Source organism: Capra hircus, chromosome 1, assembly GCF_001704415.2.
Source record: "Capra hircus breed San Clemente chromosome 1, ASM170441v1, whole genome shotgun sequence".
NCBI classification, from domain to species: Eukaryota; Metazoa; Chordata; class Mammalia; order Artiodactyla; family Bovidae; genus Capra; species Capra hircus.
This window is the reverse complement of record NC_030808.1, coordinates 6849947-6994125: the sequence shown is the minus strand read 5'-3', so window position 1 is coordinate 6994125 and position 144179 is coordinate 6849947.

Sequence of the window (144179 nt, the reverse complement as noted above, 5' to 3'; positions counted from 1 at the left end):
GTCTCCTGTATCTCTTATTTTGCAGGTGGATTCTGTGTCACTGAGCCACCAAGGAAACCTCTTTATTTTACTATTGCTTTTAATTGCAAGACTTCTCAAAAATGTAGTCATTAATTAATGGATTTCTTGTGGATTTTTTTCCATCTACTTTTTCTTTAAACTATTCCAAACAAGCTAGTACTCTACATTTTATTACAGATATCTTAATGAAGATATAAAGTGGACACCAGTGAATTTTTTATTCTAGCAGGTAAAAATGTTCAGAGGGTACTTTACTCAAAATATTAAATGCATTTCCAATTTTAACTCCTAGTTCCTCCTCCTTGAAATACCTATAAACTTCCCTTCCAGAAAATCATTCTTTCTTTATTCTCTTACCTTTCGCTGACATTTTACTCTTCCATTCTTATCCTTCTAATACCTGGTTGTTGTGTCTGAAACCTCAGACAGATATCTTATACTCCCTATCTATAATCACCTTCTTGATTTTTATTCTATTCCATGAATCTTAACATCTAAGTTCTGATTTCTCTTTTATTTATTACAGACAACAAAGATCTCTCATGTGAATGTTAAATCCATATTTAACTCTCTATGGGACTCTTGTATTTCATTGCCTAATAAACAACTCAAGTTTATCCTGTACAAAATCAAACTCCAAATGTTCCCTCTCAAACTTGTACACCATAAAATTGCCTCTTTATCATACTCTTTTCTCTCACTCAAGTCATCCTTTACTCCATTCCTATTAGAAGTTGCACTCTGGATGTTTTTGCTCATGGCAATTTTATAATAATTAAAATAATACTTTATATATAGATGTTCAATAAGTAACTGTTCAGTAATGGATTAAAGAATAAAAATAAAATGAGAGAGATGAATTTGGCTTTTGATAATTTGATTATAGCATTTTATAAAATGAAAATTTTATATGAAATTTAATATTAAAATCACTGATGAAGATATAGCTCAAACCAATGATGTGTAAGGAATTATGTAGGGGAAATGTGAAAATTGATGAGAAGAAAACTTAAAGGACAAAACTTTATGGAATGACAACTTTCAAGTCATGGGAAGAGATAATAGTGCCTGAAAAAGAAGAAAGGAAAGAAATGATTAGAGATACAAAATGAAAATAAATGTGACTGAAATCAAAGAAACTACTAAAGGGATTGCAAAAGTGTTCATGCTGTTAAATGTCTTAGAGACCAAGTTAGATAAGAACTTCACTTGGCATTTAAGGCAGGTTTAAAGGAATTGGGTGTAAGCCAAGTTATAACACATGGATAATTTTAAGGGAAAGAATGAGGTAGAAACTCTGAGCACAGAATGTAAGTTTATTACTCCTGGTTGGTAGAGAAAGAAGAGATATAGAGAGTGGCTGGGAAGGGAACAGGGAGTAAGAGGTTGCAGTTTTCTCTATTACTATGAGGGGAGATCTGCATGTGCCTAGAAAAGCATCAGTAATTAAGGAAATTTTTTAAGATTCTGCCTGCAGATGCAGGAGACTTAGGAGATGCAGATTCGATCCCTGGATAGGGAAGGTCCCCTGAGAAGGGCATGGCAACCCACTCCAGTATTCTTTCCGGGAGAATCCCACAGACAGAGGACTCTGGTGGGCTACAGTCCATATGGTAGCAAAGAGTTGTACATGACTGAAGCGACTGAGCATGCATGCAAAAAGATACTGTATGAGATGAGGCTCTGGAAAAGAGAGAGGAGTGTCTCCAGTAGCAGAACAATGAATGTCAATAAGAATATTTACTTAGTGAAATTTGCCATTGCTGTTGTTTTTCGCTAAGTCATTTGCAACCCCATGGACTGCAGCACATCAGGCTTTCCTGTGCTTCACCATTTCCCAGAGTTTGCTCAAACTCATTTTCATTGAGTCAGTGGTGACATTCAACCATCCCACCCTCTCCAAATGCTATTATAATTAGTTTTCCTTATGGAACAGTTAGTACTGAGTACTATTATAGACTTAGTCACATCCTTAAAGGACCTCCTTCAAGTTGAAATGTTTAAATAAAGTCATGTGAAGAAATGGCATAATGTATATAGAAAACAGTGTCTTTTTCCATGAGAGAGAGCTCACAGAAGAAGGGCAAGTACCAATTTTGTTGTTACTGTTGCTGCCTGCACATTCTCTGCCTGTGAGAAAACTAAAGAAGAACAACAACAACAACAAAAATCATAAGTCTCACAGTGCATACTGCTTCATTCTTTGTAGGATCAAGAGTGAGGTTTCTGACTCTTCTTCCCATTAGCTTCCTGTGACTAAGGGAAGATATTCCCAGGGAAAGGAAACTTTAGAATATGCTTAGAATTCAACTTCACCCTGGTGGATTGTAGTTACCAGAGTATATCATTGAGGGCACCTAGAATTTAATTCAATCCATAAAAAGACTAAAAAAAAGGAAAAAAGTTGAAAAGTTTTACTTGAAAACAATGAATAGGCTCTCGGCAAAGAGAATACTTACCTCACTGGTAGCAGTAATAAAGTTTCAAGGGATTGAAAGATTGGTGCAATACCTAACCATTGGAGTCAATTCTTTTGGCCTGAAGCAGAAATGTAAATCCAAAGGCAAGGAAAGTCAGGCTTTCCCCTACATTTGCAGCACTTGGGTAGTAGTCCAAATGATGGTTCTCATACCATATAAGTATTTAACATCCTTGCTCACTAATTATTCCCTAGGTCAATTAATCTTAACCTTGCCTTACACTTGTATCTTCTGAAGGGCACTTAAAAATACCTATGCCTCAAACTTTTGGGCAACTGATATTTAGGTTTACTGTAGAATAATTCTTGGATATTAGAATTTTTTTATAAGCTTCTCAGAGAGGGCTAGTGTACATCCAGGATAACAAGATTCTTGTAGAATAATTAGGAAGTCCTGTGTCTCATGATCTATCAGTAGTATGAAACTCATCTAAGGAAAACGGAACTCATCTGTGGAATACGAGCACAAGGAACTTCCCATCATGCTTCTGTCTTTGGCCAGAGATACTTTTGGTCACTTTTAAACTTTGTAAAACACGATGGGAGAGGATGAATGCAAATTTTTAGGGAATTAAAAAAATCTAAATATATGTCCAAGGATCTAGTTTTTTGAAACATTATGAAATTCATTAAAACATTATGAAAGAAACTTGTTAATTGTCACCTTCTTAACTAATTTGAAGGCAATTGTTTTACATAAACTAGTGGTGAAAAGGTGAATACTTTATGGTTCTAAATTTTGCAGAATGCCTAAGCAGTCAACATGAAAGATATAAACATTTCAAATAGATCATTCCATGCTGAAATTTAAGTTTATGTCTCCTAACATGGAGAATCATTTATATTTTTTATTACAGGATATGCATTCAACAATGTAGTAAAGAAAATATTCTATAGATAAAGCTTGCCAGAATCATTTTTTCAAAATGCAGTTGTCAAACTTGTAATTTTTTTAGAGATTTATTGTAATCAGCCAATTCAATATTTTTGAATAGCTGATTTATAGAAGGAAGGATACTAGGAAAAGACATGCAGCATAAATAATGTTAGAGAACAGAGCATAAGTTAAATAATGTAAGTAAAAGGAAATAAAACAGAAATTACAATGCATTTTGTAACTGATTCACATGTTCTAAAAGGTTGCATTACAAAAGAAGAAGGAAAGATTGCTATGGACTTGAGTGTGATAGACATACCAGCAAGTTTCAAAATATAGGTATGAAATTCCAGGAAGGAAGGGTAATGGCCAAGAGTGGAACCATGTGTGTTTCGAAAGGCAATGAAAGAAAAACCAATAAATTAACTACTAGAAGTTATGTAGATCAGTCATCAAGAAATTAGGTTTTTCTATAGAAGAATGTTAGAGAAGAGAAAAAAATGGTCAAAAATTATGTCAGAGGAAGATACTATGCTGAATGTACTGAATGGGAACTAAGAGATTAATCTGGTCATATGTGTTTTAAGCTCTAAAAAAAATCACTGAAAGATTTGGAGGAGGGAATAAACTACTGAAAGTAGTGAGCTTTAACTAAAAACTTAGAGCAGAGGAGATATTCAGATTTTAGAATCCTGTGTTAAAATGATACCAGTTCTTTCTTTGGGTCACAACCTCTAAAAAGGCTATGACATACTTTTCATTTGGTTCTAAAATAGTTTCCTAACATCAATATTACAAAGTTATACCAGAATGGGGTGACTTATTCAAAACATTAAACTTTACAGCAACATTTTCATTACTTTATTCTGAAATCTTGGACAATATTTTCTCAGAATATTTCTTTTTCTCTAGTATGATTTTCAATCCAATGGCAGGAAGAAATAATGTGGAGGTTATCTTTAAAGATCTCTTGTCTCAAAACTCTCATAAAAGATGCTCTAGGTTAGCAGCACTTGGTTTAATGGCAACTTTGTAAAGCTCTTCCTCTGAATGGAGAGGTAAGAAAGGTCATAAAGAGACAGAGCAGAAATAAATGCTGACTTCTTTCTTTGAAGCAGGAAAAGGCGCTCTTTATTTTGGAAGAGATGATCATAAGCCATTATTTCTGATAGGGAAAAAATATGAGAAGCATTTACCATTTGAAAGACTTGAGGACCAGCGACATAGATGAATATTGCATAGTGACCTGTTAGAAATGTAAATTGTCCCACCTCAACCCAGACCTTCTGAATAAGAATCTGAACTTTGAAGGGTCCGGAGGTGATGTCTATTTACATTCACATTTACATAAAAGACTGAGACAGCTGTCCTATGCTAGTTAGTGTGGAAGCATATGAACTAAAGTGTTCTTTCCAAATGAGAAGGAAGAAACCTTTATCTTTGAGATAACTTCCAAAACACTCACTCTCTCTTCTCTCTGTATGTGTGAGAAGATGCATATATTAAATCCCATAAGGTTATTGGCAGTCATCTTGGGAGTATCCTTTGTACCTTACCTTAGAATAAGCCTGACACTAGAAGCTAGAATGGTGAGAAAGGAAAAGGAACTCAGTAACATCCTTGAACTATCAAATCAACCAGCCCAGAAGATAGAATCACCTCTGGGCATTTAATTTTGTGAGCCAATAAACTCTCCTGGTTATTGCAGAAAATTTGAGCTCATTCTTTTCCATCTAAAGGCACAACATGCTAACTGATATAATGTCAGTAAGTTCAGTTCAGTCGCTCAGTTGTGTCTGACTTCTAGAGATCCAATGAACTGCAATACCCTAGGCCTCTCTGTCCATCACCAACTCCTGGAGTTTACTCTAACTCATGTCCATCGAGTTGGTGATGCCATCTAGCCATCTCATCCTCTGTCGTCCCCTTCTCCTCCTGCCCCCAATCCGGGTCAGCATCAGGGTCTTTTGCAAACAGTAAACTCTTCACATCAGGTGTGCAAAGTATTGGAGTTTCAGCTTTAGCGTCAGTCCTTCCAATGAACATCCAGGACTGATCTCCTTTAGAATAGACTAGTTGGATCTCCTTGTAGTCCAAGGGACTCTCAAGAGTCTTCTCCAACACCACAGTTCAAAAGCATCAATTCTTCGGTGCTCAGCTTTCTTCACTGTCCAACTCTCACATCTATACATGACCACTGGAAAAGCCATGACTAGACAAAATTTTGTTGGCAAAGTAATGTCTCCCCTTTTGAATATGCTATCTAGTTTGGTCATAACTTTCCTTCCAAGGAGTAAGCGTCTTTTAATTTCATGGCTGCAATCACCATCTGCAGTGATTTTGGAGCCCAGAAAAATAAAGTCAGCCACTAATTCCACTGTTTCCCCATCTATTTCTCATGAAGTGATGGGACCAGATGCCATGATCTTCGTTTTCTGAATGTTGAGCTTTAAGCCAACTTTTTCACTCTCTTCTTTCACTTTCATTGAGAGGCTTTTTAGTTCCTCTTCACTTTCTGCCATAAGAGTGATGTCATCTGCATGAAAGAAAGAGAAAGTGAAAGTGAAGTCACTCAGTCATGTCTGACTCTTTGCGACCCTGTGGACTGTAGCCCACCAGGCTCCTCAGTCCATGGGATTCTTCAGGCAAGAATAATGGAGTGGGTTGCCATTTCTCTGAGATTATTGATATTTCTGCTGGCAATCTTGATTCCAGCTTGTGCTTCTTCCAGCCCAGCATTACTCATGATGTACTCTGCATATAAGTTAAGTACACTCCAGTAGAAAAATCCCATGGACAGAGGAGCCTGGTGGGCTACAGTCCATGGGGTTGCAAAGAGTCAGATACGACTGAGCAAGCAACTTAACTAACTAACTAAAGCAAGGTAACAATATACAGCTTTGACATAATCCTTTTCCTATTTGGAACCAGTCTATTGTTCCATGTCCAGTTCTAGCTGTTGCTTCCTGACCTGCATATAGGTTTCTCAAGAGTCAGGTCAGGTGCTCTGGTATTCCCATTTCTTTCAGAATGTTCCACAGGTTGTTGTGATCCACACAGTCAAAGGCTTTGGCATAGTCAATAATGCATAAATAAATGTTTTTCTGGAACTCTCTTGCTTTTTCCATGATCCAGCAGACGTTGGCAATTTGATCTCCAGTTCCTGTGCCTTTTCTAAAACGAGCTTGAACATCTGGAAGTTCACAGTTCACGTATTGCTGAAGCCTGGCTTGGAGAATTTTGAGCATTACTTTACTAGTGTGTGAGATGAGTTCAATTATGTGGTAGTCTGAGCATCCTTTGACATTGCCTTTCTTTGGGATAGGAATGAATACTGACCTTTTCCAGTCCTGTGGCCATTGCTGTTTTCCAAATTTGCTGGCATATTGAGTGCAGCACTTTCACAGCATCATCTTTCAGGATTTTAGAGAGCTCAAGTGGAATTCTATCACCTCCACTAGCTTTGTTCGTAGTGATGCTTCCTAAGGCCCAATTGAATTCACATTCCAGGATGTCTGGCTCTAGGTGAGTGATCACACCATCGTGATCATCTTGGTCATGAAGATCTTTTTTGTACAGTTCTTCCATGTATTCTTGTCACCTCTTCTTAATATCTTCTGCTTCCGTTAGGTCCATACTATTTCTGTCCTTTATCGAGCCCATCTTTGCATGAAACGTTCCCTTGGTATCTCTAATTTTCTTAAAGAGATCTCTACTCTTTCCCATTCTGTTGTTTTTCTCTATTTCTTTGCATTGATCACTGAGGAAAGCTTTCATATCTCTTCTTGCTATTCTTTGGAACTCTGCATTCCAACGGGTATATCTTTCCTTTTCTCCTTTGCTTTTCACTCGTCTTTTCACAGCTATTTGTAAGGTCTCCTCAGACAGCCATTTTGCTTTGCTGAGAGGACCAACCCTACGTCCAAGGAGTGGCGGCTGCAGTGGTGCAGAAAGGCCAAGAGGAGCTACTCCACGTTTAAAGTCAGGAGTGGCAGCCGTGAGGAGATACCCTTCATCCAAGGTAAGGAGCAACGGTTGAACTTTACTGGAGCAGCTGTGAAGAGATACCCCACATCCAAGGTAAAAGAAACCCATGTAAGATGGTAGGTTTTGGGAGAGGGCATCAGAAAGCAGACACACTGAAACCATAAACACAGAAAACTAGCCAATCTGATCACATGGACCACAGCCTTGTCTAACTCAAGGAAATTAAACCATGCCCAGAGGGGCCACCCAAGATGGGTGGGTCATGGTGGAGAGGTCTGACAGAATATGGTCCACTAGAGAAGGGAACGGCAAACCACTTCAGTATTCTTGCCTTGAGAACCCCATGAACAGTATGAAAAGGCAAGATGACAGAATACTGAAAGGGGAACTCCCCAGGTCAGTAAGTGCCCAATATGCTACTGGAGATCAGTGGAGAAATAACTCCAGAAAGAAGGAAAGGATGGAGCCAAAGCAAAAACAATAGCCAGTTGTGGATGTGACTGGTGATAGAAGCAAGGTCCAATGCTGTAAAGAGCAATATTGCATAGGAACATGGAATGTTAGATCCATGAATCAAGGCAAATTGGAAGTGGTCAAATAGGAGATGGCAAGAGTGAACATCAACATTCTAGGAATCAGCGAACTAAAATGGACTGGAATGGGTGAATTTAATTCAGATGACCATTATATCCCTACTGTGGGCAGGAATCCCTTAGAAGAAATGGAGTAGTCATCATTGTCAACAAGAGTCTGAAATGCAGTACTTAAATGCAATCTCAAAAATCACAGAATGATCTCTGTTTGTTTCCAAGGCAAAACATTCAATATCGCAGCAATCCAAGCCTATGCCCTAACCAGTAACTCTGAAGAAGTTGAATGGTTCTATGAAGACCTACAAGACCTTTTAGAAATAACACCCAAAAGAGATGTCCTTCTCATTATAGGGGACTGGAATACAAAAGTAGGAAGCCAATAAACACCTGGAGTAACAGGCAAATTTGGCCTTGCAGTACGTAATGAAGCAGGGCAAAGCCAATAGAGTTCTGTCAAGAGAATGCACTGGTCATAGGAAACACCCTCTTCCAACAACACAAGAGAAGACTCTACACATGGACATCACCAGATGGTCAACACTGAAATCAGATTGATTATATTCTCTGCAGCCAAAGATGGAGAAGCTCTATACAGTCATCAAAAACAAGACCGGGACCTGACTGTGATTCAGATCATGAGCTCCTTATTGCCAAATTCAGACTTAAATTGAAGAAAGTAAGAAAAACCACTAGACCATTCAAGTATGACTTAAATCAAATGTCAATAAAGCACTTACTTTAAAAATAGGTTGAATTTTGTCAAAGGCCTTCTCTGCATCTATTGAGATAATCATTCAACATCCATTTATGATAAAAACTCTCCAGAAAGCAGGAATAGAAGGAACATACCTCAACATAATAAAAGCTATATATGACAAACCCACAACAAAAATTATCCTCAATGGTGAAAAATTGAAAGCATTTCCCCTAAAGTCAGGAACAAGACAAGGGTGTCCACTTTCACCGCTACTATTCAACATAGTTCTGGAAGTTTTGGCCACAGCAATCAGAGCAGAAAAAGAAATAAAAGGAATCCAAATTGGAAAAGAAGAAGTAAAACTCTCACTGTTTGCAGATGACATGATCCTCTACATGGAAAACCCTAAAGACTCCACCAGAAAATTACTAGAGCTAATCAATGAATATAGTAAAGTTGCAGGATATAAAATCAACACACAAAAATCCCTTGCATTCCTATACACGAATAATGAGAAAGTAGAAAAAGAAATTAAGGAAACAATTCCATTCACCATTGCAACGAAAAGAATAAAATACTTAGGAATATATCTACCTAAAGAAACTAAAGACCTATATATAGAAAACTATAAAACACTGATGAAAGAAATCAAAGAGGACACTAATAGATGGAGAAATATACCATGTTCATGGATCGGAAGAATCAATATAGTGAAAATGAGTATACTACCCAAAGCAATTTACAAATTCAATGCAATCCCTGTCAAGCTACCAGCCACATTTTTCACAGAACTAGAACAAATAATTTCAAGATTTGTATGGAAATACAAAAAACCTCGAATAGCCAAAGCAATCTTGAGAAAGAAGAATGGAACTGGAGGAATCAACTTGCCTGACTTCAGGCTCTACTACAAAGCCACAGTCATCAAGACAGTATGGTACTGGCACAAAGACAGACATATAGATCAATGGAACAAAATAGAAAGCCCAGAGATAAATCCACACACATATGGACACCTTATCTTTGACAAAGGAGGCAAGAATATACAATGGAGTAAAGACAATCTCTTTAACAAGTGGTGCTGGGAAAACTGGTCAACCACTTGTAAAAGAATGAAACTAGATCACTTTCTAACACCGTACACAAAAATAAACTCAAAATGGATTAAAGATCTAAATGTAAGATCAGAAACTATAAAACTCCTAGAGGAGAACATAGGCAAAACACTCTCAGACATAAATCACAGCAGGATCCTCTATGATCCACCTCCCAGAATTCTGGAAATAAAAGCAAAAATAAACAAATGGGATCTAATTAAAATTAAAAGCTTCTGTACAACAAAGGAAAATATAAGCAAGGTGAAAAGACAGCCTTCTGAATGGGAGAAAATAATAGCAAATGAAACAACTGACAAACAACTAATCTCAAAAATATACAAGCAACTTCTGCAGCTCAATTCCAGAAAAATAAATGACCCAATCAAAAAATGGGCCAAAGAACTAAATAGACATTTCTCCAAAGAAGACATACGGATGGCTAACAAACACATGAAAAGATGCTCAACATCACTCATTATTAGAGAAATGCAAATCAAAACCACAATGAGGTACCACTTCACACCAGTCAGAATGGCTGCGATCCAAAAATCTACAAGCAATAAATGCTGGAGAGGGTGTGGAGAAAAGGGAACCCTCCTACACTGTTGGTGGGAATGCAAACTAGTACAGCCACTATGGAGAACAGTGTGGAGATTCCTTTAAAAATTGCAAATAGAACTGCCATATGACCCAGCAATCCCACTTCTGGGCATACACACCAAGGAAACCAGAATTGAAAGAGACACATGTACCCCAGTGTTCATCGCAGCACTGTTTATAATAGCCAGGACATGGAAACAACCTAGATGTCCATCAGCAGATGAATGGATAAGAAAGCTGTGGTACATATACACAATGGAGTATTACTCAGCCGTTAAAAAGAATTCATTTGAATCAGTTCTGATGAGATGGATGAAACTGGAGCCAATTATACAGAGTGAAGTAAGCCAGAAAGAAAAACACCAATACAGTATACTAACACATATATATGGAATTTAGGAAGATGGCAATGACGACCCTGTATGCAAGACAGGAAAAAAGACACAGATGTGTATACCGGACTTTTGGACTCAGAGGGAGAGGGAGAGGGTGGGATGATTTGGGAGAATGGGAATTCTAACATGTATACTGTCATGTAAGAATTGAATCGCCAGTCCATGTCTGACGTAGGGTGCAGCTTGCTTGGAGCTGGTGCATGGGGATGACCCAGAGAGATGTTGTGGGGAGGGAGGTGGGAGGGGGGTTCATGTTTGGGAACGCATGTAAGAATTAAAGATTTTAAAATTTAAAAAAAATTAAAAATTAAAAATAAATAAATAAATAAATAAACTATATATAGATGCTCAAAAAAAAATAAAAATAGGTGATATGCAGATATTGGGATCTAAATTTGTAGTAGAAATATTTAAAGAAAAGATACACAAATGCACGGTAAGCTGTGCAAGAACTCTTGAATAGTTGTTTTTCTTTCATTCTAAGAGGAAAAATATTTTAACTACTTAATAATGTATAACTTTTTTCTATTTCTCATGCTCAGATTTTCTCATGCTTTTAGCCTTCTCCAACTCACACAATGAGGGCATCGTGTATTCACTAAACTCACAGAAAGTTTGCTACTTTCTAGAGAAAAAAAAAATTCAGAAATGCCTTTATGTAGAAAATTTTTTTACTTCAAATCAAACATTACTTTTCTGATTCAGGACAAATTTTGGCTGCTAATGAACACCAACATCTCCAGGTTGGCAGACACTGAGTCATGAATTCTGAAAGCAAAGAAGTTTTATATGTTTAGAAATTTTACACTGATCTTTACTTTTTTTCTTATTAAAAATGTGAAATATACTTGATTTACAATTTTGTGTTCATTTTCAGTGTACAGTAATGTGATGATTCAGTTTGAGTTATGTTTTTATATTTGTATGCTATTTAGTTAAATTTTCTTCACCACCATAACAAATAAAGAATTTGAATGCTCAAAATAGTAAGGTAACACTGCAGTGCCTTTAGAGGTAAACTTTTTGCATTCTGTTTTCTCAGTTCCAGTAAAATCTGGTACTGTTTCAAATACAAGCACATAGGGCAAATAGAGAAGGAACAGTATCATTTCAAGGTATTGATACCTTCCACTACTTAACACACACTAAAATATACAGAAAAAGCCATTGGTAGTTCAGTCATTCTTTGTTAAAACAAACTGAAAATTCATTTAAATAAGATTAAGCAAAAAAGAGGACTGAACTTTAGATAATGGAATATTTTCAGAAAATAAGAATAAGAAGTGAATAGTACTTAGCTGGGGAGAAGAACCAAGGGATCCCATTTTTCTAACGATCTCTCTAGATCAAGTTTTCTCAAACCTGACAAGGTCCTCAAACCTGTGGACCATGTGAGCTGGAGAATTCCTTGTAGGGGGAGGTTGTCCTGTGCCTGCAAGACGTCTAACACAATCTCTGCCCTCTACCTTCTCCATGCCAAGAGCACCTCCTCCAATGTGACAGCCAAGTGTTCCCTAGAGACACAGTTTTCCCTTGTTGAAAGCCACTGTTAAATATATAGACATTTGTCTGTTTCATGCAGAAATTGATGATAGATATAGAATGAAGATGGAGATACCGATAAAGATGTTGGTATAGGTATATCTCATTTCTCATCATGACTTTCTCTTCATAGTGATAAATGTAAACACTGAGTTCTGCAACCTAGGATTCAACTCCTGGAAATAAAAATAGCTTTATGCTCATTTCTAGTGCCATATTAATTTTATTTACATGTCTTCCTGGGAACAACCAACTGCATTGAGGCTATATTGTGTTCATGCTCCATTGATCAATCATGTCTGACTCTTTGCAACCCCTGGACTTTCCCAAAAGGCTCCTCCGTCCATGAGATTTTACAGGCAAGAACATTGGAGTGGGTAGCCATTCCCTTCTTCAGACGGGGTAAATTGGGTCACACCATATGATAGTAACCCAACAAAATACAGCATAATGTTGGGAGAAGAGTTACTAGAAAGGAGCAATGGTACCAGAAGAGTGGGAATATAAAGGGTCTTCATGAAATAGAAGAGAACAAACTATTAAAGAATTCATTATAGGAGGTTGTCCTGAGCATTAAACAAGCTTTTAAAGTGAAAGGGTGTGTATTAGTCTCTCAATCGAGTCCAACTCTTTGTGACCCTAGGGACTGTAGCCCACTAGGCTTCTCTGTCCATGGGATTCTCCAGGCAAACATATTGGAGTGGGTTTCCATTCCCTTCACCAATGGGGTTTTCCCAACCCAAGAATTGAACCCTGGTCTCCCACATTGCAGGCAGATTCTTTACCATCTGAGCTGTCAGGGAAGCTGATCAAAGCGAAAGGGCCTAATCAAACTTCTAGAAAAATGAAAAAGAAAAATGGAGTGCAGATTGACACGTAAGACATCCCTTTGGATTAGCAACTAAAAACTTCCAAGAGAAGAAAATAGCTAGTCAACAAATGAATCAGAGTTGATTTTCCATTCATCATCCCAACTGTTGACAAATATATGCAGTTCTGGACCACTGGACAAACAAGGTATGGAATATTTGCTGCATCCACAAACCTACCCTTATGCGGATTTGTAATAATTACCTCTCACAATCATTGATATGATTTCTTCCTTGTCCCATTTTTCAGAAATATGTAAATTAAATTCTGCATAGGTAGTCTTTTCTTTATGGCATCTTTCTCTAATAATAATGTTTTGGTATTCACCAATATAATTGCATATGCCAAAAGTGTATTTTGTTTTATTGTTGATAAATATTCTGTTGTATTGGTCTATTTTCAGAGCTGTTTTGTTTTTTTTTTGTTGTTGTTTTTGTTTTTGGCAATGCATCAATCAGAAGCTACACAATAACTTGAACAGGATAATTTTAATATAAAAAATTGAACATGAGAATTAGAGTATTGAACTTTGACTTATAAGAGGCAACTAGAACTCTAAAGAATATAACAATAGACATCGGGAAAAGCCATCACCCCAGGACCAGAAATAAAACAATCGCACAAGAGGCTACCCTCTCCTAGGACTGAAAACCAATCTCATTAGAGATGGGACAATCATAGCGATATATGTGTGTATTAGTTGCTCAGACCTGTCCAACTTTTTGCAACCCCATGAACTATAGCTCACCAGGCTCCTCTGTTCATGGAAATCAGGCAATAATACTGGATTGGGTAGCCATTCCATTCTCCAGAGGATCTTCCTAACCCAGGGATTGAACTCAGGTCTCTTGCATTGCAGGCAGACTCTTTACCAACTGAGCCACCAGGGAAGCCCCCACTAAAAAAGTTTGGTAACATACTGACTGTGTTCACTAGAAATCTAACTTATAAAAAGCAGGGCAACTTGGAATTCACTACAGGTTCCCCCAAATTTACTCTTACTTAAAATGGTTTTGGCTCTTCTCAGTTCTTTATTTTCCATCTGCATTTTATAACTGTGTTGTGAATATAAATAAAGAATACTGGCATTTTGATTTGAATATTGTGGGATCTACATATGAATTTAGGAAGCATTGCCATTTTAATCACATTGAAAGATTGAAGGCAGGAGAAGAAGGGTACTACAGAGTATAAGATGGTTGGATGGCATCACTGACTCAATGGACATGAGTTTGAGCAAGTTCTGGGAGATGGTGAAGGACAGGGAAGTTTGGTGTGCTGCAGTCCATGGGTCTCAATGAGTCAGACATGACTGAGCAACCAGACAACAGCAACAGATTCTCAAGAAGCCTTTTCTGAAGAGAAGGCTAAGGGTGTGGCCACACAACATTTTCCTTGTGCTCTGGGAGGATCAAAAGAGTAGAATGTTCAATTACACATGTGGTTCTTTGAGCGATTACACTAGTAACTCACAGGTCTCCTCACCATCTAAGCAAAAGCCAAGAACAGAAGTGGGATTATCCAAGAAAGATGTGCAGATGAGTCTTTGGTCTAATGGAGTGAACCCCTGAAACTGAAGGGAGATTTACAAGGTTCTTGAGAATACTCTGCCAGCAGTCACACTGCCAGCTTGGATTGAAAGAAACAGAAAGAACAAAAAAAGACTGCTGGGCTCCCAAGATTCTACTGGCAGGAAACAATTTGATAAAACTACTCAGCTGCAAACACATACAGCCCTTCACCTTTCCAAAAAGGAAAGAGACTTCTAGTGTGGGGGCTTGAGCCAGACGGTAGAGCCTCTGGCTCTGAGAGCAGAGCCAGACTACAGAGGATTATTCCCATTGTTTTTGGGAATCTAAGGTTGCTTGTCCAGCTGGATTTTGAAATCACTTAAGACTGGAAACCTCTTTCTTCTTTCTATTTTCTCCCTTTGTGAATTGGCACGTAGATAACTCTTATCCTGCTATTATCTCACCATTGTAGTTTGGGAGCACATATTTTTAAGTTTCACATACAGAGAGTAATGTTTTTGCCCTCAGATGGATTATACAATGAGTTTTGCCTATACCTGTTGTTGTTGTTCAGTTGCTAATTGATATCTGACTCTTTGCTAGGAAGGCAGTGCACCAGGCTTCCCTGTCCTTCACTAACTCCTGGACTTTGCTCAAACTCATGTTCATTGAGTCAGTGAGGCCATCCAACCATCTCATTCTCTGTCACCTGTACCTAATTTAGATGATTTAGACAATGAGATTTGTGTCTTTGTGATGATGAGAATTAGATGAGATGCTGGACTTCATATCTTAATGTAATGATTTGAGATTGTTTGGGACCTTGGAACGGGGTGGATGTGTTTCAGGCATTCAGAATGGATTTGAATCTTTCAGGGTCTGTGACAGACAGAGTAATAACATTCCAAAATGTCCACATCCAAATCCCTGAAACCTTACATGGCAAAAGTGACTTTGGAGGTGTTAGTTTAAGAATCTTGAGATGGGAAAAATTCTGAGTTATCTGAATAGGCCCAATATAAAATTAAGGGTCCTAATAAGAGGGAGATCCCCCCCCAAAATGAGAATCAGAGAAAGACAATGGGATGATAAAAATTGAGAGAAATATTCAAAGATATGTGCTGCTGGCTTTGAAAATGTAAGATGAGGTTAGAAGTTAAGAAATATAGAGGACTCTAGAAGCACAGAAAAGCAAGAAAATGGATTTCCCTTTAAAAGTTTTAGAAGGAAGGCAGTTATGCTGACCTATTTTAGACAAACATTTATCAGAATTGTATGAAAATAAATTCGTGTTAAGACACTAAATTTATGATTTCTTCTCCCTAACCAGACCCTTATCTCCCCAGTCATTTTTCCCCTCACCCTTCCACTTGCTCTGGGATGGAGAAACAGGAAAGATGGAAACAGAAGCCAGCAATTTAATGCAACCAACAAATCTTATTACATGGATTTCGCAGTAAACTTTAAGCAAATAATCTCAGTGATTCAATAAAGGAAGTTGGTGTCTGGAGTGAGTGGATTGGTTTCCCACAAGAGCCCCTCATCCTTCATATAAAAGAATTTATCAAGGTGCACACTGGACCACACAGGCAGCAGATTAAACTGACGAGTGCCCTTCCAGTGCTTGGGGTCCCATTCTGTTAGATCTATAATCTATATTTATTGTGTCCATGTGAGCTTAACCTTGAATAAAGCTGTCATTTATCAGTCTCCCTAGAAGTCACAGTAGGAGGTCTAGGCACAAGAACCTCTCAAGAGATTCTAGAGGAGGCTGATTTTCCAAAGCAATAGTCCCCGAGTCAGTACACATAAATTTATATTGTTTTAAGCCATTAAAGTTGTGATAATTTGTTAAAATGGCAATATGGAACAAACACTCCATTCAAACTATTAATCCAGCATGCAAGAAAAAAAATATTTCAGACATAAATAAGTCCAAAATTCATTCCACATATTCTTTCCCAGGATGCCCTTGAAGGGTATGTCATTCAAAGAGAAGGCTTCAAAAGAGAAGATATTGTATCCTAGACACCAAAAATAAAACACAGAAAGAATACGAATTTCTTCCCTCTATAGATTACTGGTTTTGTTGGCTTATTTTGAAACAACAGAATACTTCAGCTTTATCAAAACTTTACTGCTTATTTGTCCTAATGGACAAAAATGTATTTTTCCATGAAAAGCTTATCACTATAAGTTATGAAATGGAACATCTGAATATCTGAAAAAATAGCATGTGGAATGCTGACAAAGTCCATAAAAACAGTTTAATGAAGAGTTAAACGGTTTGGTTTTGAATCATCATTCTTTCTTATAGAACAAGAATAAGACCAAGAATATACACAGCTTTCACATGTGCCATGTGATTGCTAACGGCCTTAGGTCAGATGCTTTAGCACATGCACACACACAGCAAATAAGGAGGCGAGCTTGAACTATGCATATTTAGAAATGACAAAACTGAGGTTTAGGAAAGAGAAGGAGCTTGCCAATGACACAATAGCGTTGAATAAACAGCTTAAATGAGAATGAACACATTTCTATTCAGAGTTTGAGCTATTGTGCCAGTTTCGTACCAAATAGCATCAGTTCTTATCATAGTGAAAATTTTCTTGTTTTACATTAAGCATAAGGGTCATAATTGAAACAGTCATGAAGTCAAAAGGTATTCCTGCTTGACTACCTGAACTCTCATTAGTGTCACAATCATTTTTAAGAATACTTTCAAACAAGATCCTCACCTGGTCACAGTTAAGAGCCATGGTGTATATTTACCTGCCATAAAAATGTTAATACACGGTGCCTAGAAAGCGTGAGATTCTTTTCCCTTTGTCACAGCTGGAAAAGCTCAGTATCCAATTCGTTTTTCATGGTGTAACATCATCTGGTTTTCAGCAGTACCAGAACAGAAACAAACAAAAAAAGAAATGAACAGAATATATGCTTTTAAAATGAATGTGAACCATATACACTGGTTTTATATAAGATTCTTAAATAGCTTTTCCATGGAGTGTGAAAAATATCTAATAAAACATTCCAGCTATAAGTTCATGAATTGTTTGTGAAACTAATTTTATTTGAGTCAGCAAACATGGATTAAGTACTATTATGTGCTTGTGGCTATGATATATTTCCTTTTTAGAACATTAGGACTCACAACAACCCTATGAAGAGATTTTGTAAATGAGCTTCTTTTGACAGAGAAATGAATTGAAACACAGAATTATAACTGTTTATTAATGATAGTACAGTTTGAAGCAAGTATTCTAACTTCTGCTGTAGTTCTGTAGAAGACTTTTTTTTCCCCTAAAGTTTTATAAGAAAATTTCATTAAGGAGTTATAATCTATTCAAAATTTTAAAGGCAAAATAGTCAATAAGAGGATGGATACATGCATGCATTCTTTATTCAATGAAAAAATCATTTATTTCTATTTTGGTACAAAGGCAAAAGTACTATTTCTAGGTAAAATCAGGAATTTATAGTGTTACTTTAAGTAGGTTGATTATAATAAAAATGTTTTGGAAAATAATAAATGAGCTGCTCTTGCCTCAAAAGCTTTAATAAATTAGAAAGAAAACACATTAGTTAAGTGCTAATTTTACTCAAGTCCCAATCTTGGTTTGCAGGGGAAAATGATTACTTAAATTTACACAGCAGGATACTTTTTTTTAACATATAAAACTTTCAGGAAATTATTTTATAGAAATAACATTTAGACTACTAGTGCCACCTCAGGGTGGCACCTTGAGGAAAAACATTAACCCCCTTTCCTTTCAATATCCTGTGGAAAGGAAGGAAATTTTATTTTAGAATGTGTAAATCCAAAATATGGCTCCAAAAAGCAAAGACGTATGTTACTAATGCATTTCATTATCCTGGGGAAATTTCGGGAATGCAGCATTGGTACTGGATTGGAGGAGCAACTGAGTAGAGCAGTTACCATCCCAAATAGGCATCCGAAGATGATTGCACAGGAGAGAATCCTTCCCAACTGTAGCCCAGAAAATGAAGCTCTCGGTGAATGTACACAACGCACAGGAAGCAGTGCTGAAGAGAACCAAGCCCAGAACTGTTTACAAAAGAGTCCAGTCTATCGCACCTCTCCAGATTCAGCTCTACGGAAGAGCAGACCGCTCCTTTTTAGACCATTCTGCAGGTTTCATATCATCTATACAACCTCTAAATTGGAGTCCCATTAGGCTAGGTCTTGGAGAAGGCAATGGCAACCCACCCCAGTACTCTTGCCTGGAAAATCCCATGGACAGAGGAGCCTGGTAGGCTGCAGTCCATGGGGTCACGAAGAGTCGGACACGACTGAGCGACTTCATTTTCACTTTTCACTTTCATGCGTTGGAGAAGGAAATGGCAACCCACTCCAGTGTTCTTGCCTCAAGAATCCCAGGGATGGCGGAGCCTGATGGGCTGCTGTCTATGGGGTCTCATAGAGTCGGACACGACTGAAGTGGGGTCTCACAGAGTCGGACACGACTGAAGTGACTTAGCAGCAGCAAGGCTAGGTCTTATGCTGTTATATCTGCTCTATACATTTTCCTACTCTCTTTAAACTTTTCACATTTCCTGGGTATCGTCTCTCTGTTAATGACCACCATTTTTTATTGACTGTAATTCCCACATTGCATATTCCATATCCATGATATTTATTTTGTAACTGAAAGTTTGCACCACTTCATCTCCCTCACCTATTTATCTCCTTTCTCCAATGCCCTCTCCACTGACAACCATAAGTTTCTTCTCTATATCTGTGACTCTGTTTCTGTCTTGTTATGCTTGGCAATTTGTTTTGTTTTTTAGATCCCACATATAAATAAAATAATACAGTGTTTGTCTCTCTCTTACTTATTCCACTTAGCACAATACTCTCTGGATTCACCTATGTTGTTTATGGGCACTTAGCTCGTTTCCATATCTTGACTGTTGTAAACAATGCTGCAGTGTGCATTGAGGTGTAAGTATTTTCTAAAATTACTGTTTTTGTTTTCTTTGAATAAATACTTAGAGGTAGAATTTCTGAGTGATATGGAAGCTTTATTTTGAAATTTTTTGAGGAACTGGCATAAAGTTTTCTGCCATAGCTGCACCAATATGCATTCCAGGTGCAAGAATGTTCCCTTTTCTCCATATCCTCCTCAATACTTATTATAAATTGTCTTTTTGATGCCATTTTAATAGGTGTGAGGTCACTTCTCATCATGATTTTGGTGTGCACTTCTCTGATGATTAATGATGCTGAGCATTTTTCCATGTGCCTATTGACCATCTGTGTCTCCTTTGGAAAAATGTCTGTTCAGGTCAACTACCAATCTTTTAATCAGGTTGTTTGTTTTTTGACGTTGAGTTGTAGGAATTCTTTGTATATTTTGGAGATTAACTCCTTATCAGATATATTGTTTGCAAATATTTTGCTCCTATTTAGTAAGTGGCCTTATCAAGATACAGATAGTTACTTATACAGTGAAAAAGGTTTTTGTTTGCTTGTTTGTTTTTAGATTAAGGTAGTCCTATTTGCTTATTTTTGCTTTCATTTCTCTTGAGTAGACATATTAAAAAAAAAAAAAACAAAGATATATGTATGTATGAGTGAGTGAAGTCGCTCAGTCGGGTCCAACTCTTTGTGACCCCATGGACTGTACCCTAACCAGGTTCCTCCATCCATGGGATTTTCCAGGCAAAGATACTGGAGTGGGTTGCCATTTCCTTCTCCAGGAGATCTTCCTGACCCAGGGATTGAACCCAGGTCTCCCGCATTGTAGGCAGATGCTTTACCATCTGAGCCACAGGGAAGATACATATGTATGTATATGTGTGTATATATACACACATATAGATAGATAGATAGCCAAGATGACTGTCAAGGGGTGTACTACCTATGTTTTCTTCTAGGAGTTTTATAGTTTCAGGTCTTACATTTAAGTTGTTAATCCATTGCAAGTTTACTTTTGTACACGGTGTGATATCACTTTTTAAAAAAAATCCAATATGCATCTAGACACTAAAGCTCCAGATTACCCACTAACATGTCTATCTTAATGTTTTAAGACTCTTATAGTGACACTAATTGATTAATGTCTATTTACCCATTTTGTAATTAAAAGAAGAAAAACTCTCATTATCCTTTAGGATACCACTTTTTCATCATTCATCCAGTGTGGTTCAGATTTGGTTAATTCTTTTGCCTGCTCCAAACATCAGCTGATAGCTAATGTTTAGTCAATTACGTGAATCAGTTCTGATCAATACAAGACTGGCTAGTTCTTCTCCTCCAGTTATTAGAAAAAGAGAAAACTTTATTCTACTGGAGTGGATAAGGTTAAAGCATGTAAGTGTTGAGATTTACGGGGCCACCATGAAATGACAGCTACTCAAATACACATGCATACAACCTGGGACAGAGAGACAAAGAACCTCTGATTTCTGCTCTTTCCATTGAACGATCATGATTTTACCACATTTGCGATGTTGCTATGTGGTTGCAGCTTCCTATATGGGGTATGGTCTATTACTCTAGTCTTTTCCTGGCTCCTACCTTCTCACTTTTAGTCTCCGATTATAAGTTAAAACTTAGGAGAGATCATGTTCAACAATTCACTCAAATTGGTACCTTCAAAAGTCTCTATAAAGGAAAGTTTAGTCTCTCATTTAATTTACTTTTCACTATCTGTTTCTTTCCTTGAAATTCAGGCTCCACACAGGCACCAAGTCTGTGTTGTTGATTGTTGCATTTCTATGTTCTGAAATAGTTACTGATATAGAATAGTGAAACGAAAGTCACTCAGTTGTGTCCAACTCTTTACGACTTCATGGACTTCACCATGTCCATGGAATTGACCAGAGCAGAATACTGAAGTTGTTAGCCTATCCCTTCTCCAGGGAATCTTCCCAACTCAGGGATTGAACCCAGGTCTCCCACACTGCAGGGAAATTCTTTACTGTCTGAGCCAGGTAAGATATATAATATGTACTTACAACATGTTTTTAAATGAATTAGTCAATGAACAAACAAACTGAAAATACAAATTTTAAAATTACTCAAATTCAGGAAGTTGGGGGAAGGTAAATGGAATTTTAAGTAGATGCTTTATTTTATATGATAGGACTCAATGCATAAATACTAAATAAAATTGGTTATTATCTAAAAGTACAATTATGTTGTATATATAATTATATACTATATATTATATTGTATATATTATACTGTATATATAAGCATGGGCAGCTGCGATGGTGAACAAGCGTAGCCAAGAGGAGTTATCCCATGTCAGAGGACAAGTGTGGTGGCTGGGAGGAGCTAGCCCAAGTTTGAGGTCAGGGGCAGCAGCCGAGAGGAGCTACCCGACATCCAAGGTAAGGAGCAGTGGCTGCATTTTGCTGGAGCAGCCATGAAGAGATACCCCAATTCCAAGATAAGAGAAACCCATGGAAGATGGTAGGTGTTGCAAGAGGGCATCAGAGGACAGATGCACTGAAACCATAATCACAGAAAACTAGTGAATCTAATCACATGGACCACAGCCTCGTCTAACTCAATGAAACTAAGCCATGCCCTGTGGGGCCACCCAAGATGAATGGGCCATAGTGGAGAGGTCTGACAAAATGTAGTCCACTGGAGAAGAGAATGGCAAACCACTTCAGAATTCTTGCCTTGAGAACCCCATGAACAGTATAAAAAGGCAAAATGATAGGACACTGAAAGATGAACTCCCCAGGTCGGTAGGTGCCCAATATGCTACTGGAGATCAGCGGAGAAATAACTCCAGAAAGAATGAAGGGATGAAGCCAAAACAAAAACAACATCCAGTTGTGGATGGGACTGGTGATAGAAGCAAGGTTCAAAGCTGTAAAGAGCAATATTGCATAGGAACCTGGAATGTTAGGTCCATGAATCAAGGCAAATTAGAAGTGGTCAAATAGGAGATGGCAAGAGTGAACATCAACATTCTAGGAATCAGAGAACTAACATGAACTGGAATGGGTGAATTTAACTCAGATGACCATTATATCTACTACTGTGAGCAGGAATCCCTTAGAAGAAATGGAGTAGCCATCATAGTCAACAAAAGAGTCTGAAATGCAATACTTGGATGCAGTCTCAAAAACGACAGAATGATCTCTGTTTGTTTCCAAGGCAAACCATTCAATATAACGGTAATCCAAGTCTATGCCTTGACCAGTGCCACTAAAGAAGCTGAACAGTTCTATAAAGACCTATAAGACCTTCTAGAACCAACAGCCAAAAAATATGTTGCTCAGTTACCAGGGTCCAGCCCCGGTGGATCCAGGGAATTCGAAGCGGGGGCAGTGTCAGTGATCTGATAAGATTATTTATTCAGAAATATAAAGAGAGATTAGGGAAGAAGAGTGTAGTGAGAGAGAGGAGAGAAAATAGAGGAGAAAAGAGATTGTATTTCTTGGTTTACACAGGAGACCAATAAAGCCCCAAGACAAGGGGCTTGCACCGTCTACATAGGCCGCCAGCGCCTGCTTGAATAGCAGAGGGTGCCCCGCCTTGGGCTCCCTCTCGCGTGGGTCTTAGAAGCCAGGGCAAATAAGTAGACACGGATAGCCTCTGTGCTCCAGATGGGAATTTAGCCTGAAAAGGAGAGAACAAGAAAAGATGACATGGGGGAAACCAGTCTTTCCAGGAACAGGTCCAACTCTTTATTTTTCAAGAGAGCTTTTATACATTAAGTTGTACATAGAGATCAACGGATAATACAAAGTCATCCAGGGTCAGCAGTCCTAACCCTTATTGAGACCATGCTTTCTTTCTGCATTCCTTCCAATATACAAAGTTCTCAGGTGATTTACATCATCTTCTGGCCAAGAGGCCTGCTAACATTTTATAACCCTTTCTGATGATGATTAGTCAACCAGAAAACTTGTTTTCTCCAAAGGTGATTTTTCTTAAGTCAGGCACCACCCTCCAAAGGTACCAGATAAAGTTGCATTCCTACAAGGCAAAGGTGCAATGGGCTATAGTTAAGAAAAGAATTTACTAGCCTAAGGTCTAACGTGATTAATATCAAAGTTTATTGCTTATTTTTCCTATATGCTAGTTATATCAATTAATGTATATAAGGGACAAGGGATATGGAGACTTAGCAGCAAATATTGGCTCAACAACAAAACCCTCCACCAGTATATTTCTAACAACCCACTAATACTACACTAATAATTTCTAACTTCTCAAAAGGCTCTGCATTTGGAAAGTTCAAAACATCTCGTGCCTCTCGCGGTTGGGAGATTGTGAACAATTACGTGTGGTTGTTAAGAGGCTGGACAAACTTGTCAGACAGGCTCAGAGAGCTATCACAGAAGTCTTTGGACTGAAATACTCTTGTTATGCCCAGGAGACATTAACTGGAGCTCTAAGTTAACTCTTTTCAGAGAAAGGTGGTGGGGGACAGTCTCCCCGTAATGTCAGGAGAGTAGGTGGAAAGCATAATGCAATAAGGCAGGCAGACTCTGGTTTTGGGGTAAATGTTTGAGAAAGTCCAGGGGGACCCCTGAGTCCTGATCCCACCTTTGTGTATGTCAGGCCCCTTTCCTCATGACCTCTGCCACAGGCAAGATTCCTCACACTGGCTCCTGGCACTCAGTTGTGTCCGACTCTTTGAGACCCCCATGGACTGTAGCCCACCAGGCTTCTCCATCCATGGGATTCTCCAGGCAAGGATACTGGAGTTCCCGACCCAGGGATTGAACCCAGGTCTCCTGCATTGCAAGCAGACGCTTTAACCTCTGAGCAACCAGGGAAGCCCTAATCTCAAAAATGACAGAATGATCTCTGTTCGTTTCCAAGGCAAACCATTCAATATCATGGTAATCCAAGTCTATGCCCCAACCAGTACCACTGAAGAAGCTGCACAGTTCTATAAAGACCTATAAGACCTTCTAGAACCAACACCCCCAAAAGTTGTCCTTTTCATTATAGGGGACTGAAATGCAAAGTAGGAAGTCAGGAAACACCTAGAGTAACTGGCAAGTTTGGCCTTTGAGTACAGAATAAAGCAAGGCAAAGGCTAACAGAGTTTTGCCAAGAGAACGCGCTGGTCATAGCAAACATCATCTTCCAACAATACAAGAGAAGACTCTACACATGGACATCACCAGATGGTTGACACCGAAATCAGATTGATTATATTCTTTGCAGCCAAAGATGGAGAAGCTCTATACAGTCAGCAAAAACAAGATGGAGCTGACTGTGGCTCAGATGAAAAACTCCCGTATGCAGAATTCCAAAGAATATCAAGGAGAGATAAGAAAGCCTTCCTCAGGGATCAATGCAAAGAAAGAGGGAAACAATAGGATGGGAAAGACTAGAGATATCTTCAAGAAAATTAGAGATACCAAAGGAATATTTTATGCAAAGATGGGCTCAATAAAGGACAGAAATGGTAGGGACCTACAGAAGCAGAAGATATTAAGAAGAGGTGGCAAGAATACACAGAAGAACTGTACAAAAACGATCTTCAGACCATGATAATTATGATGGTGTGGTCACTCACCTAGAGCCAGACATCCTGGAATGTGAAGTCAAGTGGGCCTTAGGAAGCATCACTATGAACAAAGAGGAGGTGATGGAATTCCAGTTGAGCTATTTCAAATCCTGAAAGATGATTCTGTGAAAGTGCTGCACTCCAGCAAATTTGAAAAGCTCAGCTGTAGCCCCAAGACTGGAAAAGGTCAGTTTTCTTTTCAATCCCAAAGAAGGGCAATGTCAAAGAATGCTCAAACTACCACACAATTGCTCTCATCTCATAAGTTAGTAAAGTAATGCTTAAAATTCTCCAAGCCAGGCTTCAGCAATACATGGACTGTGAACTTCCAGATGTTCAAGCTGGATTTAGAAAAGACAGAAGAACCAGAGATCAAATCGCCAACATCTGCTGGATCATCAAAAAAGCAAGAAAGTTCCAGAAAAACATCTATTTCTGCTTTATTGACTATGCCAAAGCCTTTGACTGTGTGGATCACAATAAACTGTGGAAAATTCTGAAAGAGATGGGAATACCTGACCACCTGGTATTTCTGGTTAACCTGCATACCTGTATTCAGGTTAGGAAGCAACAGCTAGAACTGGACATGGAACAACAGACTGGTTCCAAATAGGAAAAGGAGTATGTCAAGGCTGTATATTGTCACCCTGCTTATTTAACTTATATGCAGAGTATATCATGAGAAACACTGGGTTAGAGGAAGCACAAGCTGGAATCAAGATTGCCAGGAGAAATATCAATAACCTCATATATGCAGATGACAATACCCTTATCACAGATAATGAAGAAGAACTAACGAGCCTCTTGATGAAAGTGAAAGAGGAGAGTAAAAATGTTGGCTTAAAGCTCAACATTCAGAAAACTAAGATCATGGCATCCAGTCCCATCACTCCATGGGAAATAAATGGGGAAACAGTGGAAACAGTGGCTGACTCTATTTCTCTGGGTTCCAAAATCACTGCAGAGATGATTGCAGTCATGAAATTAAAAGACACTTACTCCTTGGAAAAAAAAGTTATGACCAACCTAGATAGCATATTATAAAGCAGAGACATTATTTTGTCAACAAAGTTCCGTCTAGTCAAGGCTATGGTCATTCCAGTGGTCATGTGTGAATGTGAGTGTTGGACTATAAAGAAAGCTGAGCACCGAAGAATTTATGCTTTTGAACTATGGTTTTGGAAGACTCTTGAGAGTCCCTTGGACTGCAAGGAGATCCAACAAGTCCATCCTGAAGAAGATCAATCCTGGGTGTTCATTGGAAAAACTGATGTTGAAGCTGAAACTCCAATACTTTGGGCACCTGATGCAAAGAGCTGACTCATTTGAAAAGACCCTGATGCTGGGAAAGATTGAGGGCAGGAGTAGAAGGGGACGACAGAGGATTAGATGGTTGGATGGCATCACCAACTCAATGGACATGGGTTTGGGTGAACTCCGGCAGTTGGTGATGGACACGAAGGCCTGGCGTGCTGTGGTTCAGAGTTGGACACAACTGAGTGACTGAAATGAACTGAACTGAACAGTTATATTATTGCAAACCACAGGATAATTAATACAGAGAATGTTAACAACCTCCTTTCTTAGTGTAGACTTCATCAACCATAGTCTGTGGGTCTATATAGTCTGCTATTTTTCATGTGTTTAAGTCAGGATTAAGGTAAAGTTTTCGTTGCTCAGTCATGTCTTTCTCTTTGCAACCCCATAGATAGTCAACCTCGAGTTTCCTCTGTCCATGGAACTCTCTGGGCAAGAATACTGGAGTGGGTTGCCATTTTCTTCTCCAAATGTAGAGGATGGACACTTTTTAAAATAATCTATGTTTTGTTCTATACATCGATGTATACTATCATGTAAGAAAAGAAGCTCCAGTGTATGTTCGATACAAGATACAGGATGCTTGGGGCTGGTGCACGGGGATGATCCAGAGAGATGATATGGGGTGGGAGGTGGGAGGGGGATTCAGGATTGGGAGCTCGTATACACCCGTGGCGGATTCATGTCAATGTATGGCAAAACCAATACAGTATTGTAAAGTAAAATAAAGTAAAAATAAAATTTAAAAAAATAAATACAACCTAAAAAATAAAATAATCTATGTTTTGTTTACTTTTCATATATATTACTTTTGACAACTTTTACTACTCTAAATACAATGATCATTTTCAGTTAGGTCAGTTGCTCAGTCTTGTCAAACTCTTGGCAACCCCATGTACGGCAGCATGCCAGGTTTTCCTGTCCATCACCAACTCCTGGAGTTTACTCAGACTCATGTCCATTGAGTTGGTGATGCCATCCAGCCATCTCATCCTCTGTCATACCCTTCTCCTCCTGCCTTCAATCTTTCCCAAGATCAGAGTTTTTTCCAATGAGTCAGTTCTTCATATTAGGTTGGCAAAGTATTGGAGTTTCAGCTTTAGCAACAGTTTTTCCAATGATATTCAGGGCTGATTTCCTTCAAGATGAACTGGTTGAATCTCTCAAGTCTTCTTGGGACTTGAGAAGTCTTCCAAAGGACTCTCAAGTCTTCTGCACAACCACAGTTCAAAAACATTAATTCTTTGGCACTCAGTTTTCATTATAGTCCAACTCTCACATCCATATATGACTCCTGGAAAAACCATAGCTTTGTCTAGATGGTCATTGTTGGCAAAGTAATGTCTCTGCTTTTTAATATGCTGTCTAGGTTAGTCATAGCTTTTCTTCCAAGGGGCAAGCATGATTTAATTTCATGGCTGCAGTCACCATCTGCAGTGATTTTGGAGTCCCCCCAAAATAAAACCTCTCACTGTTTCCATTGTTTCCCCACCTATTTGCCATGAAGTGATGGAACTAGATGCCATGATCTTAGTTTTCTGAATGTTGAGTTTTAAGCCAACTTTTTCTCTCTCCGCTTTCACTTTCGAAGGGCTCTTTAGTTCTTCTTTGCCTTCTGCCATAAGGGTGGTGTCATCTGAATGTATGAGATTATTGATATTTCTCCCAGTATCTTGACTCTATATTGATCATATTAAGGTGTTTAATTTTGGGGTTAAAGTAAATTACATTCATTAACACTAAAATGTTAAGTATACTCTATTATGAAATTATGAGTCACTTTGATTTTAATATATAAGTCAGAATTAATTAGGATATCCAGCTAAAATTCAGTAAATTCAGTAATAAGTCAATATAATTTTACAAGCATTTACTTCCTGTCCTTGTTTTCAAGACACTAGAGCCCATAAGTATGATTTATAAAACTTTGACCCTGATCCAAGTGAAGGAAAAAAAAAATCTGACAAATTTTTCTCAATACTTGTGTTCTACATAAAACCTCATAACAACCTTGAGAGATAACAGAACCAATTTTAGTGAAAGGAGTGATCAAAATATTAGCAAACTCGCTGAAGTTTCTGCTAAACTGATGAAAATTATTTTTAAAAGTGTGTCAGATTATATATTTATTAGCTTTTAACATATTATTTTTCTTGCAAAAGCATGAACATTTTGGAAATTTTCATTTAAAAACGATATGTTCAAACATTTGTAAATTTATTTTCATTTTAATTCTGTTGTTATTTGATACTACTTAATTTTTAAGATGGCCTAAGTGCATTTTGGAGAAGTGCATTTTAAGATGGCCTCCAAGTGCATTTTGGAGAAGACAGCATATATATATATATATATATGCTTAGTTATTCATTCTTGTCCAGCTCTTTGCAATGTCATGGACTGTAGCCTGCCAGTCTATCCATGAGATTCTCCAGGCAAGAGTACTGGAGTGGGTTGCCATTCCCTTCTCCATAGGATCTTCCTGATTCAGGGATTGAATCTGGGTCTCCTGCATTGTGAGTGGATCCTTTACCATCTAAGCCACTAGGAAGCATGTATATGTATATAAATGGATACATATGTATTCAATTAATATGGAGGGGAGTTGGTCTAATATAATATGACACAACTAAACCATTTTTTAGTTTTTTGTGTTTTTTTTTTTCTTCAGTGACAAATGCAACAATGTTCCCCATGAAGAAAAATATGAAGGAAGAAAATAATTACTTTTAAAACACAGAGTTTCAAGAAACCAATATGAAAGCAATCATGGGCAATGAAATTTATTAATTGTGAATTATAGACAGTCATTTGTGAAGATGGTTTTGGCTTTAGTGAAGTGAAATAAATCTATAATAGTTACAACTAAGTTATTGTAATTGATTACTCCAAAAGAATTTAACTTTTTTATTTATGCCAACACTTAGATTTTGAGGAAGATTCAACATTGTGCAATTCCAATTTTTCTTATTCTGCATAAATGACATTTCTTCCATCTGAGTGTAATTTCCAAAAGCAATCTTAGAATACTTATGCTCTGTTAACTGAAGGCAGTTCAATGTTTTTAATGAATACTATTACAATTCTTATAATGAACAATAGATGTTGACAATCAAATCAAACAGTCAAATCTATAGATTGTCTCTTAAAAGATGCCTCAGACTGTTTACCACAGGCAAAAGAGAGAAAAAAATCAAATCTTTTTCTCCCCCTACTTGTGCATATCCTCTAAGGGTAGTGTGTGTTTGGGGGATTTTCCCAAGAAAGACATCGGTATTACTAATAATAAAAATTTTCTGTGTCTAGTGCACATGTGTTCAGTCGTGGCTGACTCTTTGCAACCCTATGGACTGTAGCCTGCCAGACTCTTTTGTCCATGGGATTTTCTAGACAAGAATACTGGAGTGGATTGTCATTTCATACTCCAGGGGATCTTCCCCACTTAGGGATCCAACTGGAGTCTTCTGTGTCTCCTGTACGGACAGGTGGATTACTTTACAGCTAGCACCACCTGGGAAGCCCTGGGTGCATATGTATGATTAGGTTTCATTTTCTTTAGGATCTGGAGCTTAATCCCTAAAAATTATTTGTATTGTGTATGTCAGATGATGGTCATTTATGTTAGAAATATGGGTTAGAATAGAAATAGAATAAATGAGACGAACAAAAAAGGAAAGGTTTATTGGGGTACAGCTTTCCATTTTTTGTAAATAATACCTCATGGGATACTTCTGTTCTTTGGGCGTTAAAAGCAAGTGAACTTTAAGAAACTCAGGTAAAACAATTGACTAGCATTCAATATCTATTAGTAAAGCAAAATGCACAACTGTTATTTAACAACAGCTAAAAACGTTAAAGTTTCTGTTTATATATAAATATATATTGTTGTAAATAAATGTAAAGAAAAAAGTGTGGGTTTTGTTTTTTGTTTAATTTTCCAAGTGATGGATATAACTGAAATGACAAATCATACTTCAAAGCTGAAATAGATGAACAGATCTTGAACTTCATTTTGTTGATTTGTGCTGAGTATGTCTTACAGTTACCAAATATTGCATGACAAAGCAAACCAAACCTGGGGTATAAAGAAAAGAACATTTTACTATGTTCATAGGGTAAAAGGTTAGTGAACAGACTGTGCTATGACTGTGCCAAGACGCTTCAATCAGATGTGATTCTTTGCGATCCCATGGACTGTAGCTCACCAAGCTCCTCTGTCCATGAAATCCTCCGTGAATACTGGGATGGGTTGCCATTTCCTCCTCCAGAAGAACTTCCTGACCCAGGGGTTGAACCCCCATCCCTTACATCTTCTGCACTGGCAGGTGGTATCTTTACCAATACTCAGTAAAGTACAGTGGGGCGATCAGAAGGGAGCACTCTCATGCCCTGTGAGGATAACAGAGCTGAACAGGAAGAAGAAAGACTCCTTTTCTTTCCTGGCAAGAATTCAGCCCCTGAAAAGTCATGGTTTCTTTGTTTACTGCAGCCCTGCCTCCCAACTTCCTTTGCCACCTGGTGAAAGCTACTTCTTCCCTGATCATGTGGGGACATGCTTGTGACTCAATATGCTTGTAGATTCTGAATTGCAATTCTCTGCTGATCATGAATAATTCCATTCTTGCTGGAGAAATATCTGACAGTCCCTTTATTTTAGGTCAGTAAATGATACTGTGAACAGAACACCATGAACAGTGTGAAAAGACAAAACTATATGACACTGGAAGATGAGCCTCCTCCCCCAAACCCATCCCTCAAATTGGTAAGTGTCAAATATGCTACTGGGGAAGAGTGAAGAAATAGCTCCAGGAAGACTGAAGAGGCTGAGCCAAAGCAGAAACAGCATCCAGTTATATGCGTGTCTGGTGCTGAAAGTAAAGTCTGATTCTATAAAGAACAATATTGCATAGGAACCTGGAATGTTAGTTCCAGGAAGCAAGGTAAATTGATTGTGGTCAAGCAGGAGATGACAAGAGTGAACATCAACATTTTGGGAATCAGTGAACTAAAATCGATGGGAATGGGTGAAATGAATTCAGATGACCATTATATCTACAACTGTGGGCAAGAATACCTTAGAAAAATGGAGTAGCCTTCATAGTTAACAAAAGAGTCTAAAATTCAGTACTTGAGTGCAGTTGCAAAAATGACAGAATGACCTTGGCTCATATACAAGACAAATCATTCAAAATTACAGTAGTTCATGTCTGTGCCCCAACCTCTAATGCTGAAGAAGTTGAAGTTGAACCATTCTATGAGACGTTCTAGAAATGACACCAAAAAAATATGTCCTTTTCATCAGAGGGGACTGGAATGCAACAGTAGGAAGTTAAGAGATACTTGGAGTAACAGACAAGTTTGTCCATGGGATACAAAATAAAGCAGAGTACAGGCTAACAGAGTTTTGTCAAGAGAATACACTGATCTTCGCAAATACCCTCTTCCAACAACACGAGATGACTCTACATATGGACATCACCAGAGGGTCAAAACTGAAATCAGATTGGTTATATTCTTTGCTGTCGAAGATGGAAAAACGCTATACAGTTAGCAAAAACAAGACTGGGCATGACTTATGGCTCAGATCCTGAGCTCCTTATTGCAAAATTCAGAATTAAATTGAAGAAAGTAGGGAAAAACCACCAGGCCATTCAGGTATGACCTAAACCAAATCGCTTATGATTATACAGTGAAAGTAACAAATAGATTCAAGGGATTAGATCTGATAGACAGAGTGCCTGAAGAACAGAGGTTCATAACATTGTACAGGAGGCAGTGAATAAAACCATTCCCAAGAAAAGAAATGGAAAAAGGCAAAATGGTTCTCTGAGGAGGCTTTACAAATAGCTGAAAAAGAAGTGAAAGGCAAAGGAACAAAGAAAAGATATATCCAACTAAATGCAGAATTCCAAAGAATAGCAAGGAAAGGCAAGAAAACCTTAAGTGATCAGTGCCAAGAAACAGAGGAAAACCATAGAATGGGAAAGACTAGAAATCTCTTCAAGAAGATTAGAGATACCAAGGGAAAATTTCATGTGAAGATGGGCTCAATAAAGGAGAGGAATAGCAAGAATCTAACAGAAAGACAAGAAACTAAGAAAAGGTGGCAAGAATACACAGAAGAGCTACACAAATAAGGTGTTAATGACCCAGATAACTATGATGGCATGGTCACTCAGCTAAAACCAGACATCCTGGAATATGAAGTCAAGTGGGCCTTAGGAAGACTTAATATGATTAAAGCAAGTAGAGATGATTAAATTCCAACTGAGCTATTTCAAATCCTAAAGATGATTCTGTGACAGTGATGCATTCAATATGCTAGCAAATTTGGAAAGCTCAGCAGTGGCCACAGGACTGTAAAATGTCATTCCAAATCCAAAGAAGGGCAATGCCAAAGACTGTTCAAACTACCACACAACTGCACTCATCTCACATACTAGCAAAGTAATGCTCAAAATTCTCCAAGCCAGGCTTCAACTGTACATGAACCATGAACTTTCAGATGTCCAAGATGGATTTGGAAAAGGCAGAGGAACCAGACATCAAATTGAAAACATCCATTGGATCATAAAAAATGAAAGAGAATTTCCAAAAAATTTACTTCTGCTTCATCAACTACACTAAAACCTTTGACTGTGTAGATCACAAGAAACTGTGGAAAATTCTTCAAGAGATGGGAATGCCAGACCACTTCACTTGCCTCTTGAGAAACCTGCATGCAGGTGAGGAGGCAACAGTTAGAACTGACATGGAACAACAGACTGGTTACACATTGGGAAAGGTGTACAAGGCTGTATATTTTCACCATGCTTATTTAAATTCTATGTAGTATACATCATGAGAAATGCTGGGCTGGATGAATCACAAGTTGGAATCAAGATTGCTGGAAGAAATATCAACAACCTCAGGTATGCAGATGATGCCACCTTAATGACAGAAAGTGAAGAGCCTCTTGATGAAGATGAAAGAGGAGAACGAAAAAGCTGGCTTTAAACTCAACATTCAAAAAACTAAGATAAAGGCATCCAATCTCAACACTTCATGATACATAGATGGGAAAAAAAATGGAAACAGTGGCAAGTTTTATCTTCTTGGACTCTGAAATCACTGCAGATTGTGACCGCAGCCACAAAATTACAAGGTGCTTGCTACTTGGAAGGAAAGTTATGACAAACTAAGACAATGTATTAAAAAGCAGAGGTCACTTTGCAGACAAAGTTCCATATAGCCAAAGCTATGATTTTTTTTTTCTAGTAGTCATGTATGGATGTGAGAGTGGGACCATAAAGATTACTGAGCACCAAAGAATTGATATTTTTGAACTCTGGTACTGGAGAGAACTCTTGAGAGTCATTTGGGCAGAAAGGAGATCAAACCAGCCAACCCTAAAGGAAATCAACCCTGAATATTCATTGAAAGTATAGATGCTAAAACTGAAGCTCTAATACTTTGGTCACCTGATTCAATGAGTCAACTCATTGGAAAAGACTCTGATGCTGGGAAAGATTGAGGACAGGAGGAGAAATGGGTGACAGAGGATGAGATGGTTGGATGACATCACCAACTCAATGGATATGAGTTTGAGTAGACCCCAGGAGTTGGTGAAGAACAGGAAAGCCTGGAGTGCTGCAGTCCATGGGGTCGCACAGAGTCAGACATGAGTTAGTGACTGAACAACAACACACAACAAATATTGTAGGTTAGGAATTTAAACAAAGGACCAGCAGGAATGGCTCTGATGTCTGGTATCTGGAGACTTAACTGGGAAGACTTAAAAGGCTGTGAGTAACTGGGGTCCAGAGAGTTTTTTTCACACAGTATGCTGACAGAATTAATTTGGGGAAACTCAAAGGCCAGGCTTAGTGAGAGCTATCAACTGAAGTTCCTACACTGGTAATGCTGTCACAAGCTCCATGTAACAGGGTGATGTTAGGTTATCAGTTTTTCCTACATGGGAGCCTATGGTTCCCAGAGAGACTCCTTACTGAACAAGGCAGAAGTGACATGGTATTTTATTATGTAGCTTAGAACATTTAGTATCCTCTGCTAAATTACACTGGTTGCAGCTGTGATCTGCCCAAATTCACTGGGAAAGGACATATTCCTATCTCATGTTGAAAGAGTTTCACGTAATTTGTGGCAATGTTTGAAAACCACCAAGGTCTCACCTCTGTCAACCAACTTTTATTTCTATTTATTCAACAGGCCAAGTACTTTCACTCCTTCCCAAGATCCTACAAAGATCTCATCTCCTTATAGTTATCATCATGCTGAGGCTCAGGGTCTGGAATCTCAAGCTAATTTAGGCCCAGGTGCAGATGAAGTTTCTCAGGATGACTGCATTTGATGCACCAACAACACACTCAACAAACAATGGTGGGAGAGGTAAGGATAAAAGAATATTGTCATTGAAATCAGAAGTCTCAGACCTACCAGGATAACTGTATTAAATGTGAAGTTATTTTTTATGCAAATTCTAATGATTAGCTTTTAATGTGACATGTTTTAAAATATAATTTAAAATATTTTATATGTTAATTTAAAGCTGCACATCATCAGCTTATAATTAAGGAGATCCTATTATTTCACACTGGTGAAGGAAGAAACTCTAAAATAAGATTTAATTTCCCAGCAATAAGAATATGAAACATACAAGCTAGGTGATCAAATATTTAGAGACATTGCCAATACAATAAATTATATTATGATGGATGTGGGGGAGACAAAACTTGCTGGAGCTTGAATTATGTCCTCTGGGTAATTAAAACAGTAATGAGTAATTGCCACTGGGTACTGGAAACTGTAAGTGCCAGATCGCTTTACAGGAAATACAAGTGGGGGAAAATAAACTACCAATGTCAGACACTTTCTTTTATGAAACTGAGAGTAATTTCTTCTGATTTTAAATATTGAAACTGTCACAAAGCATCTCAACATAAAGAAAATATTAAGTTGTGATTATGAATAGTGGATTGGCCGAAAAGTTCATGCAGGATTGTCCAAAAGATTTTGGAAAAATCTGAATGAACTTTTTGGCCAACATAATACATACCAGAGCTTAAAGCTTATGGCAGAAAATATTTGAATGAGGGAAGTGATCACACAAAAGCAAAATATTGTAACTCTAAACCAGAAATAAATGAATATGTTTTACTATTTCGTAGTTCCCAAAATGACTATAAATAGAAATACTGAGATTATGCAAGTTAGGGCAGATCTTTTTCCTAGTCAGTTTGTATAAGTGCTTTGAATCAACAGGAAATAAAGATTAAACTCCATGCCCTGGAGCCTGTGGGGTTCTCTGCTCTATTCTTTGTAGGCAGGTGTTTGAATGAAACCATCTCATCTCTATGTTGATCTACTGTCGGGAAGTCCATAAATTTTGACTCTAAATTTTAGAGCTACAGAATCATAAGACTCTGTTTGATGACACTAGGACTTTCACTTTTAGTCCAGTTGCAGCATCTTACATACTCCAGTGTTCAGCTTCTGACACCTCTCTGAGGCTGGACTCTAACTCCCTGTCTTAGCTTGGCATTTAGTCCACTAAACTACTCGACTTATTCCCACTCTGATTCTAACAACTTTCAAGGGGTGGAAGGGATCCTGAGAAAAAGGTATGTGCCTAACGGTTAAGAAGTTTCTTCCTAGCATTCCCCTGGCAAAAGAAGGATACCCCCCCAAACAGTATTATAGGAATTCATACAGGAATAAGAAACTCTTACAGTGATTGTTAAAGGCACTAAGTGAAATTAACAGTAAGTTATTTTATAAAGTGAGTGATTCAGCTCTAACACGACTGTTAGGAGTTTCACAGTTTCAGAATTTCAGAGTGGTTATAATTAAGGAAGCTATAATAATCCCTTGATTAAAAAAAAAAAAAAAGACATACCTTTATATGACCTAGCAGTAATGAGGGCAAACACATAAACCACTTGAACAGCTGTGCTTGCATGTTACCCATCTGACTATTCATCTAGTTAGCTCACATGCCCAGGAACAGAGGCTGATTTATTTTGTTTTCCCCATGGAAATATGAATGGCACTTTGAAATGGACTAAGTTATTCTTGAAATGTAACTAAGATATTCTTGAAAGAAATTACTTAAGTGAAATTACAGTAAATTGATTATTTGTTCAAGGCTCCAGGCAAACTTGCAATAAGTTGTTTTGTGAAGTAAATGATTCAGATCTAATTTGACTGTTAAATCAGTACATAGTTGTATCTTAGACTTTCTTATAATGATCTGTGAGAAATAAAGAAAAGAATGATAGATAAGTGCATATATGCATGCTCAGTCACGTCAGTCCTGTCTGACTCTTTGCAACTGTATGGACTGTAGCTGACCAGACTTTTCTGTCCATGGGATTCTATAAACAAGAATGATGGAGTGGTTTGCCATGCCCTCCTCCAGGGGGTCATCTCAACCCAGGGATCGAACCTGGGTCTCCTGAATTGCAGGCAGATTCTTTACCCACTGAGCCACCTGGGAAGCCCTGATAGATGGGTAGGTCCATATTAGTAGTTAGATACACAGATAAATACATTCGTTCAAAAAGAAAATATTTCAAATAAAAAATTCCCACACATTGAGCACTAGCAGATTTTGCTATCTTATAAAAAGGGTCCATATTTGCGTACTAGATATGATTCAAATAGATTTATCAGAGTGATAGCTATACTTCTAAAATGACTGACTGTGTTATATAAAAACAATATAATAAAGTGATAAGTATTTTCCTTAATGAAATACTTTCTAAAATGTGCTTTACTAAATAAGAAACACATGCTAAATATTCTGGGTTATAACTTATTAAATGATGACTTCAACTTCTCAGGTGACACAGTGGTAAAGAATCCATTTGCCAGTGCAGGAGATGAAAGAGATTTGGGTTCAATAACTGGAGTAGGAAATGGCAATTTACTCCAATATTCTTGCTTGGAAATTTCCATGGACAGAGGATCCTGGAAGGCTACAGTCCATGGGGTCGCAAAGAGTCAGACACAGCTGAGTAGACACAAACATTTCAAACACATTGAAAAGAAGTTTCTTGAGATAATTTTAAATAAACCAAATAAGCAATATTTACATACTATGGCTCAGGGAATAGACATTAACAAAAATTAGCTTTCCCTCAGGCCACTGTCTAGACCACAGGAAACCTGGTCAATAGTACATGGGTCATCACAAGGTACAGACTCAGAAGTTTCCATAATACTGTGGCCAGCAGCTAGGCATGGTGAATCACAGTCATGACAGTATGATTACAGTCACTACAGACTCGTGGTACACAGGCTGGTAAGACAGGACACGACTGCAGAGAAAATGAGCCCAAACTAATATCTTACAGCTTCAAAGAAGAATTTACCTTGAGCAGTAGGATCTAGGAAGCTTTGCCAGAGCAAGAAACATATACAAAATTAGAAACAAATAACTTTTTGTGACTCATCGTGTTTAGATTAAGGGACTCAATCTGGATAGTTATAGATGGTCACATCCATGTCCTTATTCACATCTCTCTGCATATAAGTCTGGTATCTGCTTAGGCTGATAGCAGTGCCTACCTCCAATAGAATTTAGTGAGAAATGAAAGAGAAACTATAGCTAAAGTGACTAGCCTATTAGTTGTGTAAATAGATGCACATGTGCACTCATGCACATACACTCACATACACACATATATTCTTTTCTTGGAATCCCTGTACTTCTTAAGAAAAAAATTATACATTCTTATTTCACAGGGAATCAATGTTAAAAAAACACTGATGAGTTATTCCAACTTCCCTAAAATAATCATGTGTAGTGAGGGCTGCTGCTGCTAAGTCGCTTCAGTCGTGTCCAACTCTGTGCGACCCCATAGATGACAGTCCACCAGGCTCTGCCCTCCCTGGGATTCTCCAGGCAAGAACACTGGGGTGGGTTGCCATTTCCTTCTCCAAAGCATGAAAGTGAAAAGTGAAAGTGAAGTCGCTCAGCCATGTCCAACTCTTAGCAACCTCATGGACTGCAGCCTACCAGGCTCCTCCGTCCATGGGATTCTTCAGGCAAGAGTACTGGAGTGGGTTGCCATTGCCTTCACAGTTGATTAAATATTGATATATTAGAGATTAAAAATCAACTGTAATTATGCCTCCTGAGAATATCATGCATTTTAGGGAAGCATAGCATGTTCTAAGGACTTACCTGTTGGCTCAGCAGTAAAAGGGGGAGTTAGGAGTACAGTCTCCCTGAAAGGGGGTGGGGGAAATAGGGATCAGTAGTGGCCTGACACAGGGCCAGGGGCTCTGGGTACAGGACCCCTGGTAACACAGCCTGTGACATAAGCCCTCTTGGAGGAGCTCGTCATTGACCCCACCATAGAAATACCGAGCAGATGACCAGGACCTGTGACACTGGACCCAGAAGAAAGGAACAGTGACTCCACAAGAGACTGACCCAGAATTTCCTGTGAGCATCCAGGAGTCTCCAACGGAGGTGTGGCTCCGCAGTGGCCTGCTGCAGGGTCGGAGGCACCGAGTGCACAGTGCATGCCTGGGACCTTTTGAAGGAGGTCACTATTATCTTCATTACCTCCACCATAGTTTGGTCTCAGGTCAAACAACAGGGAGGGAACAGTGCCCCATCCGTCAACAGAAAATTGGATAAAAGATTCACTGAGCATGACCCCGCCCATCAGAACAAGACTCTCTTAGCCCTACTGTCAGTCTCTCCCAACAGGAAGCCTTTATAAGCCTGATACTTATCCATCAGAAGGCAGACAGAATGAAAACCACAATCACAGAAAATTAATCAAACTGGTCATATGGACCACAGTCTTGTCTAACTCAATGAAACTATGAGCCATGCCATGTAAGGCCACCCAAGATGGACGGGTCGTGGTGGAGAGTTCTGACAAAGTGTGGTCCACTGGAGAAGGGAATGGCAAACCACTTCAGTATTCTTGCCTTGAGAACCCCATGAACAGTAGGAAATGTCAAAAGGACAGGACACTGAAAGATACACTCCACAGGTCAGTAGCTGCCCAATACGGTACTGAAGAACAGTGGAGAAATAACTCCAGAAAGCATGAAGAGATGGAGCCAAAGGAAAAACAATGCCGAGTAGTGAATGTTACTGGTGATGGAAGTAAAGTCCAAGGCTGTAAAAAAAACAATATTGTATAGGAACCTGGAATGTTAGGTCCATGAATCAAGGTAGAATGGACGTAGTCAAACACCAGATGGCAAGAGTGAACGTCGAAATTTTAGGAATCAGGGAACTAAAATGGACTGGACTGGGCAAATTTAATTCAGATGACCATTATATCTACTACTGTGGGCAAGAATACCTTAGAAGATATGGAGTAGCCCTCATAGTCAACAAAAGAGTCCAAAATGCAATACTTGGGTGCAATCTCAAAAATAACAGAATGACCTCTGTTCATTGCCAAGGTAAGCCATTCAATATCACAGTAATCCAAGTCTATACCCCAATCAGTAATGCTGAAGAAGCTAAAGCTGAATGGTTCTATGAAGACCTACAAGACCTTCTAGAACTAACGTGAAAAAATGATGTCATTTTCATCTTAGGGAACTGGAATTCAAAAGTAGGAAGTCAAGAGATACCTGGAGTAACAGGCAAGTTTGACCTTGGAGAACAAAACGAAGCCAGGCAAAGGCTAATTGTGTATTGCCAAAAGAACACACTAGTTATAGCAATCATCCTCCTCCAAAAACACAAGAGAAGGTCCTCATGGACCTCACCAGATGGTCAATACCAAAATCAGATTGATTATATCCTTTGCAGCCAAAGATGGAGAAGCCCTATACAGTCAGCAAAAACAAGACCAGGAGCTGACTTTGGCTCCAATCATGAACTCCTTATTGCCAAATTCAGACTGAAATTGAAGAAAGTAGGGAAAACCAATAGGCCATTCAGGTATGACCTAAATCAAATCCCTTAGATTATACACTGGAAGTAACAAATAGATTCAAGGGGTTAAATGTGATAGGCAGAGTACCTAAGAAACACAGAAGGCAGTGATCAAGAATATCCCCAAAGGAAAGAAATGAAAACAGGCAAACTGGATGTCAGAGGAGGACTTACAAAGGGAAAGGAGAAAAGGAAAGATATGCCTATTTGAATGCAGAGTTCCAAAGAATAGCAAGGAGAGACAAGAAAGCCTTCCAGTGATCAATGCAAAGAATAGAGGAAAACAATAGGATGGGAAAGACTAGTGATCTCTTCAAGAAAATTCAAGATACCAAGGGAACATTTCATGCAAACATGGGCTCAATAAGGGACAGAAATTGTATGGATCTAACAGAAGCAGAAGATATTAAGTAGAGGTGGAAACAATTCACAGAAGAATTATACAAAAAAGATCTTCATGACCCAGATAACCATGATGGTGTAATCACTCACCTAAAGCTAGACATCCTAGAAAGTGAAGTCAAGTGGGCCTTGGGAAGCATCACTCTGAACAAAGCTAGTAAGGTGATGGAATTCCTGTTGAGCTGTTTCAAATCCTAAAAAGACAATGCTGTGAAAGTGCTGTACAAAATATGCCAGAAAATTTGGAAAACACAGCAGTGGCCACAGGACTGGAAAAGGTCAGTTTTCATTCCAATCCCAAAGAAATGCAATGCCAAAGAATGTTCAAACTACCATACACTTACACTCATCTCACATGCTAGCACAGTAACGCTCAAAATTCTCCAAGCCAGACTTCAACAGTATGTAAAGCATGAACCTCCAGATGTTCAAGATGGATTTAGAAAAGGCGGAGGAAGCAGAGATCAAGTTGGCAACATGCACTGGATTATCAAAAAAGCAAGATAGTTCCAGAAAAACATTTATTACTGATTTATTCCTTATGCCAAAATATTTGACTGTGTGTATCACAACAAACTGTGGAAAATTCTTCAAGAGATGGGAAATACCAGACTCCTGACCTGCCTCCTGAGAAATCTGTATGCAGGCCAAGAAGCCACAGATAGACCTGAACATGAAACAACAGACTGGTTCCTAATCAAGAAAGGAGTATGCCATGGCTGTATATTGTCACCCTGTTTATTTAATTTATATGCAAGGACATCTTGCAAACTGATGGACAAGATGAAGCACAAGCTGCGATCAAGATTTCAGGGAGAAATATCAATAACATCACATACACAGACGACACCAGCCTTATGGCAGAAAGCAAAGAACTCAAGAGCCCCTTCATGAAAGTAAAAGAAGAGAGTGAAAAAGCTAGCTTAAAACTCAGCATTCAAAAAACTAAGAACATGGTGTCTGGTCCCATCCCTTCATGCCAAATAGATGGAGAAACTATGGAACCAATGAGAGACTTTATTTTGGAGGGCTCCAAAATCACTGCAGATGGTAAGTGCAGCCATGACATTAAAAGACGCGTGTTCCCTGGAAGAAAAAATATGACCAACCTAGACACTGGATCATGGGAAAAGAAAGAGAGTTCCAGAAAAACATCTATTTCTGCTTTTTCGACTATGCCAAAGCCTTTGACTGTGTGGATTACAATCAACTGTGGAAAATTCTGAGAGAGATGGGAATACCAGACCATCTGACCTGCCTCTTGAGAAATCTGTACGCAGGTCAAGAAACAACAGTCAGAACTGGACATGGAACAACAGACTGGTTCCAAATAGGAAAAGGAGTACATCAAGGCTGTATATTGTCACCCTGCTTATTTAACTTATATGCAGAGTACATCATGAGAAACGCTGGACTGGAAGAAACACAAGCTGGAATCAAGATTGCCAGGAGAAACATCAACAACTTTAGATATGCAGATGACATCACCCTTATGGCAGAAAGTGAAGAGGAGCTAAAAAGCCTCTTGATGAAAGTGAAAGAGGAGAGTGAAAAAGTTGGCTTAAAGCTCAACATTCAGAAAACGAAGATCATGGCATCCGGTCCCATCACTTCATGGGAAATAGATGGGGAAACAGTGGAAACAGTGTCAGACTTTATTTTGGGGGGCTCCAAAATCACTGCAGATGGTGACTGCAGCCATGAAATTAAAAGACGCTTACTCCTTGGAAGAAAAGTTATGACCAACCTAGATAGCATATTCAAAAGCAGAGACATTACTTTGCCGACTAAGGTCCGCTAGTCAAGGCTATGGTTTTTCCTGTGTATGGATGTGAGAGTTGGACTGTGAAGAAGGCTGAGTGCCGAAGAATTGATGGTTTTGAACTGTGGTGTTGGAGAAGACTCTTGAGAGTCCCTTGGACTGCAAGGAAATCCAACCAATCCATTCTAAAGGAGATCAGATGTGGAATTTCTTTAGAAGGAATGATGCTAAAGCTGAAACTCCAGTACTTTGGCCACCTCACGCAAAGAGTTGACTCATTGGAAAAGACTCTGATGCTGGGAGGGATTGGGAGCAGGAGGAGAAGGGGACAACTGAGGATGAGATGGCTGGATGACATCACTGACTCGATGGACGTGAGTCTGAGTAAGCTCCAGGAGTTGGTGATGGACAGGGAGGCCTGGCGTGCTACGATTCATGGGGTCACAAAGAGTCAGACATGACTGAGCGACTGAACTGAACTGAACTGAGACAGCATATTAAAAAGAAGAGACATTAGTTTGCCAACAAAGGTCTGTCAAAGGAAAGCTATGGTTTTTCCAGTAGTCATGTATGAAGGTGAGAGTTGGACTATAAAGAAAGCTGAGTGCCAAACAGTTGAAGCTTTTGAACTTTGGTGTTGGAGAAGACTTGGGAGTCCCTTGTGCTGCAAAGAAATCCAACCAGTCAATCCTAAAGGAAATCAGCCCTGAATATTCATTGGAAGGACTGGTGCTAAAGCTGAAACTGAAACTCCAATACTTTGACCACCTGATGCAAAGAACTAACTCATTTGAAAAGACCTTAATGCTGGGAAAGATTGAAGGTGGGATGAGAAGGGGACAACAGAGGATAAGATGGTGAGAGGGCATCACCAAGTCAATGGGCAGGAGTTTGAGTAAAGTCTGAGAGTTGGTAATAGACAGAGAGGCCTCGCATGCTGCAGTCCATGGGGTTTCAAGAGTCAGACACAGCTGAGCAACTGAACTGAACTGAAGGAGTTCAATCCCTGGGTTGGAAAGATCTCCTAGAGGAGAGTATGGCAATCCACTCCAGGATTCTTCCCTAGAGAATCCCATGGATAGAGGAGCCTGGTGGGCTACAGTCCATGGGTTTGCAAAGAGTTAGACAGGACTGAAACAACTGAAACATGCATGCAGCATGTTTTAGCTTTGTTTATATGATTTCAGTTCTGTTCACTCAGTCAGTTCTCAGTTCAGTCGCTCAGTTCTGTCTCACTCTTTGCAACCCCATGGACAGCAGTGTACCAGGCCTCCCTCTCCATGCCTGGAATTTACCCAAGCTCATGTCCATTGAGTGGATGATGCCATCAAACCATCTCATTCTTTGTTGTCTCCTTCTTCCACCTTCAATGTTTCCCAGAATCAGAGTCTTTTCAAATGAATCAGCTCTACACATCAGGTGTCCAAAGAATTGGAGTTTCAGCTTCAATATCAGTCCTTCAATGAACACTCAGGACTGATCTCCTTTAGGATGGACTGGTTGGACCTCCTTGCAATCCAAGGGACTCTCAAGAGTCTTCTCCAACAACACAGTTCAAAAGCATCAATTCTTCAGTGCTCAGCTTTCTTCACAGTACAACTCTCACACCCATACATGCCCACAGGAAAAACCATAGCCTTGACTAGACAGACCTTTGTTGGCAAAGTAATGTCTCTGCTTTTGAATATGCTATCTAGGTTGGTCATAACTTTCCTTCCAAGGAGTAAGAGTCTTTTAATTTCATGGCTGCATTCGCCATCTGCAGCGATTTTGAAGCCCAAAAACATAAAGTCTGACACTGTTTTCACTGTTTCTTCATCTATTTCCGATGAAGTGATGGGACCAGATGCCATGATCTTCGTTTTCTGAATGTTGAGCTTTAAGTCAACTTTTTCACTCTCTTCTTTCACTTTCCTCAAGAAACTTTTTAGTTCCTCTTCCCTTTCTGCCATAAGGGTGGTGTCATCTGCATATCTGAGGTTATTGATATTTCTCCTGGCAGTCTTGATTCCAGCTTGTGCTTCTTTCACCCCAGCATTTCTTATGATGTACTCTGCATATAAGTTAAATAAGCAGGGTGACAATACACCCAGGCAATTCCAGAAGATAGGTAGAAATGGAAACTAGCAAGAAAGGATTCACTCCAATTGGAAGGGCATCCTTCACAATTCCACCCGAACTGGAGGCAAACTTCCCCTGATCCCTTATTTTCAAAGAAAAAATTAGAGGCAATGCAAAAGGAGAATGACAAAATATACAGCTGAGGGTCCTTACCAATATTTGCAGAGGCCAGTTATACTAGGAGTTAGAAGTAATGTCTTCAAATAATGTACATATTTCAGCCAGGCACACTCATCTGAACAATTAGGCCTGCACTTAGAAACTTAGAAAAATACAGTTCCACATGGGACTGCACGGTAAGCCAAGAAAATAAATTGTGACTTCAAGCCCCTCCATGCTTTTGTGTTGAAAATAAAAATAATCATAATAAATTATTATCAATAATGCCACATCTGGATTAGGGAAGTAATGTTTACATGAATCAATCGATTTATAAAGCTTTCAGCACCGCGGTCTTGGTCTGAGAACCTTTTCTTGGTCACTTCCTCTCTGTCACCAAAGCAGATGGCCAACTTATACATGCAAATGAAAAACAAACTAAAGTTACAAAACAAAAGGATGGGATTCAACAAGCTAAACTTAAATTATTAGCTGAGGGATCCCAACAGTAGCTGTTACCAAATTCAGACCAGCCCACCCTGTTGAGAAGGACTAGAGTAGTTATGCAATATCTATGAAGCATTTCAAATCCATTATTTAAAAATATGTGTTTGGCGAATCATGGTATTGCAGACTTTATGACAGGATGCTGCCTTCTCTTAGCCTGGGGAGTATAATTAAGTGCAGTGCTCAAATAAATGGTTTGAAGTCACACATATTATCCATCTTTTCTGGCTCAAAAGAAGCTTTGAGTCTCTGCTCCAAGTATCCACCTCGACCTAGTTTCAAGATGTGTTTCCCTTAAACCTTTCAAGATGATTAAATGAAAATGTATTCCCATCCAATAGTATGCTTTCCTCAGTCAACATTTTCTGGTGGTGGTTACAAACTTTGTACCTTTTTTTCTTAATATAAATGCTCACTTTTCCTAGTAGATGTACAAGGTTGTTAGAAGTTAGGAGAAACAGCTAATTAAATACCATGGATCCTTTCGTGTAAGTACTTGAGGCTGTGGCCATTTGACATCTGCATGTTTACTACGTTGAGGACCTAGTTGGGAACACGAAACTGCATGTCTTCAAAACAGTATGATGACATCTATAATTCCATAATAGTTTGGCTAAAATCAGTACCAGATATATGACCCAAATTTAATCCCATACAATGAAGGCATGTTGACATTTTAAGGTCAAGCTAGTGATTTTCTGGCATTATTTGAGGTGGAGTTACCAATGGAATTATGGACAATATAATTCCTTTTAAAATTAATATAGTCATTCACTCTGTAAATTTGAGAGTGAAAAGTGTCATTAAGATTTCAAGACTATTCTTTTATGAAAATAAGCACATTTTAAACCCACTCAGAAAGCTAATTAACTTATGAGAATGCTTAAATCCTAATGTAGATGTTATCAGCAACCAGTGTCATCAATGAAATAAACTACAATTTAAAACTGCAAGTTTAAAAAAAAAAACAAAACATTCAGCTGATATTTATGGAGCCCACAAATACTGTAACATATTTTGTTACAAATTATTTCTGTTTTGTGTGTGTTGGTCACTCAGTCATGTCCAACTCTTTGCGACCTCATGGATAGTAGCTACCAGGCTCCTCTGTCCCTCAATTCTCCAGGCAAGAATACTGTAGTGGGTTGCCATTTTGAACTCCAATTTCCACTTTATTTCTATGAAAAACATGTCTTTTATAATAACTTTTCACCAAACAAAAGTTTTAGTTTAGGAAAATAAAATATAAGTTACAAGCAAGCTTGTAATAAATGTTGGGACAGTTAAGGCAAGAAGAAAAATTTATAGTGCTAAATCTTTTGTTTGTTTTTGATGCAAATACTTTCATTGTAAACTATCTCTTTTACAGGAAAAGTAACCTCCAAAGGAAACAATGCTTCACTTTTGAAATTGAGGTATCCTTATTTTAAATTTATTAAAATTTATTCTACTACATTTAGAGAGATTTTTCATCATCTACATTTTTTTAAAAACTGAAAGTAATCTTATGACCAAATAGTTGGTCAACTTTTGTTATTGTTCTGCCATTAGCTTCTATCTGAGTTTTACTGAGTTGAATGTCTATCAATTTTTATAAGTATTTGGAACCCTTTCCTATGGAAGGATTATATGTCTTGTACAACTGAACACAATGTGGCCATGTGGCAAGCTTTGTATAACAAAATGTAAGTACCAATGTTATGCTTTCTTTATCCCTGTGATATGACATTGTCATTGTTCCAGAGAGAAAATATCTCTTTCAAACATATTTTTGAGTGAAGATGATGTGGGTCAGAGCTAAGTCTGAGTCCTGATGGATAGGAAAATTGAGAAGGAAAAATATCCTTTTTTTTTTTTTTTGGAGTTATTCATTTGCAGATCATTAGCAAATGATTATTCTGCTCCTTTTTTTTTTTTTTCTTCCCTGTCACTCCCAATTCCAGTTGCTGTTTTCCAGATATTTCTCAGATTTTCTGGTCTCACTGATGTCATATTTTCCCCAGAAATCTGAATCTAAGACACTTGTTTGCTTATGGATAGTTTTGTCTGTGTTTGTAATGTCAGGAAACTGGGATGGAGAGCTAGGAAGAACAAGAGAAGGAAGAAGACAAAGCCAACGTAAGAATTTCTAATTAAGTTGTGAGTGATGGAGGCTTAACTCCACTGGGATCTATTGAGGCATCTGAGAATTGATGTAGAATGCCTACCATAGTTGTCATCTGAAAAAATTAAAAAGGAGAGTACATAGCCCTTGGCTCTTGTTCCTCATTTCCCACTGGCCAAGGTTATGGGTGGTACTACGCTTGCACTTTCTGGTGTTCAGAAGTGTGGGAGAGCCAAAACACAAAAAAAATCTTTGGAACAAAAAGCAAGCTGAGGCAAGTTTTGACCATAGTAACTTGTGCGAAGCTAGCTTTCACAACAGCACTTGCTGAATGGGTTGTTTATTTCATCTAAGTTACCATATGTGTTATCATACAGTTGTTAATGATAGTCTTTTAGAATCCTTTCAAAAACATATAACATCTCTATTTACATAACCTCTTGAGTGACTATGCTTCCTCTTCATCAAAACTTGTTAGGGCTTATCAATATTATTAACCTTTTTAAAGAATACACCTTTTGTGTTAATTTACTATATCATATGTTTCTTTCCTTTTTCATTGATGTCTATTATCTTTATATATTTTTAATTACTTTATGTTTAATTTTATCTTTTTTTCTAAAATTTTAATGGGGAAGATTCAAACATTAAGTTTTAGCAATTATTTTATAGAATTCTTTTATAAAACCCATTATAAAATGCATATATACATATATATGAATTATAGAGCTATAAAGATCTCTTTAAACATTTCTTTAACTGTATCCCACAAATTTTGTACATACTTCCATTAGAATTCAATTTGAAATATATTCTAATTTTTCTTATGATTTCTTCTTTGACCCATGGTTTAATTATAAATAAATTTCAGGTACTAGGGCCTTTCTTAGTTATATTATTTTTATTTTTTCTAACTCAACTCCATCATATGTATGTACTCTTTGACATCAATAAATACTCTGTATAATTTCAATGTTTTAAATGTTATCAAGAATTGTTTATATTCAAGAACACTGTTTATCCTGGTAAATGTATCTTTTGAATTTAAAAAGAATATATATTATCTCTTTATTTTCTAATCTTCAATTAAGTAAAGGTGGCTGGTAGTGTTGAAAACATCATTTAGAGCTTTATGAATTGGGTGGTTTTGTTTCTCATTGCTCCATCAGTTGTTGAGAAATGGATGCTTGTAACTCCAGCTGTGATGATGAGACTGTCCAGTTCTCTCTGTCCTCTGTTTTCTTCATGCCTTTGTAAGTTCTGCTACTGAGCTCATAGACGTTTATGATTGCTATGTTTTTCTGATGAATGTATCTTTTATCATTTATGAAATTTCTAGTAGCACATTTTGTCTTGAATAATTTCACTTAAGTGTTTCAGTCTTATGCTTAAAACTTGAAGTATATGTGTACATATCTATATCTCCATTCATTTTCTTTTAAATTAAAATTATCTTAAAACATATTCCTTGTAGATAACAGGGAGTTGGTTTTGCTTTTCTTTTATTTTTACTTTATTTTACTTTACAATACTGTATAGGTTTTGCCATACATTGACATGAATCCAGCACAGGTGCATATGCGTTCCTGGATTGCTTAATCTGTTAACAACTAATGTATCTGACATGACTGCTTTTTGATTAACTTTTTTCATATTTTCTGCTTTCCATCTCTGTTTTTGTGCTTTTGATTCTCTATCATTTTTGGATTATTTAAACATGTTTTAAAATTGCATTTATATTTTTCAGTTTTGCTTTTTAGCTATAGATTTTTCTTTTTCATTTTTAAAGATGGAAATAAGCATTACAATGTAAAAACTTAAATCTTTATAGTTTAGTTATATATTGTAGTAAACTTTATAGTATATTTCTGTACTACTTAGCCTAAAACATTAAAATTTTGTTACAGCCGTTGCCCTAAATTTATATACTTTCAAATCTATAAAACTATGCTTTATATAGATATAGTCACAGACAGATATAGGTATAAATATAGATATAGATGTGATTGGTTCTTGTTCGTTGGAAGCGAAGCAAACAATGACAAACCTAAACAGTGTATTAAAATGTAGAGGCATTACTTTACCGACAAAGGTCCATATAGACAAAGCTATGCTTTTTCCAGTAGTCATGTATGGATGTGAGAGCTGAACAATACAAAAAAAGGCTGAGCACAGAGAATTGATGCCTTCAAACTGTGGTGCTGGAGAACATTCTTGAGAGTTCCTTGGACAGCAAGGAGATCAAACCAGTCAATCCTAAAGGAAGAAAAAAGTGAAATTGAAAGTCACTCAGTAGTGGCCAACTTTGTGACCCCATGGACTATACAGTTCATGGAATTCTCTAGGCCAGAATATTACAGTGGGTAGCCTTTCCCTTCTCCAGGGGATCTTCCAAACCTGGGGATCAAACCCAGGTCTCCCTCACTACAGGTAGATTCTTTACCAGCTGAGCCACAAGGGAAGTCCAATCCTAAAGGAAATCATCCCTGAATATTCATTGGAAGGACAGAGGCTCAAGCTCCTTTGGCCACCTGATATGAAAAACTAACTCACTGAAAAAACCCTGATGCTGGGAAAGATTGAAGGCAGGAGGAGAAGGGTACAAAAGAGGATGAGATGGTTGGAAGGCATCACCAACTCAATGGACATGAGTTTGAGCAGACTCCAGGAGATGGTGAAGGACAGGGAACCCTGGTGTGCTGCAGTCCATGGGATTGTAAAGAGTCAGACATGACTGAGTGACTGAAAAACCACAGCAATCAAGATTGAGAAGAAAATGGCAAAATTTGAAAAAAAAAAACTTTTTTAACTACTCTCATATTTAAGATATTTTTCCTTCTTTTCCGAGAACAAAGTCCTTCCTCTGCTATGATTTTCTTACAACTTGAAGAATTTCCCTTTAACACTTCTTTTAGAACAGATCAGTTGGTAATGTATTCCTCTGGTTTTCTTTTACCTGAAAATATTCTATCTCAACTTCATTATTGAAGAATGGGTTTGACTGGTATAGAATCCTGTGTTGTCAGACATTTTTTTTTTTTTCTGCATGTTAAAAGTGTTACTTCCATATTTTCTTGCCTACAAGAATTCTGAAAGGAACTTAGTCATTAAATGTAATTGTGTCTCTGTGTAATACACTAATTATCTCTTATTACTTTCAACATCTAATTTTTATTTTTGTCTTTAAATTGTTTGAATATGATGTACACTGCTTTGGGGTTTATTGCCTTTTCCCGACCTGATATCCACTGAGAAAGCTATATTTGCAAGTACATGTTTTTCAGCAAATCTGAAAAGTATTAAACATTTTTTCTTAAATATTTTTGTCTTCAATTGTTTCTCCTTGTACTATTCCATTTACACATGTTCTCTTTGAACAAACAAACAAATCCCTGTTTATTTATTTTTCTCCCCATGTTTTACCTTAAATAATTTTCATTGATTTATTACAAAGTTCTTTCATCTTTCCTCTGTCTTGTCTATTTAGCTATTAAGTCCATCCATGAAAATCCCTCTATTTCACAAAATCTATTTTTTACTTCTAAAATTGTCACTTCTGGATTACATTTTTGTTGTTTCTATGTTTCCATTTGGTACATACTGTGGCACAAAACATATTTCCAAGATAAAGTGGAAAACTGACAAAATATAAAAAAGGAACATGACAAAAGACAAACTGCGTATTTCACAAGGGTGCTTATGTAATAAATGTGAGTATTTTTGCCATATATTTGGTTATGAGAACGTTGGGACAATTTGAATGTATTATTAAAATGTTGTGAAAATGCTATTATTGCTTTTGTTACTAAGCAACATAGTTCAGTAACGTAACTATTGTTAATTCTTGGCAGGTGTCCATATTATGAGCTTATGCTCAGCTATCTAATTTCTAAAGAATCTTAATTAAAAACAAATGTTGGGGAGTGTTCTGCAGGCTTTTTAATGCCGTCATGGAACTACTGAAATAAGGCTATTACTAGAATAACATTAAGAAAAGATAGAGAAGCATAGTTCTGATAAAGCTACTAGTGTTAATACAAATGGTTAACATAATGAAATCTGACATATTATAAGTATTTTGAAGCAAAGAGAAAGTATAGCAATATTTTGGGTGCACCTTGTAAAACAGTAACAGAATGTTATTAGGTTGATCTATATGTACTTTTGGGCTTCACTGTTGGCTCAACGGTAAAGAATCCACTTGCAATGCAGAATACCCAGGAGACATGGGTTCAATCCCTGGATTGGGAGGAGGACATGGCAACCCACTCCAGCATTCTTGCCTAGAAAATACCATAGACAGAAGATCCTGGTGGGCTACAGTCCACAGGGTTGCAAAAAGTTGGATACTCCTGAAATGACTTGAGCTTGCACGCATATGTATTGTTAGTTTAGGATTTTTAACTATGGAAACAAATCGCATGTACACCCATGGTGGATTCATGTCAATGTATGGCAAAACCAATACAGTATTGTAAAGTAAAATAGAGTAAAAATAAAAATTAAAAAATAAATAAATAAATAAATAAAAAGAATAAAACTGATGATTCAATTCTATAAACAAATGATTTTGGTCTTCTGCAAGATATGTTGATAATGTTCTAGAAAGCATGCAAGTAAGTGTACACATATTCTTATGTATATGTAGAACGACGCATACAAATAACATTTTACCTCTTGGATGATTATCAACGTTCCTCAAACTGTAAGTAAATCACAGTATATGTGTCCAGCCACGTGGAATATTTCAAAGTTAAGGGCTAACACTCCTGTACATTAGACAGAAGACTGTCTCATACATGTATGCAATATCCAATTGCACAGATTTCTAAACCATTCATAATAGGTTGGAAATATAGTACTTGGATACAATAGATTCTAATGAGAATAACAGCTGAAAATGTCAAAATATAAGCACATATGCCCAAGCACAATCATATCTAAACAATAAAAATGTATGCAATAGAGATAAAAAGACATCACTCTAAGAAGTAAATAACATTTTTGCCAATTTAATTCCCTATTATTTTCTACTGAAATTTTATTTTCCTTTAGGTCATTAAGTTTTCTTTCCTTCCTTGATCTCTCACTTACAGTTTAATGAAGTACATTTCCCCATTTGTCTTGTTTGTAAAAAATAAAGAGATCATATAATCATCGTTATGCTAATAATAATAATACATAAAGTGTTTCCATAGCAAACAGACCTTATCTCAACTAGATTAGGATCTCATTGCGAAAAGTACTGTTTCTGTTTGGTGGAAGAAGGAGGCAGTTCCCTGCTTCCATGATTTTGGAAGTTCAGACAGAACACCTTTAAACTGCAATTTTTCCTAATCATTCAACTGATGTTAGAAAGGCCCTGACCTTCTCACCATTGTTTTATATGCTCATAAAAATTACAATGGTTTCACCAAGAATCTGTCGTTTCCTTTCTCTTCGAGTTCTTCTCTAGTATAGGCAAGTTGCCAGAAGCCACATTCAAATTTGGAAAATAGCTAGTCAATAATCATAGCAGAAAGAGTAAGTCTTTTTTTAACAATTGAAAACTTTATGAAGAATTCTACTTAAATTTGCTTCTGTTATCTCCCGTCCTGTAACATGTATCATAGCCATGGTTTGATCATAACTTATCAGTTCCTGAGTTGTCAGCATAACTTTACAGAAGGAGTAAGATTGTCCAAGGTAAGCGCCACCGATGACTTTCACAAAAAAAGAGATATGTTGCTACCAAATAACACAGGCGAAATGCATTGGCTTTAATAACAGATTTCCACCATACATCACGAAAACATGAGTAGAATTATTTAACGGTGGCTCAGAGATAAAGAACCTGCCTGTCAATGCAGGAGACACAGCTTGGATCCTTGGGTTGGGGAGATCTCCTGGAGAAGGAAATGGAACCTACTTCAGTATCCTTACTTGGGAAATCCCATGGACTGAGGAGCCTGGCAGGCTACAGTCCATGGAGTTTCAAAGAATCAGATGAAAGAGTGACTAAACAATAAAAAAAAATCAATTAGTTGAATCTGATTTAAAACAAAAGACTTGATATACAGTTGTCCTTTGAAAAATTTGAAGGTTAGGAGTACCAACCCTCTGTGAAGTTGAAAATCTACATAGAAGTTGTAGTTGGCCTTCCTGTTAGGTGGTTCCTCCATATGTACTGTTCACATCCATGATTCAGTCAACCTTGAATTATGTAGTAATGTAATATTTGCTACTGAAAAAAAAAAATAGCATAAGTGGACCCAAACAATTCAAACACATGTTGTTTAAGAATCAACTGTACATGTTATATGCCTAGGATTATCACTTTTAGTAAGTATGTTCTATACTCATGGGTTCATTCTGAAGGAGATCAGCCCTGGGATTTCTTTGGAAGGAATGATGCTAAAGCTGAAACTCCAGTACTTTGGCCACCTCATGCGAAGAGTTGACTCATTGGGAAAGACTCTGATGCTGGGAGGGATTGGGGGCAGGAGGAGAAGGGGATGACAGAGGATGAGATGGCTGGATGGCATCACGGACTCGATGGACATGAGTCTGAGTGAACTCCGGGAGTTGGTGATGGACAGGGAGGCCTGGTGTGCTGCAATTCATAGAGTTGCAAAGAGTCGGACATGATTGAGTGACTGAACTGAACTGAACTGATACTTATGGGTTCAGCATCATTTAAGATCCGTTGTTGAACAATGTTTACTGATGCCTTGGAGTCAGTGAGAAATCTGTCTCTCTCTATATATATATTTTAAATGTGTAAGCATTCTTGTTTTTTCATTTCTTTTATATTTTTAAAAATATTTATTTTACTCCAAAATTAATCTCTTACATGACAATATCTTCAACTGATAGGACAGAATTACCTTAAGTACACAATTCAAAATATTTAAAGCTTTATTGATTTTTCTGAGTGAGTTAATGTATAAAATCTGTTAATATGAGTAATAATACAGCAGAAACAATAAAATATTCTTATATATCATTTTTTGTTAATATATTTTTGAAAAAAATATACTAAAATATAATTAGACATCAAGACAGGATTGGTTTAGTTATAGTGAAAAAACTGACTTCCAAATCTCAGTATCTTAGACTTCCAAAAATGATCATTATCTTTTGTTCACATGAAGTCTGCTGGTTATCTAAACTACTCTTCAGTAGAATTTTCCTTTATGGATTGACAGTATTTTTGGCTCTATCAGCCTTATAGGAACTCTACATCAATATGTGGTTTGTCTATTGCCATTTGTGACAGAGAGAGAGAGAAAGTGGATTTAATACAAACAGGAAGTTGAAAGTTCCAAATAGGCATTAGACAGGCCCAGAGGGAAATTCCTTTTGTTGTTTAAATGAAATATGTTTAGGACTCAAGAGGCCTCGTGAAAATAAGAGTGGAGGGCAGCTCCTGACCCCTGCAGAATTGGAGACATAGACGCCAGGCAGAGTTAATCTTACCCTGATCTTAGTCCAAGTCTCTCTTATTCCTAAAATCAAAACTGGATCATGCTGAGCCATAAATATTACTATGGACTTCAAAAACATAAATAAATGCCATATTTGGCTAAGAAGAACAGTGTTAATCTCAAAGGTCAGCTGCAGAGAAAAAAGGGAAAAACATATTTGCATGGTCTGAAATTTCGACTGATATTCAAACAGATTTAAAATATTTATTGATAACTAACACAGAGTTAACTTGTCACCATGTAGAAATGTGAGGAGAAGGTAAGGATGTATAGCTAATGAGTAGAGAGGGAAATTTGGGGACACAGGGTTAAACATGAGTGAAAGTGATGGAAACTTCTACTGGAACCTTGAGGAAAGTCCCAGCGCAGAAGAAGAATGAGGTTCTAGTCTTCCTCACTGAATCTCTCACACCTCTATGATACCAAGAAAATCTTCATACAGCCAGCGTCAGTTTTGTCATTTCAGAAAAAAGGAGATAATATTTTGAGACAATGTATGTGTATGTGGTTTATGACATTTTAAATCCTCCATAAATGCAAGCTTGGAGCTGATGTTATTATAAAATGTTTGTTGAGTTCAACCAAAATTGGTTTATAGTGTCATAATGGCAATATGCCTATCAATAAACACTAGCTAGAGTCATTTATAAGCTGTGTGACTTCCTAACATTAAAGAGTCAAAGAGTAATGAAAGCATTGCTATGATTATTTCAGCTAAACAAGGTAAAACATTTCAAGTTTACGTTAATAGCTACAGTGGGAGATTAGAAATGACAGATTATTTAGGAAAAAAAAAAGCATAGCATTAGATATATATAATTCTGTTGCCCTAGAGAAAAAGAAACAAACATTTAACTTATTTTCCAAAATATGCAACTTGACTATTACTGGAGTCAATTTCCTCTTCCATTTGCTTCCTCTTACTATTTATATGATTTTTGGTCAGGTTTTGAGGGGCTCAATTTTAGCTGCCTTGTATAGACTTAGAATCTGTTGTCTGAAATGCCCTCCTATTCTAATATTCTGTGATTCTCTTACTCACGTATTTTACATTATTAGCCTTGCAAGGCTAATCATATAAGGAAAAATATAGCATGAGCCTTTCCAGTAGATCTAATCTCCTGAATGTAGTCCCTGACCATGCTTTGTGATTGTAAAGCTACAGTTACTGTGAAATCATTCTGTAAGATATTTGGAACTCTCAATTAGACTTTGAAATAACATATTTCAATAATCAAGTATTTTCTCTTTTGCTAGTTACCATACATATGCAATAAATAATTGCTACTTTTTAAAAGGTGAGTCTAATATATAGAAACAGAGAGTACGTTGTTTGCCTGGGGCAGAATATGGAAAGAAGAGAGGGACTGAAAGGGGAACAGGTAAACATTTTGCAACTGATGGAAGTATTTTACATCATGATTATATTTCTGGTAACACAGATGTATACATTTATCAAATTTCATCCAAGTAAACACTTAAAATGTGTGCATTTTATTGTTTGCTATTTACACCTCAGTCAAGTTGGTTTAAATAAGAAATAATGCCTAGGGTACTTTTTATTGCTGATATTGTTGCATTATCCTATCTTTAGATCTCTCAGAACAGTTTATATAAATGAAAAAATTAAGGTCAATAAATTCTCCATATCTATAGTCTCTTGTCAGAGTATAAACTTATCTCCAACATGCTTATTAATTCCCCCAACTTTTAAATAAAATGTTTTAGTATTTACTTTTCAGTTCAAAATTACTTAATGAGAAAGTTACTATGAAACAGTATGAGTAATAGCAAATGTCTGTTGAAATCAATAATTTAAGTATGTGCTACTGCTAAGTCAAGTCAGTCATGTCCGACTCTGTGTGACCCCATAGACGGCAGCCCAATAGGCTCCTCTATCCCTGGGATTCTCCAGGCAAGAATACTGGAGTGGGTTGCCATTTCCTTCTCCAATGCATGAAAGTGAAAAGTGAAAGTGAAGTCACTCAGTCGTGTCCGACTCTTCCAGACCCCATAGACTGCAGCCTACCGGGCTCCTCCATCCATGGGATTTTCCAGGCAAGAGTACTTGAGTGGGTTGCCATTGCCTTCTAGAGTTACACTATTATAATCATTGATTCTAATTTAAGTGTATATAAACCAATATCAGGCTTCCCAGATGGCACTAACAGTAAAAAAAAACCCACCTGTCAATGCAGGTTTCATAAGAGCCACAGGTTCAATCCCTGGGTGAAGAAGACCCTCTGGAGGAGGGCATGGCAACCCAATTCAGTATTTTTGCCTGGAGAATCCCATGAAGAGAGAGCTTAGTGAGCTACAGTCCATAGAGTTGCACAGAGGAGGACATGACTGAAGTGGCTTAGCACACACAAACACACAAACCACTATCAGTGCTCAAAAGAGCACTTGCTATGTTTTAGATGTTGAATAATTATTTATTAAATAAATTTTAATAAGTCATTGTCCTGTGTTATGGCTACACTCCTACTCTCCTAGTCAATAGTAAAGAGCAAAATAGAAAATTGTACATCTAATGGCAGTGGATCCCCATCAATAAGTGAGGGTCTGATGTATGAGAAAAACTTTCTTTAATGATACATTGAAAATCATTTAATATTTAACAATCATGTAACTCCAGAGTGTATTCATTTCTGCCAGATGGGCTCATTTTATTTGCTTAGTTTCTAATTTGTGAACCAATCCCTTAGGACTTATCTTATCTATGTCGCTTTGCGTAACTTCAGTTCCTTTGATAGTCTTCCAGCCAGATCCTCTCTTAATAGCTGTCTCCTCAAATTGCATTGGGATCTGGGAGTCCCCTTATAATCTTTCAAAAAATACCCCAATTTCTTCCTAGCCCATGAAAATTAATCATGGCATCTCTGTGAGAGGATTTATAGAAGAGTAGAACATTCAGTTGTGTATAAGACCTTTAACTCTGCTACTGATTCCAGCAGCTTTTCTTATGTCTTCTGTTTGCACACTAATCATTCAGCATGCAGCTGTCTATACAGTGCTCTGAAAGCCTCCAGGAAAAATGTTTTCTTGTGGTTTATAACAGAGGGCAGAGAAAATCTTGGTTTATAGAGATCCAGAAGTCTATTAACCGTGTTTCGAGTTAACCCCAAATTCCTGCCCAAATCTCTTTCAAAGGGATTTAGCTTTAAATCCTAAATCTTTTAGATGTAAATGGAGAAGTCAGAGGAAGAGTAATTATAAAAATTTTATAATCTTCACATATTGAGGGAATTTCTATAATAGTTAGTCTATTGATATAATGCTACTATCTAATTTATCCCATCTGAAAGAACAATGAAATTCTGAATAGAAACTGAGTGGCCACTTGAAAATTGCATTTGTTAAAACACATATGCTTAAAGTATAGAAGTATATACTTTGATACTAAGGGCTAACACTTAATCAGTGGTTATGTTTTTCAGACACTACTGTTAGTGTTTTACACTGAATCTTCACAATACTCTCACAAATTAGATCTATTATTGCAAAGTCTACTTTACTTCAGAGAGAACTGAAGTCAAATTAACCCAAAGTAATTTTTTTTTTTTTCATGTAACTAGTAGTGACAGAAGTGAGGTTTTTAACTCTAGACAGTCTGGGACCAGAGCTTTTGCTTTTAATCATTACATAACACGGTCTCAAAATTATGCAAAAGACTCTAAGTTGTAAAGATGAAATCATTACTTCTCTCTATGTGATTCTTATGGCATGTGAATTGTTTGATGGGAAAAATGAAAGTGACTAAGAAAAACTGAAAGTTATAAGTATTATTTTATTTTGTTTTTGCCCAGCAGAAAGAATTGAAAAGAAATATGATAATGCTATTTCCCACTGAAAAATAAATGATCAAAAAATAAAATCTGTCTTCTCTATTTGTTAGATTAAGTAAATAATGAGGACTGGGACCCTGATCTTTACAGGAAAGCTTAAAATGGTTTGAACAAAGTGGATGTGTCAGTTATCAGGAAATAACCATCATTTTCAGATATACTGACGTCATATCCACATGGGCACAAGGTACCATGTTGTTGCTGTTCAGTAACTAAGTCATGTCCAACTCTTTTGTGACAGCATGGGCTGTAGTCCACCTTGCTTCTCCATCCATAGGATTTTCCAGATAAGAAAACTGGAGTGCTTTGCCATTTCCTTCTCTAGGGAATCTTCCTGACCCGGGGACCAAACCCCCATCACCTGCTTGGAGGCAGATTCTTTATAACTGAGCCACCTGGGAAGCCCCATAGGTATCATAATGGTCTCCATATCCTGCTGCCTCCTATGTTATCTCTCTTGGTCCTTCAGGGACCTTAGCAGTAGATTCTCTTAGACTGTTCATTGACCACCATGGACCACAAGGCAGCAGCTTGCTTGGTAGAGCTGTCCAGCATCTTTGATTTCTAGTGATGACATTGATGGTGGCTCCAAGCCATCTCAGTGATCAGTAATCACATTGTTGGGATTACATAACCAGTTGGAGGGGGGAAGTAATCAGAATCGGACCATCAATTCTGCACCTATGTTCTGATTCCAAACCCAGAGAACATTTAATCTAAAAGAGTAAATTCACTGGCCCCAGGCAGAAGGAATTTCTCTCTTGAATTCATGTGAGTCTGTCACAGTGAAAGTACCAAAGAAAAGAGCCCTTTGTACAAAACCCATGCAATGCCTCCAGAAGCAACTGATGTCTGAAAAAAGCCATCTGATATCACTGAGGTCTCTAGGAATAACTGTTCAAGGTGTTGCCTTTGATCAGATCAAATGTGGCCTGATCTGCCTCGTGTTATTTCAGTTTTAATATGAATTAAGTGACCATGTCAATTGTTGGCTTAGCCCCCTATATCAGAGTGGTAAAGAGTTTCTACATCCATGCTCTGGCCTGTGGGGTGTCTCAGCATAGCCACTGGCTATAAATTGTGTGCTGAAACATGCTTGCTATGCACAGACCTAGGTCACTTATTCTCTGCTGTTCCTGAGGTTTGTACAGAAAGTCCCCCTATGTTATGTGGCCCCAATGTCCACTTGACCTTCAAATAATTACAGTGTAGCTTCACCTTCAGTAATTTAGTGTTATACTCCCAGCAAATCTTCTAGAGCGCAGCTCAAAGCAGCGGCCTTGCAGTGCTATTAGCTCTTTAGTGACAGGGACTTTGTGCTTCTCTTCATTTCTGTGGTACTGCCTTGTGGCCTTTCCAATATTCTAAAATCCAAAACCACTTCCACATCTAAAAATCTTAATTTTTTGATACACTAATATCAGAATCAATTTTCCTGTCCTGGGCTCCTTCTTACTGCCATTGCTCTCCTCCTTGCTTGCCTTGGTGCTTGTCTCTGTTCCCCACATTCCCACAGCAAATTTCAGGGCCCTTTCCCATTTTGTTTTGCACCATGTGGCTTCATGAACACACCTAGCGTTTGATCATTACAATGAGTCTCTCACGACTAAACCTGGCTTGTTTGCCTCTCCATCTGTTGGTTCAAAAACTAGCCTGCCATGCATGGAGAGCAAGGCCAAGGGAAGAAACAGACCACTCTGGACTGGTAGGTGGCAAGTTTAATAAACAAGGATGCTTTCATAGAAGGCTTGTCTTGAGTGACTGCAAAGATGAGTAGATTTTGCACTCATCTGCCAGAATCTTAAAAGTTTAAACACACACCTCAACTAGGTTCAGTCGTGTATTCTATTATGATGGTCTCAAAAACCTCTTGCTTTCTCAAGTCTGTGTCTTTGAAAATGGCTTCTACCATGAGAACAGTGGGCAGACTATTTGTTCCAAGAGCAGGCGATGGGGTGAGGTGCCTCCGATTGCTATGGTCTTGTTCAAAGTTCAACCAGTAGTCAGGTCCTCCTGATGACCTCCCCTAATAGTATCTTGCCTGTGTTTTAAAAATTATTTATGGCTGGATAAAGCTATCTATGCTCCCTTTTGTTTCAACATCTCAACTACTTAGGACTGGTTTACAATATCACAAAATGGCAGGGATTGACAACTCTACCATTAGTGATCTCTAGCCTTGAACTCTGATTTCAATACTGACTAGAAATGTTTCTACAAGTACATCTTGCTTTCTCTGCTATGCCCTTGTTTAATTTTTCTCAACCAGGTACAAGAATGGTTTGTGTCTGAAACAGGGAATATGCCACCTCCTTCTCAACATGTCTAACTCTATAATCAAATACTCTACATTAAAACTGGTTTTTCTTCCTATAGTTTCCATTTAATAAAGGCAAATGCTAATCATTTCCTAGAGATGTTAATAATTTCCCTTCTGAGAAATCGGTAACTAGCTTTCTCCTTTTCTCCACTGGATCAATCACTAAGTTTATAGATTCCACTTCTTAATAATTTCTCTCATACCTTATCCCTGGCTATTAGTGCTTCAGATCTGAATCACAGAAATCACATTCCACCTGACCAAAGGGACTCTAACTATCCTCAAATTGCCATCTGAGAAGTATTTCTGAAATGAAGTGAGGCCCTACTATTGGAATTCATATGACCATGCATTACCCCATCTCCCACTTACCATTTCCCCTGCATAAAAGTCAAACTTGTTTTATCAAGGAAGCTTCTCTCACCTCATCATTTTTCATAATGGACACTTCACTTCAAGCAACCTGATTTTCTCACTGCTGCCAAAGGCAAAGTGTTGTTCCATCCATTGCTTGTTTGTTAAAAACACAGATTTCAGATTTTCCAATATGGAGATTTTACCCTCCTTAACCAAAGTGACCATGATACAGTCTTCTCATTAAAGACATGGACATTTTAAAAAATCCCTTTAAATCACTATATAGGTACATTCACCATAGATGGTACATGAGAGCCCACCATGGACAAGTGAATTTAACTACAAAAATTCTACTTGATATAATCTGAAAAACTTGTAACTGAAAATGAAAAATGTATAATGAAATCACTGTAACATTCTGTTGTCCCAAATAACATTAAAGTGTTAGCACTTTTCCAAAGCCAAGAAGGCTTCTAAATGGTTTCCATATATCAACTCCTTCTAATCATCTCAACAATGATATAATGGCTAATATTTTATCTTAGGAAGAAACTGAGCTATAAAGAGAAGCAAAGAAAGTTGTCCAAGGTTACACAGCTTGAAAGCCAAGGGCCTAGAGTTTGAACTTTGACAGTTTGAGTCTAGCTTTTTTTTTTTTTTTTCTTTTTCTCTATGTTTAATCATTTAGCCAAACTGCCTCCTTAGACAAGGGGAAAAAATGTATACTTTAAAAAAGGATATCCATGTATTATGTGTTTGACATTCACGTAGCAAATGTAATTTCCCAGAATACTAATCCTTTCAATATCAATAACAAATCTAATATAACCACTAGAAGAGCAAAGCCAAGAAACTTAGCCCTAAAGGTCAGACTAGGTTTGTGGGCAGCCAAGAAATGGACAATGGAATGCTCACGAACAGAGTGTAGGGCAGGATGGGAGAGGTTGGGGCTCTCTAAGGAGTCAAAGGGAGTAGGGGTGAATTATGGTCAAGGCTTACAGGTTGGGACATGGATCACAGAAGGCAGAATAGGGCAAAGAGGACAGGAAGAATTCCACCCAAATGAGGAAACATGAAATGCATCATTCCACTTTTAAGCTGCCAGAATTAAGAAGGTAGGCGTGAGTTTAGACAGTATTGTGGAAAACAGAGGTAGGTTTCTGGGTCAGGAAAAATTTCATGGGTTTACAATGCTGCATTATTGGGATATAACTAGTTGACTACTAAGCAAAACCTGTCTTGATTTGAAAAGCTTTTCTGGACATGGGAACACTGCCCCAAAGTACAACTCCCCAGAATGAGGCAGGGACAAATATGATGGGGACAGAAGATTCATCTCTCACATAGTATCTAAGATATCCTGTTGTGAATCTAGAATAAACATAGTATGAATTAAAGCTCTGCTTTTGAAAGGCTGTAGGACCCTAAGCAAGTTAACTATCCTTTACTAAATGGAGATAATAAAATGTCCTAGGAGTGAGGGTAAAGCAATAAAAATATTTGATATGGTTTTCATATTTTTTTTTATATAAACAAGTATTGATAGAAAACTGAGATGTGCCAGGTACTTATAGTCATTGTTTTGATTAGCAAAAATTTAACTAAATATTTATGTTTCTCCCCTCATCCTTTTATGCCAGATTTAAGATAGAAATATTTAAGATGCAACCAAAGATTACAAGTGAAATGAGTGAAGTAAGTTATCCAGAGAAAGACAAATACCATATGATATCACTTATATGTTGGATCTAATACATGGCACAAAAAACATACCTATGAAACAGAAACAAACTCACAGATGTAGAGAACAGAGTTGTGGTTCCTGAGGCAGAGGTTGGTAGGGAGGGATGGATTGGGAGCTTGGGTTAGTAGATGCAAGCTATTACATACAGAATGAAAAAATACCAAGGTCCTACTGTATAGCACAGGTAACTATATTTAATATCTTATGATAAACCATAATGGAAAAGGATATAAGAAAAAGAATGTCTGTATGCATATAAGTGAGCCACTTTGCTGTACAGCAGAAACTAACGACATTGCAAGTCAACTATCTGAATGAAAGTTCTCAGTCATGACTGAGTCTTTGCGATCTCACGGACTATACCATCCATGGAATTCTTCAGACCAGAATACTGAAGTGGGTAACCTTTCCCTTTTCCAGGGGATCTTCCCAACCCAGGAATTAAATTGGGGTCTCTTGCATTGCAGGTGGATTCTTTACCAACTGAGCTATGAGGGAAGCCCAAGTCAACTATCTTTTAATAAAAATATTTTATAAAGACTAAAACAATGAAGTCTGCTGATAGTTTTTGAGAAAAATTGTCAGTTTTCTGCTGAATCTTCTCCACCTCTCTGTTCTAAGCAATCTTTAAAACTTCTTAATAAATTTGTTGTTTTTCAGTTGCTGAGCTTTTTCTGACTCTTTGCTACCCCATGGACTGCAGCACTTCAGGCTTCCCTGTCCTTCACCATCTCCCAGAGTTTGAGCTAACTCATGTCCATTGAGTTGGTGATGTCATCCAGCCATTTCATCGTCTGTTGTCCCCTTCTCCTCCTGCCTTCAATCTTTCCCAGCATGAGGGTGTTTTTTTTGTTTGTTTGTTTTTCCCCCAGTGAGTTGCCTCTTCACATCAGGTGGCCAACGTATTGGAACTTCAGCTTCAGCATCAGTCCTTTCAGTGAATATTCAGAAGTGATTTCCTTTAGGATTGACTGGTTTGATCTGCTTGCTGTCCAAGGAACTCTGTCAAAGAGTATTCTCCAGCACCACAGTTTAAAGGCATCAATTCTTTGGAGCTCAGCCTTTTTATTGTCCAGCTCTCACATCCATACATGACTACTGGAAAAACCCATAGTTTTGACTATATGGTCTTTTGTAAACAAAGTAATGTCTCTGCTTTTTAATATGCTGTCTAGGTTTGTCATTGTTTTCTTCTAAGGAGCAAGCATCTAGTCCCTCCTCCAGTGGATCTTCTAGACCAGGGATCAAGCATGGGTTTCCTGCATTGCAGGCAGATTCTTTACCATCTGATCTACAGGGAGGACACATCTTAATAAGTAGAATAAGTTAATGTATCAAGCAACCAAGTCAAATATATTTAATGAGTAAGATTATATACTAGCTAAAACTATACTGATTTTAAGGTATTGTTAGCCTGAGAATTTGCTTTATTTTAAAATTAATATTGTATTGATTCACAGAAACATTTGTCAGTATGACATCAGTATAAATTTTTATACAGCTTGACCAAAATTTCAATTTAACATCTTACTTTTTATCAGAAAGAATAGTGATCACCTCAGAGTGGCTGGTGCAGTCACCACATGGTGATGAATAATGAAGATTCAGAGCTACATCCCAATGTAAATGTAATATCCTCAACAGTTTAAATTATTTAGAGACATGTGTTGGAACAATTGCCAAATTCCAGTCAGTAATCTGAGTTGAAAATAGTTCTTAGGATGATATAATCTACGAAAGTGCTGTGGAAAATCTGTTAGCTTAGGGTAGCCAAAACAATTCAGCTTAATTTCAGATTCTCAAGCACAGGAAGAAGGTAAAAGGAAGGGAAGATATTACATAAAAAGAGCCAAGTAAGGTTGAACGGTTGTCAACTAGCCCAGAGCACTCATTTCTGGTATAATTCTCCTAATTAGTGCAACAGTTGAAGGATATGTATTAGTGTTCATGTTATAATTTCATAATATCTTTGGAGAGATCCAGAAAATAGTCAAAGAATGATCATTTTCAACAGAGTTTCTCAGAGATCTATTTTCAGACAGCCTACTTCAAAATCACTTGGGGAAGTAAAGATTCATATAGAATGACCACAAACTCTAGTAGTTCAGTTCAGTCACTCAGTCATGTCCAACTCTTTGCGACCCCATGAATCGCAGCATGCCAGGCCTCCCTGTACATCACCAACTCCCGGAGTTCACTCAAACTCATGTCCATTGAGTCGGTGATGCCATCCAGCCATCTCATCTTCTGTCGTCCCCTTCACTTCCTGCCCCCAATCCCTCCCAGCATCAGAGTCTTTTCCAATGAGTCAACTCTTTGCATGAGGTGGCCAAAGTACTGGAGCTTCAGCTTTAGTGTCATTCCCTTCAAAGAAATCCCAGGGCTGATCTCCTTCAGAATGGACTGGTTGGATCTCCTTGCAGTCCAAGGGACTCTCAAGAGTCTTCTCCAACACCACACTTCAAAAGCATCGATTCTTCTGCACTCAGCTTTCTTCACAGTCCAAATCTCACATCCATACATGACCACAGGAAAAACCATAGCCTTGACTAGACGGACCTTTGTTGGCCAAGTAATGTCTACTTTTGAATAGGCTCTCTAGGTTGGTCTTAACTTCTCTTCCAAGGAGTAAGCATCTTTTAATTTCATGGCTGAAGTCACCATCTGCAATGATTTTGTAGAGTAGTACCCTAATCTTCAGGTTTGACTCTGGATCTTGTCAGTACTTTCTGAGCATCTTCCTGAGAATCAGGACTATTTTGCACTTGTACATATAGGAGATTTTTGGTAATAGCTCCCCCCTCTATTCTTCTGACTTAAAACATATGAAGAGTGTCAAGAAACTATGGGAATGTCTATTTAAAATTACTCTTAGTTTTTATTTAATTCTGAGAACATAAATGGGTGTCAATATATACACAGGTAACCCATTAAACAGAGAAGGCAATGGCACCCCACTCCAGTACTCTTGCCTGGAAGATCCCATGGACGGAGGACCTGGTAGGCTGCAGTCCATGGGATCGTGAAGAGTTGGACACAACTGAGCGACTTCACTTTCACTTTTCACTTTCATGCATTGGAGAAGGAAATGGCAACCCACTCCAGTGTTCTTGCCTGGAGAATCCCAGGGACGAGGGAGCTTGGTGGGCTGCCGTCTATGGGGTCGCACAGAGTCAGACACGACTGAAGTGACTTAGCAGCAGCAGCAGCAGCAGCAACAGCAGCAGCAGCAACCCATTAAAAAATATAACACAGACTTCAACACCCACTGACAAGTCCAAGAAATCAAGCTTAAATAGTACTATGAAAGTTCCTCTATGTCCATTCTTAATTTCATCCTTTCTCCTGCTCTCTGCTTCTCCCTCAAACCAGATAGTAGTGGTTATACAAGTGAATATCTTTGCCCCTCCTGTTGTTGTTTAATCACTAAGTTGTATTTGACTCTTTGTTACCCCCATAAACTGCAGGACGCCAGACTTCCCAGTCCTTCACTGTCTCCTGGAGTTTGCTCAAACTTGTGTCCATTGAGTAGGTGATGCTATCCAACCATCTCAACTTGTCACCCCCTTCTCCACCTGTCCTCAATCTTTTTCAACATCAGGTTCTTTTCCAATGAGTCAGCTCTTTGCATCAGTGGCCAAAGTATTGGAGCTTCAGCATCAGTCCTTCCAATGAATATTCAGGGTTGATTTTCTTTACAGTTGACTGGTTTGATCTCCTTGCTGTCTGGGGGACTCTCAAGAATCTCCTCCATCACCACAATTTGAAAGCATTAACTCTTTGGCATGCAACCTTCTTTATGGTTCAATTCTCACATTTGTACATGACTACTGGAAAAACTGTAGCTTTGACTATGTGCATCTTTGTTGACAAAATGATGTCTCTACTTTTTAATACTATCTAGGTTTGTCATAGCTTTCCTTCCAAGGAACTGCTGTCATTTCAGTCATGTCCGACTCTGTGCAACCCCATAGATGGCAGCCGACCAGGCTCCCCTATCCCTGGGATTCTCCAGGCAAGAACACTGGAGTGGGTTGCCATTTCCTTCCTTCTCCAATCCATGAAAGTGAAAAGTGAAAGTGAAGTCACTCAGTCGTGTCCGACCCTCAGTGACCCCATGGACTGCAGCCTTGCAGGCTCCTCCGTCCATGGGATTTTCCAGGCAAGAGTGCTGGTGTGGGGTGCCACTGCTTTCTCTGTCCAAGGAGCTAGCATCTTCTAATTTCACGACTATAGCCACTGCTCTTTCAACAACTTGCTTTTTATTAACCAGCATAAGTTTTGTGAAATTTAGTTACAGCGATAACTGATAGCTACAGTTCATTATTTTTTCTTTTCTGTTTTTTTTTTTTTTAACTACAAAACAGTTGTTACTGACTCCAAGCTCACTCTGCTCACCACACAAAAGGTCAAAGAATGGGAGATGAAGTGCTGAGGCAAGGAATGAGACTTTATTTGGAAAGTCTGCTAACCAAAAAGATGGCACACTAATGTCTCAAAATAACCATCTTAATGGGGCCTGGATGCCAGTTTCTTTTAGATAACAGAGACAGGGAGGAAATGAGGAAATAAAGTAAAAAGGCCATTAATCTTGCAAATGTCTCCTAGAATGGCAAACCTCTGGCAGGGGATGTGTTAATTTCTCCTGTCCTGCCATCCACAGGTGGACAGGGTCCTGAATAAAGGCATTTTAGTTTAACAGTCAGGCAGAGGGTCAGGATTCTCTGAGGCAGCCCATTCTTTATGATTATAATAACAATAACAATGAAAAGTTGAAGAAATGGTTCCAATAGGGAATCAGAATTGGCTATTCTCTGCAACAGATTTGCATTATAAGAATGCAATACTATATATTAACCTACTTTCTTTTCAATTCATATCTTGGCTCTGGTGTTTTGTTCATTTGTTAGTCTTTCTTTGTTTTGCTCGTACAAACAATGCCACAGTTATGAGAATTCAGCATTCATTTATTTACGTGACTCCTGGTGAACAGAGGCCAATGTTTCTCTAAGATATATCCCCAGGAGTGGAATTATGAATTCACGCTTCACATTGTCAGCTTCATTAGAAGATGCCAAATAGCTTTCAAAAATGTTTGCACTAATATACAGTCTATCTTGTTTGTATGAGTTCCCGTTATTCTATATCCTTGCCAAAACGTCATGTTCTTGGACTTGTTAAGTTTTGCCAATCTGGTGGATGTGAAATGGCATCTCACTGTGGTTTTCATTGGAATTTCCCTAATTACAAAAGAGGTTGAAATCCTTTTATACAGTTATGAGACATTCATCAAAATGTCTGCTTATACACCGTACCAATTATTATATTGTGCTGTATCTTTTTCTTCCTGATTAGTGGAAGGTCCTTAAGTTTGCTCTATAATAATTCTCTGTCAATCACATATTTATTGGCCCAGTATCCAGTGTCTCTCTTAACATTTTTATGATATACCGTAATTTAGTAAGGTTTCCTTTTTTGTTCCTTTTTGAAAGAAGTCCTTCAATACTACAAAGACACGAAATTTTCTGTTAGCTACATTGAAATATTTCATAGCTTTACCTTTCATGGATAAGTCTTAAATCCATACTATAAATGTCAAAACAAAGCATTGGTTATAGCTTGCATTTGGAAATTCAAGTTCTAATACATGTCAGTAAACTACAATGGAATTGTGATTCATACAGTTAGACTGCCCATTTTATTCCTTGTTTTGAGATTATTAAGAGAACAAATTAAAATTAAAATGGGCACTTGGGATCCATGTTTTGAATAACTTTATTTTAGGATTATCAATCCACCATTAGACATTCTCCTTAACATCCTTTATGGTAATTTTGTTAGAAAATAGAAGTCTTGTAGGTCACTTTGGCTCATTTAAAATTGTAAATTTCAAATTGTGCAATAATAAAAGCTAATCCCCTTTAGAAACTGAATTTACTTGACAGAACAGTAGTAGGAAATTAAATCACATCTGTTAAAGAGGCAAAGATTTTTATATCTAACATACAATAAAAGTTATGTTTATGTATTTAAAATTAAAATAATATATTAGTCTACTATTATAGTACAATTTATAATATTTAAAATTACACATTACAAAATAGTTTTAAAGCATCCATATAAAGGTAACAAATAAATTTACATATTCTGTTTGCTTTCCCTTTATCATAATATTTGATCTTACATTATTTATTAAAAATTATCTATTGGGAGACTACTCTTTCCAGGACACTGTATCTAATTTGATCTGATCTTAATAATTACTTTAATGTAAATTTCTACTTCACCTTCTGAATTGTAAGTCAAGGAACAGTTTTTCAGAAAAGGAGTCATTACTATCTTAAATATTAAACAACTGAAAATTTAACTCAATTTCTAATGACTCAAACTTATATAAATGTTCTAACAGACATATATAGCTATGTAAATAAATGCTAAAGTAAGGCAGTTTAGGATCTTTTTCCTTTTTTTTTTATTTTTTAAATTTTAAAATCTTTAATTCTTACATGTGTTCCCAAACATGAACCCCCCTCCCTCCTCCCTCCCCACAGCATCTCTCTGGGTCATCCCCATGCACCAGCCCCAAGCATGCTGCACCCTACGTCAGACATGGACTGGCGATTCAATTCTTAGATGACAGTATACATGTTAGAATTCCCATTCTCCCATATCATCCCACCCTCTCCCTCTCCCTCTCCCTCTCCCTCTGAGTCCAAAAGTCCGTTATACACAAGTTTTCTATTAAACAGAAGCATAACAAAATACTATTGTTTCAGTAACCAAAATAGAATTGGGTCCAATTCCACAGTTCATGGTGGAATTGAAAGTTCACAAGAAGCATGAAAGATTTTCAAAATGAAAATGAATATCTAAAGTCTTTTAAAGTGCTATATTCTCATGGCAAGAGATTTGTATTTTGTTTTTATAAACATAGACTTGTAAGAATTTAATTCTTATAAATAAGAACTAAAAGAAATTTGGAATACACAAAGATCTGAAATCTGACCTTCATTAAATCACAAGTGCTTATTGAGTGACTTTGAAAAGTAACTCAAATCCTTTCAACTCCATTTAGTCTTCTCAGCTAGTAAACACCACAAATTAGTATGAAAATCAAACGAGAAAGTGCTTTGAAAATCCTAAGATTTGTATATGTTTTGTATTCCTGTAATATATGATGTGGAAATGAAGCAAAACAATATTAGTATCATTTAGAAATCCCAGAAGAAAACTGTAGTGAGCTCATTACATTTATGTTACATCTATTTTAAAATGGAATGCTTTTTTTTTTTTTTAATTTTTTTTTTAATTTTTTTTTTAATTTTAAAATCTTTAATTCTTACATGCATTCCCAAACATGAACCCCCCTCCCACCTCCCTCCCCACAACATCTCTCTGGGTCATCCCCATGCACCTGCCCCCAGCAAGCTGCACCCTACGTCAGACATGGACTGGCGTTTTTTTAAATTTTATTTTCTTACTTTACAATACTGTATTGGTTTTGTCATACATGAATCCACCACAGGTGTAGATGAGTTCCCAACCCTGAACCCCCCTCCCACTACCCTTCCCATATCATCTCTCTGTGTCTTCCCAGTGCACCAGCCCCAAGCATCCTGTATCCTGTATCGAACCTAGACTAGCGATTCGTTTCTTACATGATAGTATACATGTTTCAATGCCATTCTCCCAAATCATCCAACCCTCTCCCTCTCACACAGAGTCCAAAAGTCTGTTCTTTACATCTGTGTCTCTTTTGCTGTCTCACAAATAGAATTATCATTACCATCTTTCTAAATTCCATATATATGTGTTAGTATACTGTATTGGTGTTTCTTTTTCTGGCTTACTTCATTCTGTATAATCAGCTCCAGTTTCATCCACCTCATTAGATATGATTCAAATGTATTCTTTTTAATGGCTGAGTAATACTCCATAGTGTATATGTACCACAGCGTTCTTATCCTTTCATCTGCTGATGGACATCTAGGTTGCTTTCATGTCCTGGCTATTATAAACAGTGCTGCGATGAATATTGGGGTACATGTGTCTCTTTCAATTCTGGTTTCCTCAGTGTGTATGCCCAGTAGTGGGATTGCTGGGTCATAAGGCAGTTCTATTTGTAGTTTTTAAAGGAATCTCCACACTGTTCTCCATAGTGGCTGTACTAGTTTGCATTCCCACCAACAGTGTAAGAGGGTTCCCTTTTCTCCACACCCTCTCCAGCATTTATTGCTTGTGGACTTTTGGATTGCAGCCATTCTGACTGGTGTGAAATGGTACCTCATTGTGGTCTTGATTTGCATTTCTCTAATAATGAGTGATGTTGAGCATCTTTTCATGTGTTTGTTAGCCATCCGTATGTCTTCTTTGGAGAAATGTCTATTTAGTTCTTTGGCCCATTTTTTGATTGGGTCGTTTATTTTTCTGGAATTGAGCTGCATAAGTTGGTTGTATATTTTTGAGATTAGTTGTTTGTCAGTTGCTTCATTTGCTTTTATTTTCTCCCATTCCGAAGGCTGTCTTTTCACCTTGCTTATAGTTTCCTTTGTTGTGCAGAAGCTTTTAATTTTAATTAGATCCCATTTGTTTATTTTTGCTTTTATTTCCAGTATTCTGGGAGGTGGGTCATAGAGGATCCTACTGTGATTTATGTCGGAGAATGTTTTGCATTTGTTCTCCTCTAGGAGTTTTATAGTTTCTGGTCTTACATTTAGATCTTTAATCCATTCTGAGTTTATTTTTGTGAATCGTGTTAGAAAGTGATCTAGTTTCATCTTTTACAAGTGGTTGACCAGTTTTCCCAGCACCACTTGTTAAAGAGATTGTCTTTAATCCATTGTATATTCTTGCCTCCTTTGTCGAAGATACGGTGTCCATAGGTGTGTGGATTTATCTCTGGGCTTTCTGTTTTGTTCCATTGATCTATGTTTCTGTCTTTGTGCCAGTACCATACTGTCTTGATGACTGTGGCTTTGTAGTAGAGCCTGAAGCCAGGCAGGTTGATTCCTCCAGTTCCATTCTTCTTTCTCAAGATTGCTTTGGCTATTCAAGGTTTTTTGTATTTCCATACAAATTGTGAAATTATTTGTTCTAGCTCTGTGAAAAATACGGCTGGTAGCTTGATAGGGATTGCATTGAATCTGTAGATTGCTTTGGGTAGTATACTCTTTTTACTATAGTGACTCTTCCGATCCATGAACATGGTATATTTCTCCATCTATTAGTGTCCTCTTTGAGTTCTTTCATCAGTGTGTTATAGTTTTTTATATATAGGTCTTTAGTTTCTTTAGGTAGATATATTCCCAACTATTTTATTATTTTCGTTGCAATGGTGAATGGAATTGTTTCCTTGATTTCTTTTACTGCTTTCTCATTATTAGTGTATAGGAATGCAAGGGATTTCTGTGTGTTGATTTTATATCCTGCAACTTTGCTATATTCATTGATTAGTTCTGGCAATTTTCTGCTGGAGTCTTTAGGGTTTTCTATGTAGAGGATCATGTCATCTGCAAACAGTGAGTTTAACTTCTTCCTTTCCAATTTGGATTCCTTTTATTTCTTTTTCTGCTCTGATTGCTGTGGCCAAAACTTCCAGAACTATGTTGAATAGTAGTGATGAAAGTGAGCACCCTTGTCTTGTTCCTGATTTTAGGGGAAATGCTTTCAATTTTTCACCATTGAGGATAATGCTTGTTGTGGGTTTGTCATATATAGCTTTTATTATGTTGAGGTATGTTCCTTCTATTCCTGCTTTCTGGAGAGTTTTTATCATAAATAGATGTTGAATTTTATCAAAGGCATTCTCTGCATCTATTGAAATAATCATATGACTTTTATTTTTCAATTTGTTAATGTGGTGAATTACATTGATTGATTTGTGGATATTGAAGAATTTTTGCATCCCTGGGATAAAGCCCACTTGGTCATGGTGTATGATCTTTTTAATATGTTGCTGGATTCTGATTGCTAGAATTTTGTTAAGGATTTTTGCATCTATGTTCATCAGTGATATCGGCCTGTAGTTTTCTTTCCTTGTGGCATCTTTGTCAGGTTTTGGTATTAGGGTGATGGTGGCCTCATAGAATGAGTTTGGAAGTTTACCGTCCTCTGAAAATTTCTGGAAGAATTTGAATAGGATAGGTGTTAGCTCTTCTCTAAATTTTTGGTAGAATTCAGCTGTGAAGCCATCTGGACCTGGGCTTTTGTTTGCTGGAAGATTTCTGATTACAGTTTCAATTTCCATGCTTGCAATGGGTCTGTTAAGATTTCCTATTTTTTCCTGGTTCAGTTTTGGAAAGTTGTACTTTTCTAAAAATTTGTCCATTTCTTCCACGTTGTCCATTTTATTGGCATATAACTGCTGATAGTAGTCTCTTGTGATCTTTTGTATTTCTGTGTTGTCTGTTGTGATCTCTCCATTTTCATTTCTAATTTTATTGACTTGAGTTTTCTCTCTTTGTTTCTTGATGAGTCTGGCTAATGGTTTGTCAATTTTATTTATCCTTTCGAAGAACCAGCTTTTGGCTTTGTTGATTTTTGCTATGGTCTCTTTTGTTTCTTTTGCATTTATTTCTGCCCTAATTTTTAAGATTTCTTTCCTTCTGCTAACCCTTGGGTTCTCCATTTCTTCCTTTTCTAGTTGCTTTAGGTGTAGAGTTAGGTTATTTATTTGCCTTTTTTCTTATTTCTTGAGGTATGCCTGTATTGCTATGAACTTTCCCCTTAACACTGCTTTTATAGTGTCCCACAGGTTTTGGGTTGTTGTGTTTTCATTTTCATTCATTTCTATACATATTTTGATTTCTTTTTTGATTTCTTCTGTGATCTGTTGGTTATTCAGAAGTGTGTTGTTCAGCCTCCATATGTTGGAATTTTTAATAGTTTTTCTCCTGTAATTTAGGTCTAATCTTAATGCATTATGGTCAGAAAATAATGCTTGGAATGATTTCAATTTTTTTGAATTCATCAAGGCTAGACTTATAGCCCAGGATGTGATCTATCCTGGAGAAGGTTCCATGAGCACTTGAGAAAAAGGTGAAATTCATTGTTTTAGAGTGAAATGTCCTATAGATATCAATTAGGTCCAACTGGTCTATTGTATCATTTAAAGTTTGTGTTTCTTTGTTAATTTTCTGTTTAGTTGATCTGTCCATAGGTGTGAGTGGGGTATTAAAGTCTCCCACTATTATTGTGCTATTGTTAATTTCCCCTTTCATACTTGTTAGCATTTGTCTTACATTTTGCGGTGCTCCTATTTTGGGAATGCTATTAAAAAAAAAAAAAAAAAAAAAAAAAACTACATACCATAGAAGTTGTGAAATTTCCCAAGAGAAGTTATAGTCAAAGTTATGGATTTAAATTTAGTTAGCTAACAATGTAATCTTGTTTTCATATTACAGATTTTTGGCAAGGATTATGTCTCACACATTATTCAAATATTTTCCTGAAAGAATTTAATACTCTGAAATGGAATTTTACACTTACTGTATATGCCAGCCCTCATGTCTCAACTAAACTCAACTTGAAAAACAATGCAGTGTACAACAACCCAGCACAAAATTTTCTCACATTACTTAAGAGCTTCTGATTGGATCCCAGCAATCAACCCATATGGTATGATATAATTTGGCATTATTTTCTAAGTAGGCCATGTTATTTATTATTCCTTGTCTGGCAGCTATGTCCTGAAGCTATATAGGTGGTTACAAATGAAAATGGATCACACACCCCAAACTTTCTCTCTTTATTACCTCATGATTTTTTCTGGCAGTTGTGATTTCATTGATGGTACTTATCTCTTTCATAATACTGTCTCCTTAAGCAAAGAAAAGTAGAAGCATCAACCACAAATATAACTGAAAAGAAATCTAGAACTCTCTAAAACAGTGAAATTTTAAGTGAAAGTGATTATATCCAACTCAAATTATAGATTTTGATACTGTCTTTTTGTCTGAACAGATTTATTTAGCTTCTAAGATAACTTTGGATCCCTGGTAGCTCAATTGGTAAAGAATCTGCCTGCAATGCAGGAGACTGCTTCAATTCCTGGGTTGGGAAGATCCACTGGAGAAGGGAGAGGCTACCCACTCCAGTATTATTGGGCTTCCATGGTGGCTCAGCTGGTAAAGAATCTGCCTACAATGCGGGAGACCTGGGTTAAACCCTGGGTTGGGAAGATCCCCTGGAAGAGGGAACAGCTATCCACTCCAGTATTCTTGCCTGAAGAATCCCCATAGACAGAGCCTGATGTGCTACAGTCCACCAGGTCACAGAATCGGACACAGCTAAGTGACTTTCACTTTTTGTCTGAGCATATTTCATTAGCTTTTAAGATAACTTCAGAGATAACCAGTTAGGTATTATTAATGTGTTAAAGAATAATATTCATACAAATGATGTCTAAAATATATATATTAATTCTGATTATTTTCTACCAATATTAATTACTTTTGGATTAATGAGAAGGCAAGTGGAGTAAATTTATACATATTAATTATTAGTCATATTTTTCAGTAATTATGGAAGTACCTTTCACTGGGTCTGGTAATGAACATATCAGCCAAAATTAAGTCCATGGATTTTATTACATAGATGCAAATATGGAAAGAAATAGCATGGAGAAAGAAATGTACTTCAGAGATTGAAGATCACGTCCATAAAGTGTATTTATGTTCAAATTTACATTTTCTTTTGTCTCTGTTTTTCTTTATTTACTAGAAATTCACCCATGTTAAACATGTCTACCAAGGGATTGTTTGCAAATTGATTGTCAAATATTCTTTCTCTGAATGCATGCTTTGAGAGAATACCTTCCTATACTGAACTTTGCTTGGTCCATGTGACTTCCCTGGGCAAAGGGAGAAAAACAAACGAAAGGTGCTTGTGCATGGGGCTCATCAACTCATTTCTGAGAACTTTCTTCCACCATATGAACAAGTCCAGGCAAGAATCCTACACTATGTGAGAAAAGTAGGAGGGAGGATCCAATTATCTGGTCATTCCATCTATTTAGGTCTTTCCACCAACTGACTTCAAAAATCAGTCAAGTGAACCTAAGCCGGAAACAACACCCAGGTGAAACTCAGAATCAGGATCAAATATATGTTTTGTGTTGTTGTTGTTTTTTTTTTTTTTTTCACCCAATAATATCTGGAATGCTTTTTCCAAAGCCAAATCTAACTAATGTAATTACCATCAAGATATTTTAAATAAAAGTGAAACTAAAATGGAAGACAATCTTTGTTCATTTTAATAAACTGATTTTTATTCTGAATTTAATATGTGATATCTAAAACTGAACTTTGACAAATCCTTGTTTTTGCACATTTATATATTAGGGGTCTTCCCAGTTGGCACTAGTGGTAAAGATCCTGCCTGCCAATGCAGGAGACATAAGAGACACAGGTTTGAACCCTGGGTTGGGAAGATTCCCTGGAATAAGAAGTGGCAACTCACTTCAGTATTCTAGCCTGGAAAATTCCATGGACAGAAAAGCCTACAATGTGGGAGAGCTGAGTTAAACCCTGGGTTGGGAAGATCTCCAGGAAGAGAGCACAGCTATCCACTCCAGTATTCTTGCCTGAAGAATTCCCATAGACAGAGCCTGGTGTGCTACAGTCCACCAGGTCACAGACAGGCCACATGGCAGGCTACACACTCCATAGGGTCGCAAAAAGTAGACACAATCGATGTCACTTAACACATAATATAAGGACATGATAACCCTGAATACAGCTTTTTATAGAATGCCTTTAAATTACATGCATTTAATGCAAATCAGTTTAGTTCACTTCAGTTCAGTCACTCAGTCATGTCTGACTCTTTGCGACCCCATGAATCACAGCACACCAGGCCTCCCTGTCCATCACCAACTCCTGGAGTTCACTCAAACTCACGTCCATCGAGTCCGGGATGCCATCCAGCAATCTCATCCTCTGTCATCCCCTTTCACTCCTGCCCACAATACCTCCCAGCATCAGAGTCTTTTCCAATGAGTCAGCTCTTCTCATGAGGTGGCCAAAGTACTGGAGTTTCAGCTTTAGCATCATTCTTTCTAAAGAAATCCCAGGGTTGATCTCCTTTAGAATGGACTGGTTTGATCTCCTTGCAGTTCAAGGGACTCTCAGGAGTCTTCTCCAACACCACAGTTCAAAAGCATTGATTCTTCGGCGCTCAGCTTCCTTCACAGTCCAACTCTCACATCCATATATGACTACTGGAAAAACCATAGCCTTGAATAGACAGAACTTTGTTGGCAAAGTAATGTCTCTCTTTCCAATATGCTATCTAGGTTGTCATAACTTTCCTTCCAAGGAGTAAGCATCTTTTAATTTCATGGCTGCAGTCACCATCTGCAGTGATTTTGGAGCCCCAAAAAATAAAGTCTGACACTGTTTCCTCTGTTTCCCCATCTATTTCCCATGAAGTGATGGGACCAGATGCCATGAACTTCATTTTCTGAATGTTGAGCTTTAACAAAACTTTTTTGCTCTCCTCTTTCATTTTCATCAAGAGGCTTTTTAGTTCCTCTTCACTTTCTGCCATAAGGGTGGTGTCATCTGCATATCTGAGGTTATTGATATTTCTTGCAGCAAACTTGATTTCAGCTTGTGCTTCTTCCAGCACAGCGTTTCTCATGATGTACTCTGCATAGAAGTTAAATAAGCAGGGTGACAGTATACACCCTTGACATACTCCTCTTCCTATTTGGAACCAGTCTGTTGTTCCATGTCCAGTTCTAACTGTTGCCTCCTGACCTGCATACAGGTTTCTCAAGAGGCAAGTCAGGTGGTCTGGTATTCCCATCTCTTTCAGAATTTTCCACAGTTTACTGTGACCCACACAGTCAAAGGCTTTGGCATAGTCAATAAAGCAGAAATAGGTGTTTTCTGGAACTCTCTGCTTTTTTGATGATCCAGCAGATGTTGGTAACTTGATCTCTGGTTCCTCTACCTTTTCTAAAACCAGCTTGAACATCTTGAAGTTCACGGTTCACATATTGCTGAAGCTGGCTTGGAGAATTTTGAGCATTACTTTACTAGCGTGTGAGATGAATGCAATTATGCAATAGTTTGGGCATTCTTTGGCATTGCCTTTCTTTCGGATTGGAATGAAAACTGAGCTTTTCCAGTCCTGTGGCCACTGCTGAGTTTTCCAAATTTGCTGGCATATTGAGTGCAGCACTTTCACAGCATCATCTTTCAGGATTTGAAAGAGCTTAACTGGAATTCCATCACCTCCACTAGCTTTGTTCGTAGTGATCCTTTCTAAGGCCCACTTGACTTCACATTTCAGGATGTCTGGTTCTAGGTGAGTGATCATACCATCGTGATTCTTGATCATGAAGCTCTTTTTTGTACAGTTCTTCTGTGTATTCTTGCCACCTCTTCTTAATTTCCTCTGCTTCTGTTAGGTCCATACCATTTCTGTTCTTTATCGAGCCCATCTTTGCATGAAATGTTCCCTTGGTATCTCTAATTTTCTTGAAGAGATCTCTATTCTTTCCCATTCTGTTCTTTTCCTCTATTTATTTGCATTGATCGCTGAAGAAGGCTTTCTTATCTCTCCTTGCTATTCTTTGGAACTCTGCATGCAGATGCTTATATCTTTCCTTTTCTCCTCTGCTTTTCACTGCTCTTCTTTTCACAGCTATTTGTAAGACCTCCCCAGACAGCCATTTTGCTTTTTTACATTTCTTTTTCATGGAGATGGTCTTGATCCCTGTCTCCTGTACAATGTCATGAATATCCATCCATAGTTCATCAGGCACTCTATCTATCAGATCTAGTCCCTTAAATCTATTTCTCACTTCCACTGTATAATCATAAGGGATTTGATTTAGGTCATACCTGAATGGTCTAGTGGTTTTCCCTACTTTCTTCAATTTAAATCTGAATTTGGCAATAGGGAGCTCATGATCTGTGCCACAGTCAGCTCCTGGTCTTGTTTTTGCTTTCTGTATAAAGTTTCTCCATCTTTGGCTGCAAATATAATCATTCTGATTTTGGTGTTGACCATCTGGTGATGTCCATTTGTAGAGTCTTCTCTTGTGTTGTTGGAAGAGGGTGTTTGCTATGACCAGTGCTTTCTCTTGGCAAAATTCTTTTAGCCTTTGCCCTGCTTCATTCTGTATTCCAAGGCCAAATTTACCTGTTACTCCAGGTGTTTCTTGACTTCCTACTTTTGAATTCCAGTCCCCTATAATGAAAAGGACATCTTTTGTGGGTGTTAGTTCTAAAAGGTCTTCTAGGTCTTTGTAGAACCGTTCAGGTTCTTCAGATGTACTGGTTGGGGCACAGGCTTGGATTACTGTGATATTGAATGGTTTGCCTTGGAAACCTGTGATATTAAATGATATTAAATGGTTTGCCTTGGAAACGAACAGAGATCATTCTGTCGTTTTTGAGACTGCATCCAAGTACTGCATTTCAGACTATTTTGTTGATCATGATGGCTACTCCATTTCTTCTAAGGGATTCCTGCCCACAGTAGTAGATATAATGGTCATCTGAGTTAAATTCACCCATTCTAGTCCATTTTAGTTCGGTGATTCCTTGAAAGTCGACGTTCACTCTTGCCATCTCCTGTTTGACCACTTCCAATTTGCCTTGATTCATGGATCTGACATTCCAGGTTCCTATGCAATATTGCTCTGTACAGCATCGGACCTTGCTTCTATCACCAGTCACATCCACAGCTGGGTATTGTTTTTGCTTTGGCTCCATCCCTTCATTCTTTCTGGGGTTACTTCTCCACTGATCTCCAATAGCATATTGGGCACCTACTGACCTGGGGAGTTCCTCTTTCAGTATCCTATGATTTTGCCTTTTCATACTGCTCATGGGGTTCTCAAGGCAAGAATGCTGAAGTGGTTTGCCATTCCGTCCTCCAGTGGACCACATTCTGTCAGACCTCTCCACCATGACCTGCCTGTCTTGGGTGGCCCCACAGGGCATGGCTTGGTTTCATTGAGTTAGACAAGGCTGTGGTCCTAGTGTGACTAGATTGACTAGTTTTCTGTGATTATGGTTTCAGTGTGTCTGCCCTCTGATGCCCTCTTGCAACACCTACCATCTTACTTGGGTTTCTCTTACCTTGAAGGTGGGGTATCTCCTCAGGGCTGCCCCTCCTGACCTTGAACATGGAGTAGCTCCTCTAGACCCTCCTGTGCCAGCGCAGCCACCGCTCCTTGGACGTGGGGTTGCTCCTCTCTGCCACCGCCCCTGATCACGGGCACGGAGTAGCTCCTCCCAGCCGCCGCCCTTGACCTTGGATGGGGCGTAGCTCCTCTTGGCGGTGCTTGTGCGCCATTGCAGCTGCCTGTGCTTGGGTGCTGTTGCAGCCACTCGCTCTAATCTAATACAATTAGATGAATGCAATAAATTAACCCCTCAGGTATGATTCTGGATTTAATCTGTTTCAGTTCAGTTCAGTTGCTCAGTCATATCCGACTCTTTATGACCCCATGGACTACAGCACACCAGCCTCCCTGTCTATCACAAACTCCCAGAGCTTGCTCAAACTCATGTCCATCGAGTCAGAGATGCCATACAACCAACTCATCCTCTGTAGTCCGCTTCTCCTGCCTTCAATCTTTCTTCTCTTTTTAAAAATTATATCCTGTAGCATGAAATAGTTTAGAAGTGATTTCTGCATGTTTTATGGTCAAACAGAATTTTTGCTTAGAGTGACATTTACCTTTGGATGGTCTGGTTTCTAGGACTATACTCAAGAGGGAGCTTGCATGTGAATATGAAGGTCTTATGTATGTATACATGCTCAGTCGCTCAGCAGTGTCCAACTCTTTGAGACTCTAGGAACTGCAGCCCACCAGGCTTCCCTGTCATGGAATTATCCAAGCAAGAATACTGGAGAGGGTTACTATTTCCTCCCCCAGGGGATTTTTCCTGTCCCAGGAATCAAACCCACCTTTTTTGGTCTCCCACATTGGCAGGCAGGTGGATTATTTACCACTTAGTCATCTGAGAAGCCCAAAGGTCCTATTAGGGAACATGTTTAGAAAGTACCAAGTCTCATGGACATTCTAAAATGTATCTTCCTGAAGGAAAGAATGAGTGTAAGGAGACACTCTCTGAAGCAACACTTAGATAAATGTATATTTAAGCCTAGAGAAGGGTTCTAGTTCATTTCTTGCTCCAAAGAAGCTAAAGAAACAGCTAGCAGAGTAGATGTTGAGGAATTGCAAATAATTCTGAAGGTCATTGAATAGAATCTGCATATAAATGGTGTTTATTTGTTTTGGGCTTTCACTAATATTCTATAATATGAATGTATGTATCTGTTTTATTTTAAATTAATTTGTCAGAATTCACACTGGCCTTGATTTTAAAACCTTACTTCCCAGTTATTTCTTAATTTATGCTATCTGCCTCATTTGTTTCTAGGAAAAATATCGTTCCCTCTGGCCTTCTCATTTTAATGACATAGTACTACTTTTTCAATGTTGCAAAGTCTTTTGACATAGCCACACATTTGGGACTGATAGCTATTAGCAACCATCTGATGCCCCTCAGTGACCTCTGAAAGAGGGAGGAGGGACATTATTTTCCCTAGACTCATGTTATTCATTAGAGACAATACTGTGCTTCTAGTAAGACTTGACAAAACTTAGAGAGAATGGAAGTAAAAAAGAAAAGTAGCTTATAAATACTGTTATATACTCAAAGCCCATAATGTTAGGCTTCTGAAAAGTTTGCATGTAGAAGTGTGCAGTTTAGCCTGACCAATTCAGGAGTATTTTCTTTCACCTTCCTCATCTTCAATCAAAAAAGAACATTATTGTCTTTCCAATTTCAAGTCTCACCTCATTTTCTGCCACAAATGTCACATAATTTATGAAGAATAATAAATCATTGGGAGTTTCTCCTAACAGGAAATTGCCTGGATCCAATGTTCAGAAAAAAAGAAACTATAACAGTTGACATTACATTATGCAAAGTTTACTAATATTATCTTAATTTTACAGTATGTATATCACCCTCCTTTGGCCCAGAGTATCTTCTAATGAGACTCAGGCATCTCCTTCACGTGGATTTTCTTCTAGCATTCAGTAACAGTAAGATTAAACCCTAAAATCCTTCCCACTTTAGTCTGACTTTAGCTCCCACACTACTTTGAATAAATGGGGCCAAAACAAACGAGCAAATAAGATCTATGTTGCATTGTTCTTCAGTCACTAAGTCATGTCCTGCTCTTTGTGACCTGATGGACTGAAGCACGCCAGGTTCCCCTGTGCTTCCCTGGCTCCCAGAATTTGCTCAAACTCATGTCCACTGAGTTGATGTTGTTATCTAACCATCTCATAATACTCCTAAAAAATGTATTTTACATGTCTGCTGTACTCTGAATAAGCATTTTGCATCTTCTTTTTTCAAGTTGTGTTTTTCCAAAAATTCTATCATGTGATGAAGACATTCTATCAAACTTATTATGAAGTAGAGTTCTCATCATCTCCATATAAAGCACCTACTTGGGTTCCTTCTCTAATTGTATTTTTAACTTATGTGCTTATGATGTTAAGCAGCTCCTCTCAGAATACAGGTTAAATCTACCCCAAAGATAAATATTGATTCCCTAAAAGGCAGATATCAATGTACACCCTTCCAAATGTCAATTTTATAGCCAAAAACGTCACCCATTATTTATGTCATGTTACCCATTATTTATGAAAATTCACAACAATATCTAAGTAGCCAGTATACTATCAGAAGGCACAGTGCTATAAGTTGTTCCTCCTTATGTGACATTTGGATTTAGCAAAGAAAATATGAGATATTAGGATCCTGGAGGAGAAGCAAACTATGGATCCAAGAGTTTGCGAGCTCTTTTGAAAGATGACCAGCTCATGTTTTTAAGAATTAACCTCAGTAGAACCATGCAAAGAGAGCTGGACCTTAAAAGGCCCAAACTAAGTAGCTGCTAGATGAGATAGACGCATAAAAATTATTTCAGTATTTGTTACCTAGAGGTTGCAATTCCACCCTATGGAGATACGGTTCTTGAGGGAAAGAATTATATCAGATATATTCATATTTATTGATGAATTGAAAATAGATGCACACAGGCATATAAAGACACACATTTCACGTCACCTATTTATTTATTCATTTCCTTAATCATTTATTCAGAAACTATTTGCCCCAGGTCCTGATTTAGATGTAACATTTGCACCATAAGCACATTTCTACTTCATATTACTTATTTTTTAATGATCATGACATACCATATACAAGGAAACCAAAAATGTAAGTGTATGGAAAATTAGAAGCTGATTACTATTGTGAAGAGGATATGAATTTCAGAGCAGGTGACTGTTTTAAGTCAGGGCAATGGTTCCCTGATGGCTCAGATGGTAAAGACTCCATCTGGAATGCAAGAGACCCTGATTCAATCCCTGGGTGGGGAAGATCCCCTGGAGAAGGAAATGGTAACCCACACCAGTATTCTTGCCTGGAGAATCCCATAGACAGAGGAGCCTGGCAGGCTACAGTCCATGGGGTCACAAAGAGTCAGACATGACTGAGCAACTTTCATTTTCATTAATGCCTTCCAATAAACTGACATTTTAGTGAAAACTTAAAATAGTGAGGAGCAAATATGAGGATATTTTGGAGAAGAAAATTCCAGGCAGAATGAACAGATTTTGCAAAGGTTCTGAGTAAAATCACGCTTAGCATATTCAGTGATCAACCAGGAGAAATCAGCACAAGTTGAGGGCAGAGAAACGAGTGAAGGCAGGTTGTGAAGAATCTTTAGGCACAACAAGGCCATAATCTTATTTTGAGGGGGTACGAAGTCAATGGAAAGTTTTAAATAAAAGTAATAAAGTTTTACTTTAGTTTGAAAAGGTCACTCTCTTCCATAGTGATTAGCTTTGAAGGAGGGGCTGAAGCAGAATGGCCTTAGAGTAATTTATGTATTGCAATAATCTGCAAGAAGTGGTGGCTATATGAGGTAGAGCAGTAGCAGTGACATTGGGAAAAATGTTTCATATTTGGATATTCAGTATCTGCAGATTGGATATGGAGTACAGGGAGTAGACAGAAGCTGCTCAAAAATTTGACTCCAAAAATTTGATGCTAGCATCTAAAAAGATATTTTCTTTCCTTTTTTTTTTAAAGATATTTTCATTTAGTGAGATTGGGAAGACTGGAAGAATTTGTTTGGCACCATGTGCTTGTCAGGGAAAGTAAAAAATTCAAATGTGGAAATTTTCGATTGTCATCATCAGTAAAATATTCAAGTGAAACTGTCAAGTAGGCAGTAGGATTATGCATATGACATTCAGAGAAAAAGTCTAGACAATAGAAATTTTAGAGTTATAGGCAAAGATGAGCCAAGTGTTTGTTGTTTTACATGAGGATTTGACCCTCAGTTAACTTTCAGGCTTATTCCCATAGCAATCTGATAAGAGTTAAACTCCCTCTCCAGGCAATATTACTAAAACAGAAATTACCCCTAATTTGCACCTGGACAAGCAACTATGAATACTCCATAGTGTTATGCATTGAGTAATGACTATTGAGACTGGCATGTTTCTTGCAGGGACCCGGGAAGCTATGCCTGTAGGTATATTTTTGCAGGGACCCAGGAAGCTATGCCTGTAGGGATATTAACTTGTGTGTCTGTGTGTGTGCGCGAGTGTGCTTAGTCATGTCTGAACTCTTTGTGACCCCATGGACTGTAGCCCACCTACAGTCTCCTCTGTCCATGAGATTTCCAGGGAAGAATACTGGAGTGGGTTTCCATTTCCTTCTCTGGGGTATCTTCCTGACCCAGGGATTGAACCCATGTCTCCAGCATCTCCTGCCTTGGCAGGTGGATACCATTGGCAGATGAATCTCCCCACTATCCCACTTGAGGAGGCCTGTATGACATGAGATTTTTAAAACAGACAAGTTTCCCCAGCTACCCAAAGTAGTCTCAACCCTACTGAACTGTCATCTGAGTTGATTCCTTCCAGGCGATTCTCTAGAGTGTTTCATGGACTGCTGAAAGAACTATGCCTGAAAGGAATGTTTGATGTTAAGCTGCTGTCCTGCGGTGTTTCCTGTTTGATAACCTTCTGAGCAGATTGATATCTCATGTGGTTTATGATAGTGTTTTGAGTATGAATGTATAACTAAGCCCAAGAAGCTTAATTGGTGAGCATTGTTTAGTTCAGTTCAGTCACTCAGTGGTGTTCGACTCCCTGCAACCCCATGAACCATAGAACGCCAGGCCTCCCTGTCCATTACCAACTCCCAGAGTCCACCCAAACCCATGTTCATCGAGCTGGTGATGCCATCCAACCACCTTATCCTCTGTTGTCCCCTTTTCCTGCCCTCAGTCTTTCCCAGCTTCAGGGTCTTTTCCAATGAGTCAGCTCAGGTGGCCAAAGTATTGGAGCTGATGCTTCAGCATCAGTCCTTCCAATGAACACCCAGGGCTGATCTCCTTTAGGATGGACTGGTTGGATCTCCTTGCAGTCCAAGGGACTCTCAAGAGTCTTCTCCAACACCACAATTCAAAAGCATCAATTCGTCGCTGTTCAGCTTTCTTTATAGTCCAATTCTCACCTCCATACATCACTACTGGAGAAACCATAGCCTTTACTAGATGGACCCTTGTTGACAGTTAATGCCTCTGCTTTTTAATATGCTGTCTAGGTTGGTCATAACTTTCCTTCCAAAGAGTAAGCGTCTATTTATTTCATGGCTGCAATTACCATCTGCAGTGATTTTGGAGCCCCCCAAAATAAAGTCAGCCACTGTTTCCACAGTTTCCCCATCTATTTGCCATGAAGTAATGGGACCAGATGCCATGATCTTAGTGTTCTGAATGTTGGGCTTTAAGCCAACTTTTTCACTCTCCTCTTTCACTTTCATGAAGAGGCTCTTTAGTTCTTCTTCACTTTCTGCCATAAGGGTGGTGTCATCTGTATATCTGAGGTTATTGATATTTCTCCCGGCAATCATGATTCCAGCTTGTGCTTCCTCCAGCCCAGCATTTCTCATGATGTACTCTGCATATGCTGCTGCTGCTGCTAATTCTCTTCAGTTGTGTCTGACTCTGTGAGACCCCATAGACGGCAGCCCACCAGGCTCCCCAGCCCCTGGGATTCTCCAGGTAAGAATACTGGAGTAGGTTGCCATTTCCTTCTCCAATGGATGAAAGTGAAAAGTGAAAGTGAAGTCGCTCAGTCGTGTCTGACTGTTAGTGACCCCATGGACTGCAGCTTACCATTATTCAGAATATAGATAGTTTTAAAGACGTAAGGCTAGATGAAATTTCTTAAGAACCATTAATGGACAAATGAAAAGTTCTGAAATTTATACTTTCAGTTACCCCAAAAAGCTAGGAGAAAATGTGGAATGAAAAGCAGAATCTGAAAAGGTGCATTTAATGAGATAGAAATATAGCCAAAAGTATTTGGTATGCCTGAAACCAAGGGAATTGGGTATTTCAAGAAGGAGGACTCACTTGTGTCAAATGCTGCTCTGAAATGGAACATTACCAAAAAAAGCATACACAGGAGGGACAGGTTAGCTTGATTGACCTCTGTTCTGATTGGCTGATATTCATGTCACAATGAAGAGGGAAAGTTAGTCTACCGCTTCTGGAATTGGGGTTAGAAATGTATCAGAGAGTTAAAGTTTGTTCAAGGCACTTTAGCTTGTCTCAGAGTTGTAAAATTGACCAGATAGTCCATGGTAGAGGGTAGGTGGAGATGTTAGAATGACGAGGAGAGGCGAAGAGGGAGCAGAGTTAGGAAACGTTTGGTTTGTACTTATATTAGGATTTCATTTCTTCATAGGAAATGACCAGAGGTAATAGGATTGAAGCTGCCTTTGTTTTGTTGTTCTCAGAAGCTAAGAAATAAAATTCTCATGAAAATTAAAACATACCAAATAATATTGGGTTGACCAAAACATTTATTTAAGTTTTTCCATTATGGAAAGACCAGAACAAACTTTTTGGTCAACCCAATAAATATAGAATAATAAATTTTGGTAAATTCATTCATCTTAGGACTTATTATTCATCTTACATATCAAAGGAACATATTTAATTTTGCTTTTACAAAGTAGATTTAATTTCATGATTACTTCAGAATTGTTTTGTTTTGTTTAATTACATGCTACAATTGGTGCCCAGTCATTTCCTATTCTTCATGCGACACGTGGCACTTTCTTTGATGACACATGTGGGCAATGTATCAGTGAATACTTCTGTCAATTCCAGTTAGTTAATACACCCTGCTGCCAGTCAGCACATGTTGCTTTTCACCATTGATTTATGAATTCCCTTTCACTTTACTGACAACCTCATCTTTACTATAAATCAGTTGTCAAGGATGACTACATCTGTCCTTTTAATCATGAGGAAGTTTCACATTACATCATAATAAACACTTGCAAGTTAATGAGGAAAGTTGATATTCTCTCAAGTTCTGTGCTTTATTTCACTCTTTTTACATAAAAAGTTATATTAATAAATGTTGGTATGATTGCCAGGTACAGTCAAGCTTTGTATAAGAAGTTATAAGTCTAAAAGCATCTTAAATATGCAGCCATTGTTTGAAAAACAAAAAAGACAACAGAAACAATCTGGTTATGGGGGTGTTTGCTTCACAGCCAAACTGATTCCTGGAAAGGTATTATTTGATTCCAGTAACTCCTAAATGCAACATGACCCTGTGTGTAATGGAAACCAACTTGCTCTTTTAGATAGATGAGAAACACCAGTTATTTTAGAAGTAACTCACTTGTAATTAGTATAGTTCATATAGAATATAGGACAAAGCTTATACAATTACTTAAAACGAGACTTACAAATTAGTAAACAAAATTTAAGAAGTGAGATTTCTCTCTATTTCTATATTATCTGTATCAGTATCTATATTAACTGCACAATCTCTATCTCTTTATCTATTCATATAGAATAGAAAGCCCACTTAATCAAGTACGAATTTGTATTTGCAACCAAATATGCAAGACCTCTAGCAAATAGCATCTGTGATGTGATTTTGAGAATAAAATTTAAAGAACATACTAAAATTAGAGCAGCGTGATTCTGCAGGTAAAAATAGGTAACATTCTTGTGGCTTAATATTTACATAGAAATCAACAGAAAAATAAATTTTCTACAGTTTTATCTAAGTTATTTTAAATGACTTGACATATTTTTAAACTGCTCAGCAGCAATATAAGTCAGTTGAAGACACCATACAGAGAGAAGAAACCTGCCTTCAAGTCTTGAAATTTTCTGGATTACCTTTTTTTAAACCCTGATAAAATTCTTTAAACAGCTCTAAGCAGTCTTTGGAAAGGAGTTTTGTGACCATTAACTTTCTGGATTGTGGAACGCTCTAAGACTAGAATGAAAGCTAGAGATCCCTTAGCTTAGAAAGATACACATAAGAAGAAGCCCATAGTTTAAAGACAGTTAAGAACCGCAAAACACTGCCAGAATTCTTCCTGTATGTTTATATATATTGGTATATTATCTACAACATATACTTTATGTTAAATATACAGTTTTATACTTAATTTTTAACAGATTATTTAGTATGCATTTCTAATGAGATTAAATATTCTTCAACTAATTTGATTGTTCTTTAATTAATTAAGAAGGCTTGATTTTTAATGAATGTCATTATAAAGGACATTTGATAGTTTCTTAAAATTAGACATTAAATTAAAAATAATTATCTAACATTTGCTACTTTAATGCCATAGAAATATTCTATTAATTTATGTCACATACCTATCCTAATAGACCAAATTGCTTGATAACTCACTTCATTTTACTGCTGAATAATAATACATTGTACATTTTTTCCCTAAGTTATTTATTGATTTACCTAGATCTTGGTCACTGCCAGTATTGCAATGAACAATAAAGCTGAACAACCATTGTAACGTGGATTTTCAAATCAATTGAGTAGCGACCTAGAAGCATAAATATTGGATTGTATCACAGATAATGTTTGTTCTGGAGCTTCACTGATGGCTCAGCAGGTAAAGAATCTGCCTGCAAAACAGGAGTCTCAGGTTCAATCCCTGGGTTGGCAACATCCCCTGGAGGAGGAAATGGCAACCCACTCCGGTATACTTGCATGGAAAACCCCATGGACAAGGTCACAAAGAATTGGAAACTACTGAGCGACTAGCCAGAAACAGATCACAGACAAAGTCGACCTGTGTAACAAACTGCTAAGCTGTCTTCCCAAGTGGTTGTGCCACTTTACACTCCCATTAGTTATAAATAAGAACCTTTGTTCCTTCATTTTCTTGCTAGCAATTGATATTGTCTTATTTATTTATTTATTTATTTTGAAATGTCGGTTATTCTAATAGGTGTACAGTGGAATCACATTAAGACAAATGATGTTGAACCTTGTTCTAAATATTTATTTGCCAGTTGTATAGCTATTCGGTGAGATGCCTGTTCAGATATCTTACTTTTTTAAAATTAGACTACTCATTTTCTTAATATTCATTTGCAAGAGCCTGTTGCATATTTTGGTTAAAAGATTTTTATCACAAATTTTTTTTTTTTCTTCTCTATGGTTTATGCTTGCATTCTCTTAATGGTGTCTTTCTCAGAGTGAAGTATTTTTTATTTTAATCAAATTAAACCCATCTATTAATATTCTCTGATGGATTTCATCTTTGCTTTGTACCTAAAATTAATCATCAAACTCAAGAGTCATATACATTTTCTCCTGTGATTTTTACTAGCGTTTTTATAGTTTCAAACCTTACATTTAGATCCATCATGCATTTTGAGTTAATTTTTTGTTTGTAGGTTCTTTTATTTTTTCCATGTACAGGTGTCCAATTGATTAAGAAAAAGCTTTACTTTCTACATTGGACTGACTTTGTTTCTTTGTTAAAATTTAGCTGATAATATGTGTGTATTTACTTTTGGCTCTGTATTCTGGTCCATTAATATATTTGCAATTCTTTTGCCACTTGCATGTCCTCATGGTTACTCTGCCTTTATCTCTTGACCTAGACAACATATTAGAAAGCAAAGACATCACTTTGCTGACAAAGATCCATATATCAAAGCTATGGTTTTTCCAGTAGTCATGTACGGAGTGAGTTGGACCATAAAGAAAGCTGAGCACTGAAGAACTGATGATTTCAAATTGTGGTGCTGGAGAAGACTCTTGAGGGTCCCTTGGACTGTAAGGAAATCCAGCTAGTCAATTCTAAAGGAAATCAACCCTGAATACTCATTGGGAGGACTGATGCTGAAGCTGAAACTCCAATACTTTGGTCACCTGATGCTAAGGAGCTGACTCATTGAAAAAGACCCCGATGCTGGGAAAGATTGAAAGCAGGAGGAGAAGGAGGCAACAGAGGATTAGATGTTTGAATAGCATCATCAAATAAATGGACATGATTTTGAGCAAACTCCAGGAGATAGTGAAGGACAGGGGAGCCTAGTGTGCTGCAGTCTATGGGGTCACAAAGAGTTGGACACAACTTAGCAACTGAACAACAGCGTGTCTTGAATCAGGCATTTTATGTTCAACTTTCTGATCTTCCTCAGTACTATGCTGGTTATTCTACATCCTTCACATTTCCATGAAAATTTTAGAATCAATTTTTTGGCATCTTTAAAATTATTTTCCTAGAATTTTGATTAGAATCCCATTGATTTATAGATTAAGTTGGGAAGACATGATTTGATTTTTAAGGTTTTCATCAAAGATAGAATAACAAAACTATGGATGTGAGAAGGAAACCCTGAATGAATTGAGTCTTCAGTAATAGAATATGGACTATTCCTCTGTTAATTTAAATCTTTTTTGATTACTTTTGTCATTATTTTGTAGTTTATTGTGTAAGTATAAGAACACAATTTGTAAGATTTTTATCTAAATATGGGCTTCCCTGGTGGCTCAGATGGTAAAGAATCTGCATGCAATGCAAGACACCTGTGTTCAACCCCTGGGTTGGAGTGGCTACACACTCCAGCATGCTTCTCTGAATTCCATGAACAGAGGAACCTGGTGGGCTACAGTCCATGGGGTCCACAAAGAGTCAGTCAGGACTGAGCAACTCACTCACGTCACATGATGTTGAACAGGAGGGGTGGGAAAGGACCTCACTGACGTGTTCCTGATAGGAATGGAACAAATGATGTCTTTCATCATTAAGAATGATGTTAATGTAGTTTTTTATAGTTTTTTTAAAATAAAGTTGAGGAACACTTCTCTATTTCTTCCTTGCTAAGATTTTCTTTTAGTGAATGGGTGTTGGATTTTGTCAAATGATTTTTTTCTATACCAACAGATATAATCACATAATTTTTCTTGTTTAGCCTGTTGATATGATAAGTTGCTACAATTGGTTAATCTCAGTTTGTTAACAATAATCAAAAGGAAGCTGATAAGCTCGGTTAATATCAGACATATCAAACTTCAGAATAAGAAATATTATCAAGCATTAAAAAAGACATCATTTCTTACCAATTTAACATCTGCAAATTAGGGCTAGAATTTGATTCCTTAATTTATCCAATATTGGCAAACTCTAAATCAAAATATGTTTGATAACAATTTAAGTGACCTTTAAAATAAAAAGCCATACATTTTTGTCTAAAAAAAAAAATACAGTGCTACATAATTATAAAGGGATCAATTCTCTGAAAAGACATAAAATCCTAAGCGTATGTACACCTAATAAAAGAACAACATTCATGAGACAAAGCTGATAGAAATAAAAAGCAAAACAAATAAATCCACTATTTTATGGATGGAGATTTTAGCACCTCTATGTCACTAATTGATAGATCAAACAGGAAAAAATAAATAAGAATATAGTTTACCTGGATAGCATTTTTAAACAATTTTACTGAAATAAATACTCCTTGGACTGTTCTATGCCTTTAGTTAGGAGTTCTGAAACAGTTGATTTTGGCAATTTTGGTGAATGTTTTTATTGCTTTTATGGAAGAGTGTATTTTTGCAGTCCCTTACTTCACCATTCTGGAAGTTCTACCTCATGTTGTGCTCTTTCGAATGAACTTTTATTCATATAATTCCTTATATAGGAATATTTACATGAGGAAAATGCACTTCACATTCCAAACTGTATTTCATTTAAAAAATATTCCAGTCTGTAGATTTCACATATAAAGTAACCCCATACCCAGGATGTCTAGTCTCCAGAAGGATGGTAAGTCTCCAGAAAATTGCAGCTAGTTGTAATAAAAAGAAGCCTGGCTGTAAACTCAGAAGATGTAAATTCTAGGTTTCTCTCTGTCATATAATTATTATGTGCCCTTGGGGAAAAATTTTCAATTTTATTATTCTTAAAATGAGCAGAAAATGACCTATTTGTCATTTGTCATGAGATTAGTATGAATAACACAGGCTGTAAGGTATATTAACATATTTCTTTTCTTTCTGTTAGTTACTTCAAGTTGAGTATTTATACCATAATTTTTCTGAAGAATTTTTGAAAAAGAAAGGATTCTTTTTCCCAGGTTTTAGTATGATAAAATTGTGATTCAATTATTATTGTAATGAACTTTTCTCTTGGGATAATATAATGAGGACAAAGAAATACATATGATTTTTCACTGATGAAGTTTTTATACTTTTTAGCCATCAAACTTAACTATGATTTAAAGTTAAAAAATGAAATATGTTTAGTACATGAATATTAAATACAATTTGTTGAGTTCTATAGCTTACTAGATAATAAATGTTGTCAAAGTTCTGATGTTGATGGAAAATAAAATTCAAACATACTAGACACCTCTTGGGAAGTCAACAGTAAGTAGATTATATATTTTTGGGGGGGAGCTTTCCTGGTGGCTCAGATGGTAAGGAATTTGCCTGTAACACAGGAGACATGGGTTTGAGTCAGACAGGACTGAGGGACTAACACTTTCACTTTCATACTATTTTAATGTGTTGGCTTTACCAAGCATTTTATAGTATTTTCTCAGAAAAGAACATGAGTTAGAGCAAGAAAGTGAAACTTTGAGGAAAATGCCACCACACATATTTACATACTGCTTTCAAAGACTAAAGAGTTTGATGGTCACCAAGTAATTCACAAAATTCTATAGTTAAGTAAAACATTCAAAAAATGTCCCTTTCTAATGGCTGAGTAATACTCCATTGTGTAAATGTACCACAGCTTTCTTAGCCATTCATCTGCTGATGGACATCTAGGTTGTTTCCATATCCTGGCTATTATAAACAGTGCTGCGATGAACATTGGGGTACATGTGTCTCTTTCAATTCTGGTTTCCTCGGTGTGTATGCCCAGCAGTGGGATTGCTGGGTCATATGGCAGTTCTATTTGCAATTTTTTAAGGAATCTCCACACTGTTTTCCATAGTGGTTGCACTAGTTTGCATTCCCACCAACAGTGTAGGAGGGTTCCCTTTTCTCCACACCCTCTCCAGCATTTATTGCTTGCCGATTTTTGGATCGCAGACATTCTGACTGGTGTGAAGTGATACCTCATTGTGGTTTTGATTTGCATTTCTCTAATAATGAGTGATGTTGAGCATCTTTTCATGTGTTTGTTAGCCATCCGTATGTCTTCTTTGGAGAAATGTCTCTTTAGTTCTTTGGCCCATTTTTTGATTGGGTCGTTTATTTTTCTGGAATTGAGTTGCATATGTTGGTTGTATATTTTTGAGATTAGTTGTTTGTCAGTTGCTTCATTTGCTATTATTTTCTCCCATTCAGAAGGCTGTCTTTTCACCTTGCTTATATTTTCCTTTGTTGTGCAGAAGCTTTTGAGTTTAATTAGATCCCATTTGTTTATTTTTGCTTTTATTTCCAGAATTCTGGGAGGTGGGTCATAGAGGATCCTGCTGTGATTTATATCTGAGAGTGTTTTGCCTATGTTCTCCTCTAAGAGTTTTATAGTTTCTGGTCTTACATTTAGATCTTTAATACATTTTGAGTTTATTTTCGGAGTTAGAAAGTGATCTAATTTCATTCTTTTACAAGTGGTTGACCAGTTTTCCCAGCACCACTTGTTAAAGAGATTGTCTTTACTCCATAGTATATTCTTGCCTCCTTTGTCAAAGATAAGCTGTCCATAAGTGCATGGATTTATCTCTGGGCTTTCTGTTTTGTTCCATTGATCTATATTTCTGTCTTTGTGCCGGTACCATACTGTCTTGATGACTGTGGCTTTGTAGTAGAGCCTGAAGTCAGGCAAGTTGATTCCCCCAGTTCCATTCTTCTTTCTCAAGATTGCTTTGGCTATTTGAGGTTTTTTGTATTTCCATACAAATCTTGAAATGATTTGTTCTACTTCTGTGAAAAATATCACTGGTAGCTTAATAGGGATTGCATTGAATTTGTAAATTGCTTTGGGTAGTATACTCATTTTCACTATATTGATTCTTCCAATCCACGAACATGGTATATTTCTCCATCTATTAGTGTCCTCTTTGATTTCTTTCATCAGTGTTTTATAGTTTTCTATATATAGGTCTTTAGTTTCTTTAGGTAGATATATTCCTAAGTATTTTATTCTTTTTGTTGCAATGGTGAATGGAATTGTTTCCTGAATTTCTTTTTCTACTTTCTCATTATTAGTGTATAGGAATGCAAGGGATTTCTGTGTGTTGATTTTATATCCTGCAACTTTACTATATTCATTAATTAGCTCTAGTAATTTTCTGGTGGAGTCTTTAGGGTTTTCTATGTAGAGGATCATGTCATCTGCAAATAATGAGAGTTTTACTTCTTCTTTTCCAATTTGGATTGCTTTTATTTCTTTTTCTGTTCTGATTGCTATGGCCAAAACTTCCAGGAAAATGGCATTGAAACATGTATACTATCATGTAAGAATCGAGTCACCAGTCTATGTCTGATGCAGGATACAGCATGCTTGGGGCTGGTGCATGGGGATGACCCAGAGGGATGTTGTGGGGAGGGAGGTGGGAGGGGGGTTCATGTTGGGATCGCATGTACACCCGTGGTGGATTCAGGTCAATGTATGTCGAAACCAATACAGTATTGTAAAGTAAGATAAAGTAAAAATAAAAATTAAAAACAAAAAAGAAAGAAATTACCAAACCCATAAAAAAAAAGTCCCTTTCTTCTTTTGTTTGTATCAGTTTCTTTATGTTTCTATTTTTCCTCATCAACAAAAGAAGATCTGACCAATTATGAGAAAGCCATCATTTTCAGAAAGCATCCCATCAGGCATTTTATATTTTAAAACCTAAGAATTAAACACTTCAAATTATTTAAAGCACCATTTGGAAATTTAACGAAGAAGATGATCAAAAGATATTTCCACATACAATAACTTTATATATATTTCAGATTGAGAGGGTAATTAGCAAGATAAGCATAGCACAATGTAATATCAATGTTATATGTGTAGAAATTGTACTGAGTTTGGGTATATTCATGTGGCACAAAGATTTTAAGTATTCTCTCCTCTGGCATAAAGAAATTTCTATCTGATCATTCTGCTAGCTCCTGACCTGAAGCAACGGAAATACTAAATTTGAATAGAATATATGTCTTGTTCTCTTATTGTTGTTGTTCAGTCTTTAAGTCCTGCCCACCTCTTTGCAACCCCATATAGGCCGCTTATAGGACTTCATATCAAAGCATCACTCTATTTATATAATTCTGTATAATAATTTTGGAAAGGAGGTAATAGTATTTTCATAGAAATAAATGTATTTTTTTTTCTATTTTATCTCCCTTTCTTGTTGTTGTCTAGTCACTAAGTTGTGTCTGACTCTTGTGATCTCATGGACTATAGCCCTCCAGGCTCCTCTGTGAATAGGATTTCCCAGGCAAGAATACTGGAGTGGGTTGCCATTTCCTTCTCCCAGAGATCTTCCCAACCCATGTCTTTTGCTTGGCAGGCAGATCTTTACCACTGAGCCACCTGGGAAGCCCCAAGTTTTTCATTATTTTTTTCTATTGTGTACAATGCCTGTTTCCTAAGACATCTGTGATGAATATATCTGTCCATTAACTAAATATTATAGAAAATATGAAAGCACCAAGTTATGATCACTAAATCTCCTTTAACAAGTGTTTGTTAATTACTAAAGCAGTGTTCAGTTCAGCTCAGCTCAGTTCAGTAGCTCAGTCGTGTCTGACTCTTTGCGAGCCCATGAATCACAGCATGCCAGGCCTCTCTGTTCATCACCAACTCCCGGAGTTCACTCAAACTCACATCCATAGAGTCCATGATGCCATCCAGCCATCTCATTCTCTGTCATCCCCTTCTCCTTCTGCTCCCAACCCCTCCCAGCATCAGAGTCTTTTCCAATGAGTCAACTCTTCGCATGAGGTGGCCAAAGTACTGGAGTTTCAGCCTTAGCATCATTCCTTCCGGAGAACACCCAGGGCTGATCTCCTTTAGAATGGACTGGTTGGATCTCCTTGCAGTCCAAGGGACTCTCAAGAGTCTTCTCCAACACCACAGTTCAAAAGCATCAGTTCTTCAGTGCTCAGCTTTCTTCACAGTCCAAATCTCACATCCATACATGACCGCTGGAAAAACCATAGCCTTGACTAGACGGACCTTAGTTGGCAAAGTAATGTCTCTACCTTTCAATATGCTATCTAGGTTGGTCATAACTTCCCTTCCAAGGAGTAAGCGCCATTTAATTTCATGCCAGTGTTAATAAATACCAGCTCTGCTTTTCAGCAAATTGTCTTTGCAACATGCATATGGAAGAAATGCTCAAGTTGAACCTCTTAGTGTTTATACAACACATTTAATTTAAAAAGAATAAATAAGAAGTCAGTGATTGAAGTTCTACAGCTTATACACAGCCTGTAATAACAGCCCAACTATTGTCTTGGATGATACATGTAATGCACAGCATGTACTGTCTTTTGTAAGATGCTGTAATAATAATTTACAAGATCATGACTCTTTTGAAAGTTCAATGTTTTCCTAGCCTCAACTGCAGCACATATCATGCCTACTATAAAGTAGAGAAATTCAGCACAAAAGAAACATAACAAATAATGGAATTAAATTGTGAGGAAGTACCTTTTTTTAAAGGATACATTTATGCCATAATTTAGGTTATTATGGAAATCCCCAGTGAAATTCATGCTAATAGACCTTGCTCCTGAAAAAGAAATTATTTTATTTTTCAACACATTGTTTGATCATCTAATTCCAATTTCTAGAATAAATTGTGTGTGTTTATGTATTTATGTGAAGGCAGATAAATTCCCTTGAAAAGCAAAACCAGAAATCAAATAGTAATTTCAAATGGATTGACTGGCATCTTTCTTGATAATTCTTTAGACTACTACTCTTCTTCAAGTCAATGGGTGGAATTCCTTCCAGTGTGGAAAGTCTGAGAGATGTGAGGGAACATTTTGATTTTCAAAATAATTGGGTAGTAGTGTGTAGGTGGTAATTAATCATTTGTTTCTACACCTAGTGACTCACATCTTCTTCAGAAAAAAAAATTATAGGACAAACTTTCTCATCAGTACTAGTCTCTCATTAAGAAATAGCAATGTGAAGTGGATAATATAATTTATATTTTGTATGTCCCACTTACAAAGAAAATAAAGCTATTAAGGTGAAGCTTTCCTTTTACTTCAGGCAGTGCCAAAATTCCTTCAAAACTGTTTTTGATAAACAAATATATGTTTTGATTTTTTAATAGCCCAAAAGAAGAGAAGATTGACCCAATTATGAGTACTGTCATGATTCCACTAACTACAGATAAAACCCTCTGTATACATGTGTGCTCAGTTGTGTCAACTCTTTTCAGTCCAATGGACTGCAGCCCACTAGGCTCCTCTGTCCATAGGACTTTCCAGGCAAGAATACTGGAGTGGGTTGCCATTTCCTTCCCCAAAGGCATTTTCCCAACCCAGGGATGAAACCCAGGTCTCCTGCATTGCAGGCAGATTCTTTACCACTGAGCTACTAGGGCTTCCCAGAACGCCCTTCAGTTCAGTTTAGTTCAGTTGCTCAGTCATGTCTGCCTCTTTGCAACCCCATGAGTCGCAGCATGCCAGGGCTCCCTGTCCATCACCAACTCCCAGAGTCCACCCAAACCCATGTCCATCGAGTCAGTGATGCCATCCAGCCATCTTATCCTTTGTTTTTCCCTTCTTCTCCTGCCCCCAATCCCTCCCAGCATCAGAGTCTTTTCCAATGAGTCAACTCTTCGCATGAGGTGGCCAAAGTATTGGAGTTTCAGCCTCAGCATCAGTCCTTCCAATGAACACCCAGGACTGGTCTCCTCTAGGATGGACTAGTTGGATCTCCATGCAGTCCAAGGGACTCTCAAGAGTCTTCTCCAACACCGCAGTTCAAAAGCATCAATTCTTCAGCATTCAGCTTTCTTCACAGTCCAACTCAGAATGCCCTTACTTAGTCTTTAATATAAATATTGGACCATGACTTTTTAGTATAAATGTGTTGATTACCCTTACAAGCATATTAATTAGACATACAAGAAAATTGTGATAATAAACAACTTCTTTTTTGTTTTGTTTTTCATAGCAAATCTCTTCAGAATCCTTCAGAAGTATAATTCTTGATGAAGCAATCAAATTTTATTTTAATGTCCCCTATTACCAGGGTTTGAACTGTCTGAATATGAAGGCAGATAATGGTCCTGACATTGGCAATCTCTCTGCCTACTGTTTTCTCTGTACAAAGAATTTCTCTCTTACCTCTTTACTTCAGCACATGTATAATTTCACATTCTATTGCCTGATTTAAGCCTCATCACTTGTGTGTGAGTGTATATGTGTGAGAGCATGAGAGTGTATGTGATGGGCCTGAGGAAAATGGAAATGCATGTTATTCCACAGATAATGTTTCTATAGGAAGAATTCATCCTGAAGGAATGGACCAGACAGGTGATCCAGTGTGACTAGGTATAAAAAGGTAGCAATTTTGACTTTTCAAAAGGCAGGAAATCAGGGATCCACCATTCAAAAGTCTGGCTGCAAACCACTCCCCATTTCAGTAATCACAACTCACAAAATTATAAAACACAAATGATAGATACAAATACACAATTTTCATATACATATTGCCCTCTGTGAACAAATGCAATTAAATGCTTTAACTCTTGCTTTTTCCCTTGATTAGTCATACAGCATAAGGATATTTTGTTTTGTGTTCATCTACCAGCAGTCAAAAATTTTATTATCCCATAGGTTTTCTATGTATTTATACCACCCATACCATCATAGTCTATGTCTCTGCCTGAAACAGAAAGGCCTCCAATACTCTTCCACAGCTCTAGAGTTTCTTAGCCAGTTCTCCTTATTAGGAAAACTAAGCAGACCTTCTTGGAGGTGGCTGGAAGAGCAGAAGAATGCATTTTGAATGAACTAAGACAATTGTCTCTGCTTCTTTGGGTGTCTTCTAGAACCCCTCATTTTTTCTTACACAGATGACTAAGAGGAAAAAAAAAAAAAAAGGAAAGCCCAAAAGAAATCTCTGGTTAGCTGGAGAACACAGGAAATATGTGTCATTTCAAAATTCAGGTTTACATCAAGCCAAGGATTTGTGGTGACACATCCTAGTAACAACATTGTTCAGACAGGCCTTCACAAGCTTGAGTGTGTTTTTTTAACTGCTCCAGTGACTTCCCTTAGAGGATGCCCTTGAATTGATGAATATTATTGAAAATGAACAACAGGTATTTATAAGCCCTAGGAAATAAAATATATATATATATATATATTTCTGTTGAAACTTTAAATTTTTGTAGTTCTGTTTTTAACTAATTTTTTTTTATCATTAACAATTTGAGGAATTCTGTTCCTTTTATCTTAGTCAGTATTATAAGGGTACAAAATACATTGTGATGGAGGGAGAGATTGCCATTATTTGTGTGTGTTGGGGTTTGCTACCAGGGAAGACATGGTGATTAAGAGATAGTATATAAAGCAGAAATATATTTAATAACAAAAATTGATTCTTTTATATGAAAATTTACAGTATATTTTTGTTACTATGTTTATTCATATATTATAAAATAGTCTGGTAGACACTTTTTTTTTTAATAGAGTATATGACATTTGAAACACTTCTAGTGGAAAAAATGGTATTTTTGAAATATCAGAAGTTCTACATGTGAGGATTTGATTTCAATTTAATTGTCAATGAATATTTGAAATATGAAGTTAGAGAAGAATTAGATTGCCACAAGTCATACATCAATCAAAAAGTAAAATAATGGTTATTTCTGACAATTACATTTGCTGAGAAAGATTGAGGGCAGGAGGAGAGCATCACTGACTCAATGGATATGGTTTGAGCAGTCTCTGGAAGATAGTGAAGGACAGGAAAGCCTGGTGCATTGAAATCCTTGGGGTCACAAACTAGTTAGGACTAGTTTTGTTCAGTGACTGAACAAAATTTTAAACATACAACCAGTGATTTACACATTTTATATTACAAATATTTTAATTGCTTTAGTAATTCCCATCTCATATTGATTGTCTATACATTGTCTTTAAAAATAATACACTTCATCTTTGCTTAAAATGAAATTTGATGATAAAATGATAAAATCTCACATTTGTATAGAATTTCCATTTATGGTATTTCTCCACCAGGAGACATTTACGAAACAAAGTTCCCAGGGTTATCCTGGAACTTAAATATACATGTGCGCATGCTAAGTAGCTTCAGTCATGTCCACCTCTTTGCAACCGTATGGACTGTAGCCACCAGGCTCCTCTATCCATGGGATTCTAAAGGCAAGAATACCAGAGTGGATGGCCATGTCCCTCTCCAGGGTATCCTCCAAAGCCGGGGATCAAATCTGTATCTCTCACTTCTTCTGCATTGGCCGACAGGTTCTTTACCACCAGCACCACCAAGATATTAAAAATTTTAAGATAGAATTAAAAGATAACGATTTCACTGTAGGAGGGGGGTGTACTGTAGCTGTAGATAAGGCTGCAGATCTAGGCAGGGAACGGATCTAAGGACCACTGATGTCATGCAGGTGTTGATCTTATAAATGTTGTAGGGAGCTAGGGGATTTTTGCTCAGGAAGGAAATGAAATGTTATTAATCCCATATTTATCCTTTACAAACTTCATTTTAAGCAAAAGTGGCATATGTTATCTTTTTTAAAATTAACAGACAAGCTATATAACTTTTTTTTAAAAGGTATTGTTATACTGAATATAAACTTACATAAAAATTTCAGGACAGTTTTATATATTTTTTAAATCAACAGTTAAAATTGTGGCTGTAGATATCTTAAAATTTCCAAATGAAAGGTATATGTTTTATCCTTTAGTTCTTTTTGAAAGTCATGAAATAATGTCCTTCTTAATCTATCTATTGAATATATATTAATACACTGGGAGTATATCTTTGATCTATGACTCCTTAAAAATATAATCGTACTTTATCATCTGTATGAATATTTTTATGTATGTGGGCTTGTCGATGTTTCCAAATATCTCAGTCAGTAGTCCTGCCTGTGAGTTCAAAGGGAAATGGGAAAAAAATATCTAATTTTTGCTTATTACCTTAGGAAAGTTGAAAAAATATGAACAAACTATTCTAAAATAGGCACACATTATTTTAAATGTGTAGGGACTTTGGTAACATGAATATTAGTTTTACATTTGAAAAGTAATTTTTTACATGTTAACATTTATTCAAAATTTGTTGAGCACCATACTCTGGCAACTTGGCCTTCTCCATAAAGGAACAAAACAAGATTCACATTCCTGTAGAGATGGCATTCAACAATAACGTGTATTTCTCTTTGATAAAAGGAAAATAATTAGAGTAAAAAAAAAGAAAGAAAAAAGTAAATGAAACAAACAAACCAAAAAAATTCAGAGAAGTTTAAGGAGAATTCAGAGAGGTCAGAGGGAGGTAAAGACTGCAACTTTAGAGTGATTAGAATAATTTTCATTAGAAAAGTTAAATATGAACAAAGATATGAGGTGATTAAGGAGTTAGCCACGGGAATATCTAGAAGAAGTCATTCCTGGAATGGTTGATCACAGTGATCCTGGCAGGTTCCAGAAATAACATGATGACACTAATGTGGTAATATTTTATTATTCAGTTGTATTTGACTGTACTGAGACATGGAGGAGTAGGTGAGAACTTGTATAAAACTAAAGTTGTGGCTTTTCAAGTAAGTTCAATGCAGGGAGAGAAGAGCAAGGGAACACAAGGCAGTTATAAATCATTGTCCATGTAGTTCAGGCCGCATAGAAAGAGGAAAACAAGGAAGTTAAAGTAATGCATGAAAGAAAAAGTCTCATAGAATCAGTTAAGTTGGCGATCAAAGTGTAGTTGAATAAATAAAGTTTGGGCACCACAGGAAGTGGTAACATTAAATATAGGAAGTGACATTAAGAACAGAATGCATGAAACTGGAATAATGAAGTGCTGCAGTTATTAGTAATGTCAAGTTCTAGGACAATACCACCTAATAGAAATATGATGTGAGTCACAAATAAGACCCACGTGTGTTTATATGTTTCCACATTTTTAGTAAAGTAAGAAGAAAGGCTAAATTATTTTATTTGTTGTTACTGTTGTTTCTGACTTTTTTATTAACATATTTTAATTGAATACAGATGAAATATTATCATTATAATATATTTTTAAAGTGATTAGAATGAAAAAGTAGAAAATGACCTGTCATTCTAGGAGTTTTGGCAGTACCTGAAATAACAGGAGTAAAGAATATAATAAGATCTATCTATAATAAGAACTGACTCTTTTGAAAAGACCCTGATGCTGGGAAAGATTGAAGGCAGGAGGAGCAGGGAATGACAGAGGATGATATAGTTGGAAGGCATCACTGACTTGATGGACATGATTTTGAGTAAGCTCCAGGAGCGGTGATGGACAGGGAAGCCTGGCATGCTGCAGTCCATGGGGTCACAAAGAGTCAGACACAACTGAGAGACTAAACTGAAGATCTTTCCTGGTAAAAAGTTCAGGAAAGTCTTGGGGAATCCTTTAGTTTGGGGAATGAGGGGTAGGGAGAGTTGACTAGCTCCAACATCAACCCAGGTTCAATCCCTGGCTTGGAAATATCCCCTGGAGATGGGAATGGCAACCTACTCCAGTATTCTTACCTGGAAAATCCCATGGATGAGAGGAGGCTGGCAGGCCCCAATCCATGGTGTTGCAAAGAATTAGACACAACTGAGCGACTAACACATAATTAATATGCAATATAATTTACCCATTAATGTGTGCAATAATTTTTAATACACTCAGTGGTGCAACAATTGTTGTTGTTCAGTCACCCAGCCATGTCTGACTCTTTGTGACCCCATGGACTGCAGCACGCTAGGCCTCTCTGTCCCTTACCATCTCCTGAAGTTTGCCCAAGTTCATGTCCATTGTATCAGTGATGCCATCCAGCCGTCTTATCCTCTGATGCCCTCTTCTTCTTCTGCCTTCAACCTTTCTCAGCATCAGGAACTATTCCAGCGAATCAGCTGTCTGCATCAGATGACCAAATATGGGAGTTTCAGCTTTAGCACCAGTCCTTCCACAAGTATTCAGAGTGGATTTCCCTTAAGATTGACTGGCTTGATCTCCTTTCTGTACAAGGGACTCTCAGAAGTCATCTCTAGCAACACAGTTTGAAGGCTTCAATTCTTTGGTTCTCTGCCTTTTTTATGGTCCAGGTCTCACAACCGTACGTGAGCACTGGGAAGACCATAGCCTAGATTATATGACCTTTATTGGCAGAAAAATGTTTCTGCTTTTGAACACATTGTCTAAGATTGTCATAACTGTCCTGCCATGAAGCAAATGTCTTCTGATTTCATGGCTGTAATCACCATCTACAGTGATTTTAGAGCCCAAGAAGGGGAAATTTGTCACTACTTCTACATTTCCCCTTCTATTTGCTGTGAAGGAATGGGGCCAGGTGCTATTAAAAATTATTTTAATTTTAAAATACTAATTTTTAAAAATATTTAGTGTTAAGCCAGCTCATTTGCTCTCTTTCTTCACCCTCATCAAAAGACTCTTTAGTTCCTCTTTGCTTTCTACCATTAGAGTATTATCATCCACATACCTGAGGTTGTTAATGCTTCTCCCACCTATTTGATTTCAGCTTGTAACTCATCCAGCCCGGCATTTCTTATGATGTGTTCAGCACATAAATTAAACAAACAGGGTGACAGCAGACAGCCCTGTCATACTCCTTTCTCAATCTTGAACCAATCAGTTGTTCCATACAGGGTTCTAACTGTTTCTTCTGGATCCATGTACAGGGTTATTATATTACTACAGTGTAATTTTAGAATATTCTCTTCAACCCAGAAACTCTGACTCCATTAGCATTCACTCTCAAGTCTCCCTCCCATCTCTCCATTCCCAGCCATAGGCAAGCTAATCTTTCTTTCTGTGTCTGTGCACTTGCATGGTCTGAACATTTCATATGAATGGGATCATAAAATATGCAGTATTTATGCTAGCTTCTTTCACTTGGCATAATGTTTTCAAGGTCCATCCACATTGCAGAATGTATCAGTAGTCCATTCCTTTTTGTTGCTAGATTTGATTACACTTGCAAATATAACACTTATAAATTTAATTGTCCACTCATTAGGTGGTAGATTGAGGTTGTTTCCATTTTGGGGCTATTAAGAATCATGGGGCTATTAAGAATCATTGTGCTATGGACATGTATGCTCAAAATTTCTGTGCATATATATTTCTATTTTGGGGTGCATATAACGAAGAGTGGAACCACTGAGCTGTATGATAACTGTGAAACTTTTGCAAAACTGTGAACATTTATTTCAATATGACTGCCCCATCTTACATTCCCACCAGTGACATTTGACCACCATTAATGGAGCCTGGCATGCTACAGTCCAAGGGATTGTGAAAGAGTCCATACAACTTTGCAACTAAATGCAAAATCAAAATGGAGGCAAAGCGAAGGCCAGTCTTAACTCTAGAGTGTGGTTCTCCTAGTGACCCTTGAAGTTGGGGCTGAAAATCTAGATATCCCATTATCTTAGACCCAATGCCTGGGTTTACTCTGGATCCTAATAGGGAGGGAGGGGAGTTTAAGAACAAGGGTCAGCGAACGTGAGACGCTGGGGCAGTTGAATGTTACACAGTGTGAGGGCCTCCCTCACTCTCAGTGTGTTAGTGGGGGCCAGGTCAGATTCATTATAAACAAATCCTTCTCTTTTTTAACCATTTTAAAAAATTGAAAGCAAAGCAAAGTCGTTCAGCTGTGTCTGACTCTTTGCAACCCCATGGACTGTAGCCTACCAGGTTCCTCCATCCATGGGATTCTTAAGGCAAGAATACTGAAGTGGGTTGCCTTTCCCTTCTCCAGGGGATCGTCTGGACCCAGGGATCAAACCTGGGTTTCTCACATTGCAGGCGGACTCTTTACTCTCTGAGCCATCAGGGAAAAACTGAAGTATAGTTAATTTATTGTTAACACAGTTAGTTATCTGTTTTCATTTTAGTACAGCAAAGTGATTCAGTTTTAATAAACAAATATTTCTAGCACTCACTGTGACTTTGCAAAGAGAGCTCTGGCCAATCCTTTAGCCAGAGCTTTACAGAAGAAGCTTTACAGCCCTTACTTCTGGTTTTACAGAAGAAGAAACTGGGGTGTAAAAATGTTTTGAAAAACTTGCTCAAGATTGTCATCACTGATTGTATAGAATTTCATAACTATTTGTACAACCCATATCAGCACAAATACCTTGAAAGTTCAGTTATAAATTTCAAAAAGCAGAGTAGTCCTCAATAATATCACTTTTTTGAGTTCAAGTTATTCTAACACTGATTTCTAGAGTTTTCATTGGCACTGATCTATACAGTCATCAACACAGAAACATCCCCAGAAATGTGGGAAAACATTCCATTAAGGTGTTGTTAAGTGGCATCAAATAAAAATGACTTAAATAATGGGAACTGGGTAAATTCATCATGTTCTTAGTCACAGTGAGGAACCACATTTCAAATGACTTCTTTTGGCAAGTGGTTATTAAATGTGATTTAATGGAATCTGAATGCTCTCAGTAAGAGAATTAGATGATTAATACCTAAAATGAGTGTGAAAACTAGCGTTTAAATTGTGATTCACCTTTCCACAAAATGCTGTAATTAGTGTACTATCCATATCTGAAATTAATCTTTGGGCAAGTTCTTCTTTGTTGAAGGTAAACTATGTTGTTGTTCTCAATTAACAAAAATGTTCTTAATATAAAAATGTTACATGTAGTATGGTCCATTTATTTGATAAACCAAAGAATATGTTTTTTATTTAAAAGGGATTTATCAAAAAGGTGTAAATAATCTAAATAACTTAAAGCATATAAATATATACTTTGATATGTCCCTGGTGGCTCAGAGGGTAAGGAGTCTGCCTGCAATGCAGGAGACCGGGGTTCAATCCCTGGGTTGGGAAGATCCCCTGGAGAAGGAAATGGCAACCCACTCCAGTATTCTTGCCTGGAAAATCCCATGAATGAAGGAGCCTGGCAGGCTATAGTCCGTGGGGTCGCAAAGACTGGGACACAACTGAGCGACTTCACGTCACTTCACTTCATAGTAGAAAACTATAAAGTTGTCACACATCAAATATGAAAGAATATTCAATGACAAGAAAATTGTCAACAGTAGGTTATTAAGGAAAAGATAGAAGCAGATTACACAGTACCTTGACCTCATGTTTGGGGAAGTTAGATTAAGATATATAGAGGCATCTTGATGATAACAGCCATCTTAAAAGAAGTACACATTTGTTTTCTTGGAATACTAGAAATGAAGACTTCTTAGTATTTTCTCCTTTTTTGCACATTACTAATTTCTATGTTTTCCATGATAAAATGGATAAAGAACAAATGAAATATTTTTAAAAGGTTTATGACTCCAAATTATTTGTTTATATCTTATTATTTTCTATTTATTCATTGTTTTTTAAAATGTCACATAGAGTTAATATTTAGAAGGCAGCTAACCATCTTTTAATAGCGTCTTAATCTATATCAATATATTACAAGTAAAATTAAACACGTAGAATTTTGGAACACTGGAATTGACCAGATTCTTTTATTTTATAAAAATATAGAAAGTAAAATTTTATACAAGCACCTATTGAAAATTTTAAATTGATACAACAAAATGGCTTATTTTTATTGAAGATGCAGTCTGTTAAATATATTGATTGTACCATGGTTGTATGCAGTCATATACTTATTCCTCATGACAATGAGCGAGCTCTGACAAACTTTTGTGATCCAAGCCTGCCCCCTGGTGTCTGGTCAGTACCTGCTGCTGATAAAACCAAATGGGACTCAGGCGGTGTCCTCCTCAAAAACTGTTCAGAAGTAACCTGTAAATGAAAATATGAAAATACTGGAAGCTGGTTTTACTTCAGTGTTCCAAGCATTTCCACTAGTGACTCAAAACCACTGTGTGTGCGTAAAGGTAAGATGTAAAGTAGCTTGATATATAATGAGAGAGAAGAGCAACTGTGAAATTGAGTAAATTCTCAACACATTATGAATTTAAAAACAAATAAGTAAGAATTATAGACGACAAATTTGAAGAAGAGTCTTTGATAAGAAGGAATCTGATCAATTTTATTCACCAAGCTTCGGGAAAATTGTGTTCAAGCATCCATTTTAAAGGCTATTGGATCTTCCATGTCAAGTAAGCAAGTAAGTATTTGAAAAAATTATTTTTCAAAGTATTTTTCATTTAATTTTGAAAAAAAAAATACAATAATTAGGAGAATCCAAACAGAAGATGTGAGATGGAGCTGTAGAGAGTGAGAGTTGCTTTGTCAGAAAGGGCTAACTGAGTCACAAACCCCTCGCTATAAGGGAAAGTCTTGTGGTCTTTGCTGCCTAGTATTTTATCATTTTAGGCTTCCCAGGTGGCGCTAGTGGTAAACAGCCAGCCTACAATGCAGAAGTTGCAGGAGCCATGGGTTCCATCCCTGGGTCAGGAAGATCCCCTGAAAGAGGAAATGGCAAGCCACTCCAGCATTCTGGCTTGGAGAATTCCATGGACAGAGGAGCCTGGCAGGTTACTGTCCATGGGGCCACAAAGAGTCAGACACAACTGAGCACACATTTATTATTTTTAAGACAGGAAGGCATGTTTATTCTTCTATAAGAAGCAACACTGATACAAACAGGAAGACTTGTAGTAAGGAGTGTGTTTGTAAGGACCTTTTTTGGGTGGCTCAGAAACGAACTCAACAATAACAATACTCTAGGGCAAAAGTAAGAATAGTTAGCCTTCACTGACAACGCTGTATTTCTTTTGTGTTGGCTTTGGATGTTTTTATGTTGCTCAACATGACTCACATAATTTCATCCATTTCTGAAATACTGAAGCCAAAGTCTGAAATTTTACATTTGTATTCCTTCCAAAATGGTTTAATAATTATTTGTTGTTGTTGTTTAGTTGCTAAGTCATATTTGACTCTTTGCAATCCCATGGGTGATAGCCCACCAGGCTCCTCTGTCCACGGTATTTCCCAGGCAAGAACACCAGAGTAGGTTGCCATTTCCTTCTCCAGGGGATCTTCCTGACCCAGGAATTGAACTCGTGTCTCTTCCTTGGCAGGTTGATTCTTTACCACTGGCCACCTGAGAAGCCCTTATTATTATTATAATTTTTAAAATACCATTAAGAACTTGAGGTCATTTAAGAACATGTAATTTAAGCAATCATTCATTAGCTTTGGCCACTTAAACATCTACAATAACAGACCTATGTGTTAATAATATGTCAAGAACTTGGTTACTGTGAACAGTTCTGCACTGAAGGTGATAGTACAGATATATATTAGAAATACTGATTTCAGCTTTCTAGTATGTGTACCTCGGAGAAGGCAATGGCACCCTACTCCAGTACTCTTGCCTGGAAAATCCCATGGACGGAGGAACCTGGTGGGCTGCAGTCCATGGGGTCGCTAAGAGTTGGACACAACTGAGCGACTTAACTTTCACTTTTCACTTTCATGCATTGGAGAAGGAAATGGCAACCCACTCCAGTGTTCTTGCCTGGAGAGTCCCAGGGATGGGGGAGCCTGGTGGGCTACCGTCTATGGGGTCGCACAGTCGGACACGACTGAAGCAACTTAGCAGCAGCAGTATGTGTACCTAGAAGTGGAGTTGTTGCATCACATGGTATTTCTATTTTTAGTTTTTTTGAGTTCTGTCCGTACTGCTTTCTTTTTTTTTTTAATTTTTATTTTTTTAAAATTTTTATTTTTACTTTATTTTACTTTACAGTACTGTATTGGTTTTGCCATACATTGACATGAATCCACCACGGGTTTTCTATAGTGGTTCCATCAGTTTACATCCCCACTGATAATTTGCAAGTGTTCCATTTTCTTCATATCATTGCCAATACTTGTCTTTTGTCTTTGGTTGTTGTTTTCATAATAGTTATCCTAAAAGCGTGACAGGAGCATGCATATGTCTAAACTCACCTAATTGTATATATTAAAAACCTGCAATGCTTGTATATAATTTATATATCAGCTCAATAAAACCTTTTTTTAATATTTATAAAAATAAGGTTGGGAGTTCCTACCTCAGGAAATTAGAATAAATCCAGTGGAAGGTTTTAAGTTTTCACCTCACTTGACATCCCAGTCACAGGCAGCATTGTGAGATCATTAGCTGTGCTCTTCAAAAACACTCCATTCTTTTAAATTTGAATTTCCACCTTTTAGTTGATAGCGTCTCTGACTCAATGGACCTGAATTTGAGCAAACTGTGGGAGACTGTGGAGAACAGAGGAGGCTGGTGTGCTGGGGTCATGAAGAGTCAGAGATGACTTAGCGACTAAATAACAACCATATTTTGCTGAATTTGTCTTTGCTTCCATTTTATGTATTTGTATGTCACATTTTGTCTTACTGGTTGCTCATTTCATATCTCATTCTCCTCCTAATCTGGACCATCAATGATTAGAATTTTGTGAGGTTTGACCTCTGGTTCTGTCTCTCTCAGATTTTAAATCCTGTTCCTGGAAATCCCATTTATACATATGACTTTAATCACAAATTAAATGCTAATATTCCTAAGTTCATTTTTACCTCTGAGATCTCTCTTCTGTATACCTGACATGTTACTCCAACTGCCTAACTTCTTCACACTGACAATTAAAACACATTTTTGACCTAAAACTCTTTCATAGATTCTCATAGCTTTATCACAAAAAAATAAAAAACTTCAAAAAAAAATGATAGCACCTTTTCACGTGGACTGTGAGGCTTTGCATAATTTGTTTCTTACTGATCTCAGAAGACTTATTTTGCACCAAATACCCACTCTCTCTCCTTGGGCTTCGCTAGTGCCTCAGGGATATATACAACCTGCCTGCCAATGCAGGAGATAGGGGTTTGATCCCTGGGTTGGAAAGATGGATCCCCTGGAGAATGAAATGGCAACCCACTAAAGTATTCTTGCCTGGGAAATCCCCTGGACAGAGGAGACTGACGGGCTACAGTCCATGTGATTGCAAAAGAGTCAGACATGCTTTAGCGACTGAACAGTAACAACCCACTCACTCTTCATTCAGCTCAAATGACCTTCCTTTCATCATGTTCCCTCCATTCAGAAGGACTTTGTTGCCTTTTCTTAGAAAACTCTTTTCTTTATCCCCCATTTGCCCTTCTCCAAGATAAATTCTTACTTGTCATATAGATCTCAGTTTTATGTGACTGTTTTAGGAAAGCTTTTTTGGTCTGTGCTGGCAATGGAAGGAAAAGCACTTTACTGGTGAATTTTCCTAATTATTTTTAAGGCATTATTATCTGAACAGAAAACAACCTTTTGCTTTCCGCTCAGTATAAAAATATTGATACCCTATGTATGCATACATAGTCACTTAATTGCGACCAATGCTTTGTGACTCCATTGACTTAGCCCATCAGGCTCCTCTGTCCATGGGATTCTCCTGGAAAGAATACTGGAGTGGGTTGCCATTCCCTTCTCCAGGGGATCTTCCCAACCCAGGGATTGAACCCTGGTCTCCTGCATTTCAGGTGGATTCTTTACCAGCTGAGCAACAAGGGAAGCCCTATACTATGTATGTGTGTTAGTCACTCAGTCTGTGTCTGATTCTTTGTGATCTCATGTACTGTAGCCACCCAGGCTTCTTTGTCCATGCAATTCTCCAGGCAGGAATACAGGAGTGGGTCGTCATTCCCTTCTCCAGGGGATCTTCCCAACCCAGGGATCAGGCAGATTCTTCCCAATCTGCAGGCAGATTCTTTACCATCTATTCCACCAGGGGCTCATTCCTCCTTGTTGGGCTTCCCTGGTGGCTCAGAAGGTAAAGAATCCTATGTATACTGATTAATTAATAGATTTTTTTTTTAAATTTCTATTTGAAGTGTTGCATCTCATATAAAAGTTTACAAATAATGGCTTCTATTTTTACTTTTTTTCAGTATAAAATGTTTGCTAAGTCACTTCAGTCGTGTCCGACTCTGTATGACCCCATAGACGGCAGCCCACCAGGCTCCCCAGTCCCTGGGATTCTCCAGGCAAGAACACTGGAGTGGGTTGCCATTTCCTTCTCCGATACATGAAAATGAAAAGTGAAAGGGAAGTCGCTCAGTCGTGCCCGACTCTTCGCGACCCCATGGACCGCAGCCACCAGGCTCCTCTGTCCATGGGATTTTCCAGGCAAGAGCACTGGAGTGGGGTGCCATCGCCTTGAAGTAATGCTAAGTGCTAATTGCTTGTAGCTTAGTTGGATGCCAGTGCTAAAACCTTATCTTAAACTGCAAAACAAACAAACAAACAAAACAAACCTAATCTTAAGCTGCTATCTTATAGATATGAATGAAATTTCACCAAGCATGCATTTTGTTTTCATTTTATGCATGTTAATGAAACATGCATAGTGTGCAACATTTAGGAATAGACATTTATTAGACGTGTGCTCTGTTTCTAAACATGATAAACTAAAAGCAATAAACAATCAATATAATTTTAGTTTTTTACTAATTTCATTACACTCTTTTGTTATTTATGTAGGAAAGTCATAGGGATTATAAATTCAATTAGAGTTTAAATCATATATTTTATGATAAAGGACCTTTAATTTAAAATGATCAAAGTACTTATATATTTTCACTCAAGGAAAATTATGAAAACCTCATTTTTTCTGATATTAAAAATTAGTTAATAAAGACTCATTTTCATTAATGTGAGAGGAAGAAAAATTCAGACCAGGTTATGAATTATTGGCCTTCTCTGGTGGCTCAGACGGTAAAGCGTCTGCCTGCAATGCGGGAGACCCGGGTTCGATTCCTGGGTCAGGAAGATCCCGTGGAGAAGGCAATGGCACCCCACTCCAGTACTCTTGCCTGAAAAATCCCATGGACTGAGGAGCCTGATAGGCTCCAGTCCATGGGGTCGCAGAGAGTCGGACACAACTGAGTGACTTCACTTATGAATTATTAGAAACTCTTCTTAGCTGTTATTACTGCTGCAATTTTATATTTGTGTATGTCATTGTCAGATTGGTGTCTCTATTAATTTGTAAACACCATGATGGGTAAAACTATTTTCTTTTCACTTACCAAACTGCCCTAGCACCAAAGTACTTGAGATATTTATTGAGTGAAATATAGTACGATTCAGTTTTGTTCATCAGAAGTGGATTTTGGTGTATATACATATATATATATATATATATGTATATAGTCAACAACCTTGACACTGATACTCAAGTCCTGTTAAAAGAGTCATTAATGAGAATTCATATTCTCATGAGTTTCAGGCCAATACCTCTCATAACTGACAAAAGTGCTTGGTTTCATACCTCTCATAACTGACAAAAGTGCTTGGTTCATAGGATAAGTTTAATTGCAATTAAAAGCAAAGGCTAAAACAGTGATTTTTCCACCAGCGTTCCCAAGCAGCCAAAAGAGTAACAACCTGAATGTGCACTGGCAAATGCATAAGCAGACGAAATGTAACATTTACATACAGTGTGATATTATTTACCTGAAAATGAAACCCTTTAAGACATTATGAACCTTGAAGACATTATGCTAAGCAAACTGAGCTATGATTATTGCTAAGTGCTGCTGCTGCTAAGTCACTTCAGTCGTGTCCGACTCTGTGCGACCCCATAGACGGCAGCCCACCAGGTTCCCCCGTCCCTGGGATTCTCCAGGCAAGAACACTGGAGTGGGTTGCCATTTCCTTCTCCGATGCATGAAAGTGAAAAGTGAAAGTGAAGTGACTCAGTCATGTCCAACTCTTCGCGACCCCATGGACTGCAGCCTTCCAGGCTCCTCCATCCATGGGATTTTCCAGGCAAGAGTATTGGAGTGGGGTGCCATTGCCTTCTCCGATTGCTGAATGGTATCATCCTAATTCATTCTTCCAATGTACATAAATGATCATTCAACTATTATAACCTTCTTTCATTCAGTGTATCCATTTATTTATCACATTGTGCACTTGCAGATTTATGTCTTGCTCAAAAGAATCCATAATAAGATACCATGAATTTTCCCAGATTTGGCCATAAAAACTGGGTTCTGTGTCTTTTTGACAAGTTCCCACATTCATTGAGTGCTTCATTATTTTCATATCAAACAAGATGCTCCTTCTTAAATTTTTTCTGACCTAATCTCAGGACCAATATGTTTGTGTGTGTGTGTGTGTGTGTGTGTGTGTGTGTGTGTGTGTGTTTCAAGAAGCTCTGGTTGCTTTCAATGAGGATTAGTGTATATTAGAAAGCAAGATCATGGATCTAGGTTTATTTGTTGCAACTAGAGTATATAGGAGAAGACTTTTATGTTCCCTTGGATTGCAAGGAGATCAAACCAGTCAATCCTAAAGGAAATCAACCCTGAATATTCATTGGAAGGACTGCTGCTGAAGCTGAAACCAATACTCTGGCTACCTGATGTGAAGAGCTAACTCATTGGTAAGGACCTTGATGCTGGAAAAGGTTGAAGGCAAAAGGAGGTGGCAGATGATGAGATCTTTAGATGGCATCACTGACTCAATGGACATGAATTTGAGCAAGCTCTGGAAGATGGTAAAAGACAGCGAAACCTGGCATACTGCAGTCCATGGGGTTGCAAAGAGTCAGACATGCCTTAGTGATTTAATAGCAACAACCGCTTGAGCATTACTGCTCCGGGCCCTCGTAGTGAGCAGAGCTAGAGAAATCTATACACAAACTCACACACACACACACACACACACACACACACACACTTTTACATCTTTATTTCTGTGTCTGTCTTAGTTTTTATTTCTATATTGAAAACTGTGAATACATACCAATATTTCCAATTAGCCTCGGGCACAGTGCTCCCCCTTTCTTAAGGCAGACCTGACCTTACTTTTTCAATGTTTTTTCAAAGTTTGCTCTAGGCTTTGTACCCATTCTGGGCAGTTAAAAAGTAAAAGACTATTTGAAAACACTTGAAGGTTTTAATGAAGGTATCACTTCAGCCCACAATTCTTGATGCGCATGACTGTACCTAACTGCGAGGGAGAATGGGAAATGTAGTCTAGGCACATTTCCTTCGGTTGTGAGAAACCTAGCTCCTATTCTCTTCAATGTACGTATTGCTCAGTCTTCCTGTGTGCACCTAAGGTCTTGACCCTTCTGGACACTTTTCACTCACTTTTGGGTTCTCCTGTCAATCCAGGCTCTCAACTTGGAGTACCTGACAGGTTTTTTTGCTCAGTTATTCAGAAAGGAAGAAAGAAAAGAAGGAATGAGAGAGGAATCAAGGGAGAAATAGAGAGGGGTGAAGAAGGAGTAAAAGAAAGTAGGAGAGAAGAAACAAAGGACTTTCCTAAGATTGTAGAATGATGTACTGGAATTTGAATATAGGCATGTCTCACTCCAAAAGCCAGGCTCATTCTTCTACTTAATGATATACACTTATGCAGGATCTGTGCGTGTGTGTGTGCGTGCGTGTGTATGGTTAACTTACCAATAAAATAAGCTATTCATTTCAATATAAGACGATATTATAAATAATTCTAAAGATGCATATTGACTAATGCAATATCTTCTAATTAAGATATTTTCTCAAAGGGCTGAATTTGAAGACTGAGGATGATGATATAGTGAAAAAAAAAAAATCACTAATAGCTATTGAATCTGGTTCCTACCCTTGATTCTATTACTTGTATACCAGCTGTATGACTTTTAGCATGCCAACAAAACTTTGTGGCTGTGAGGTTTTGTTCTCACCCTTTAAAAGAAACCTAGAGATGACCTCTTGTGTCTCATACACTTGAAAATGTTACACAATCTCTTATCTATGTTTTGCAGCATTTAAGAGGGGCTACTTCCATGGATGTTACTCAGTATTTGGCACCTCTGATCTGAAATGTAGCAACAAAAATATGCGAACTTGTGCAACAAAAGTAAAGAACTGACAGGAAAAAATATATAGCTTAAATTGAGAACATTGAAAATGAGTAGAGTTACAACATATAAAATCTTAATACATTTCACTAGCATTCCTACACTTAAAAATTAGAGAATAACACTAAAGCAATGGGCTGAGCTTTCTGAATTACTAGAAGAATTTTATATCTCTTCTACATGATATATTTATCTTAATTTAGATTCTTCACAGCACAATAGGCAAGAAATTGTTTAAAATAATTAAAAGTATGTTTCTACAAAATGTAATAAAAATTTTTAGAAATCTATTGCATAACCTTATACATGTTCTAATTGCTAAAATTGCTTTAAAAACTCTATTAAAAATAACATTTTATGCAAAATTTAAAAAGCCTAATTAATGAAATGTTTAAATTATGCTTTTCTGAAAGTGGAAACTCAACAAACCCTGGTCCTATAGATATGTCAAAGAGCTTTATGGACAAATACATGTCAATCATCACTTGTTTCCTCCTCCACTTTTTCTGTTTCTTCTTGCAAATAAATGCTTTTTTCTAAAATGTTATAAAATAAGAAACTTTGATTTTTGATGATTTTTCTGCTTGAGAGATTCATTCTGATAGATGATACCAATGGGAATTTTTAGTATTTATAGACATTACAAATGTGTAATTATTGTATTTTACTCATTATTAATAATAAACAGATCATAATGGTACACACATCCCAGGCTGCTTTCAATTGTTTTCATCCCAAGCTTCCTTTTAGACTGGGAATGCAGCTCATTCAAGTGACCTGGACCACTGATGGGTAGCCACACTTTTTCTTCAGCATCCATGCCAATTCCTATATCTGGTCACCTTGAGCGGTGGAACAATTTCACAGATTTGTATCTTAAAATTTATTTTTACTTGCATTATATATATATTTCCATAAACTTCCATACTATTTTTGGTACTTGGCCAGTGAATATCTTTTTAGGTAACCCATTGCCTAATAAACAAATAGTTTCTAGTATTTGTTACTATACCATTGTACCCTATTTAGAGTAGATTTCATCATTCAGTGTCCGATATCCTGAATGACAGCACTTGATTTCTGGGTTTATAACAGGTGATAAAATTATTTTTCCCCTTATTGAAATGAAAAAGTTATTGATGAATCTACAACTAGCTGCATCATCTGCTTTCTGAGGAGTTATGTGACACAAATAGTTATTTACTAGCTTCATGAAAGGCTTCACCAGCAGTGCTAATGCTAAAGAATCGGCCTGCCAATGCAGGAGATGCAGGTTTGATCCCTGGGCCAGGAAGATCCCCTGGAGGAGAAAATGGCAATCCACTCTAGCATTCTTGCTTGGGAAATGGCATCTGACATGATTTTGCACGCAAGCACACACACAGCTCATGGAAAGCTTATATAAGCACTATCCAAAAGACATCCTCACTAGTTAAATATACTAGAACATACACAGGTGGCCCTAGTGGTAAAGAACTCATCTACCAATACAGGAGACATAAGATTAGTGGGTTCCATCCCTGGGTCAGGAAGATCCCTGGAGAAGGGTATGGCAACTCATTCTAGTATTCTTGCCTGGAGAATCCCATGGACAGAGGAATCTGGCAGGCTACAGTCCAAAGGGTCACTAAGAGTCGGACACCACTGAAGCAACTTAGTACACACAGTGGTGCTAATGGTAAAGAAAGAGCCTGCCAATGCAGGAAAGTAAGAAACGTGAGTTCAATCCCTGGGTCAGGAAGCCCTGGAGGAGAGCACAGCAATACATCGGAGTGTATGTTCTTGATCAGAGAATCCCTTGGACAGAGGCACCTTGTGAGCTACAGTCCATAGGTTTGCAAAGAGTTGGACACAATTGAAGTGACTTAGCATGCATGCACACATACTGCTTTGAACTTACATAAGCTAGCTGACTAGAAAAAATTTGCTTCAAAGGTAACAAGGTGACAAAAGACATCCTTGCCTTCTGTTGTTAAAATGCAAATAGGAAAAGGAGTACGTCAAGGCTGTATATTGTCACCCTGCTTATTTAACTTCTATGCAGAGTACATCATGAGAAACGCTGGGCTGGAAGAAACACAAGCTGGAATCAAGATTGTCAGGAGAAATATCAATAACCTCAGATATGCAGATGACACCACCCTTATGGCAGAAAGTGAAGAGGACCTAAAAAGCCTCTTGATGAAAGTAAAAGAGGAGAGTGAAAAAGTTGGCTTCAAGCTCAACATTCAGAAAACGAAGATCATGGCATCCGGTCCCATCACTTCATGGGAAATAGATGGGGAAACAGTGGAAACAGTGTCAGACTTTATTTTTGGGGGCTCCAAAATCACTGCAGATGGTGACTGCAGCCATGAAATTAAAAGACGCTTACTCCTTGGAAGAAAAGTTATGACCAACTTAGATAGTATATTCAAAAGCAGAGACATTGCTTTGCCGATTAAGGTCTGCCTAGTCAAGGCTATGGTTTTTCCTGTGGTCATGTATGGATGTGAGAGTTGGACTGTGAAGAAAGCTGAGTGCCGAAGAATTGATGTTTTTGCACTGTGGTGTTGGAGAAGACTCTTGAGAGTCCCTTGGACTGCAAGGAGATCCAACCAGTCCATTCTGAAGGAGATCAACCCTGGGATTTCTTTGGAAGGACTGATGCTAAAGCTGAAACTCCAGTACTTTGGCCACCTCATGTGAAGAGTTGACTCATTGGAAAAGACTCTGATGCTGGGAGGAATTGGGGGCAGGAGGAGAAGGGGAGGACAGAGGATGGGATGGCTGGATGGCATCACCAACTTGATGGATGTGAGTTTGAGCGAAATCCGAGAGTTGGTGATGGACAGGGAGGCCTGGCATGCTGCCATTCATGAGGTCGCAAAGAGTCGGACATAACTGAGCGACTGAACTGAACTGAACTGGACTGGACTGAGGAGAAAACTAGATTTAAACAGTGATCCTCAACTTTTTGGCATCAGGGGCTGGTTTCATGGAAGACAATTTTTCCCTGGATAGGGAGTGGAAGGTAGTCTTGGGATGACTCAAGTGCATTGCATTTATTGTGCACTTTATTTCTATTATTATTATCCTATTGTGATATCTAATGAAATAATTATACAGCTCACCATTATGCAGAATCAGTAGAAGCCCTGAGCTTGTTTTCCTGATCTCAGGCAGTAATGAGAGTGATGGGGAGTGGCTGCAAATAAAGATGAAACTTTGTTGGCTTACCTGCCACTCATTTCCTGCCATGTGGCCCACTTCCCGATAAATCATTGACTGTTACCAGCCCAAGGCCCAGGGACCCCTGATTTAAATCATTAGGATCTGTGTGAGGGAGAGCAAATACCCCTCCACAGATTATACCCTTTTCCTTCTTCTTCCTTCTCTATTTTACTTCCCTCTCCCTTAGGTATAGTAATAGTTCTAAATGGATTTTGCCCTGAAACAATTCCCCCTTGAATTTCTACCCAGGGGAGAAGATAAAAGAATTGTCAGGGTTGATGCCACCTTTCCATCTTTTCAGTTTCTCAGGCACACATGGGAACCCACTCAACTTGCTCTTTCTAAAAAGCTGTAAATGAGAAGTGTTAGTGGAGGCAACTATTTTTGTAGTTCTGACCATTTCACTGACTGCTTTGTTTTTGAAACTCTTCATGAAATTACACAAAAGACCCCAGGAAAGTGAAAAGACCATAGGAAAAGAGAGGTTTGTGTAAAATATCATAAAACACCATGGAATTCATTTTGGCTTTTACAGTGGTATTCAGTTCAGTTCAGTCGCTCAGTCGTGTCCGACTCTTTGCGACCTCATGAATTGCAGCACGCCAGGCCTCCCTGTTCATCACCATTGTCTCTATATATATATTCCAAACACTCCACTTTCAAAATGGAATCTGACACTATCTGAGCCACCTCTTGAACAAGCTGATATATTTTCTGTTAGCTCTACTTACATGATTGGCATTGTTGGTGCTATTTTTAGATACCATACTACACATCCAAAAAATCCAAATTATATACATTTTTAACTCCTCAGAATATTTTTAACAGAAACTTGACATGAAGAGTGCTATTAGTGCTCCATATTTGGCAAAATAGTTTGCAGTAACTTAATGAAAAGTAGACCAGTGAGGGATTTATAACACATTTTCCTTTTCTTTTGAAGCCTTCTTAATATGTCACAGCCATATTTCTACCCTTGAAGACTAATCTTCAGAATTCCATTGTGTGACTCCTTGCAATGAAATTATAATCCCAGAATCCTCACATATTCTTACTCTTTTTTTGAATCTTTAAGTGACCAAGAAGAGTGCTTATAAATGGCTTCCTCTTCTGAGCAGAAGAGGTAAATTTGGGTGATGTTGTTTTTGAAATGCGGACATTGATTTCACAACTCAAGTGTCACTTGCAGGGAGCAGAGTATGAATATTTATTTGTCTTCCTCTGCTCAGCCAGCCGTGCTGACAGCCCTCTCATCTGAAGTTACCAGAGCCAACACCTAGGTGGATTCCTAGACGGACATAGTTGGCAATGACATTGTTCAGACACTGACACGTAACATGAGTGCTACAACAGCAGAAGCACTTCAGCTCATGATGGTGTTACCTTCAAATTTTTCCTGGAAATAATCATAATTTTAAAAAATCAATTTTGCTCTAATAAGCACTTTGTGTTTTCTACTTAGAAAAACTCAAAATTGCTTGATTTGTTTAATATTTTAATTTATACTAATAGTAGGATGATAAATAGACTAATTTTTGTCAACATAGCATATGGTAACTGTTGAGGTTGTTTCAAGTGTGTGTTCTTAATTTTCTTAACGAACCCCTATGCCTCATGGGAATAAATTGACCATTATTTATATTGCTTTGATTTACCCAAGGGCTAAAATGTGACTCATCTTGTAAGAGCTTTCTGTTTTCGCTCTTTTTTTTAATAGAAAATAAAAGTAGTGGGGTATAGTGGCAGTCATCCCATTTAAAATAGGATTAATGTTTAAGTGAAAGAGCAGGGAGACATATGCTCCAAGGAATGGGGCCGTATCAATGAATTGGTTAGTTAGGCTGATGTAACAAACTGCCACTGTGACAAACCACTATGACTATCAACTATGGCAAGCCTAGACAGCATATTAAAAAGCAAAGGTCATCCCTTTGCTGACAAAGGCCCATATAGTCAAAGCTATGCTCTTCCCAGTAGTCATGTATGGATGACCATAAAGAAAGCTAAGCACTGAAGAATTGATGCTTTTAAGCTGTGATACTGGAGAAGATTCTTGAGAGTCCCTTGGACAACAAAGAGATCAAGCCAGTCAATCATAAAGGAAATCAGTCCTGAATATTCATTGGAAAGACTGATCCTGAAGCTGAAGCTCCAATACTTTGGCCGCCTGATGCGAAGAGCTGACTCATTGGAAAACACCTTGATGCTGAGAAAGACTGAAGGCAAGAGGAGAAGAGGGCAGCAGAGAATGAGATGGTTGGATGGCCTCATTGACTCAATGGCCATGAACTTGGGCAAACTCCAGGAGATAGTGATGGACAGGGAGGACTGGTGTGCTACAGTGTTTGAGGTTGCAAAGAATCGGACACGATTTAGTAACTGGATGGCTTCGCAGGTGGTTCAAATGGTAAAGAATCTGCCTGCAATGCAAGAAACCCAAGTTCGATCCCTGTGTCAGGAAGACTCCCTGGGGAAGGGAATGGCAATCCACTCCAGTGTTTTTGCCTGGAGAATTCCATGGACAGAGGAGCCTGGCAGGCTGCAGTCCATGGGATAGCAAAATGTCAGACATGACTGAGAGACTAACATTTACTAGCAACTGAACAGCAACAGAAAACTACCGCAGACTGGGTAGCTTGTAAACAACAGAAACTAATTTATCACAGTTTTGGAGGATAGGCAGTCTAAGATCAAAAGACAAGCATGGTTGCATTCTGGGGAGAATTCTTTCCCTGGTTCCTGTAAGCAGTGCCTTCTTACTGGGCTTTCTTATGGTCCATGGGGGTAGAGATCTGGAGCCTCTATTATAAGACATTAATCCATTCATAAGGGCAGAATCTCCAAAGGCCCATCTCTTAATACTGTAATATTGAGCATTGGGATTTCAGCACACACATTTTAGAAGGGACATGACACTCAGGGGATAGTAGTCAATATGCCAATATTTAAGAAACTCTACTTTCCATATCACTAAGTGAATGTTTCCCTGGCTGAACAATGTACAATATATCATACAAAAGTAAACAAAAAATTCCCTATGTCTGTGTGAATCCTAAAGCTACATATTTTTCTTGAGGAAATATAGCTACTGACCAGATCAATGGGAACAATTTTCTTAGACATTTCCTGATAATATCTGAGACCCCCCCCCCCGAAGAGTTGAGTATGCCCAGGTTTATTGGGGGATTTCAAAGGATCTGTTCACCAGGAAGAAGAAGATGGATAAGCATGCCAACAGAAACAAATAGGTCATCTGAGTAGTTACCACTCACAACCAAATAAATCATGGCCATGCTAAGTGGCCTTAGATTTTCTTTGCTGAAAATCACATTAGGAAATTCTTTCTTTAGTGCATCTAAAGACTGTGGGACTCAGGATATTATAATCTATCTTAAAAATGTGCTGGGTGTGTTATTGACAGTTTGCTATTTGAGTGTGTCAAAATAATATATTTTCTTTATTTCTAGATCTGAATTTAATTTCTGACTTGAGGGCTCTGCTTGCCTAAAGTGAACCCTGTGAACTAGTTCAGGATGGTTCTTCCATTTGTCTTTTTCTGATAATTTCTAGATCAGATCAGAATCGATGATCAGTGGCAGCCTGGCTCACAACTCCACATCGGTCAGTCTATCTCCTCTTCTCAGTCCTATCCTGGCTCTCAAGGTTCAAATCTGCACCCTCAAAACAGGACAAATTTTCTAGGTGGTAGTTCACCATTTGCTGGTGGGAAAAGAACACCCTTCACTCCTTCTTCTCTTCCCTTCCTTTTTGGCAAGAACAGCAATTGGAACTAGCTTGATTCCCAGGCGACTCCTTGGCATTGCCTCTGAGACTCCCAGCTCTTTGTAGAAGTTTTAATTGCATCATAAACAACCTTATATTCTTATTGACTTAGCATAACATTTATTTTCTTCTGAATGTGCAGGGTCAGCTGGAGCAGCCCAGCCCAGAAGTATGATGAGTTCAAGTCTGCTGCAAGGGCAGCAGGCTCAGCAACTAATTGGGTTCTGCTCTTCTCATAGTGGATAGCAGAAATCCAGGAAGAGAATGAAAAATATGTAACAGCCCATTATCACTGTTTTCGTATCCCATTCAACAATGCAATCATATGGCCAAGCACAGCTTAAATAGGATGGTGAGTTACCCTCTATCCCCAGTGAAATATGACAAAGGTGGGAGGTGAAAAGTTAGACAAATACTGCAATAAAAGGGTCATATTTAGTCAATCTCTTCTCTGCTCACTTTACTTTCAACTTGGGATCAACATGTACACACTGCTATATTTAAAATGGATAATCAACAAGGCCCTAACATATAGCACAGGGAACTCTGCTCAATGTTATGTGGCAGCCAGAATGGGAGGGGAGTTTGGGGGAGAATGGATACATGTATACATGTAAAAGGGGCTTACCTAGTGGCTCAGTTGGTAAAGATTCTACCTGTAAAGCAGGAGACCTGGGTCGGGAAGATCCCTGTAGAAGGAAATGGTAACGCACTTCAGTACTCTTCCCTGGAGAATTCCATGTACAGAGGAGCTGGGCAGAATCATCCTGATGTTCAAGCTGCATTTAGAAAAGGCAGGGGAACCAGAGATCAAATTGCCAACATCCACTGCATCAGAGAAAAAGCAAGAGACTTCCAGAAAGAATATCTACTTCTGTTTTATTGACTATACCAAAGTCTTTGTGTGGATACAACAAACTATGGAAAATTCTTCAAGAGATGGGAATACCAGACCACCTGATCTGCCTCCTGAGAAATCTGAACGCAGGTCAAGAAGCAAGTTAGAACTGGACATGTAACAGTGGACTGGTTCCAAATTGGGAAAGGAGTACGTCAAGGCTGTATATTGTCACTCTCCTTATTTAACTTATATGCATCATGTGAAATGCCTGGCTGGATGAAGCACAAGCTGGAATCTAGATTGCTGGGAGAAATATCAATAACCTCAGATAGGCAGATGACACCACCCTTATGGCAGAAAGTGAAGAACTGAAGAGTGAAAGAGGAGAGTGAAAAAGCTGGCTTAAAACTGAACATTCAAAAAACTAAGACGAAGGCATCCAGTCCCATCACTTCATGGCAAATAGATGGGAAACAGTGAGAGGTTTTATTTTCTTGGGCTCCAAAATCACTGCAGATAGTGACTGTAGCCATGAAATTAAAAGACATTTGCTCCTTGGAAGAAAAGTTATGACCAATCTAGACATCATATTAAAAAGCAGAGACATTACTTTTCCAGCAAATTTCTGTCTAGTCAAAGCTATGGTTTTACCAGTAGTCATGTATGGATGTGAGAGTTGACAATAAAGAAAACTGAATGTGGAAGAATTGATGCCTTTGAACTGTGGTGTTGGAGAAGGCTCTTGAGAATCCCTTGGACTTCGAGGAGATCAAACCAGTCAATCCTAAAGGAAAACAGTACTGAATATTCATTGGAGGACCTGATGCTGAAACTGAAGCTCCAATACTTTGGCCACCTGATGTGACAAATCAACTCCTTGGAAAAGACACTGATGCTGGGGAAGATCGAAGGCAGGAAGAGAAGGGGACGACAGAGGATGAGATAGTTTGATGGCATCACTAACTCGAGGGACATGAGTTTGAGCAAGCTCTGGGAGTTGGTGATGGACAGGGAAGTCTGGCCTGTTGCAGTCCATGAGGTTACAGAGTCAGACAGGACTGAGCAACTGCAGTGAACAGATATATGTTAAAGGGCTGAGTCCCTTTGCCGTCCACCTGAAACTACTACAACATTGTTAACTGGCTATTCTCCAATATTAAATGAAAAGGTAAAACAATCCATTTTGGAAGTTAAAAAACAAGGGTCAAAGATGATAGATTAAAATATCTTCTTTTCTTACATATCAGACTTATTCATGGCTATCTCAAGCAAAATTGTACGTTAAAACACCTAACTCCATGAATAATATGACCCTACCCAGAAATTCAGAGCCAACAATTGCTACCTTTTGTAAGGAGAAAGAAGATACTAGACAAGTATTGCTAAAACGCGGGGAACACAGAATAGGGTGATTCATGCTTACAATTTCTGATTTCTGATCTCACTACCAGACAGTTTGAGTACCATTTCTCCTTGGGAAAGAAGCGTAAGCAGTTAAGAAAAGCATATATTTACTTGAACCAGAGATCAAATTTCCAACGTCCGCTGGATCATGGAAAAAGCAAGAGAGTTCCAGAAAAACATCTATCTCTGCTTTATTGACTAAAGCCTTTGACTGTGTGGATTACAATAAACTCAGGAAAATTCTGAAAGAGATGGGAATACCAAGACCACCTAACCTTCCTCTTGAGAAATCTGTATGCAGGCCAGAAAGCAACAGTTAGAACTGGACATGGAACAACAGACTGGTTCCAAATAGGAAAAGGAGTACGTCAAGGTTGTATATTGTCACCCTGCTTATTTAACTTCTATGCAGAGTACATCATGAGAAACGCTGGGCTGGAAGAAACACAAGCTGGAATCAAGACTGCCAGGAGAAATATCAATAACCTCAGATATGCAGATGACACCACCCTTATGGCAGAAAGTGAAGAAGAACTAAAAAGCCACTTGATGAAAGTGAAAGACGAGAGTGAAAAAGTTGGCTTCAAGCTCAACATTCAGAAAATGAAGATCATGGCATCCGGTCCCATCACTTCATGGGAGATAGATGGGGAAACAGTGGAAACAGTGTCAGACTTTATTTTGGGGGGCTCCAAAATCACTGCAGATGGTGACTGCAGCCATGAAATTAAAAGACGCTTACTCCTTGGAAGAAAAGTAATGACCAACCTAGATAGCATATTCAAAAGCAGAGACATTACTTTGCCGATTAAGGTCTGTCTAGTCAAGGCTATGGTTTTTCCAGTAGTCGTGTATGGATGTGAGAGTTGGACTGTGAAGAAAGCTGAGCACCGAAGAATTGTTGCTTTTGAAGTGTGGTGTTGGAGAAGACTCTTGAGAGTCCCTTGGAGTGCAAGGAGATCCAACCAGTCCATTCTGAAGGAGATCAACCCTAGGATTTCTTTGGAAGGACTGATGCTAAATCTGAAACTCCAGTCCTTTGGCCACCTCATACGAAGAGTTGACTCATTGGAGAAGACTTTGATGCTGGGAGGGATCGGGGGAAGGAGGAGAAGGGGACGACCGAGGATGAGATGGCTGGATGGCATCACTGACTCAATGAATGTGAATCTGAGTGAACTCCAGGAGTTGGTGATGGACAGGGAGGCCTGGTGTGCTGTGATTCATGGGGTCAGAAAGAGTTGGACAAGACTGAGTAACTGAACTGAAGTGAACTGAACTGAACTGACACTTTTCTTCCCTGGAGACTATGAAAGTTTTCCCCACTTTAGAATTAAGGGTGGGGGATACATATTCTGTTCTAACACAGCTCTCTTCTCAATCCCATAGTGGTTCCCTTCCTGCTTCCTTGGATGCAAGTTTTTCCAAGTTGCCTCGGAGATCTTCTGTTACCTCCACTAACTTTGTGTCCTCCTTGTAAAGCTCTCTCTTCTCTTGATTCACTATCAAAAATTAGATGAAGAAGATTCTCCACCACAAGTGAACCAGGTGGGGAGGAAAGGAATAATTGTTCCTTTCTTGGGTTAGACATTTTTATTAGGTGGTTGATTCAAACTGTCCCAAAATGGGTGTGAGCCATAATGATATCTAATATCCTTCAGACGACAGGATACGTGTGTGTGTGTGTGTGTGTGTGTGTGTGTGTGTGTGTGTGTATTCTCTTTGCTGCTGTGGAGTTTATTTCTGAGTTGGAGAATAAAAAAGTGGTTCTTTTTTAAAAATATATTTATTTTAATTGGAGGCTAATTACCTTACAATATTGTAGTGGTTTGTGCCATACATTGACATGAATCAGCCATGGGTATACATGTGTCCCCGATCCTGAAACCCCCTTCCCCCTCCCTCCCCATTCCATCCCTCAGGGTCATCCCAGCGCACCAGCCCTGAGCACCCTGTCTTATGCATCGAACCTGGACTTCACATACGGTAATATACATGTTTCAATGCTAGTCTCTCAAATCATCCCACCCTTGCCTTCTTCCATAGAGTCCAAAAGTTTGTTCTTTACATCTGTGTCTCTTCTGCCATCTCTCATTTAGGGTCATTGTTACCATCCTTCTAAATTCCATATATGCGTTAATATACTGTATTGGTGTTTTTCTTTCTGACTTACTTCACTCTGTATAATAGGCTCCAGTTTCATCCACCTCATTAGAACTGAATCAAATGCATTCTTTTTAATAGCTGAGTAATATTCCATTGTGTATATGTACCACAGCTTTCTTATCCATTAATCTGCTGATGGGAAAAATGGGCCAAAGAATAGATATTTCTCCAAAGAAGACATACAGATGGCTAACAAACACATGACAAGATGCTCAACGTCACTCATTTATCAGAGAAATACAACTCAAAACCACAATAAAATACCATCTCACGACGGTCAGAATGGCTGCTATCAAAAAGTCTACAAACAACAAATGCTGGAGAGGGTGTGGAGAAAAGGCAACCCTCTTACCCTGTTGATGGGAATGCAAAGTAGTATAGTCACAATGCAGAACAGTGTGGAGATTCCTTAAAAAACTGGAAGTAGAACTGCCGTATGACCCAGCAGTTCCACTGCTGGGCGTACACACTGAGGAAACCAGAATTGAAGGAGACACTGGCACCCCACTCCAGTACTCTTGCCTGGAAAATCCCATGGACAGAGGAGCCTGGAAGGCTGCAGTCCAAGGAGTCGCTGAGGGTCGGACACAACTGAGCGACTTCATTTTCACTTTCATGCATTGGAGAAGGAAATGGCAACCCACTCCAGTGTTCTTGCCTGGAGAATCCCAGGGACAGGGGAGCCTAGTGGGCTGCCATCCCTGGGGTCACACAGAGTCGGACATGACTGAAGCGACTTAGCAGCAGCAGCAGCATATACTCCAGTGTTCACTGTAGCACTGTTTACAATAGAAAGGACATGGAAGCAACCTAAAAAGTGGTTCTTATTTCTTTTCATTCTTAATTCTCTGATTTGCCCAATGTTACTCATCTCCTCTGGAAAAGAGAGAATACACAACATGTCTATTCATACGACCATGCAGGTCTGGATAGCTCATCATCAGATTGTTTTATTTTCCTTTCAGACTCTAATATCTGGCAGCTATATTTCAGGGCTTCCCAGATGGTACTAGTGGCAAAGAGCCTACCTGCAAATGCAGGAGACATAAGAACTATGAATTTTATTCCTGGGTTGGGAAGATCCCCTGAGGGAGGGCATGGCAACCTACTCCAGTATTCTTGCCTGCAGAATTCCACGGACAGAGGAGCGTGACTGTCTACAGTCCATAGGCTTGCAAAGAGTTGGACATGACTGAAGTGACTTACCCCATATGCAGCTCTGATTTTAGGACAATAGCCATAATTTCTATGTTGCAAACACAGTGAAAGAATAGGAATAGAATACAGGAAAATAGGTAGAAATTAATTTTTTCATAAACATAGCTCCTATGATCCTGCCATACAAAAACCATACATGCTTATTTATTTATTCTTTAATTTGGCAAATATTCCCTGATAATTCCATATTTCTAGTACTCTTGTAAAGACAATATTTCATAAAGATTTAGATAAGAATATACCTAATCATTATGTATTTATAATTTATTGAGCTATTAATTTTAACTGTTTTTCTCATGCTGTCAATTAGATATTTTCAATAAATGAATGGAAGATGTGTTTAATTGAGAATAGCAGGTTTTTCCTAACTGCTGGATATTTCAAACTAAAAACAAATTCCTATTAAGATAACACAGAATCCTTATCTTTGGTGTACTCAAAGGTCTACTATAATTAAAACATCATCATCATCAACAAAAATAAAATAATACAAGATATGCAAGCATCATTGTTCTACTCTATTTGAGCTAATGAATATATAACATACAAGCAATCTATTTGTATAGGGTATCAGTATTTTAGCATTTTCTAATTTATTACCAAATAATTCTATATAATTTTGAAATGCTGTTTTATCCTAAAGTTTTCTAATGGTTCAGCTTTGTCTTCCATAGATGCATGATCTTTTAGATGATTTTCATATCTAGAATATTTTTTTGCTTATTTACTAGATTTTGCTTTTTTTTACCAAAGAGAGATAATTGGGTTACTTTAGAACATATTCTAATTTGGGTATGTAAATAATACTATGTGAGATCCAGTTTTGAAAACATTTTCTCTAATTTTCCTCTTTATTTAGAAATCCCATTGTTTAAAAGAATCCTAAATTAGGATTTCTAGTGAAAAATGCCACCATGCTACATTTTTACATTTTGAATAATTTTCAGTAGCCGCTATTCACTCAGGCTTTTATTTGCCCAAATCTTTCATCTCCATCAAGTAGTAAACATCAAACCTTCACTTGATATCCTCCAATCTTGGAAGTTGGACTTTTTCCCTGTTACCTCAGCAGCTGGCTGGGACCCAGATACGGGAGTAAGCCCACCCAGTTTCTGAGACATCTATCAGCATGACTAGCAACACAGGCAGTACATTGCTTGTCAAATCTCTTTGGAATTAATCACACAAATTAAAAATGCCTTTGCATGTCTTAAGGTAGGCTTAGAAAGGATGGTATGGCATATTTTTGGCCATAAGAACATTTGCAATTAGAGGGTGCCAATTATAGTCTAGGATTGAACCTTCTCTTCAAAACTGCCATGGATATTATGTTTCCTGTTTATAGATGAAAAATGTTAAGTTTCAAAGAGACTTTAAAGGTTTCCTAGGGCTGCAGAGCTAACAGTGAACAGATTTCTGATTCAAACTACGTATCTGAGCCAAAGTCAGGGTCCCTGCCGGAATCCATTTCTTCCTTTTCTGGATTTTGGTTCAAAGATATTGATTCAAGGATATTGGTCCCTTTTATAAACCAAACGCACTTTACGTACAGGAGTTCTTACATCAGCTAAAGATAGTAAAATCAGTAGCTGTTAATAAAAATAGGAAAACATTTTACATTTTGCTGCAGATGGTGAAACTACTACCAAAGTTGCTAAGTCTGAGTTAGCAACCTCTCTCCAGCCCTCTCATGAAACATACATTAGAAGTTTTGATTCATGACATTTATTCTCCTGCAAAAACATATTGTACTTGTTATTTAAAAAAAAAAACTATGATAAAAGTTAATTGTCCACACTTTCACAGATTTTCAAAAGGTATTTCTAAATATCATTGCAAAAGCAATCAAGTGGGAGTTCGGATACCAGAAATTACAGAGTAACTTGTATCACTACTCCTTAAGTAGATAATTTAAAAACTTTTGGACAAGTATAACAAAAAGAGATATCCGAAGGCCCTGGAAACTAACAAAAAAGGGCAAAGAGTGTATGGGCTTTGACCCTTGAAAAAGGAAGCCCTCTGATGCAATGGTGAGATCCTTATTTATATATCCTTCATCCTTGAGGACACCCCAAAGTCTATTAAGCACCAGTCATTGGTATTTTGTATTGAAGTGTCAGGGGCAGATTTGGGTCTAGAACGACTTTACATTGAGGAAAGAAATCCCAGAAAGGAGGTTTGCCACAGAAAAGAGGAGCTTGTATATAAACTCTTCTCAACTACTTGACTGACCTTGGACTGAATGTGCACAAGGGAATCCAGTAATAATTGAACTAGTTAGCGCCAAAGAATTGATGCTTTTGAACTGTGGTGTTGGAGGAGGCTCTTGAGAGGCTCTTGAACTTCAAGGAGATCCAACCAGTCCATCCTAAGGGAAATCAGTCCTGAATATTCATTGGAAGGATTGATGCTGAAGCTGAAACTCTAATACTTTGGCCACCTGATGCAAAGAACTGACTCATTGGAAAAGACCCTGATGCTGGGAAAGATAGAAGGCAGGAGGAAAAGGGGACAACAGAGGATGAGATGGTTGGATAGCATCACCGACTCAATGGACATGAGTTTGAGTAAACTCTGAAAGTTGGTGATGGACAGGGAGGCCTGGCGTGCTGCAGTCTATGGGATTGAAAAGAGTCAGACATGACTGAGCAACTGAATTGAGTTGAACTGAACTGAGTTAGCAATAATCAAAGCTAGAAAATGAAAATCCAGTACTTTTTTTTTTTTTTTGGTCCATTGAAGACAGATTAAATTTTAAGTTTGAGTCCTGTTAAATTAGAAGATCTTGGTAAAATGTCACCCTTGCATGGTAGGAAAATACTATGTGCCAAAATTAACAGATTTGGGGGAAACCTGAAACAGGTAGACCCTAATAAAACATAAAATCAAACCTCCAAAGGAAGGGTGTTGTGCTGTGCTGCACTTAGTCACTCAGTTATGTCTGACTCTTTGTGACCCCATGGACTGTAACCCGCCAGAATCCTCTGTACTTGGGGATTTTCCAGGTAAGAATATTGGAGTGGGCTGCCATGCCCTCCTCCAAGGGATCTTCCCAACCCAGGGATTGAAAACAAGTCTCCCACATTGCAGGCAGATTCTTTAGTGTCTGAGCCACCAAGGAAGGCCAAAGGAAGAGTGATTAAGTAGAGTAGAGTAATCTAATCTAATCTACTCTTATCTAAGTAGAGTAAATAATAATAACATAGTCATTAAGCATAGTCAAGGACCTCAAGTTCTTTCTCAAGGGCTGTTGATAATATTCTGAGCCATTTCCTGTGAGCTGTCTTATAGATACTAAAACCCCAGGTGGAGAAGTTAACTACATGAGGACCCAGGAACTGAGCTGCCACAATCCAAAAATTGACCAAAAAGAAATGGAAACCAGTGTACCCCAAACTGTGCCTAAAACAACCAAGGTGATGCTAGTCAGAACACTGATGATCAATTTGAAGATGACTGTTAGAGATGACTCTGCTGTTTCTTCATGTAGTTCCCCCACCCCTCTCTATCTATCAAAGCTTTCACCCCCTGCTTGTCATGGTGAGGGACGTCGGTCTTCAGACAGATGTCTGCCACCCTCTCTCCCATCCCTGGTTGCCAGCATCTGAAATAAAGCACACTTTCCTTTCCACCAGCATGGCCTGTTTACTGGCTTTTGAGCGGGAACCCCAAGAAGTGGGACGGCACACACACTCCATTCGGTAACAGCACCCTAAAGGAGGAAGCGCATCTCTTCCTTCCTTAAAGGTGGGCTGCATGCGCAGATTTCCTCTGAAGAATGCACTGTGGAAATGTTGCCTTGTCTGGTAGTTCTTTTTTTTTTTTTTTTTTTTTTTTTTCTTATTGGATTTATTTATTTTTTTTTTTTTAAATGTGCTGATGTATCTTCTTTTTTTTTTTTTTTAATTTTTTATTTATTTTTTTTTTTTAAATTTTAAAATCTTAAATTCTTACATGCGTTCCCAAACATGAACCCCCCTCCCACCTCCCTCCCCACAACATCTCTCTGGGTCATCCCCATGCACCTGCCCCAAGCAAGCTGCACCCTACGTCAGACATGGACTGGCGATTCAATTCTTACATGACAGTATACATGTTAGAATTCCCATTCTCCCAAATCGTCCCACCCTCTCCCTCTCCCTCTGAGTCCAAAAGTCCGTTATACACATCTGTGTCTTTTTTCCTGTCTTGCATACAGGGTCGTCATTGCCATCTTCCTAAATTCCATATATATGTGTTAGTATACTGTATTGGTGTTTTTCTTTCTGGCTTACTTCACTCTGTATAATTGGCTCCAGTTTCATCCATCTCATCAGAACTGATTCAAATGAATTCTTTTTAACGGCTGAGTAATACTCCATTGTGTATATGTACCACAGCTTTCTTATCCATTCATCTGCTGATGGACATCTAGGTTGTTTCCATGTCCTGGCTATTATAAACAGTGCTGCGATGAACATTGGGGTACATGTGTCTCTTTCAATTCTGGTTTCCTCGGTGTGTATGCCCAGCAGTGGGATTGCTGGGTCATAAGGTAGTTCTATTTGCAATTTTTTAAGGACTCTCCACACTGTTCTCCATAGTGGCTGTACTAGTTTGCATTCCCACCAACAGTGTAGGAGGGTTCCCTTTTCTCCACACCCTCTCCAGCATTTATTGCTTGCAGATTTTTGGATCGCAGCCATTCTGACTGGTGTGAAGTGGTACCTCATTGTGGTTTTGATTTGCATTTCTCTAATAATGAGTGATGTTGAGCATCTTTTCATGTGTTTGTTAGCCATCCGTATGTCTTCTTTGGAGAAATGTTTGTCTGGTAGTTCTTATCATAAAAAGAGGAGGAGGAACAAGAGACTGAAGAAAAGAAAAATTCTGCTTACATTTCTACCACACTAGAGTCCCATTTCTATTGTTTTATTCAGCTGTAAACATGTTTTGCCTAGGATCTTGCTATTTGTGTTCTATCCTAATAGTTCTAATGAAGCGCACATCTTGGTATAGTACAGATTTTACTTTCTTTCCCCTGTCCTTTTATATATATATATATTTCTCTTCCAAGAATCCTACTTTATTTAGATGGCCTAGATTTTATCTAAGTTATTTTAGCTATACATTCCTATGATTATAGTGTTGCCATGAAATTTTGAGTAAAGAGGATATCTGGATAAATTTCGGACATGGTTGGCTTAGAAAAGGTTTGTAACTGATATTAAGGAAAAGATTGAGTACTATACTCTCCTATGCTTGAGTGAAGATTCGGGTCTTGCATTTTTACCAAATTATCACTTCCTTGTGCCACAACAAGAAAGAAGCATCTACTTTTGAAAACTAGAACTTTAAATAATAGTACCATAATAAACACTTTTTTTTAAGTGATTGTTCTGAAGTAAGTGAAAGTGAAAGCGGAACTCACTCAGTCATGTCTTACTCTTTGTGACCCCATGGACTATACCGTCTGTGGAATGCTCTAGGCCAGAATAATGGAGTGGGTAGCCTTTCCCTTCTTCAGGAGATCTTCCCAACCCAGGGTCGAACCCAGGTCTCCTGCATTGCAGGCAGATTCTTCATCAGCTGAGCCACTGATGTTTGTTAGAATATCACCAGCATGAGCCAATATGAATCAACCAATATGAAGTTCATTACACAAAATTATTTTTAAAACCATTACAGAAGCAGCAGCATCTTCACAGTAATCAATACAACTCTAAACACATGACCTGTAAGTTCTAAGTTTGATTTTCAGTATTTTGAAAAAGCTCTGTATCTACCAACTGAATTTTCAAGCATGATTATTTTTCAGTTGTTTGTCAAAGGCATTCATTAGTTAACCCCTGCTATCATGAACTATTTAAGACTCATGGATTTGCTTTGCATGTAGAAGGCTTAAGAGGATATGCAGCTTGAAGAGAGGACAAAATGAAATATTTTGATATTTATAGCACATTATATTAGCAATTACTTTTTGCTGAAGCCACACAAATATTCGATAGTATTCCTCCTTTTCAACCTTATGCATATATATATATATAATTTGTAATAAAATAATCACCATTAAAGGCACTCTTCAAATGGTTTTATGAAAGCCAGTTTTATGTGATTCCTTTGAACTTACTTATAAGAATTACCTTACTTTCAATTAAATCAATATCCTCAGATTTAATGAAAACGTCACCAAGATTTCAGGCATTACAAAAAGGAATGTACATCTAATCATATTATAAATTTTATTTTGACACAATTTCTATATTTAAATGTAACTATATTTACATTTTTCTATAAAAATGTAAACTTTATATTTGCATTTTTCTATATTCAAATATTTCTACATTTAAAAAGTATTTTTAGATTTTTCATTATTTAAACGTAACAATAAATAATAAATAAATTCCTATCATCTTGAAGGAACTGTAATAAAACAGCCAAATTATCTGCTGCTGCTGCTGCTGCTAAGTCGCTTCAGTCATGTCCGACTCTGTGCGACCCCATGGACGGCAGCCCACCAAGCTCCCCTGTCCCTGGGATTCTCCAGGCAAGAACACTGGAGTGGGTTGCCATTTCCTTCTCCAATGCCGGAAAGTGAAAAGTGAAAGTGAAGTTGCTCAGCCCTGTCCAACTCTTAGTGACCCCATGGACTGCAGCCTACCAGGCTCCTCTGTCCATGGGATTTTCCAGGCAAGAGTACTGGAGTGGGCTGCCATTGCCTTCTCCAAATTATCTGAGGATAATGAAAAGGAATAAACTGCAGGAACTCTTACTAGCTATTTATACTGATTTTAGCTAATGGTTTTGGCTTATAAGTATAATTCCTGAAAGATTTCATGACAGACTATAATAAAACTACAATTTTAACTTTCTATTGACAGGTGCTTCATTACATCAAAGATTTATACTCCATTATTTTAAAAGCTCTTATTTTAGAAGGACCATCTTATATAGAACCAATTCCTACCTTCCTTTAACTTTTTACTGAGAGTTATAATACTGCATTTAGCAATCATGCTGTCATTTAGCATAGGCTTGCCTGTTCTCTAAATAACAACAGTTTCAGTATTAAATGCAATCACATCCTTCTGTAACTAGCGGCTCCACCAACCCAAAGTTTTATATAAGCTTTGCAACCTCTAACACACAAAACTCAGCTGTTTTCCTCCCTCTTCAAGATACATATTGTTAGTTCCTTTCACTAATTTTTATTTGGAGTTTTCCTTTCCCAGATCTATACAACCACCATTATTCTGAAGGAGCTTTCCCATGCCAGAGGTTATAGAGGACCTACCATCATTGAAGAGGATGAAAATCAAGCAGTTCCATCCCTACATCCTTCTTAAAATTAATGTAAAGTTTCTTGTTCTAAAGCAAGGAAGAGACATTAAACAGCTGAGTTTATCTTATACTAAAATAAAACAAATCAAAAGCCCAAAGACTTAACCAAACTATTCTGAATTTTATGTTTTTCTAATACGCACAAATGCAGGACATAGATACATAGACTCAAAATTTAGGCAATTCTTCTCAAATACAGAATAGGTTTCAAACACTCTAGGCTACAATGTCCTGTAAGATAAAATATGTGTAACTCAAGTAGGCAAACTTCCATTAGTGAAGTGGAAGTGTATACAAGTCACTACAATAGAATTGACCTATATGATTACTGGGTACAGATCAATTTGATAAACACCAAATACATCAATAGAGAAAATGGTAAAGGATATGTATAAATAAAAACCTAGCTAAAAGGCCAAAGTATCATCAATTTAATGAAGAAATGCAATTTAAACAATAAACAATTACTTTTGAATATCATTATAAAAATTTAATGTTATTTATTTTTTACTGGTGATTACTGTGATGAGATTTGTGATAGTAACTTCTTTCTAAAAAGACATTTGGAAGAGTATCTTAAAAGCCTTAGACATGTTCACACAATTGGGAACATGATTTGCCTATTTATCTTACAGGATATTTAAGTGTACCCACAAATATTTCTGTATAAGTGTATTTATTATAGTATTATTTGTAATACCAGCAAAAAGTATGCACATCCTAGGTGGTCAAAATAAGGGGTAATAAAAATGTTCAATGCCCTAATTTTATACAGTAGATAATGTAGTTCCATTATACTCTGATTTCCTGAGCAAAATTTCCTGACATTTGGTATGGTCATAATCCATTTTTGAAAGAAAAGACCACAAGACACAGAAAGGATTATAGAACTTTATATAGGCTTTAAATGTTTATAGTGCATAAACTGGGAGAGGATATACCACAATATTAATTTCAATATCTGCATTGATTTAGAGGGTGGCAGACATTTCAAGGGAAATTAGAAGGATAAAGGGCAAACTAGAATAGGGACCATGCTATGGGTTGAGCATGCTTCCCCCATAGCAACTCCCAGTTCCTTGACAGTGAGTGTGTTTAAACCTGAATATTCATTGGAAGGACTGATGCTGATGCTGAAGCTGAAGCTCCAAAGAGCCAACTCCTTGGAAAAGACTCTGATGCTGGGAAAGATTGAGGGCAAGAGGAGAAGGAGGGTGACAGAGGATGAGATGATTGGATGGCATCACTGACTCAATGGACATGATTTTGAGCAAACTCAGGGAAATGGTGAAGGACAGAGAAGCCTGGCATGTTGCTGTTCATGGGGTTGCAAAGAGACGGATGCAACTTAGTGACTGAACAGCAACAAGATGTAATGAATTAATTTAATTAGTGTGGTTCTAATCAATATGACTAGTGTCTCTTTAAAGAGGAGTAAATACATAGGCATAAGGGACAGACACCATGAAGACAGAGAGAAGATGGCATCTTTAAGTCAATGAGGATTCTCAGAATCAACTCTTCTCACACCTTGATCTCATCCTTCTAACTTTCAGAACTGTGAGAAAATAAATTTCTGTGGTTTAAGCCACTCAGTCTATGGTACTTTCCTACGGGAGCTCTATCAGACTGATAGAAGACATGGAAGATACACTAAATAAGAATGTAAGAACCTACAATGTCTATATGAAGACAGCAATGATTAAATACTTGGGAAGGCTTAACTTCCCAATGCATTTTATTTTGCCATCTCAGACTTGAGATTAATCCTTTCCTTTTGGCCTGGTTGCTCTTTTGCAATACCTTGCCATTATCAAAAGTTTAGAGTTTTAGTACCCAACAGCTGATCTTGGATACCAAGTGTTTTTACTTTTTTTTTTTTTTTAACTTTGACGATTAGAAAACAGAAAAACTTGTCACTTAGAAGCTATAAACTTGGTTTACGAAATTTGAGTTTGAGGCTTGAAGTTACATTCAGAGCAGGGAAGTTTACTGTTTATAGATAATCACTTTAATGGGTTCTTAATGATGCAATATTTAAGAGGAGTTCCCATTCTGGTATGTTGATTCTCCAGACATCCTGGCTCCAAGAAGTTAAATTGTGCTACCAAATAATATAAAGACCTCTTCATTCGTTATGTCTGAAGATTAGGATCCTACTTCAAAATGTTTCTGTTACAAATATGAATTTAGTCTGTACTTCTCTTAATTATACTCATTATTTCTTGGCAAGTATATGGTGTGCCTAGCCTCATTCTAGTATTTGCTCAAGATATTGAAAGCAAGGCTACTGCAATATATGTGGCTCCCACACTAACTGAGGCATGAAGACAGCTGGACTATGATCGTTGATGTCAACTGTAGAATCTACAATTTAGGACAAATTTATAAGGTTATCTTTATATGGAATAGCTCAGATATGGACAAATGCAGTGATATGTAGAATCCATGTGTTCTGACTGATTATATTCACTGCCTTAAGAGAAGGACACTTTCCTTAAGTGGAGAGTGCTGTTTTCCATGAAATGAGTTGCAATTTTCTTAAGCACAGTCATCTTGGAAAACAGTCAGATGTGGGGCAGAAAACAAACTCGAGACAAGTGTTCTTTAGACTTGGTAAGAAAGAAAGGCAGCAGTGAAATGATTTTCTTTAGTTTATGGGGAAGTCTAGGTGCTGAACTCCAGGTAAGAGTGACTCAAGAATATACTCACTGGGGAACACTAAAATCATTTCTGTAACTGAGATGAATCAAACATAAACACAGAAGTGCTTATGCAGAGCAAGGGTAGTCATAGTTTTTCTTTTTCTTTTTCACATTATCTGTGTGGTATTCTCTTTCCCTAAACTTGGATTGGCTCATTGTTCTCCAAATGCTGGAAAGATGACTATACCTTCAAACAGTATACTTGGTATCTACTCATCTAGCCTCATTCATGAAAGGATCTTTCTAATGAATTAAACAGAGCCCACTGACCAGAAGAGACCATGTGACTAGTAGGATGAATAGCACTCTATCAAGATGCTGGTCTACTCTTGGACTGCAAATAGATCTGTGGCTTTGACCAAGAATATCAGGGTACCCATGCTTCTGTTCCTAAATAAGGCACTTGTGATTACCATGTTCAGCTACCAGCACAAGCATTATCTGGTTTAGTGCATGTTGCTGACATCTAAGAATCATTATTTTTGAGCATTTATATTATACTGAGTTGGATATGTGAAGAGAGGGTTGTGTATATATAATGAGACCTAAAGCTAAATTGGAATTGAGGTCACAAAAGTCTTTATTCATTTATTTATTTATTTATTTATTTATTTTTGTCATAAAAGAAAAAAAGTGTGGTAGCAGTGTACTATTCTTCCTTTATTCCCCCTTCTTCTTTCCTCTCTCCCACACAAAGACTCAAATTTCATTCTAAGCAAGAGTGAATAGAATGAATAGATAATTTTCTTGAAAATGAATTGCTACAAAAGAAGATTTTTTAAAACTCTTTTAAAAAAAACTCCAAAAAAATAAATTGTTTTATTTTTTTTAATTTTTTTTTCTTTTACTTTATTTTACTTTACAATACTTATTGGTTTTGCCATACATCATCATGAATCTGCCAGCACATGGAAGCAACCTAGATGTCCATCAGCATATGAATGGATAAGAAAGCTGTGGTACATAGACACAATGGAGTATTACTCAGCCATTAAAAAATATTTTTTTAATCTCTCACTTGACATTGTTGTTTTTGACTCATCATTACTTTTAAAGTTTTATTCATTATTTCCACATCACAGATGCAGTGGTCCACAGTTAAACATTTTCAGCTCATGGCACCTTTTAAATTCACTCAAAAGTATGGAGACTATACTTCTCAAACTTTTAAAATACTTATTGATGTAGTTTAATTTAAATGTATGTGTTAGTAAGGGTGGTGGTTGTGATTTAGTCTCTATGTCATGTCCAACTTTTGAGACCCTATGGACTGCAGCCCACCAGTCTCCTCCATCCGTGGGATTTTCCAGGCAAGAATACTGGAGTGGGTTGCCATTTCCTTCTCCAAGGAATCTTCTCAACCTAGTGATCCAGCCCAGGCCTCCTGCATTGCAGGCAGATTCTTCTACCACGAAGGTACCCAGGAATTAGTAAGGGTTCAGTTTAGCAAATATTAACCATTTAAACTATTTTAAGGAGAAAGAGACATAATGTAGGTTGTCAGTGTAATGTAGATGTATAGCAATTGAAAATGTGGAAGGAACACACTCTGAAATGGATCCAAAAAGAGACTTATTTGCTAATGGCCACAACTGAAGTCACATTGGTTTCAAAATCAGGAACCTGAAGAATTGGATTTCCAAAGCCTCATTGTGAAAGTAAGGAAGCCACACCAATAGTGTATTTTTCTTAATACCCAGGGTTTCTGAGGAATATATCCTGTTGTCTCCTGAACTTTTCCAAGCATCACCAATGTTAAGAAATTGAAGGGACATTGTTTGTGACTTATATTTTTCTTCCCATGGTGCGTGAGTGCATCTGCTTAGATGATCCTAATTCACTTTCAGTACCCAAACTTCAGCAAAGTCTTGGAAATGTGATTTAATCTTTCTAGCCTCTTCAAATAAAAGGAAGATAAAATTGAAATTGAGAACCAATACAAACATCAATGATAATTCTTTTAAGTCAAAATACTCATCATCAGCACTGTTTTAATTGGTGAAAACAGTTTAGAAAAGAAGACAAAAGCAACTTTCTTCAAGTCAAATATTTGATTTGATGAAAATATTAGCAACAAAAAAATACTTAAGGAACATGAAGTTCACTCATCTGAAATAGTTTGGAATATCTCCTGGATTTTCTGTTAATTTTGGAAAGTTTACTTTTTTTTTTTTTTTCACTGAAAATCACTCTAGGAAACAAATTTTGGAACTATTCCAAATCTTACCTATTTTAGTTGTATGTTGCATTGATTCAAAATCTATAGGGCTATTGAGGAGCTTCTTTTTTTTTTAATATTAAGACAAATTCTATGGAAATTTTCATCTTTTTCACTCAAAGTTGATGCAAATGTCTTATGCGCTCAGTCCTTTTTTCAACTGAAAATATAAAGTTCTTTTATTATGGGTTGGCTAAGTGGTACAGAGAGTGAAAGTGAAAGTCGCTCAGTCCTGTCCGACTCTTTGCGACCCCATGGACTATACAGTCCATGGAATTCTCCAGGCCAGGTTACTGGAGTGGGTAGCCTTTTCCGCTTGCAGTTCAGGAGCCAGAGGGAGACACAGGTTTGATTCCTGGATCAGAGAGATCCCCTGGAGAAGGGCACGGCAACCCACTTGGTATCATTGCTGGAGAATCGCATGGACAGAGGAGCCTGGTGGGCTATAGTCCTTAGGGCAGCAAAGAGTCAGACACAACTGAGTAACTAACATTTCACTTCAAAGCAAATCATTTTCAGTTTGCTAATAACTTATTTACTTTGTCAATGCTAGCATTTTTCAGTGTTTTAAATTAGTTTTTCACAGACTGATAAGATGAACGATGATAAGTTCACTACTGAATATTCCATTGGATCCCCCATACACTAAATTTCAAGAGTCACAATACAGTAGGCATTATAACACTTGGAGGTCCTTTGTAGTAGCATATATACACATATCAAAACATATTCTCATACCAAAACAAATATCAGTGTATGTTTGAAAATACAGAATTTTATATATTTTTTTCTTTTGAAATTGCTGTGTGAACTATGAATGTGTTCTGTTTACTTCATGCTTGGTTTTTATTTCTTGACCATTATCATATAGTCTTGAAAGTTCATGCCAAGTCAAGAATAATCTAACCTTCACATACTTTTAAAGTATTATAAACTTCTTTTGAATACTCCCTTCTTACTCACCAAGTTTACATGCTGCATGTGTGGAAATTTCATTAGCATTTTAGAGATTTCTGTCTTGTGATAGTGTGTATATAGATTAAAGATGGATTTTTTTGTTTGTTTGGTTGGTTTTTTCTTACCATTTCAAGTATTCCCATAAGCCCCTGTAAAGCTCTTTCACCCTGTTCACTAAGGTTATTGTGCCTATAACCAAAACAGCCTTATATGATTGGAAATGTCTGTATTCCTGAGTATACTCTTTGTACCTGAGTATACTCTGTACCTGGGCTGCCCAGGTAGCACAGTGGTAAAGAATCCATCTGCCAATGCAGGAGATGCCTGAGACACAGGTTTGATCCCTGGGTTGGGAAGAATCCTTGAAGGAGAAAAATGGCCGTGCACTCCAGTATTCTTGCCTGGAAAATCCCATGGACAGAGGAGCCTGGTGGGTGGGCTGCAATCCATGAGGTCACAAAGAGTTGGACATGATTGAGTGATGGAGCACACACATATACACATACTCTGCTCAGAATGCAGTTACTGGCTTCTATGGCTTCCTCTGGATTTTGTCTCTTTTCCCCACCCAGGGAGTAAATATCATTTACACCTGTATTGTGGTCTGTTGCTGACACACATTAGTCATCGTTTTCTAAGCATCCTTTCAAGGAATAGTATATAACATGCTGTATTTGTTTGCTTGGGCTGCCCAAACAGTGTACCACAAAGTGTGTGACTGAGACAATAGAAATATGTTGTCTCACAGTTCTAGGGGCTAAAAGTTCAAAGTATCCAGAGTCACTCCTTTCTGAGGGTTAAGGAAGAATCTGTTTCATGATTCTCTCCTAGCTTTGGGAGGTTTGCTGGCACTCTTCAGCATTCCTTGGTTTCTGCTGTGTCACTCTGATCTCTACCTTCCTCCTCACATGATGTTCTCCTCCTGTGTCCAAATGTCTGGACAGTTTAGACTTTGTCTTCAAATTTCCCCTTTTTAGAAAATACCAGTCATATTGGAGTAGGGACCCTCTGTACTCCAATATGACTTAATCTTTACTCATTTAATTACACTTGCAAAGACTATTTCCAAATAAAATCACCTTGTGAGGGACTAAGGATTAGGACTTCAATATATGGATTGGTGTGGGTAAGGGAGATACAATTCATACCACAACACATACAATTGGTGTTGAATAAAGTTGTTGTTTGTCTTTTGTTTGTGTTTGAATGAGTGGTCTCTGTACAAGGAATAAACATTTACTTAATCACAATTTGGTAACTCAGGGGAAAAAACCTCATTCAACATCAATAGTAGCACTAGGTAACCCACCACAACAAGCAAACTCTGTTTGGCTTCCTAACCTAAGACTGTTTTTCCCAAACCAATATGTTGTTGTGTCTGGTGGGTTTGGGAACAAGTAATAATGAAGTATCTGATCTCCTTTTATGCCAAAGCATATTTGTTTGCTTAACTTATTCTATATCTTTCATGCTCTTTGGCATTAAAAAAAGAAAAAAAAATGGTTTTTTTGTCTTTTTTTTTTTTTCCTTGGTTTTTGTTTGAAGATTTTCCAACCACTAAGAATGGTGTACATTAATAAGGGCAAGCCCAAATTAAAGGAAGCTAGTGGTTTGGCAGTTGGAAATAGTTAGAAATAGTTCTGCTAAAATATCTTTCCACTGCCATGTTTTAACTTGTTTTAATAGGACTGAATATATCCTTTTATTAGTTGTAGAGAAGCTTATGAATATTTACCTGTCGGTTAGGTGCATCTATTACCGGGAACACAGAGGAGAAATTCTTCACTGTAGGATACTGTTCATTTGCTGAGCATGGGTTAGTGAAAACTCAGTTTTGGCTCAGGTTAATGGAAAGTCACTCAGTGGGAGAGGAGAGGACAGTGTTGCTATTCCCTTATCTGTATAATGAGTACTTAGTTTCCATGGTCATTGCAAGTTCACAGCAACAGCAAGAGTGCTGTAACAGACTTCTACTTATTCAAACTTCTGCCAAGCCGGCCTTTCATTTTGCTTTCTTAAATGGGACAATTGAAGACATGCCGATTTTAAGTGGGCCTTGGTTCAAATGGAAGCTGGGTAACTCTAGCAGTTGTGTTGTTTAAACCCTTTGCAGCTTCAATTTCCTCAAGCCTCAAGGGGAGATGATAGAGCTTCGCTCACTGTTTCGTAATACTGGATATTGAAACTAGGTAAGGTTGTGTATGGAAAATACATATCATAAAGTGCCTAACTCATCAACTCAGTTGAGAACAATTTCTACTTGAGACATTTGATTCTTTCATTCTTATTAAGATTTACCAGTTTTATCACACTATGATATTTTCTGCATTCCAAGCTAAGTTCTCTTTCCATTCTGGAAAGTTATTTTTTTTTCCATTATGCTATTGATTATCATTCTTGTTTTGTATATTCTGTTTTATTTATTGGCAGATTACTTCTTCATAACCTCTTCTACTATGTACTAAGGACTCTCTTGTTTCCAATTAATTTCTTCTGTTCTCTGGAAGTTTCTCTGGTCTTTCTGCTCTCTAATTTGTGTATTCCACACCATTGCCTTTGCTATTTACTGCTTCTGATGGTGATTTTATTGGGCACAGTTGGTTGACTTCCTGCCATCCATTCCACCAACCCTCACCATGTAGGAGTCCTGAGATTTGCATGTTTGATTGATTGACTCTTCTCTTAGCTCCAGGGATGGAACTTGAGTGGTACAATGCAACCTGTAAAATGTTATCTTCCTGGCATAACTGATTTAAGGTTGAACACTTCATCTCATTTGCTCTGATCAGACTGAAGCCAAGCT